Here is a 111,348-nt window from a genome sequence, read left to right as displayed (position 1 = left end):
TTTTCATTTCACAAATTTCCAAATGTAAGGGTGAAATCTGATGAATATGGTGGACGATGTAAAGTTTCATACTGAAGTTCGTTTAGTTTTTGGGCAATAACACATGAGACATGAGATCGGGGATTGTCATGAAGCTGTGTAGGTCCATTGCGACTGATTATTGCTGGATGTTTCAATGACAACTTTTAATGCATAATTTTAAGCTAACAACAATATTTCTCTATTTTTTCTATTATGACTGTTTCTTTTGGGTTTAAGAATGAACAATGGATCACACCTGCTGACGACCATCAAATACTGACCATAAGATTCTTAGGGTGACTAGCTGGTTTGACATATGTTTTGGTACTTCTTCATGGTTAAGCCAGTGTCCGATTCGTCTTTAATTGTCGTAAGTAATCCTTTTTTCATCACAAGTGACCATTCTATGGATAAACATTGTTTTAGTTGCGAGTAAGGAGTAGGGAACAAATTTTAACTTATCTTATTTGATGGTTTTCAATTCGTGAGGTACCCATTAACTGAGCTTTTTTCCCTTATCAAAACAATTGTTGAATAATGAACATTAAGTTTTTCTGAAAGCGTTTTCATGTTTTGGCGGGTATCTGATTCAACTAAGGCCTTCAGTTCTTCCACATTGAGAGCTGGCTGAGGACAGCCGCGAGGCTCATTTTCAAGGTTTGTGTCACCAAAACGAAATCTCCTAAACCAATGCTGTACTGTGCGCTCATTAGCTGTGCCATCACTAAATACATGATTGATATTACTAGCCGCTGTTGCCGCATTGTGACCAATCTTGAACTCGAACAAGAAAATTACACGAATATCAATTTTATCTATGGTGACAAAAATCAATTAAAATATGAATAATCAGTGATGTCGAGAAACCCACTTGTTGAGAAATTTATATGCAAAAACGGCTCGTTTGGGTTGAGAAAATATTTTACATAGAAGGTCGAAACGTTGTTCGCTCTTCTATGTAAAATATTTTCTCAACCCAAACGAGCCGTTTTTGCATATAAATTTCAATTAAAATATGGTTTAGTTTTTGAAATAAGAAAAATAAAGTGAGCTTGAGATGAACCAGATAATATACTATACTATACAATATACAATACACTATATTATTCTGACAAATTTGCGATTATACTTTTCTTTCAGCAGCCACAATTCGAGTTTCAAATTTGCACATTAAAATCCAACATTTCATATGCAACAGCCTAGCAATAATGTTGCACCATAAATGCTAATAAAGAAAAAAGGGACCCCAAAGAAGTAATTTGTAGAGAAACACAGTTGAAATTGTTGTAAGTTATATATATATATATGTATATAATTTTAAACCTTTTGATTACATTGATTATTCAAAGGCAATTAAATCAGCACTATAAATGAATTAAATATCGTATTACTGTTATCGGCTAGATTGTAAACTTGTTGTCATAGTGTATAGTTGTAATGTCTGTGGTAAAATAACCCAAAAAGTTTTAAAGTGAGAAATAACTATATTTTTTTCAGAAATATCGTTTTGTTATTAAAAAATAAACTGAAAGATATCGGATATAAAGACGGAAGATTACAGAAATACCTTACACTATTTTTCAAATAAATATAAAAATATTTTAGAAACTAAGCTATCAAATAAGGAAAATAGTTTATAAACATAAAATAAAGAAGATGTTAATTACTTTAATTTATAATTAGCTAATAATTGTTTAAATGATTTTATTCAATATACCGGGACAGAAAGTCAAAATTTTAAGTATCTGTGTTTGTCTTGGCGTTCCTGCATTATATTTGATTAACTCATCAAGAGAAAGGGAAGAAAGAGGTTGGGAGTTTTATTTATAGAAATGTTAGAGTGGTTTCATTTCTACTCTAAGACATTTAAGGGTACCTGCTTTCCCACCGCTCGTTATAGTCAGTGAAAGGCAGAATAATTAGACGTTGCGGGTGTAAGCACTTGGTTTCGTACCCTCATTTGGTTTCGTATACTTGTTTTAATTGCCAATTTCGTCTGATAAATGGGATATCCCAAATGCATTTGAGTGCTATGACCACAGATACTATTCGCTATGGCAAGAAGTTGACAACCTAGTCTATATATAACGGTAAAGCGATATTTGTTTCATTATTATTTTATATTGCTGATTCAATAGCCTATTAACAATTGGTTTAGTTTGGTGTTTTGTGAAGCAAAGCAACGAGGCTTTCTGCGCTATTAACAATTAATGTAATCAATAGTTTGAAAGCCATTTACTTAACGGAAAATTATGTTGAAAGTGTTGATTATCTCGCCCTTTTCTCTTCTTTTCTGCTCTAGAATGTTTCCATTGACGAATATTCTAATATCTTCATATGCTGATTGAAAGCCTATCTAGCTATTAACCAGTTAATTGGAATATGCTACATCATCATATAATTAATTGCTTGCAAAAATTCCAGAGGCGTAGCCTGTCCAGCAGCTATGAATTTTTAACATGCATGACAAGAAGTACCATTGTGTAAAGTAGACAATGTAATTTATGTAATACTTGTGATACATGTGCCTTAAATATGTAGGATAAACAAGTAATCCTTTTACCCTACAGATTAATATACATAGATCGCAAAGTAATAAGGGTTTTCCTAATTCGATTGAAATACATAATTTCAATAGACATTCATTCAATAAAGTAAAAATGACTATATTTTAAAAAATCTAAAGATTAACATACAGAGATCGCAAAGTAATAAGGGTTTTTTAATTCGATTGAAATAAATAATTTTAATAAATATTCATTTAATAAAGTAAAAATGACTATATTAAAAAATCCGCAATGCAAATTCATTAATAAAAAGAGAAGAGTTTCACATTTTGAGAGAAAAACCTTATTTTGGATTAAATCACGACTTTCAAAATGAAACTGTTGAAGCTGAAGCTCAAACTAAAGATTCCTGTATGAAAATTTATTTCAAATAAATATATGTAACAATAAACAATAGAAAGACATAAAAACATGGGTTGATTTTGAAAGTTTTCTAAAAATTTATATTCTGCTCTTGACAGATATGGACAAGTATTTGAAATAACAAATGCAAACTTGAAATATCTGTTAAACTTTGAATTTAAAAATATTCCTGTTAAAATTTTGATTATAGATCTAATTAAATTTAGATTAAAATGGAATCGTGTATCTATACTCCTTTTAGTAAAGAAAAAAGAGAAATCTTACATAGTTTTAAACAAAGTTTATGATGATATACCTCATCCAAGATATTATTCCCGTAAAATCATTTCAACTTACAATTCGTTTTAAGTATAATAAACTTTTAGGACATCTTTAACTATAAAAAATTCATTGAATAATTTATTCAAATAGAAATTGATAACTTATCTTATAACTGTAATCATAGTGTTTTTAAATGTATCTTTCAAAATCATGTAATTACATGAAGCTTAAAAGTTATCAAAGATAAAGAATTACAGTCAATATCAAAGAAAGGACTAAATACAGAATTTTAAAATAGAAAAATGTAATCTAAAGCGACTTAGAGAAAAATACTGCTAATTATATTCTTAATATAAGTAAATACTCCTGTTATCCGTCATGTTTCTTTTTTGAATGGAAATTAATCTTATTAAGTCATAAAAAATTCCCCTCGATGTGGAGTACGTGGTGAGGGGACCTCCAAAAGGAGGTTAACTTAAAAAACAATACCACCAACGTATTTGCCATGCATGGCAATTCGTGAAGGAGAGGAGAGGATCCTGGTAGTTGAGGGGTCCAACCCTAACACATCACTTTGGCCTTGAATTCCTTGGGGTAACCGCCCCAGTGTTAATCAGCTGGCCCACTTAGGATAGAGTCAACCAAGTACCAGTGTTGAATGTTTTCAACGTGTGTTGTGGACATTGTATCTGATGCTGGTGTTTGGGTATAGTGCTCACGAAATCCTGGCGTTACTGCAGTGTCCTTGTTTGGCACTGTAGTTCGTCCCCTCATAGGGCTCCATGGTGGGTGGGGTCAGTGGGCACGAAAATATTCTTTCTTTATTAAGGATCCCCAAATAAAAATTTAAATAAAATAGTGAAAAACAGTCTATAGGTAACGACTAGGTCTTGAAGATTCTGAACAGCAATCTTTAACTTCTGTAACAACTGGACCTCATTTTCTTATACTATATTCTCTTTGAGATAAACCTTTAGGGCAGATGTCTCCCTTTTTATTCAGAAAGGACTAGAGGGACTTCCATGCTCTCCTAAGTGTGTCAAAAACCTTCGCTCTGGTGACATATTGATGGAATCATCCACTCCTAAACACAGTGAACTCCTCTTGCTTTCGAAGGCGATTGGGGATATACCCATTGAGGTTACTCTCCATGCTACTTTGAATTCGTCACGAGGAGTTATTGTTGAGACGGATTTGAAGAACATCCCAGAGTCAGAGCTCCTTGCTGGTTCCTCCACCCAAGGAGTTTATGCAGGAGTTTATGCATCTTCTCGCAAAGATGGAATTATGATGCCGACCAGTGTCCTAGTTTTGACATTTACATCACCACGTTCACCTGCTACCGTCAAGATAGGTTATTTTAATTTCAAGGTATAGTTATGTATTCCAAACCCTCTCAAATGTTTTCAACGTCAGCGGTTCAATCACTTGAAGACGTCATGACGTGGTTCCCCGACGTGTATTCGTTGAGGTGGCAAGGACCACGATGCTTATGAGTGTGAAACAGACATCCATTGTGTTAATTGTAGTGGCTCTCACCCACCCTACTTTCGTTTATGCTCAAGTGTTTAGAAAAAAAGAGATACAGCATTTGAAAACGATTCAAAACATTACTTACCCTGAGGCTCGAAAGTTATTGTCCACCACTTTACCTCGGACGTTTACTACTGCATTTCGTTCCATTACAACAGTGGGAGTGCAGACAGATCTCGTCTTGCCTTCGAGAGAATCGTTCTCAAACCATATGAAAAGTCTTCTGATCTCCATGGTTAAGAATGTTGATGAATCAGCGTCAACACCCATCTCCGTAACATTCATTCCAGCAAACCCCCAGATCCACTTCTTTGATTCTGGATACAAGCATTTCCTCGGGTACATCTTCTTCTCTGGATCCGAGACGCAAAACAATCATTCGTTTACGTCCTTAGTCACTGGGATCTTCTTTCAACGACAGAGGCCTGCCCAATCAACCATGGATCCATAGAGGTCTATTGACCTACATTGAATAAAGAAAATAAAGAAAAAGGCGTGGTCGAAAACAGAAGGGTTCTCCACCCAATTCCCCTACACATGAATAAAAATGGCCACTTTGATACGGTGAAACTGTCGAGGTTTACGTTTTAATCTGGCTTATATCAAAGCATTGATTGATTCTTACCATCCTGTATGTCTTTCCTTACAGGAAACATTTCTGAAACCTACTGATGCAGACACCTTTTAGCAGTTTTCTTTGTACAGAAATGACAAGTTGTGCGATGGACAAGTGCGTGGAAGGGTGGCACTGTTAGTCGATCAGCATGTGTCCATTCTTCTTTGCCACTCGACACATCCTTGGAGGCTGTAGACATCCATGTTTCCTTGCGTCATACCAACACTGTTTGTTCTCTCTACCTGTATCCTGAAGATACCTATGATCAATCAGACTTTGATGTTCTCCTTGAACAGTTGTCGTCTCCCTTTTTCATCCTGGGGACTTTAATGGACATAATACACTCTGGGGTGGTGTTGATATTGATAAGAGGGATCACTCCATGGAGTGTATGCTCTCAGATCACAACCTTTCTCTCTTCAATACTGGTTCTTATACTTATTTTCATGATAAAGATATATCATGCTCTTATTCGATTGAAACTAGATTATGGATCTCCAGTCTGTGGCTCTGCCAGGACCTCTGCATTGAAGATGCTGGACTCCATTCACCATCAGGGACTTCGGCTCTGCACGGGAACTTTCCTTGTTTCTCCAGTGTGCTTTTAGAATAGATGGTCTGCCATTGTTCCTTTCTGGCTTTCGTATCCAGACACAGGTGGCTGAATTGGGTCTGTCCTTGGATGACGTTGCCGTCTCCACTGGCCAGCCCATCCCACCATGGCTAATTACCATCTTCAAGTGTGACCTTTCTTTGAGTCATCTGAAGAAGGCAGATACTCCCGGTTGGTAGAACCTTCTTATTTGTCGAAACTTTTTTGAACGTACTTCAATCCCCATTTATACGGATGATTCGAAATCGGATGACTCTGTGGGTTCTGCCATGGTTTGTTATAGTTCAGTGGTTGCACACAGGATCTCTACAGTTTTTTGTTCACTACCGAAATGTATGTCATTTTTTTTTTCCCTGGATCACTTATAACCCATACAGTACATGAATTGTATTATTTATACTGCATCGCTTAGCTCTCTATTAGCCCTGGAATCGCTTCACATTAGTTCTCATGCTGTTTATGTTGAAATTCCAAACTGACTGGCCCAGTTCTCTTTATCATTCATTTCTATCCAGTTTTTTCTGGATACTGGGCCACGTCGGTATTCGTGGGAACGAGCTTGCTGACATTGCAATTAACTTTGTCAGCTGTGGTGCTATCACTGCCGTACTTGTAGTGCATATTGTCCAAGTTCTTGTATTAAAGGCTTGCCTCCGAGGCAGTTGGCAGTTGACTTTGAATGAGCAATGTGATAACAAGTTTTTCCAGATTCAACTTTCTGTTGTTTCCGTAAGGATTGGAAGGAGGAACTTGCCCTTGGCTAGGCTCCACATTGGTCACATTTTTAACTCATCGTTTTCTTTTATCTCTTACTGACGCACTAATGTTTGGCCTTTGTGACACTCAAGTCACAATAGCCTACGTTTTACTGTCGTGCCGTTGTTACGACCATGAGCGATGGCACCATTTTAGACATATTTTACCATAAGTTTAGCCTTAATGCTGGGCATTGTCATTGGCGATAGTGACACATACTTTTGTTTCAAAATTTTTAAGGACCATTGACCTTTTTAATTCTATTTAAGTTGTTATACGAAGTTTGGCTATTTTTATTTTAACTTGATTTCTTTTTACATGTTTTACTAATTTTTACTTTTATTTTTTATTTGTTGTTTGGCGCAGATAGCTTGGTTGCTTTGAACCAATAAATGCCAAACAATCAACCTTTTAATTTTCAAACTCCAACAATTGGACATAACATGACCAGGTTTTTTTTTAAAAAAAAGGAAGATGGACCGTGATAGCTTTGACGAAGATTTATCCTGTCTGTAAGACTTCTGTACTTTATTAGAGTCATCAGGTATAGGTTTTTGTAGAAATGGTAGGCATTTCTTTTTATGAAAAGTGCTTTCAATCCTTAAAATGTAATAATCGGAAAGTTAACCACTTTCTGTAGTGTTTCAACTTACTTTTCATCCAAGTACGTTTTGATGTCGCTACTTGTATAGCGTTTACATTCCTCAATTAGACATACATGTCTTAATTTGTCGAAACTGTTGCTAACGTGCACAGAATTACACCATTATTAAAAAAAAAAACTCTCTTTCACATAAGTTTGATTATCTTGTTTGCGATAACCTCGAAACTTTTGGCAATAAAACTTTGGTATTAACTAGAATGCTTTGAGAACAGCTTCTTTGACCTTATCATAATTTGTACATTATTTTCTAAACAGAGTGGCTGTTTTTTTTGTTTTTGAATTTTGCACAAAGCTACTCGAGGGCTATATGTGCTAGCCGTCCCTAATTTAGCAGTGTAAGACTAGAGGGAAGGCAGCTAGTCATCACCACCCACCGCCAACTCTTTGGCTACTCTTTTACCAACGAATAGTGGGATTGACTGTCACATTATAACGCCCCCACGGCCGAAAGGGCGAGCATGTTTGGCGCGATGGGGATGCGAACCCGCGACCCTCAGATTACGAGTCGCACGCCTCAACACGCTTGGCCATGCCGGGCCTTAACAGAGTGGCATAAGCTTCTTGTGCTTTACCAGTTTGTTTTTGTGTTTTGAATTTATATTTTTAAAATATTAAACTCAGGTTCATTTTGTGTTTTGAATGTTTTTCTTAATTGTTCTTTAAACCCTTCTGCCTTTCGTATATTTATATAAATTATTTTGTTCTGATAATTACATGTTGGATAATTCTTATAAGTGTTATGATTGTTTGTAAATCTTTTTTTTAACTGTATTCACAACTACTTTGGGTCTATTTAATGAGGAACAGAACTATTCCATTATTATCTTGTTTTAGATGCTTTATTTAATTTTATTGTTTGTTTGTTTTTTTTATTTTGCGCAAAGCTACTCGAGGGCTATCTGCGCTCGCCGATCCTAATCTAGCAGTGTACGTCTAGAGGGAAGACAGCTAGTCATCACCACCCACCGCCAACTCTTGGGCTACTCTTTTACCAACGAATAGTGGGATTGACCGACACATTATAACGCCCCCACGGCTGGGAGAGCTAGCATGTTTGGTGTGATCGGGATTCGAGCCCGCGACCCTCGCATTACGCCTTAACACGCTTGACCATGCCGGGCCCGTGCTTTACCCGTTAAACACACTGTAAAAATAACTATTTTTCTGTGGGCCATTCCATGGTTTCTGAAACTTTCTCAAAGTGTTGGAAGCATTTATCAATTTCATTTTTATTAAATGGTAATACTATAATATATATCGATTGAGTTTAAAATAGTCATTTTGTCTTGATCGACTGGAATTTAGTCTAATTTTCATTTCTTTCAGCCTAATCTCTCTTTCGGCTTCGAGACGTTTACTCTCTCCTTCAACTTCGATACAGACTTGTTTTGATGCAGGCTTGTACAAGATCGATTTTTTTTTTTTTACTTTTAATTGTATTTCTAACTTATTTTTATCACTCAACTTTGCTTTCTCAGACAACAAATAATCATCGAGTAATATTTTTCTCATTGATTTTTAATCTCTAATTTAAAATTTTGGCAATTTCGAGTAATTCACTTTTGTTACAATTTTCTAGTTGTTCGAGCGAGAGTGATTCAAGAAAACCTTTATAATCAAACATGATCAAGTCTTGTTGGCACTGATAAATTTCGAACATTCGCAATTTCCGCCTGTTTTCTAAATTTGTAGAAGGTTCTTAAGAGTAAAAATAAAAAGTATTTGTTTTACGAAAACGTTAACTTGTTACAAGTTGAAGAAACTCGCGTCATTCGTATAAAAGCAGTTAGCCGAGAGACAGTACTAAAATAATAGTATTAGTCAGTTACAGCTATAAGCCTCGGAAGCTATAATCGTGAATTAATTGATCTGAAAACTACAGAATTTGAGGAGGAACGTTTATAGATTTCGAATACTACAAACCGTTTAATTTCATTGAATTAACTTCGGACGTTAGTATTTCTACGAGGGTATTTTATATTGTTGCTGGTGAAAACTTGCGAGTGCTTAAAGCTTGGGCCTGGCATGGCCTAGCGCGTTAAGGTGTGCGCTTCGTAATCTGAGGGTCGCGGGTTCGCGCCAAACATGCTCGCCCTCCCAGCCATGGGAGCGTTATAATGTGACGGTCAATCCCACTATTCGTTAGTAAAAAGAGTAGCCCAAGAGTTGGCGGTGGGTGGTGATGACTAGCTGCCTTCCTTCTAGTCTTACACTGCTAAATTAGAGACGGCTGGCACAGATAGCCGTGTAACTTTATACACCCCCACGGCTGGGAGGGCGAGCATGTTTAGCGCGACGCGGGCGCGAACCCGCGACCCTCGGATTACGAGTAGCACGCCTTACGCGCTTGGCCATGCCAGGCCTCCCGATCTTACTTCACCAGACTTTTATCCATGGGGAGCAGCAAAATTTGCAATGTATCGAGATCGTCCGCGCACGCTGGATGACTTGAAAGCAGCGATAACAGCATTCATTCTGTCTATTTCAAGCCAGCAACTGATAGCGGTGTTTAAAAACAAAATAAGAAGGATCCAAGTCTGTATTGATGCCAACGGGGGTCACTTTCAACATTGTTTATAATTGTCATACATATTTACCTCCTGTCTTCTATATTGAAACATGTCTGTTAATAAATATATAAGTGTACAGTGACATTCCGAACACCCTGTATAAATATGTATGTATCTATGTAATATAAATGTTTTTTTTTTCTCAACTCAAATCGATTTAATGTTACTACTATTCGTTTATTTGAAATTGGTAAACACCAATAAGTTAATATTGTTTAGATATAAAAGCAGCATTATAAGACATTACTGTAATAAATATTGTCTGCCGTTAAACGGCAGATTTGTGTAGAGTGACTTTAATTTTAGATATTTTGGAAGTTACCGAGTAAAATTTGAGCATGTTACCAAACGTTTATATTCACTCAGAGCTTTTTTTCGGAGTTATTTTAGTGTGTGTTTTTTTCGTCGTTAAAAGAGAAATTCAGGCCACTGCGTCATTGAAAACCGCTTTATTAAAAGCAACTACAAGTTCTTCTTATCCAACTATTGCAAAGACGCTGTATGTATCATTCCAGATGGCTCGTCCTTATATGGAAGTTGACGAATACAGGTAAAAAAACAATTCTCTCTATATTAAATCTATTAGGAACCATCAGCTATCCTGTCAATAAAAATTAATAATGATAATCTGTTGCCACTCTCACGTGATCTCGGTTCGGTCCTTTTGTATGTTAACACACTATAATTAGGCTTTCAATACCCGTGAAGAGTAGAGGACACATAAGCCACTATGTAGCTTTGTGCTTAGCTAAAAACAAACAAAAGCACGTAATATGATGTAAAATAATGTCGGAAAATTGTGACAGAAAAGCCCTTAAACTCAAATAAAAATCATTACTGTGTAGTACAAAATATTAAAACAATAGCAGATGCTAACAGGGAAGACGAAGTAGAGAATGGTTATATTTTCAACAATATTAGAAAAAAACTATATTTAAAAAACCTGGATGTTCATCCCACGCTCCATTTGTTACCTATTCGTTTGTTAATTATGGTTTTCTTTCGTTAATTGTAATATATTTTAAATTATCATCACGTAGTATTTTAAATCTTGTTGTATTCTTTTTACTATAATAAACGTTTATGAAAGTCATTACAGAGTGCACGAAAATTGTATATAACGTAGAAGGACGTCACAAGTCAATAATAAGGTTGTCTTCTTTCACACACACACACACACACACACGTATGAAGATCTATTGATTTAAATTAAATAATGGACTACCTAATCATGTCCCTTAAAGATAAATACATTATACAATAACAGCCTTAGTCTAAAACAAACCACGAATAAGATCCGACATAAAATGATGCAGTGAATTTTAAACATAAAATTATGCGGTGTATTATGTTCAGTTTCTTATTTTTAATTTCTGAAAAATTTAAACATTTTAAAAGTGTCTTGTATATAAAATATGTACATTACTTGTTACACTCTGAAAAAAACAAAATATTTTTGGCATGGCTAGAAAGGTTATTTCTGTTGAAATTCTTGACTATTTTTCGCTAGGCCATTAATTTAAAGTTATTTGTACCTGTACTGCTAGAAACCGGGTTTCGATATCTATGGTGGGAAGAGCACAGATAACCATTTGTTTACCTTTGTGCATAATAATAAAACAAACAAACAAACAAGTTAATCTTACTTTGATCACATTGTTTCTTATGCTTTTACTTATATGCTTTGTAGTTGTTTTTGCTGGGTTTTTGAATTTCGCGCAAAGCTGCATGAGGGTTATCTGCCCTAGCCATCTCTAATTTGGCAGTGTACGACTAGAGAGAAGGCAGCTAGTCATCACCACTCACCGCCAACTCTTGGGCTACTATTTTACCAACGAATAGTGGGATTGACCGTCACATTATAACGCCCCCACGGCTGAAAGGGCATGTTTGGTGCGACGGGGATTCGAACCTGCGACCCTCAGATTACGAGTCGAGCACCCTAACCACCTAACCTTACATGTCTTGTAATTCAGACAAAGTGAATATTTGGCTATTTGCCTCTGTCATAACGTACCCTTTCCTTGGAAAGACTTAATTTGAAGTATGCAAGCATACTACGTTCTCTTATCATTTATAGTGATACATTTTTTGATTATTGATTGTCTAGTTTCCCCGCTGTCATCGCAATAATATGCGATCTATTTTCTTGTTCTAGCAACATAAACTGTTATTTTGTTAGATAGTGTCTTCTATCTACACAGTATATCTCGGAGTATTTTAAGCATAGGTTAAAACTGCTTGGAAATAGATTATCCTTTGCTGGCCGGACTTTAGCGTCAAGTGTTTCTGACAGACAACCAATTCTGTCAGAAGACAGAAGTCATGAGGTGATGCTGTCCGCTTGGTAGTTCTAGAAAGCAAGCTGATGTTTGAAATCCTTGCGCTTTCTTTGTATATAATATCCAATCCCGAAACTATGAGTTATGAACAGAAAACATTCAATGTGACAGGTTATCACGTAATTTGAAATGACAGACCTAATAAAGAATCGCCTGAACGAAAGATCATATTAACTACATACAAAAGACCTCTGCAAATGCAATACATTTTAACTTTACAAATGAAAATATGTGAACTCCCAAAGTGCAGTAATCAAACAATAACAGTAACAGGAATTTACAGCTCTCCAAGCTCATCACGTTATATACAGTTATTAAATAATATTAAAGCACATACAGTAAACTCTCATTGTTTCGAAGTCGCTAGAACCGAATATATCACTTGTATCGAAGTTGTTGACTGGTCCGGCCAACCATATAAATACATAGTAACAAAAGCCCCTTGAACCGAACTGCAAGTATCGAAGTGTCGGCTTGTAACGATGTATAATTATAGTCCCTAGGGTGTGAAAAGCATCAATATTACATCCTTTGTATCGAACCAGGTACGAAGATATTTATTTTTCTCTTCTTCCCTAAATTAATTGTCACCGCTGCCGGCTCCCGACCACCCGCTACGCCGCTAGCAAGTGCAATTAGTCAGTCTCCGCGCAACAATGTCATCAAATCATCAAAATCTTACACTTGAGAAATAGCGGACTGCAGATGGGGTAGTAGATTAGCCTACCAATGTTTTTACAATTATGGTCAATAACACTTTAAACCCCTGCCCGCCCCAACTCACCCGCCCTCCCAGCAAAAATTAGCTTAGATATAAAATTTTCAGATTATGGCTTGAGTAGATTAAGCCTGCATGCTGTGGCCTATAAAAGGCTAATCACAGTCAAATTAAACAGATCATTAATCATTGATCATGGCGAAGCGCAAGCTTGTATCGATAGAAACTAAAATTACAGCAATAGAAGAAGTTGAAAAAAAAGTTAAAACAAAAACAGAAATAGCAAAAGCATTTTATGTGCCTCCGAACACTTTGTCAACATGGTTGAAAAATAAAGAGACCATATTGTCTTCTCGAGACAACTTTTGTCCCAATAGAAAACGCATGCGAACTGCAAAACATTCTGACCTAGAAGCGGCATTGCTTCTGTGGTACAAAAATGCTAGATCAGAGAATGTTCCTACTCTGGGCCTGTTATGCAAGCAAAGGCAAAAAAACTTGCTGATCAAATGGGAATCACTGACTTTTGCATGTGTGATGGGTGGTTAACCCGATTCAAAAAAAGACACGACATTCAATTTCGTACGATCTGTGGTGAGTCTGGTAGTGTAGAACCAGAGCAAACAAACCAGTGGACATCAATAACACTGCCACGCCTGCTAGAAAACTACAGCCCACTGTGACTGTGCTTGAAGCCATGCGACTGCTACGCTCTGCCTGGTCATTGGTAAAGCAATCAACCATAGCCAATTGCTTCAGAACTTGTGGCTTCTCCTCTCCAGAGCCAGCAGAAAACAGTGAGGACCCCGAGGATGACATACCATTGGCCCAGCTCTTGACACGGCTGAATGACTCTGGGTTTACGGTGGATGGCACAGCAGAGGACTACGAGACTGCTGATAATGATCTGATCACTAGCGCGCCCCTGACAGACAGTGATATTGTGGCCATGGTGCAAAAAAACAGACACCAGAAAATGACAGTGAAATTGAAGATGACGACAATGAGGAACCCCCATCCCAACACATTCTGCAACTCGTGAGATGTGCCTGCAACTTCAGAGATATCTTGAACACCAGGCTAACGCAGGACAGTTTATCTCTCAATTAAACATGATGGAGCGTTTTGTGACCAAGTGCCAGAGGGACAGCAGTTCGCAAAAAGCATTGTGCAATATTTCAAGTGACTCCAGTTAGACGTTCTTGCTGGTGTTTGTATCCTGTACATTATAATTACATATATCTATATTATGAATGTTATTTTTTTTACAAGTGCTGTTAATTGTACTTTTGAATTTCATTAAATGTGTTTTAAGTGTTTACACACGTGTGACTTCTGAGTCTTTAATCCAATTACCGGTACTGCAACAGCCGTCAGTTATAGGGCCTACCATTACCAGACTTGGCTAGTGAATGAAAAACAATCCTTTTTAACGAACTTCTTTTGTAACGAACAATTCTCTTTGGTCCCTACGACTTCGTTACAACGAGAGTTTACTGTAACAGCAAATATATAATTACTGGAGATTTCAAAAGCAAAACAGTTTTGGCTGTACAGTAACAAAAACAAATGGGGAAAAATGTGTATCAGACACGTTTTTTTTAATAAATGATACAAAATCAACATGTAACAGCAATTGCCATAATACCAGTGACGTACTGGATCTTTGTACGTTCCCTACATTTGTTCTTCCATCTTTTATATCATTCAGTGTGGGTGAAGACTCGGACGGCGACCATTTGATTTCAGGTGTCTTTTATCTCACACCAGATCCAAACAAATGAAAATTCTCAGAAAAATGCAACTATAAAAACAACAACAGAAAAACTGACTGAAATACGAAGTTGAATCAAATTAATTCTTCAAACCGAACCTCCTAATGAGCAAAACCTAAATAAGAAATAAACTGCTTCTTCTCAATAATACTGGAGACTTTTATATGCAAAAACGGCTCGTTTGGGCTGAGAAAACACTTTACATAGAAGAGCGAAACGAGCCGTTTTTGCATATAAATTTCTCAACAAGTGGGTTTCTCGTCATCACTGAATACTGGAGACTAATAAACACGGCAGAAAAATGAATTCCAAAAATAAACATGAGGAAATCCTCAATAGCAGCGGCATCTGAAATTATTTTAGGCGGGACTAGAGTAAACTAATCTATAAAATCTTGGACGTGTTCAAATACATAAAACGTAAAACCTTTTTGATTGAAGTCCAAAACAGTAATTAGACTTCAAATCAATCAAGCGATGACGGAGCTATGACCTAAATTTTTGTAATTAAGAAACTCAGAGTCATTCTATGAGTCACTGCTGCTGCTAATTAAACTGCAATACTAACGTCACATGAAAACCACACAAGTTGCTAACACACAAAGTACAAGAACGCAGAATACTAAGACAAGAATACACGATAGTAATATATTACGAAACAAAATCTAAGATCAATATAATAATAAACTAAATCAGAAATAAATAACATAACCACAACAGTGGTACAACTACTGTTCACAATTAAACACAAAAACAGATTTTAAAGAATTCTGGACATGTAAAAAGATAGCTTAAAATAAAAGAACAAACACAATAATATCCAGCATTCAGACACGATAACAAAATTACATACATAACTAAAGAGAAAATAAGTGCTTCTAAAGAACAGCTACAAACAACTTTTAAAACACCAGGCGAACCAAACATGAATAATCATTTTCTAAATACAGTAAGTAATTACCTAAATGTTAATAGCCATCTACATACGTTCAACTTCAACTAAACACAGCTCACAGTAAAGTCTACCACCAAGTGAATACGATCAAATAGTACAATTAATCAAACCAATCACAACTGCAGAAGTCATAAGCAGCATAAAAACACTCAAAAATTAAAGCATCACGACAGGTCAGAATATAAAACATACTAATCAAAAGTGGTCTCTGAGTTTGTAAAAGCACTGTTTAATCTATCTACCAAATCAGGCTATATACCTCCTGAAGAAGAATAAACCAGTAAATAACTCGGAAAACTAGTCTTATTAGTCGAACCAGCTGTATAGAAATATTAGTAGAAAAAACAACAACAACTGAACAATAGATTACTCATTTACCTAGAATTAACTTCAAAACTACCATAAATTCAAAATGATTTTAGAAAACCCGATAAGTTACTTATCACTTAAATAGATTAATAGAAGAAATAATAAAAACCACATCATGGTCGGATGTTTTCTCGGCTTAAAGAAAGCATTCGACAAAATCTGGCATAACGGCATCAGATACAAATCGTTCAAAACTGCATTTCCAACTGACATCTTTCACTGGCTATCAAACTTGCTGGAAGATAGGAGCAGCAGAGTATATGTGGAAGGCACTTTTCGAATGGTAAAATGTCTCGAAAAAAGCAAACGTTTGTAAATACTTTGATTTCACTGATGTCAAGTAGAGGTCAGTATGCATGCCTTGCAACGTTTCACTCTCCTACTATGGTGGAACAACAAATATGAACAATCATCTTAAATATTTCCCCAAAAAGACCAATCTAAATGAATTTGGGTCAAATGAATGCCACAAACCACTGTTAGAGTGCAAGAAATCTATAATGGCACCAGACCAGGGCAAATGTGAGGTCGTCGTCAGATTGATAACTATCATGTATGTTTCAGATCTGTGTCCAGTGAGCTTAATAAGTGGAAGAGGATATAAGATCTTTTGTCTTTAACACGAACCTCAAGTTCTCCAGTAGTACGATGATCCAGAAATATGTAAAACTTGAATTTGAAAAGACCAAAATAATTGTGATCGATTTAGAAGATCAAACTGTGGCTTTGACACCAGACAACCTGTTAACCAATACTGCAACTGAGAGCTACATCTCCATGTCAAGTTATTATGCGATCAGTTACTGGATCCTAAAAAACAAAGTTCCTGCTGCGTACGAGGTCAATGAACAACATGTTAAGCTGGACACTTTCAAGTATATGAAGGAACATCAAGACAGCTCATGAGTCATGAATTTCAACAAACACCAACAATATTAACATTGCAGTATCGGTGTATATTCTGACATGGATTAGCTGCATTTCTTACTCGCTGCAATTAGTCATCATTGTCGGCTTAAAATAGCCTACCGTTGCAAAAATAATTTCAGTGGCTAAACGCCTTGTAGGCTAATTCAGGCACTCTAAGGTGGTCACCAAGGCCCTTAAAGGCAATCAAAAGAAAATGGTTAGAAAAAAAAAAGATCCTCCCCATCCAATCACATTTAAGATGTCGTAACACGATGTAAATCTAGTCACATGATAATGATGTGGTTGCTTAAATAGACAGTGGAGCTTGTTTACGTAATTCATGTTGACTCTGTAACAAAGTTCTCACAAAGGACAACGCTAGATCTACGAGAAAACGTATGGGAAACTTATTTCGTAGTATAATATTACATATTAAATGTTAGACAGAGGCTTCTTCTGGTTTAAGTACCAGTTCTGAAGTTTCTTTTCACCTAAAATATCTAATTTACATTTATTGCTTAGTATATATATATATATACACATAAACCTTTTTAAAAGTTGTATTTTACGTCATATATGATGACATCCAAATAGTGACATTACATGTATAAGTTTAATTTTACATATTCTCTTTCAGGTTAGCAGCCTATACTATTACCTAATTACTAACTTGTGAAAGGAGCTTGTAACTTTATTATTATTCTCGTCTTGTTATCTGTTCAGGTACTTTATAAAATTTCGAGCTTCAATTGCAGTGTGGCCATATTACGGGTGTGTAGTCAACATTTCTGAGCAATATCATGAGTTTTTATCAGGCTGTATAGAGTGCGCTATCTTCAAAATTTACCACGTAAGGGTTATTGTGCACTGATTATTAAAAAACAGACTACCAGGTCAGTAAAGATCCATCCTGACCAGTTATGATCATTCAACTTATGCTACTGAGTGTCTATTAAAACGAGTATTACCGTAATTTCACTCTTACTGCTGTACACTAGATATAGAAATTGCATTTCATGCTGTTTAAGTTTTAATTCAAAAATTGATTTTTAAGAATTTTAATACTCTCATTTTACTTTTAACTTTTTACCAAATGTTTGGCGCAGATAGCCTAGTTGCTTTGTGCCATAAATCTCCCAACCCACCCACCGACCCAGAAAAAATTACATAATAAAGTGAAATAATATTAATATAATGGAATATGAACCATACATAATGATAAAATAGCCTTCTAAATTCAATTAAGTGATAACACATTCCATCAACGAGATGCAGAAACTAGAAAAACCTAGTTCTTTTGTTTGTTTGTTTTTTTAATTTCGCGCAAAGCTACAGAACGGCTATCTGCACTAGTCGTCTCTAATTTAGCAATGTACTTGGTGCGAAGGGGATTCAAACCTGTAGTTCTTTTGAAAACTCAAAAAATAGTAACTGATGATGCTAGATAAGTCTAACGAAATGTAGTTAAAAAAGAAAAACAAACGGTTAACATATTTACTTATTAATACATAAATAAATAAATCCATATAGTTCATTGAACTTGTTGCAAGTTTAGAAGCCTATCAGAGTTTCTTTATGACATAAAAAGTCTGAAATGTTGCTGATGCATCCAATTTTCTCCCATTGGAGGATAGACATCACCTTCCTTGGTCACAACAAAACGTCTAAGTTTCTCCCATGACCTTCCTGAGTCCCTTGACCAAATAAAAACAAACTAAAAAATATAAACATTACTTTAAACTTGGAAGAAAGCTATTAAAGAAAAACATTTACGTATGATAATTGCTTAATTTCATTTTAGCCTAAATGTTGATTCAAGGTCCAATTCACACTTTATCTTAGCACGAAAATAAATTGTTCAAATTTTGTACCAGAGTCAGCCATTCAGTACACAGTCACAGATTTCAAATCAGAATCTCTTTTCACTAAGTTAAACCACTTAAAACTTGTTTTTTATACGTTATTTAATGATCAACTACTATATTTTTATGTTCATACAATATCCTGTGGTGTCATATTAATAGTTTTTCTGAAAAAAACAGAGTTCAGGCAAGAATTGAGTTTGTAACCCTACTAACTGGGTAAGAAACTTTAGCCAATTAACCCAAGGCACATAATGCTACAAATATCAATTTTCATTTATTGATTGTTACATGCAGGAAACAGCAAATTTCATAAATTACATCAATTAAATTTTGAAACTCAGAACTTGTACTACTAAAAAGGAAGGCCATCTTGGCAAAAAGATTAAGAGGTTCCACTCTACACCTTGTGGGCATACATACTGTAGTAATTAAGAACTAAACCAGCTTTAAGAGTCATTTTTCATTGGATATGGGGGATAATGCACATCTTGGGGTAACTTAAGTCCCCCAACCTTCTTCTTGCACTACTACATTTATGATACTTTTCACCCAATTCTGTGATTTTTTCTGGAAAAGTACAAACTATATTGCTGCAGTCCTAATATTAACATACCATTGAAAAGATAACTTGTTTTTATAAATAAATAAATGTGTTTGTCATTTCATAATAACTTCTTGAGAAAGAAATAATTATTTCACTTAATATATTAAGCTGAATTAGTAATTAATATTACTTTTGATTAGGTCTGAATTGATAGTCTGACTTTCTAATATAAATTAATAAAACTAGGCAATAAAATGTGTAAAACTAACAGTAGTAAAATACTGATTATCTAAGAAATCAAGCAGCTACAGTAAATTATGAAAATGTTTTGAAAATGATTAAATAAACACACACATCATATCTGTCTTCTAATCACATTACAGAATGGTTACTTTTATTATAATACATTTATTACATTATTAAAAAAAAACGTTCCAGAAAAATACAATATTACAAAAAAATCATGATACTCAAATCCTTGTATTTATTTTTTCAACAGGAATAAGAAGTATTTGTACAAACCAATCATAAAGTAAGAGATGTCAACTGGACACTGAAGTATCACAAAAGTGTTTTAGTCAAGATTTCATAGACCATCCTTCTCCTGAAATAAGGCATGTGGGCCTGCAAACATAAAGTTGTAAGGTATATGTTAAATAAACCATAGAACAGTGAATTTTAATATCAATTTAGCACATAAAAATATGTCAACCAAATTAAATCAGAACAAGACATAACTATTACACTTATAACTTGAAATATAAGCTGTATAGGTTTAGACATTTAAAAAAATTTAGTAGTAAATTGAATTTCCTCTACATTACTTTTTTTTTTTATGTAATCACTTGATACCAAATAAAATTAGATAAAATATCAATTTAGCACATGAAAATATGTCAACCAAATTAAATCAGAACAAGACATAACAATTACACTTATAACTTGAAATATAAGCTGTATAGGTTTAGACATTTAAAAAAATTTAGTAGTAAATTGAATTTCCTCTACATTACTTTTTTTTTTATATAATCACTTGATACCAAATAAAATTAGATAAAATATCAATTTAGCACATGAAAATATGTCAACCAAATTAAATTAGAACAAGACATAACAATTACACTTATAACTTGAAATATAAGCTGTATAGGTTTAGACATTTAAAAAAATTTAGTAGTAAATTCAATTTCCTCTACATTACTTTTTTATAATCACTTGATACCAAATAAAATTAGACGTTTGTCACTACAGACACATCGTTATCTGCCATTTTCTTCTACTTTTTATTTCTTGTGTAACACACAAGATACAACTATCTTCACTGCTCTTAATATCTCCCCTGTTTAATGGTTTCTTCATTTTTTTAAAAAAATCACAGCTAGAACTCTTACAATTTTATTTTTAAACAAATAAAATGAGCATTTTTTTCATGTTTTGTTCTTTAGCATTAGTAAGATTCTAAAACTTGGTGTGTAAATGCAAGGTTGAAACAAAGGGCAATACGAACACAATTTTTGCTGTTTTATATTTAGAGTCCTGTCTTAATAAATACATAAATATATTTAAACAAAAACGTAATGTAGCTCTTGAGAGTTTATTTACTTTTGATTTAAACCTAATTTATTTATGAGACAGTAATATTAACTAAACAAACAATTGGAGTAACCTGTTCAATCAAAAGAAAAATTTACAAACCTGAGTAAAGTTTATCTTTGCTCTACGTGTCACATATTCCGCATACTTGCACGTAAACATTCCACAGTCACTTCCGTTCATCTGGTGAGGAATATCCTTGAAGAAAAGAACTTTAAAAGTTAAAAGAAAGAAAGAAAAAATAGGAAATTCTATATATACAATAAATATGTACAGTTAAATGTCTTAAAAGAATGTAACATACAATGAAATAAAATACTTAATCAGACATGCATCTCATGCATGTGGGTTAAACAGCAAACTCAGAGAATCCAAGAGTTCAGATGTAACTAACTAGGTGGAGGGTAGCCAATAAGAAGTATCCATTTCCATAAGGGCTTTGACTGGCTCCTATAACAACAACAGGATTGACTATCACTTGTATAATGCACCCACAACTAAAAGTATGTAGTGTGTTCAGCAGCATCACACTGTGTAAATTTGACTTGCAGCTTAAAATGCTAACCATGAGACCATGCTCTACCCATTCTTGAAAACATACGACAAACCTTGAGTGAAATTATCAGATTGCACAAAATATTTTCTTTATTGCAATACTGCACATCAAGTTTTCATTTCACAAAGGTAACTTTAGAATACTAGTTATAATCTTTGGTTTGGAGTTAATGAATAAAACTCTTTGCAAAACCAGTTATTTTTATTCTATAGGACTTTAGTATATGTGTGTTTTCTTATAGCAAAGCCACATCGGGCTATCCGCTGAGCCCACCGAGGGGAATCGAACTCCTGATTTTAGCATTGTAAATACGTAGACTGCTATACGAGCAGGGAGCACTTTAATATATAATAATCATAAATGGTTAAACAAATCACAATTAACTCCTACTCCACATGATAGGTCTCTTACAGAATTTAAATTGCTGATTTGTTAAACTTATTAATAACTTTAAAATGTTTGTAATTTGATGCTTACAAATAGGGTACTATCAACAGCTTGGAAGTTTGTTTAAGTATGAGGCAGGAAAAGCCAATTTGGCTCAATATGAAGTTGTAAATAAGATTTCAAGTCTACCAAAAATAAAAAGTTACTCTAGTGATAAAATTGGTCTATATGTATACATATTGTTGAATTTTGAGGATTTATTTAAGTATTATTTGTAACATCATAAACTGTGACACTTCTTAATATTTCCACATGAGATGATGTACCACCAGACTATTTTACCTATATCTTTTGTAAGTATATTCTTGAAGTTAAATGGTTGTTATACAAAAAGACTTATATTTAAAGACTTATATTCTGATGCTTTGCTATAAAACTCAGCACTAGCTTCATTGACCTGTGGCTCTTTTGTAATGATATCAGACAGAACTAGTCTCAACTGTAACGAGATGTTGGTCCAGTGACTAAATACTTCGAATATCTAGAAACTAAAAAGACTACAAGGCCATAATTACTAGTTACAAAGAAGTTTTTTCCAAAATGGTAATTTGTTTCTGTTACTTAATTTTTTTAATGAATTCATGGTTATCTTTTCAAACTACTACTAGCTTTTACATGACTCTGGAAGAATCATTAGAGAAAATCACATTGATTAAACAAAATATAACATGAAAAAGTGTCACATTTCCATTCTGATTGTGTATATTAAAAATAAAACTTATATTATGTGCCATTACCTCAGTTACTGTAAATTTCACCAAAATACCATGTGTTACCAATGGCAGCATTGTTTCAGACTTATCTGTGCTCATTGATAAACAATATAGAGCAAGCAAGAGTAACATTTCCAGCCATTCATATACAACAAAAGCTATACTGAGAATGCACAATTTCACAGTTAACCTACACACATTTCATAAAATCTCAATTTGTTTTATAATTACCAATTACATTTCTTGTTTTCAAATATGAATCTGATTTTGCTTTATGTGTAGATGCCTTGTCATTATACTGTAATGCAAAGAGGTGTGAACAAATATTCTTTTATATTTGTTAAACATATATTATTTACAAGAGGTACTATTTAGATACTTGTCTGCATCATGTCCTAATAAAAATGAAAAAGACAATAAAAAAAAATAGTAAAGTACCTTCTCAGATTAAATAAGGTACAAAATATATAGCAGTTAGTCCTATAATGGTAACATTACCTGTATGAAAGCATCATGAATATAATAGCAATTTGGTAATGTACTATAACATACCTTAACAATCTCCAATGACCAGTCACTCATGTCAAACTCTTTCTTTTTTTTATCCAAACTTTCCTCTTGTAAATAAGTTCTGTAATGTAAAATAATTTTAGGACTAATCTGAGAGATGGCAACATACCACTTAAACAAGTCAACAAAGGTCTTGTTCTGAATTTTGCACAAAGCTACTCAAAAATGTTATGTTAAAACATAAAGAAAATATTTTCTGACTGAAACCTTTAAATAAAAAAGAATAGTCCAAGCTAGTACAATCTGGGCAATTAGTAAATTTTGCTCATTGTTGGGCTCATTAATCGAGTGTATTAAACTATTTGATTATTCTTACACAAGTTTGATATTAAAAAAGTTATTCTCACAAAATGTTAAAATTGGTTTTCAATACCCAAAGTGGTCAAAGCACAGTTAGACTATTGTGTAACTTACTACTTAACAACAAAAACATATAACACCAATATTCTGATTATTTGGAATAATAAAAAAACATTAACAACTGGAAACCATAATTCTGATTAGTTGATTAATTTCACAAATCATGACATTAATTGAGATAAACAAACTTGAATTAATCTAAAATAAAAATGAACACATTTAAATTGTGTTAATGATACGCCTATGTCCCCACTAATGCTATACTCTATGGTTAAACGTAGATGATGATGATGATATAATATCTAGTCAGAAGACTAGTGGTGGATTTTCTACATACAAGTGATCTATTGTCCTTGACATTAAAAACTTTATCAGGTCTAGAACTTTTTATATAGTACCTGTTGTATAAGTTTCTTTCATATACATTCATTTTGTACTGAAGTTTCATGTTCACAAGGTAGAAGATTTTCTATGATGTAGCAACACTTTGACCTTAGCCTCTTATTCATGACTTTTAAAAGTTAATGAGGTCTAGAACTTTGTACATAGTACATTTTAAACATGTTTGGACAAAATCCATCCATCCAGTCTTCAGATATCCTTTCCAACAAATTGGAATGGACATATAAGAAGATAAACATGGGCATTCATTATGCCCCACTTTGCAATGCTTTTCAGTGGAGGCATAAAATTATAATAGCAATGTCTTGAGTACTGGATACTAGCTATTATACAAAAATAAATCATGGGAAAACATAGTTTATCAACAAATTTTATTTAAAAAACATAAAAACAAGTTAGAACTGCACCATAAAAGAAAACTATTATGTTTCATAAGTGAATATTTACATACTAGAAATTTTTAGTTAATCAAACAGGGAAACAAGAAAAATTTGGATACATTACTGCTGTGGGATGCCATAGATGCAAGACATAGTACCACAGACAAACATATTTTGCATCTATGTCTTTTAATTCACAGCAAACTCCTAACTATCTAACACACAATGCCATCATAATTTAAAATGTGGTGGATATTCATGTATTGAGACTGTTAAATACAGTCAAATGACACAGTACTTTAAAGAAAGATGCCTTCAGTGTTATATAGAGAGTGGACTATCTTGCCACTCTAGAACATCCTCATCTGCAAAGTGAAGATTATGGTTGCCACTGAATTCCCTTCAACATACAAATTCACTACAATGAAGCTAAGCATATCTCTTTATGCCATTAACAACATACGAAGCAAGTATTTAAGTCTGATAAAAGTTCACAAACTGAAAGATTTTAGGCTTCCAACCACATCCTAAAATCAATGGGAATTTTTATTTAAAAAAAAAATGTCCATAGAAACTGAAATCATAGTAATTATATCCAACCACACACACTCTTCAAATACATCCACTGCAGCTTTAATGAATTTTATACCTTAGGTCTGTTTAAAATGTATGTGCACATAATCAGCCCATTGGATCGAACTCCTATTGTAGAAGGAATATTAACTACAATTCCAAATGTGCTACATGCATTTAAATAAAATGTGGTAAGCTTTTAGTAAGTGTACAAGTTTATTGTAAACAAAAAATGAGGCATGTTGCAAATGTATTTGCACTCAAGATATGTATGTGAATTTACAACATTTTAACTTACAAGTCAGAATGCACATTTTCTTATAGCAAAACCACCTTAGGCTCTCTGCTATGTCCACCAAGAGAAATCAAACCCCCAATTCTAGAGTAGTAAATCTGAAGACTTACTGCTGTTCCACTGGGGGACAATTTGAATGCAAGTTGATATTTGTGTAAAAAAATGAAAATATTTTTTTACCATACAGCTTATATATTGTATCTGCATAAACTTTAAAGCCTTCAAAATACTTATCTACACTTTTTTCAGCATCTTTATACACTGTATTTGGTACTTGCTCTCCTCTACCACAAACCATCTCTATATTACAACGTAGAGTAAAAAAAATAAATAATACCTAACATTAAATATGTAATACCATATTAAATGGCACTCTATATACACACTTTGATCCCACCCATAAATACAGGGTTAAACAGGGTCTTGGAAACTACTGTTCACTTACATGAAGGGTCTGTGGAAACTTACAACATATAATTTAAATTGAGTATGATATTAAATGGAGAAAGCAGTTTTCAAAAATTGTGATTATTCTATAGCAGTACTACTGAGCTAGCTTAAAAAGGTATTTTCACCTCTTCCTTTTCCAGATGTATATACTGTACAGAATGCTGCTTAGTACTTAACACTGTTCAAAAGCACCATGGGGAGTTTAAAATAAGAAACCTATTATTGAATTAAATAAAAAACTATAAAGCAACAATATGAACTAAAAACATTATGTGAGCATTTTTCTAATTTTCCTCTTATTTCTAGCACTAACCTAAGAGCTTTCAGACATTCACTGTTTTGACCTCCCATGGAATCATAATATTTAATTTTTTTATCAGTGAAGTCTACCACCTATAAAGAGAAAGAAAAAAAGAAACATTTTATTAACAACCTTCTTCTCAATTAAATTATTTATTAAAAATATGAATATTCTTACTGTTTTTTAACAATTGTAAAGATATATGATTAAAATAATTATGTTTTTTGAAAAATACAAAAAACGAACAAAGAATTATATTCTAAATAATTATCAGTTTATTAAACATTTTAGTTTACTGACACCATACCACAAAGTAATATAAAAAAAGGCAATGTTCTTATATTTATCATATTGCACACGTAGAAATCAACTGTAGGAAGGATAGAAGTATCATAAATACCAAAGTTTGGTACAATGTTCAACAAATATATAGCATCACAATCAAAGGTCAGATGAAAGGAATCTTAAATAATGCTTTCAGTGCAACAGAACTTAAAAACACCTTTTTTTTATTATTTCAGATTAAACCTAATGCCCAGCCAATGATCTGATTAATATTTCAAATACTACACACAACAAATTAACTTTTCATGTTACATACAGCTAAACACCAGTGCATTCCCAAATGAACTGGTACTAGTAAGAGGTCATAAGAGAATATGTCAATTTTCCTTGTCCACCGTCGTAAGGCACTGTGACCACCAACAGCAAGTTTGGGGTAGAAAAAGGTGTTAAAGGCATACACTGAAGGATAACTGTCCAGTTTACCTCTTTCCATTAATTGATTCATATAAAAATTTATCACCTAAAACCAAAAAAAAAAAAAAAATGTTATTTAAACAGGTGTTGTAAGTAAATAAAATACAAATACATCTACATAATTTACACCTTGAAACTTTTTTTTTGACTGAAATGAACAGTTTCTTCTTTTGTTATTCCAAACTACTAAAACTTTGAAGACAAATTATATTTGAAATAATTACTTCACATATTGTGCTTTTAATGTATTTACTACATGTACGAACTAAACAAACTATTGATAAAATTAGCTTAATATTTATGTTTATGTAGAAAAAATATGTATGTATATACAACTAAACATTTGAAGTGACAAAAATAACAATGCTATGTAAAAATATATGTATGTATGTATATGTAACTAAAAATTTGAAGTATGTGACTATAAAGTGCTTGCTTGAAAGTTAGGTAATGTAAATAATAGTTATAGCTTTGAACTTTAACAATTTTTGGAGTACCATAACTTGAGACGTTTAAATTAGGATAATAAAAAAAATACCTCATCATTTAACCAACTTAGACCTGATAAGGTCTCCATGTCTCTTCTTCTAATTGACAATCTAAAACCCTCAACAAGAACTTCATCTGGGGGAGTTGGTTCTAAAGCATCATCTGTTAGTCTTTCCATCTCTTCAGTAAGTACTACAGAAAGTAACATTGCAACTTAGCCTTTTTCAACTTGTCTACTAAGTAAATGAAACTTAAACCTTCTAAGATCTAAGATTATGACCCAGTGATTCAATACAATAGATTAACAACATAAAATGTAGTTCCCCACACTTTGTTATGAATGCCACAATTGATGAAAAGCATTTACCTTTCTTTTTTGAAAGATTATATTAAAACTTTGCCACTCATTTTATCTTAATACAAGTTAACCTTTTTCCTGAAATATCTTTCAAAGATCTTACTAGAAAAATGTATGACTAAATCACTTACTTGTCTGAAACTAACACTTTACAAAATGTTATTTTATAAATACACTTATAAAACTGTATACTCTTTTCAATGGGATAACATAGCATCATTTCTCAAATATATGAAAATTTTGTACACAAGATTAGTTTTAAAAAAAACCCAAAAAAAAACACATTTATCAAAGCCCAGCATATAGGATTTTTACAAGGTTTAATACTTAAATTCATTTACTTGAAATATATATATAAAATATAATATATATGAAAATTTTGTGCATAAGATTAATTTATAAACGAAAAAAGAAAAACATTTATCAGAGTGCAGCCTATAAGATTTTTACAAGGTTTAATATTTAAATTCATTTACTTGAAATTTAAAACACACCTGGAAAATCAGTGCTTGTGTCTTCCTCCTCCTTCTCCTCTTCATATTTTTCAGGTAAAATGGCAATATGGGTTTGTTCTAATCTCCTTCTTAGCTATAAAATAAGTAAACATACTTTAGAAATGACATAAAACCCATTAGACATAATATTTTTCAAAATAAATTTATTTTTTTAAATAACTGATGCTTTTTAAACAACTATAAGCAACATTTTTTTCTAAATACAAGTTAGATTCAATATCTTTTTTAAATAACATGGATAGTTTAATTAGCAATTAAAATGTCTCTCCTCAGTTAAATGATGTACATTTGATTAATAAAAATCAAAGTCCTTAAGAAGAAACTAACCATGACTAAAATTCTTTATATATCAAGAAAGATTAGTTCAATAATGAAGTATCAAATTCGATAACTAAGAAATGAAAAATACCTTTTCTTCCCAAACTGCATTGTCTGCTTCTCTCTGTAAAATTTAATATCAGTAACCAAATTCAGTAAAATCAGTAGAACCTTCAACTTTACTCTAAATGTTAGCGATGTACAGCACTTTATATTACTATACACTTTTACTTCTTCAACAAACAGATACATACAACAGAATGATTAGTGTTAAGTTGAAATACAATAAAAGCTTTAATTAGTAATATCAGGTCATTTCTTGTCATTATTGAAAGGTATTATGAATAAATTTACAGAAAAAAAACAATAAATCTCATTCCTTAGCTTTACCCTAGCTCATAACTGCAATTTCTTATCACACTGCAAATAAACCATAAATATTACTTGTTTTCTTATGAATTTATTTAAATTTTCATTAAACATTATATTCAATTGAAATGTTTTTCTCAATTACTTAATTAATATACGATTAAAAAGCACCTAAAGCAAAAGAAATATCTTTTTTAAGTTTTAAATTCACGATAAAATTATTAATGAACAATGTCATAAATGGGTAAAAAAAATAAGAGTCGTAAACATGATTGTGAATTATCAATGCATGATTGAGTACTGAACAATGATAGTGTTTTTTATCACAAAGTATATTACAGAATGTATTTTTAAAAGATAACTTTTTTTCAGAAAAATGTTTTCAGTTAATTTGCCATGAAAGAAAAGATCATTAAAATAATCAACAGAAACAAATTAAAAATTACCAAATATGAATGGCTTAGTATTCTACTTAACAGTTTATCTCAACTTCAAGTTATCTTTATATATAAAAGACAAAGCCAGTGAATGTTACATTTACAAAGAAAAGGTCTAAATAAAAAATTTACAAGAAAATGCATTTCTTATTAGTATTGACCATAAAATGATTAGAATTGATAAGTTTCACATTCATTAAAGCAGGGGTTCCCAACTGGTGGGTTGCGAAGCCTTGGCAGAGGTCGCGTAGCTTTGTTAGAAGTAGCTTGGGATAACATTAATTTTATTTCATCAATTACATTTTCAAGTCGCGAGTGCCAAAAGGTTGGGAACCCCTGCATTAAAGGCATATTCCAAAATACTTAACACTGGTCTTACTAGAATATTTGATTCACATTCACATACAAGACTGGAGCAACAATGCAGTAAAACTGACACAGTCTATCACAGAGTGGCTACAAATGAGTACATACAAACAAGATGACCACAGTACTTTAATACTTCTTTGTTCACATCATGTTTTTTTAGACTCACTTTCCTGAGTAATTTAACAGTTTTAAATACTGATTCATGTTAAATAATACAATTCCACATAATCAAGTATAAAGCAATATTTATTTGTTTATTACTATATTTCATTACATTTTTTTCACTGATTTATAATTAAATGTCATATATTCTAGATATGGACATTTTCTATTATGTTTTTATTTTATGGTATTTTGTAGATTTCAATGTTTTGTCATATTTAATATTTTTTAAACTTGAAACAGATAAAATCTCTAAAAAAAAACCCATTAACCAATACTAACTATACCATCCTACATATACCTAAGCTTACACAAAATACACATTACCTCCTTATTTTCTTCAGTATAAAATATAATGCAAAAACATATTTGTCTACTGAAATACCTAAATTTTAATTTTATCACAGTACTGAATTAAATGATTTATAAGATAAAAAAAATAAAATAAAGTACCTGTTTTTGAAGAATCTGAATCTCTTTTTCTTTGGTTAAAAAAATCAGGTCTCGTTGTTTTGATTTGTCCATGAAAGAATATTTTCTAATTTAAAAATACATAATTCTTGTTCATTAGCAAACAAGAATTTTAGTTAAAAACATTTTTATATGTTGTAAGCCTTAAGAATCTGTTTAAAAATTATCAGCATTATCACAATCACACAAGTTTTCTCTGAATACAAGCCAGTTTTTCAATCTGTACTATAATTTATATACTTAGATAATAAAGTTCTCTTGAGCTTTATTGCTTTTCTAACCAATTTATCAATTTTCATGTGGCATTATTTATTGAATTCATTTCTATAAAAGGGTTTCACACTGTTATAACATTATTTAGTAACAATGAATTAATTATATAAGTAGCTACACATATTCTGCACTTACAATATTTTTTGTTGTCAGGTTTCTATACAGATATACTGTGACTAATTATTTCTCTATAAAAATGTTTTAATAAATAAAATCATTAAAACCATCCCTATCTCTAGTATTTACAGATGACATGCATTATTAAGGAGAGTGCTGTATCTAAAAAAACACATGTACGTAGTAAAGATTAAAAATAAAAAGTTTATTTGGCGTTCTACCCCTAAAGCTAAAAGTTGAAGGAAACATGATTTTTCTCTTTTCTGTTTTTTAACAGTATAAAGAGTTGACTTTCTTCTGAGTTCTGCTTCAAACTTATGGTTTGTACATTTGTTACAATATTTATATTGGAAATGATCCTTAAATTGGCATTTCCATTTTCTGAAACAGAAAATTCTGAAATATCATTCACATTTCTCATTATGTTTTGATACAAATATTTACTTCATAAAATAATTTTTTTTTGAGGGGGAGCAGCATACAAGATCAGCCCAGATGTGAATAAATAGAGAAAATGTTTCAGTACTTACAAATTTCCATTCAAATTGCATGAAAGTTCTTACCACAGAAAAAGATAATTAAAAAATAAACTTACAGTTCTTTGTACCATTCAGGAGAAAAGAAATGGCAGCTCTTGAATTGAGACCTGGTAGGTTGATTTCTAATTAAAGAATATTCAAGCTATTTCATTTTAAAGAATTATAAAGGTCCGTATTTTATATGTTAAGACAAAGGACAAACATCTTAAGGAAGAACTTATTCCATTCTTTGATATTATTTTCCTCATAGTACATTTAGTTAAAGGCAACAAATTATAAGTATTCATAATTCTGCCAAGATATTCAGTGGTTAATAAACAATGTTCAAATGTTTTCAGAAATCAATAAACAACAAATTTTCTCAATACAAAAGAAAGTACACCTCAGCCATTAAAATCAGTCATAGAAAAATTAATGAAAAAATAAATTGTATTAATGATAAGTAAACTTGAATGGTTTGCAACTGCCTTTTGGAGGAAGGTTTTCAAAGTGCCATCCTCTACATTTAAGTTTTTACAACAGGCAGTTGTTGTCCATTTCAGTTTACTCATCATGAATACTCTGCCAGCTAAACAATCTGTCACAGAAAACTGCTTTAATTTTCACATAGAAACAGACAGTGAATGCAAAATAATAATAAAAATATCCTTTGATCTTTAACATTTGTAAATATGAAACATAACTGATAATAGTTGTATATTTTATGTAATTTCATTCAGCTTCAAATATACATCGGTATGACTTCTGATAAACATAAATTACTTATTTTTAATGTGATTAAAACAAAAGAACCCATCTCACCTCTGAGAAGAATGAACAAAACTGGTAATGATGACTGAGTTATCACTGACATCTTCAAAAAAGAAAGAGAAAGAGGAAAAAAAAAACAATTTAGCCTAAGTACCAAATACTTTTTTAACCAGTATATGAATATTAGCCATCACACTTCATTTAAGTTGTTTCAGAACCAATATTTATCAACAAGACAAAAAAACTCACTTCAAATAAACAAGCTAACAAAAAGAGAGATTTTCAAATTTTACTTATTTACAGTATTATTTCAAAATGAATTGTACTTAGCAGGTACTTAAATACATTTAAATAAGCACCAAAATTAAGATATTACAGTTTCCCTCATACTTCTCATTTTGTTAGTATCAAATATAATCTTAAATACTATAAAGTAACTAAAAAATAAGCTTGTATGTTACAAAATAAACTGCAGTCATATTACTATTTACTTTATCATCCTAGAAGGGTTTTAAATCTTCCCCCTTCTCTTTTACTTCTACGTTAATCCTGTAACAAATCCAAAAGGTGGTTACACTATTTCCAATACTTTCCACTTAACTTTCTGAGCTTAACCATAGAGATTTCTAACTTCCACATACACAGGTGTAATAGACTGACATTATAACATCTCTTCTACCTAGTTAAATATCACTTTAGATTGTAATCTGTTTATAAAAGGGTAATCAACCTCAAACTACACTTACTTTGAGACCACAGTACTAAAGAAACAGATCTTCAACTAGAACATTGCAAATTAAAAGTACAACAAAATGTTTACTCTTTATTTATAAAATAATATTTGATTGAGCCTTCTATAAAATATAATTTATTAGATAAGTCTTACAAAAAAACTGGCATAGCTAAACATCATGGTTTACATTTATATGAAAGTTCTAAGATAAAAGGGGCACAATATTTACTGACTTTATAAATCCTTTCCCCAACTTTGCCAGGTTTCTAGTTCATAGATTCCTAAAAGTTCAAATTTATTTAATCTGTTAAAACACAAAAAAAACCATATTGGTAACAATTAACATGATTACTGGGACAGTTCAAAATTTTCACAATTATGAAATTTTAATTTTGCTATAATCATTGACATGAAATTGCATACTGCTAATTTTACAAGTTCAATTTTTTTAATTTAATATTTGACTTAAATTGTTAAACTGGAAACAATCTCATTTGTATCAAGGTTGATCTCAGATAAGGTTTAATTAATCTGAGTTTGGAAAACTTCTTTCTCTAATGGCAACAAAGATGGGCAAATAAAATTTCAGTCTAACAAATTTAGAAAACAATGTATGTATTCCAATGCACTTTTAGGAATCATTTCAGTAATTCTCTGTGAAAGGATCTACTATATGTCACATACTTCTGCTACTCTAACACAATTTCTTTGTCACTTGGTGAGTCAACATAGACACTGTTCAGTGTTTCAGAAATATATATGCAAAAACAGCTCGTTTGGGTTGAGAAAATATTTTGCATAGAAGAGCTATTATTCGCTCTTCTATGTAAAATATTTTCTCAACCCAAACGAGCCGTTTTTGCATATATATTTCTCTACAAGTGGGTTTTCTCGACATCACTGATTAGTGTTTCAGATACTCCCTTATGTTCTTCCAACAAGTTAGCAATGCAGTACAGGGAAAAGAACAAAAAACTGTATTCTCATGATCACTAAATCCTTTCTTCCACAGATTCAGTGGCTGCATTACCGATTCTGTTAGAGAGACCGAACTTGAAATTTTGTTGTGAATAAAGGATAAGTTCATCAGAACTTTGGTATAAAACTGTCTTTTTAATTTTTTTTCCCCCCTATATGCTGCTTTTATTCTCTGAACTCTCTTGTAACTAACAATGGTTTTACAAAGCTTTCATCAGTTCTCCACTGATAATTTTGTTTTTGTAATTTCAGAGTGGTTCAAGACATGTCACAATTATTATATTGCAGCTTCTTCATGGTGAGACAAATTACATATAACAAGTCAAATATTATCGTACTACTTTTTGCAGATTTGAAAACTTAACAGATGTGCAGTATTTACTTTTGTGTCTCAGTTTTTGTGAGAGCTTAGTTTCCTGGGATGGTGATGATAATGTCATAGACTTCTAGCATTTGTACTTTAACTTGAACAGAATCAATTCCACTTTCTCATTGCTTATCACTCATTGGTTTCAAATTAACTATGAGACACGCTGTAGCACTACTTACCAAGAGTGAAGTGAAGCAGGAACGACTACATGCTTCGAGATGAGTTAAAGAACATTACTACCTCAATGGAACAGTTAGTTAAAATGGAGACCAGAATGTCATAGACCTCTCACTGCTATAACTGAAGTCTTAACAGGGCCATTTCTAATTTCTCATTGCATATAACTCAATGGTTTCTCAATTAACAGAGAAACATATGAATGTAGCATTACATTCCAACAATGAACTGAAGTAGAAAAGTTGACATATTTATTCTGAATTAAGGCTAAAGAACACAAGTGCCTCAATGAAATAGTTGACTACATTGTTTAACATGAGACTGAATGAATGTAACATGTAGTACAGAAGAAAAGTTATTGTATTTAAGTTGTTGTGTGTCCCATATTACATTATGCATGTTCCACTGCTTCATGACTGTAACATCAAGCAGAGATGCCTTAAAATACGTGTAATCAGCCAGCTATAGAGAGTGTTATATTGTACAGCAATTATAACATTTTTCAGTTAGATCTGTTTCTGATAATGAGAGTTAAGACTTGCTGTACAAGTCTCATTCAAGTATATCTTAGTGACTGTTTTGCTGTTGACTATGTATATTTGACCTTCCCTTTTCATTTATACCAGTAATTTCAAATTCAGTTTGTTTTCTTTACTTTCACTTAAATACAGCTTTTATTCCTATTCAGTTTTAACCATCTATTAAAGATCAATCTATTTACAATAGATGATCCACCATTGTCTACACAATCCCTTAGTTAGAAAATAAAGTGACCATTTATTTTTATACTTCACACTTTGTCTTGCCTTTTTTCAATATTTCAACAAGTCTTTACATTCATTCTACTAAATACTGGGTTCAGGAATTTCTTTTTGTTGAAAAGATTAGGTAACTGTTGTCCATCTCATAACTAAACATTTTGCCTTATTCTCCCATATGATACTTACATTACATAATCAACTAGAAGGAAAATAATATGAAAAGTGTTATTACAGAAATGAAGTGGCCTTAGATAATACAATGTAATTAGTTTTATTTTGTAGCTTCTCAGTTTTGTCACCTTAAATGACTGGATACTTTGCCTATCCAACTCTGAACCCATACTATCACACACTGAAAACTGCTGTTTCAAACAATATCAGCTCTAATCAGTACATTCAGGATGATCATACATGATCATTCAAGGAACCTATTGATTAACTATCTCTACAGACTTATTTTAGTTTCTCATTACTTGATACAACAAAACAAGAATTCTTCTGATCATGATTCATACTGAATTGCTCATATAATTTTCAAGGACTTTCTAAGCACTCTCAATGCTTACCACTTCTACTATTTGGAAGCTAAAATCTACATCAAAATCAATCATATTTCACTGAAATTTTATAAAACTCCTACTTATTTGTTTAAATAATGAATGCAGACTAAAAAAATAAAGGAAATACTTTTATTTATGGCACTGCGACATACTTTAAAATTAGATATATTGTGCTATTATAATATTTTCAAGTAATTTTGCTAAAAAAGGCCCATTCTCAATTTCACAGACTTTCAAGGATGAATATACATCTTTTCTGATACAATAAAGTTTAGAGTATTAACATACCTTCCTTTGTGGATGTACTTTGGTCAATGGTATTTTCTCTTTGCAAGTTTCTTTCATCGTGTTTGGACTTATTTATAGTTTTCTGAGGTTTAGAAAAAAGATACTGAGGCTGACACATATCAGTACAACTTTGGTCATGTCCTATCTGTTTCGTTTTACTGGTATTCTGTAAAGTGTGTATAAGATGCCCTGCTGTCACAGCATCTAACTTTTCTTTCTGAAAGGCTGGAGGATGATATGACTTACAAACATCTCCACTGCAAAATAAAATATAAGGATTTTAAATAGGTTTATAAATAAAACTTAATTATTTTAATTTCTTTACATTTCCACAATGTTTTCTAAAATACATATTTTTTTAATTATTCTACTGTTAAAATATTTTTTAAATATAGATAGATAAGGAATATATTCATGTTTTACATCATTTTTTGAACTGAACATTTCACACAATGCCCCTTTCTTTTTTTTTTTGTATAAATATCATAGAAAGGACAAATAAATGCATCAAAATATACCACTGAAAATGAAATGAAGCTTAATTATGGAAATAAAAACTGTTATTATTATTTAAAAAAATATTCCTTATATTCCACTTATATAACATTATAACAAATATATTTATTAAACACATTCATTAAATAATCACATCTTTCAAGATTTATTATAGCTGTTGATAGAACAACAATATCATTTTGAGCAAAGCATAGAAACAATAACAATCCATGAAGATATAAACTCCAGGTAATTGCAAGACAACTGAGTATTAAAATTAATATAAAATTCTACATCAAATTAATAGTAAGAAATGATGAACTGAAGTACAAAAATAAAATTTAAAATGTACTTTTAACAATGTCACTTTCTTATGCTAGTTAAAGCTATGAAACTTACAAGCTGCAGATAGAGAAATAACCACTTCAACAAATCAATTTTACCTTTAGTGACAAGTAATTGCTTTATGAACCAGATAAGAAGAGTAGAAGTTAAGTATTCTTAAAACTATTTCCAAATGTTTTAAATAGCAAATAGTCTAAAAACATGTACTTTTGATATACAAAATTAGTTTTCTTGTTTTATCATTGTTTAACAAATTCTAACAGAGTAGTTCAATTTTGTTGCAAATCCCCCTTTTAATAAGAATGTATCTTTCTTCTAATAACAGTGTATAAATTAGTAGCTCCAAGCAATTTTTTTAAAGGTTTAAAATGAACTGCTTAAAGGAAAAATACTTCTGACAAAAATATCTGATCATTTACCTTCATTTTGGTGCTGGTAAACTTCACAAGAACAAGTCTGATTGCTTATTAAAGTCAGTTTCAACTTAAAATGTTAACAAACATAAATGTTAAATATAAAAAAAAAAATGCAACATGATTTTATGTGGTGACACTGTCTACTGTAGGTATAAATGAGAAACTTCATGGCAAAAAGAAATAATCACACTCATTTATGTTTCATGTTATTCAGGCCCAACATGGCCAGGTGGTTAGGGTGCTTCACTCAATCTAAGGGTCACGGATTTGAATCCCTGTTTCACAAAACATGCTCACCCTTTCAGCTGTGGAGGCGTTATAATGTGACGGTCAATCCCAGTATTCATTGGTGAAAGAGTAGCCCAAGAGTTGGCAGTGGGTGGTGATGACTAGCTGCCTTCCCTCTCATCTTACACTGATAAATTATGGACGGCTAGTGCAGATAGCCCTTGTGTAGTTTTGCATGAAATTCATAAACAAACAAATAATCATGTTACTCACAAGATCCTTTTTCTAATATGATGCAGTATTTAGCAACATCAATCACAGCAATACTTCAGTACATTCCAAAAATGTATTAATTAAAATGATCACATGTCATTATGCAAGATGGATGCATAGCTAATTTGAATCAACAATTCATGGGAAAATTTTATCATGAGATCATCAAGATAAATTAATTTTCCACAACATGTACAATGAAAGCTTTCATGTGTTAACATTTGTTGGAGCTAGTTTTAGCCACAATTAAAGGCGCTAATCCTGTGTTAGTATTTTACTGTTTATCCGAGAGAGACAAATTTTGTTACTTACGTTAACCAACCAGGAGTTCCAAAATTTTTTTTTAATCTTGTGCAAAGCTATATGAAGGCTATCTGTGCTAATTGTCCCTAATTTAACAGTGTGAGACTAGAAGGAAGGCAGCTGGCCATCACCACCAACTGTCACCATTTGGGCTACTTTTACCAATGAATAGTGGGATTGACCATCACATTATAACACCCCAATGGCTGGCTGAAAAGGGCTAGAATGTTTGGTGTGATGGGGACCTACAATAAATTAAAATAAATAAAATTATAAAACTTCTTCTGTTACTCTATTTCCATACTGATTACTTATAAAATTTCACTTTTGGTCAAATTTTTTAAGTGGTGATAAAATAACAGCAATGACGTTTTCCAGGCAGGATAGTGCATAAAATATAATGCAAATTGTTTTAAAAATACACCATTTCAATTTTAAGTGTGGTTAAATAATTTGGTGGCCAACAGTCAGATAGCACTCATTTGAACTTATTAAAAAAAATTATCCATCAGTCTATCTTCCTATCAAATAAAAATATAGTATAGTCAAAACAAGCTAATCCTTAATTAACTACAATATATATTGATTAATTTTGTTAATTTTCCAGCTCTACTAATGATGTCATATACTATTCCACATGGCATATACCATACAAAGAAAAACTGAAACCCAAAATACATATTATTCCAAGGTGTACAATTATCTAAGGCCTCTGACATAATAAAATTTTAGAAATTTACGGTCCATATAAGGAAGAGAGGGATATGTTTATTATTTGCAAGCTTTATAAATCTAGAAGTTGTAATACAAGTATGCAGTTAGTTGAATTTCACAGCTTCACATTGCAAAATTATTCACCTACAAGCAATCTTATGGAACATACTTTCTCAACAGCTACATTGTGAAGCCATGGAAAATAAAGAACGAGTCAACATGGCTGTAGAGTGAGAATTTCAAGTTTAAGTGTAGCTGGTCAGACACCATTCGTCATAGGTGGAAGATAAAAACCTAATAGAGAAGAAACTGAGAAATGATGTAAATAATGAGAGATTAATGTATTAGGTATATTCTACATGCCTGATTGCAGAATTTCCTCCAACGGCCAACAAATAAAAGATAGGAGAGAAAAGTCGAGGTTTCGAATCTGATGACAAAACATCTGGAACAAATTCCAGGAGGAAGAAGACAAGGAATAAGCCATTCAAATCAAAAGTCGAATCCAAATGGTGATGGTAGAATGAGAAAGATCCTGAGCAGAGGAAGAGTGCCAAGGCATAAAGTATCATAAACAGGTATTATGAAAGGAAGCTTTGTGGGCAATATAACAACAAAGAGCATGGACTGGATATAGAAGTCTCTTTAGATTGGAACAGGAATAGAGATGAAAACAGAATGAAGAGAAATAGGTAAAAAAGAAGGAGATACCATCCCTAGCTACCACGGTCTTTGGAAGGAAGGAACGATCCAGCTAAAGAAGAAGGTAGATACGGTGGTAAAGAATATGTGAAATATCAATGGCAAACAAATCAAACCTTCAGCATTCACAGGCTAATAGGAGAAGGAAATATGTTTTAAGGAAAAGGTGAAACATGGAACATAAAAAAAGTGTTCAAATGAAGACAAAGTGAGGGAACAGAAGACCACATTAATATCCTAGTCTGGAAGAGTAGGCTGTCTGGGGAAGTGACAAATCTGGAACTCATTAACATGATAAACAAAAAACTTGATGTCATTAAAAAAAACCAAAAGGTATGGGATAAGGCAGCCTGATTACCCAAATACGAGAAGACAAAAGAACCTCCACTGAAAAGCCATGTAAGAAACTCTGCCACTCGAGCCACAGTAGAATGGTCAGTAGGGAATCTCTCAGTCACAGATCATCTGTGGAACACTTTCCATTTGCACTGATAAACCTTCATTGAAGAATGTATGGAATGAGCCAAAATGAAAGATGGTCAATGGGAGAAACCTGAACTCCTCACCAAAAACTGAATGTCAGGTGTGATGATGAAAGACATGAATAACTTTGATAAAGAATGGAAGCAATTGTTGTAATTGTGGAAACCATGATTGAGCTGACCAACAAGGAGTAATCTGAAGGATTTGACACAGTGTAGTACAGATGAGAGAGATCACCTGATGAAAAAAACAGATGAGAGGATAAACATGAAAGAATTTATGGGACCAACCCTAGCTGAAGATATCAACAGTCAGAGCTTGAAGATGAGGTACTAGGGACCAGAAGAGGAGTAACTTATGATTAAGGTATATATTTTGTTAAGGAAGTAAAGACAATCTACTACAAGACTGAAAGCACCCACAATGTGATACACAATGAGATGAATGTGGTGAGTAAGAGCCCAATATAGTAAATCCAACATTAAAAAAAAAGGTATTCAGTGTCTGGTGAGAAGAAGGAAGTGATTTTCAAAGCGTAACACACCACAAGAAGTTCAAGAATGTTGACATGCAAAAATGTTTCATCTGCAGACTAATGAATTGGAACTTCCTGGTGATTGACCCTTAAAGGGTTGTGTCCATGAAAAGATGTAAATATAGACAAGGAGGAAAAAGCAGGATGCCTGATGACATATGGGCCTTGTCCAGCCAACAATCATCATCCATCAGGGTAGGAGAAAAGGTAATGGGAGCTGGTAAGGAATTCACATACATGCATGATCAAAGAGGAACGGTAACATGAATGAAGACTACAACACAGAAAGAGACAGAACCTTTCAAGCAGATAGGGAGGAGGTTAAAAGGGCATGGGAAACAACAGCTCCATGGAATGAAGTTAGAGGGGAAAATTGGGCCAGACTGACTTGAGTGTCAAAAAAGACATCCAAGTGGACAATATATTGGATAGGTTGAAGGACGAATTTCTCTAAATTGATTAACCAGCCCACTCAAGCAGCAACTAAAAAAAAACTTATGAGTACAGCTGGCCAACTCCAGTTTGAAATGATCCAGATGAAGCCAACTGTTCACTGGAATTGCAACCCCAAAGCTCTGACCACCCAACAGAAAACACAAAGGGTGGAAGCAAGCTCAAAAGGTAGGGCACAAAACAGATAAAGCACTCTGTTATGAATGAAGTAAATATATGAATAAGTCTGTGATGATATAGGGATGTGGAAATAAGCAAGGAAGACATTAAGCTTGGTCATCCATAAGCCCAGGTAAAATGTCCACCTCAGAGCGAGAAACGACTTCAAGGTAAATGGGACAGTTGAATGAAAAGATTGAGGTGGGATAAATTAATAAATGGCTTCCAATCTTTGTTTTCTTGGGAACAACTAAAATTCCAGAATAAAAACCTGGAACAGGTTTGATAGCCTTCTGACAGTTGACAGTTCCTGAGCTGCCTCCAAAAGCATTAGATCCTAAAAGGAAGGAAAGGAAACAAGTGTAGGAGACACAAGATGTGGAGAAAAGATAAAATTATGAACTCTTCTAATAAAACTTGATGAACCCAATGATCCTTGATGAATGAATGTCAGTGACAAAGAACACTGGCAAGCTGAGATGAGGCACCCTGAGAAGAAGGGACAGTTAAGGGATGGGAAGGGAAATGGTAATAAGTGCCACTTGGAGATCCAACTGAGACAAATTGGCAACAGGTATGGAAAAGAGTACACTGTTTTCATACTGATGCAATTAGTGATTTCAATGACTCAGGGATCATGTCAAAGACATTTTGCTACACTTGATATATTCAGTATAGAAATTATTTTTATTTATTTACTAGTACTACTAGAGTAATGGTAAGGATACAAGTTAAATGTTACAATCCAATGGTATTATTATTATTATAATTCCTTTACACTTGAGAATATAGTATCTATATAAACTACTGTCTACCACTTGAACCTTCATTTTTTTAAACTTCCAATATAAAGTTTGTCATTGTTGCACAAGTCTCCTCAAGGTAATGATTCACAGTTGCATAAATTGAATTATTTAGCCATGTATACATCTACTACTTATGACAACCACTGTATAGATTAAATTTCATTAAAATTGACTTTCAAGCAATATCAGAAATTAAAAACAATGCCAAACTTGTGCTTTGCAAAATCACTCCAAATATACAACTATCATAATTAACAACATACATCCAAATTTCCAACATTTCTAAATGTCTTGTGTATTGCATTAACCTGCATTCAGTGTATGATGAAACTTTTGTCATTTGTCACACAATATAACTTTCATACAAAATGAATTATATATATTCCAATGAGGTTTAAAAAAAAAAGTCTCCTTCTACATAAAATATCTAAGTTTTACAAACAAGGATCTAAAAGTACAAAAATATGGTTTGGCTAAAATGATGACTTATTTTACTTATATTGTATGCTGTTTACATTTTCAAAGTATTTACCTATGAACTAAGGTATGTCTAGGCTTCTAACAAATAAAGTTACAACTTTCCCCCAGAGGAAACAAAAGGTAGTAATTAAGATAAATTCACAATAATATTTCTTCTCAGTGCTTTACTAGTAAACAAATTTGGTTCAAATGTGAATTGCATACAACCAATCAAAATAAACTGACTTTGTAAGGTTGCTTTGTACTGCAACATCTTGAAGTGTTGGGCTTGTATGCCACATAGAAGCTTGATGAAACACGGGCTCAGATGTATACTGTTGAAGAAGCATCCTATATTGTTCACGTTCCTGAAGACGAACACTCTATACAGAAGGCAGAAAATATATTATCTTAGAAGATATCAAAATACCGAATATTAATTTCTTTATCAAAAGATAGAACGTTTATGTAGCACAAAATAACACAGAGTTTTGTCTATTGGATGAAGCCCATTCCCGTGAAGCTATCCAAACTATAACTTTTAAATGTAGAATATATCTACATAACATTTGACAAGATTATAGTAAATATATATATTTGTATATATATTTTTTCTTTTAAGTAAGGTAACCTTACTAAAGGATTATCTGTGACTTTCCAAAGCCTCTATGGAGTTAGTCTGAATAAAAGGTGATTTTTATGCTAGGAATAAAAAATACTGGTTTCATCTTATAGTTTCATATTTCATTTGCACAGCTTCTAGAACCTCTTAAATGAATATTACAAGCTTTTTCATTAAAACTTTATACCTTAAGACTAAATGTAGTGCTATTATCAATAAAAAGTTGACAAACACGAAGTACAATGCCAATGCCATTATTTTCTTTGCACTGACTGTAGTATTGATTGTAAATAAAGTTCCAAGTTAAAGTTTCAACCACTAACATTTTCATTTTAAATGTTATGGTTTTATTGCTGTCCTTTGTAAATGTATTTGCTGAAGTATTAACTGCTGTATGAAAAAAATAAACCACAACAGCACCCCATTAGTTGTTTCTGTAGAGTTGGAATAAACACCATGTAATTGTTATGTTGATTTTGAGGTACTCTTTTAAACAGAACTGAAATAGCATAAGTTTGGGTTTTATTTTATTAGTTTCGTTAGGCTAAAATCAAAAGTTTACAAGTTTTACATTTTCATTACTTTGCTTTAAATTATATATAAAATAAAAAACTAACTGCATTATATACTGATGCTTGAGGCAATTTACACTTATTAGACATTCTTCCATATGCTTAACTCATCTCACAAAGTTGGATGTCCAAAAATAAATTAATCTAACTTTTAAATATGAATTTTACAGTATAAAAATACATGTCACCAGAATAGAATGCCCAAAAACTGCAATAGTTTAGCTGGCTTTCTAGCTAAGCTATAAATATATTAAAATTTTTAGTAACATACTGATCATGCAATTAGACTTTGGTCAAATGGATAAAATAGATGACAAAACTAAACAATTAGTAACTTATTTCTTGTAAAGGAGATTTCCTCTTTTTGTTATTTTAAACATGTCCATCAAACCATATAGTTAATTTAAAAGAAATGTGGAAAATCCAAGTATGTTGGGAGGAGGTTTTCTTGTTGGTTTGAAAAATATATTGATATCAACAACAAATCAGGAAGGCATGTTGTATGGAGTGCAACCAGCTAACACATTGCTTATGTGGCTACTCTCAACTGAATAATGCAACTGACTGTCATACTTTTAAGACCCCCAAAGCTGAAAGTGCAGATTGTGTTTAATGTTATATTGCCTCAAACCTTCTGATCCACAGTCTATCCATTAAACGCTAGGTCAGACATGGATACAAAGATTCATAGTTATTAAAATTTAGATTTAAAATCAAAATTGGATAATGCAAAGTTCTAGGGGAATACAACTATGTAATATGTAACTCTGAGTAATCTTAAAACAAAACAATGTTTTAGTTCCAGCAGTACGTGTTCACTAAACAATTCATTTGTAGCATTCTAGTTAGTGGTTTCCATGGTAACTTGATTATTGGCAGTCACTATCTAGGAAAAAAGAAAACACAATCTAACTTGATTCATGTGACTGGGTTTGCAATATCTTAGGCTCTTTATACATTTATTTTAGTCTACATTGTAGCCTTAAATTAAAAAAAATATATATAAAGAAATTATAAATGATAAAAAATAACATTTTTAAACATTAAGCAATATACATTTTACATAATTTTGAAACTAATTCTCCAATTCAGCAATTTATCAATAAGATATATCACACTTACTTAACCAATACCTTTATAAGTATGAAAAATAAAATAGAATTTACATGTCCTGTGGAGATTTTACAAATATAATACCATCTGTGCAGTAAGAGACAACCACTTCTCTTCTGTTTTGAAACTACTGCCAGATCTATGTGTGGCAGCCCTTCTTGGTAATGTTTGGAGAAACTGGGGTTTTTGATAGCTATTTTGTCCTCCATTTTTATTTCCAGGCTCCGACACTTTCCTTGAACTCAAAGTTGACTTACAAAGAGGAATTGTGTTTGTAACCCTTTTGGATTCTATCTTTGAAGAATTAGATTGAAGGGTCAGTCCTGAAGATGATGATAGTTGAACAAGTTTCTTTAGCTGCTTTGGTGTATCATTCACTGAAAGAAATATACCATAGTAAATCATTATATATATGGTATTAAGAGTAGCTTTTCATTATTATACATATTTAACTCTCTTGCAACTTATTATAGTTTTTATACTATAACTTTCAATACACTTTGCATACCTTCATAAAATTTGGAAGACTTTCAGTAAGAAAGTCATTGTATAAAAAAAAAAAATTTTAATGAAGCATTTTTACAAAAGGTTTGTTTGTGAGTATATAGAATATTTATATATACTAGCCTAAGTGCAAAGTGATTTTCATGTTAAGAGTAAAAATATCTTTCTTTGTCTCAAAAAAATCCAAAATTTTATTTGTGTAATCTCTAAAACCTCCTAAATAAATTTCAAAAATTTTTTTCAGTAAAATATTGTATTTTATCTATTATTGTTATTACCCTAATTTTGTACAAGGTTGGTCAATTTGACTTACCTCAATCATAATGACCAAAAACAATATCCTTTTCTTTTTTTACTTTCTAGAATGACTTCAAATTACAATATGAACTACATTTGTTCATTTTCATTCTAAATAACTTTAAACTTGAAACAGTATACACTTATTTATACTTAACATTTACAGTCCTTCAAACCCTGTCTAACTACTATTTATATCATTGTAAGTTGTAAATCTCTCTGTGAACATGCAGTTCACATTATGCTATTGATTTACATTACACATAAGCTATTTATGAAAACAAGTTATTTTATTATTTGTTTCTCCTAATCTAACCTTAACTAACAAAGTTTCCTATTTTACATTTTAGTAAGTTGTTATTAATATATAAATACACAAAAAAACAAGAAAAAAGTACTTACCTAGAATGTTTTTTTTCTGTTGCCTATAGATGACACTCAATCCTACTTTTTTTATATACCAATGGTAGCACTGCACTAATTTTTTTATTTAATTAAATAATGCACCAAAATTACAGAATAATAATGTGCAAAAAGCAGACAAGATACAATAACTAACAAATTTCCTCGCTTTCGAACTATGCAATATGAGCCATTACAATTTCATCTATGCTCATTAATGTTTCTCTCATGAGAATTAAGCTTCAACTGAAAGCAAAATTTACAATTCTCTTTAACCTGTTCAATGCTGTAGACGAGATAACTCATCCAAGCCGATCGGTAACACAGTGCCACAGATGAGTTAATTCATTCTCAATATTACCTAACTTCAACGCTAGATGTCAGCACCATGCATGCATTTGACCTACTCACAAATTGTTTCACTTTTGATCCAAAATAGTGTCACGAAAAATGTTACAAAATGATGAAGCATTAGAGTTGTATTTTGAACTTGGTTCGGAGTTTGAAGATAGCAGTGGCGATTCAGAAGATTCTTTGAAAAATACAGAAATACAAGGCACAGATGTTAGTGAAGATGATAACTGGACATCAACCAGCACTGGTAAATGTGCAATAACACCAGGGAGTAAACATAAAATTGCAAGTTGTGGTAAGAACAGTTTCAAGAAAAAGTGCCCTAATGACAACGATTGGAATGCTGGATCCTTTGCTGCTCCAGTTATAAACCCCTTTTCAGGAAATCATGGTGTCTAGTACAACGATTTGAGCCAAGACTCAAAGCCCTTTCATTATTTTCAAAAGTTCTTCCCTCCCACAATTGTCAACCATATTGTAACAGAGACCAATAAATATGCAGAAACTATGATGGCCTGCACTAATTTGAAGGAACATTCTAGAGAAAAATCATGGAAGCCAACTAATGAGAAGGAAATTTATGAATTTATGGGTCTGATAATGCTAATGAACATAGAAAGAAAACCAACTATTTCCATGTACTTCAGTACTGACCCTTTGCTTGCCACACCCATTTTTGGTCAGTGCATGTCAAAAAACTGGTTTCTTTTGCTGCTATCGATGCTACACTTTGCTGACAATACCCAGGAAAATATTGTTGACCAACGACAGCACAAGATACAGCCCATTACTGACCATTTACGAGAAAAATTTAGAACCTCATACGTACCAAACGAACATGTTTGTATTGACGAATCTTTGATACTATGGAAGGGCTGACTGAGATTTCAACAGTACATTCCATCTAAAAGGGTTAGGTTTGGAGTCAAAAGTTATAAGCTATGTGAAAATGTAACAGGTTATGTTTGGGACTTTTTCATCTACATTGGTGCTACTACACAGTACAGCACTAAAGAGGGCAGACAAGGGTGAACATGTTGTACGCACATTGATGGAACCATTGTTTGGACAAAATTATAAGCTCTATTTGGATCGTTTTTTTACAAGTCCCACTTTAGCAAAGTCATTGCTTGATCGTGACACCTATTTGTGTGGGACAGTAATGAAAAATCAAATTGGGATGCCAAAATGTTTCACAAATATCCAAAGGAGAGAAATGGAAGTGGCACAAAAAGACAGCATTGGTGTTTTTCACTGGAAGGATAAGAGAAACATTTTCACGTTGAGTACAATACATGACAATACCATGCAAAACACTGGAAAGATCAACCGTGCTACTGGTGCAGCTATTGTAAAACCAAAATGTGTCATTGATTACAATTGTTATATGGGAGAGGTTGACTTATGTGACAGTGTGTTGCATACTTATCCGAGTATGTGCAAGGCTGTCAAGTGGTACAAAAAAGTATTTTTTCACATGATGGATATAGCAATGTACAATGCTTTGGTAGTTTACAAATCACTGGGAAACAACCTGTCTCTCCTGAAGTTTACACTCTGTGTGATCCGTACCCTAATTGAAGATTACCACACCCAGCGCCCAAAATCCATCATAGGCCGGCCTTCCTCAGAAAACCCCCTTTGCCTCACAGAACATCACTTCCAAACACTTATTCCCCAAACAGAAAAGAAAAAGTACCCCACTAGAAAGTGTAAATTGTGCTCTGACAAATCCACAAGGAGGAAAAGCAGATATGAATGTACTGATTGCAAAGTGGCTCTTTGTGTTGAACCTTGCTTCAAAACATTTCAAACAAAAGTGAATTATTAAATGTGTCATGTATTTCAATACCCAAAAATGACATTTTGTGCATTATTGTTTCATGTTTTGTACATATTTCTTCATTTTGTGTACTACTATAAGTTTGGCTTAGAGAAAAAATAGTATTTGTTGCTTATTTCCTTTGTTTTAAAAATTACTCAATTTTGCTGACAAAAACCCGGCCAATTATGCATAGTATGTAAAATAAAAAGATGTAATATTTTTCAACAATTAGATTTAACAAGAAAACTAAGCTCTCATACATGTATATGCATCATGAATATTTCTTTAGAGGGCTACAATCTGCTGTGAATACAGTCTTGTATCAGATATGAGCAGTAATACTACAATTCATATAACATACATTCAGATACATGGCCACAAAAACAGTCTATACTTTTATTTTGTAACTGTGCATATTCTAAAAATGGTTTGAGATGGGTTTTGTTTTTGTTGTTGTTAAGCACAGAGGTACACAATGGGCTATCTATGCTTTGCATATCACAACTACTGAAACTTGGTTTTTAGCACTGTAAGCATACTGGGAGGCACTTTGTGGAAATAATAAAATATTTTTATGCATATTATTTCACCAATTTATGTAATATTTTTCACACAGTGTGTGACCAGAATTTGAACCTGCATTGCACCTTACAAGCCAATATCACATTACATAGCTCTCCTTGGCCATTGCTTGTCATAAAGTCATGTGAAGGCCTATTTCAGTTGAAACAGCCCTTATATCTTGCTTTTTACTACAAGTAATCATAAGCTTGTGAAACTAGTTAAATTTAAACATATATGTACATGATTATTCATATTATTACAACTTGCCATATACTATATCCAAGCCAAGAATTAGACTAAAATGAGTACCGATAAAGCAATGCAAAAGTTTTAATGCCAATTCAATGGCCTAAATACAAATGTTAAAAATATTGATTGAATTAAAAACTGGAGATCTAAGCTTTATAATACTTAACTTTTAGTATCATTCCTACAACAAAAATATAATGATTGCATTTGAACAGTAGCAACGGTTTTGCAATAAATGGACATCTGAAATTTTTTGGGATGTGCAATTTGGTATGTTGGTATTTTCACAACTGTGTGATTGTCATTTAGGGAAAACAAAAAAGAGAAAAAATGAATTTTTCTTCCTATATAATCAAAAATGGAAGTCCTTAGATTCATAAAATGTACAAGAAAAAAGGAGAGAAAAAATCAGGGGCAAAGTATTGAGCAAAAATTGAAACATCAAAGTGCAACAAAGGGTTGACAAATGAAATAAAAAAATGCACCACCAATAAAACTTAGGTTATTTAACTGCATTAAGGGTTCTGAGCAATATCATAAGTAATGATTTAATTTTCAAAACATGAACTTGTCTAATTTTATTAATACATAAAAAGAACTAACATTTTTCTTGACATATTACTGTTAATTTCATTACATGGAAGCAAACAACATTACTTGACTAAAACTAGTGGACTGGTTACTACTGCTATAATCTATATATTTTATGGTACTTCAACACTACTTAAATTAATCTCATGTCTACTCTTTGGTGTGTGTTTAAGTGACTGTTAAAAAAAACAACTAATTCTTGATTTGGCATTTTGCTTAATTTTTATACATTCCCATTAGAGGAGCAACAAATTTACCAACATTTAAATTTTCTACACATAAGCTATAGATGTTCACAGCCTGGAAAATTAACATTTATTTAACATAATGAACACTGTACATAACCTGTGATATCTTAACATATACTGACTGAATTAGAATGCTGTAATTTCATTTGTACATGAAAATGTCATAATAATAGTAGAACTTGTTAAATTTTGCCTGCTCTTTACAAGCTTAGATTAGCTTTTTCTAATATTTAAGCACAGATAAGCAATGATTTTAAGAAATACTAAAATCTGAGCTCTATACAACAAATTAAAACAAAATTATTCTATAATTAGATTCCATTATTCTTTGCAACATTTCATTTAATATTCACTAATAGTTCATTCTTATTCCAATACAGCAAAGAAATATTAGATTTTTTACACATTCTTAGTGGTGCTCTCTTCAATTCTTCATTTTTCCATGAACTGCTTGATGTTTTCTCTATAGCAAAACGTTTCTCCTGCAATCCAAATAAGTACAATTATGTTAGAATAATAACTAGACAAATAAGTAAGTTTGTTTTGTAGAACTATCATTAGCATTAAAGTTTCAAACTGCAATAAGAAAATAAAATAACAATGGTGTGTATATATTTCTGAAAGTATCTTACAAAAATTGTTTATTAGTTGATGAAACTTACCACAATAACCAACAAATAAAAAGGAACTGTTTTACTACAAGTACAAACAAAGCTGAACTCAAAACATTTTATGAAAAAATGTTTTTTGTTTTGTACTTTTTATTTACTGTACTTTAATGAATTTGCTACAGTTTGTGTTATGGTAGATAAAATAAGAGATAAAGTTTAAAATTTAACTGAAAAAGAGTTTTGAAGTTCATTCAGGAGGTTCAAAGTGTTATTCAAATAAAATATGAAACCTGTAAGATAAGCAGTAGTTTTATTCTTAGTGCAAAAATCACCTTTCACTAACTCTGTAAAGGTTTTGTAAAATATCAACCAAGCCTTTACAAAAGATACCCAATTAAACTAACCTGATTTTTTTGTGTACCACAGACTGGTAATGTTTACTAAAAGCTTGCCAAATTTTGTGAAGATTTTACCCAAGTTAGAGTTACAGTATTCATATTTTCATAATGGTTATAAGGTCGACATTAACAGCTCTAACTTGAAAGTAGATGAATAGCTTATATGTTCTTGATATTTACAAAAGCTTCATATTAAACTGCTCCTATTTAGTCATATCTTAATGCTTTCTTCAAATAACTTAAGTTTAATGTTAACTAAACAACTACTTCATTATGAAAACAAATCAAGCTTGTAAGTATCTTCCTGTTTTGAAGAGACTACATATTCAATGACTTCATTAAGGATAGATGAGAAACAACTATAAAGCAAGAAATAAATACATGTAACCTTAATTTAATTCAGCAAAATATTTTTATGAGAACATGTCAGAATATAATAAAAATTAAATCCATTTTAATATTCTCAACTGCTCATTTGATATTACCAAAAGAGCATAAAAGCCAAATCTTGACTGGTTGAAATGAATGTGTGCATGGCACACATGCAGGCAAAATCCATAAAATATACAAATATTTAAAACTAGTTATATTAATTTATGTATTAGTTAAAAGAAAATTCTGACATGAAAACACATCAAATACACACCTGTGAGGGCTGATTTCTTTTTACAGCATCACTGCAATCACTTAATGGCATGTTTTCCTCAATGGTTTCAGTGTGATCAGAACTGCTAAACATACTTATAATGCTGTTTATGAAGTAATTTCTAGAAGCTGTCTCTACCATCCATGTAACACAATCAGCAAAATATTGTCCAACAGATGACTGATTTGCTTTTTGAATACAAGAAAATTGCACTGTTGCATAATCGTTAATAAGCAAAAAGGAACTTAAAACAGAAAAATGAAAATGTTATGATTTTTAAAATATAAAGAAAATTAATGTTTCTATTCATTTGTTTCAAATATTTGGCCAATTCATCACATATACTATATGCAAACAAGTTAAAAATTTGGCTAAAAGGCAAACCTCAGAATTTGAGAAGTAGACAAATGATGAATTTGTTTACAAATTAAGATACAAGGATTCGAAAATTATATTATTTATATTTCCTATATTTAAAATAAAAAAAATAATTTAGATTTTACAAAATTGTAACATTTTTTTTGTTTCCTAAATCTAAGTAGATCAGTAACTTTAAACTCAATAAAACCACTTACTAAGACTTAAAGCTAAGTTTTCCTCTTCTTTTACCAAGATAATTTAATTCAACTGTGAAATTGAAGTTGGTACACTCTTATTCATCTCTAAAGCTTAAATAAAATTATGCCCCATTCTCTTTAATTCAAACTTATCTCTCTGACTCTCCCAGTAATCTGTCAGTAATCTACATTTTTCACATATTTGACCTTTCTTATTCAATAATTCTTTTCCAAAGACAAATAATTTTTTTTAATTTTTCCTTTACTTCCAGACATGGTGTATTTGTATATGAATGCACTGAAATCCAGTTTTTGGAGTATTTGTCCTTGTATTTCAATATTTTGGTTGGGAAAATTAAAATATTCATAACTGTATTTAAATACAATGGCACATAATTCCTATTTGCTGAATGATTTAGTAAATAATATTGTAGGAGTAAATGTCAACTTTTGTATTCATCATACATCAAAACTTACACCTACAGCACATTAAATCAGATCAATACTATCCAACCACCTTTAGTTTTATCGGTTTGTTTTTACACGGTTATTCATCCAGTCAAGTCACTTGAGAGACTTTAATATGGTTACCAAACTGCCTTAAGTGGTACATGAACACTTATACTTCCTACTGCTAGATTTGGTCACTTCAAGAAAAATGTAACTACTGTGAGAAGACTATTTCTACTTTAGAAAAACATCACTTCTAACCTGCTGGAACATCTAAAGGTAAGCCTTTTTATTATTTTTAATATAAAATACATTCTATGCAAGTTCTATAATATAGATAAACTAACTTTCTCCTGCGTCTTAAACTATGTTTTATTATTTCCATTTATTTCATATTATATATTTTATATAATAAGTATCACAGGTTGCAATATTTTCATTATTATAAACTATATAGTACAATTGAACTAAATTTCTCATGTTATGAGATATATTGATCATTTTACTATAAACTATATTCTATGTTATATATCTGAAACATGCTTTTGTATTTCTAGTGCAATCGTGAGAAACAGCTACAAAAATCTACATATGGCTCTGGTTCTTCTGCCCAGGTGAAGAAACATACTGTACAGAATCAACTAATAATAAATCTACACACCTTCATCAAAAGCACTTCACTAAACCATAAACACTTTCTAGTGCGAGAGATGCTAATAGTTCATCTATATATAGTGACTCAGAAAATGAACTTTTGGAAGAATCTAAATCAACATAGTATTTATTCAAGCTTCTTCCTGAACATGACCCCTACTTTTCCCACATGCTACAACTTGTAAACGGATGGCATGAAAGAAGCTGGACCACTGCTGAAAGTAATTTCCAAACTATCAGCCATCTTTGTCCTACATTCAAAAATCAATCAATTGATCTATTTGAGGGTTAGGACAGAGTTCAGCCAATAACACTAACACAGTGGAATTCAGAAATTCAGATTATTAAGTTTTATTGAAGGTTAATAATCTAGATACTGGTACCTTGAAACTTACTTTTTATTACTGAACTGTGTTTTCAGATTTGATGATAATACAGATACCTTTTGAAGAAGCAACAGATTTAACCCAGGCTCCAAACATTGTTACCTTTAGCACCATGTCTTTATAGGCTGATGACTGAGAATGACAGCATGCAGTTCAGATATATTTTCAATCTTGTTTCTGAACTAAAGAAATCTATTCACACCTGGCAACTCAGCATTACCAACAAAGTGTTTTCTGCTTGGATGTGTCATTGAACATTAGTTTTCAACGTGACTAGTGTTTCAGTAAACCTATAATCTATTAATCCAATCAAATTCTTCCAGAGCAAGAATTCAACAAATAATCCTACAACAATACAACCGAAGGCGAGCTGTAAATCTTCTCTCAAAAAAAAGATTAAGTTCTTTAGTTTCTTTGCTGCCTCCAAGAAACCAGTCACTTTATCATCAGAGGATACAAAAATCAACAACCTCAATAGTCCTTGATTCCTAAAGAAAGGAACTCTCTAGATTATTGAAGATCCATGAAGAAAAAACATTCCTATCTTTACTACCCAAATTCTGCCTGTGTATTCCAGGATCCTCAGCTTAACATATGCTAAAACCCTCAGACCTGATCGCTGCCACCTCACTGATAAGATATTTGAGAGACGGGTGTTCATAAATAACAATGGATAAGTTACACCTGTAAATTTCCTTTAAAAATATTTTTGTTGTACTAAAACTTTGTTATTGCATTTTGAAAACTAAAAGTATTGAAATGTTATTATATATTCATATTTTGTTTGTTTCAGTTCATAAAAAGTTTCTTTCATGAAGTAAAAGTATTGCAGTCTTATTGTCTGCTGTTTTATCATTACTTCATAACAAAATATTCATGGATGCATTCCTTATTTTTATACATTTGTATTCATATATTTAGCATTTTTCCTATATTCATTTTCATATTCATAAATACATGAAGTATTTTTATTCAATTGCTGTTATACTGTATTTACCTTATCCCTGTTTACTTCAGGTTTTTTTGTGAGAAAGACCATGTGTGTGCACTGATTCATGTGAGCAAATTCATTTGTGTGTGCAAATTGCATAAGTACTTAATGTGATGCATTAAAAAGGAAATGGAAAGAAAACATTTATTCTTTAACACCATGGAGACTTACAAACTATAAAAAAGGAAATAGACTTTATACCAAATGAAGTTCATATATTTTCTTCTTCATTCTTCTATGGTTTCGTATACAGTAATCTTTGACGTCCTGTAACCTTGAAACATTTTTCAATTTTATTTTACTTCCGTCAGCTTAATCTCTGTTGTGTGATTTACAAATACAGTGTATTAAAAGTTATATTACTATGCTGATCAATACATTTTCATACATAACACACTACCACTTTCCTCAGAAGTATTTAAATTTTTAATGTGACATGTGAATGAATATGGCCTTTTACATGTGTGACAACTGACATGTGTAATTAATTATGCACATGTGCCTATACATACAATCTTATACATCAAACATAAAATACTATTACTTATAAAAAAAAAAAAAGGAAAAACTAAATGTAATAAAAGAATTTGAAGAGAATGGAAAGAAAAGAGATGTCAAAGAAAGTAAGAGACTAATTTCAGTTTACAGATAAAATGTAAACTTAAACTTGAGTGTTACCTCTATATTACAAACAGTTATACTGAGTATATTGTGATAGAATAATTTTAAATATATGATAACTACAGTCAACAGAAAAGCTACAGTGGAACAGCATGAATCAGAATTGGATCATTGCATTTTCTAGATAGTGTTAATGCCACCAAAATTCCTTTACTTATAAAAGATGAAATAAAAACTGAATTTTAACAAGGTGAAGAGAAGAAAGACATCAAAAAGATAGTGAGTACTAACCCAAATATTAGTTTACAAATAGATATCATAATGCACAGAGTTGAGTATATTTAATTTAAACTATCTAGATTAAGAAAATCAGGATGCCATATAACAATATTAGACAATATAAATGAGATGGTGCCAGCAGTAAGCAGTCATCCATAGAATGGATGTGAATACAATGCTAGGGAATGAAGGTAATGAGAAGAAGCTTATATGATTTGGCAGAACCCATGTGGTGCTGATGTTAGTCCAAAGGCAAAATCCCTGAACCTTAATACCTGCCCCTTGTGCACAAAATTCGTCAATATTTGTGGGACATCAACACTATAGCACTGTTCAGTGCAGAGCAAACTGCAATGAATTTGGACATCCACAATCTGAGTAAAATATGCCAATTCAGACTGAGGAATGAATAACCTGTGATTCTTGAGGAATCTAGGCATTGATTAAGATGAGAAAGATCAATAAAAAGACACCAATCTCCTGTCTTACTTAAGCCCAACAACAGATAGGAATAAAACCCCAGAAGAATATGTCCAATCCTCTCACTACTCCCAGAGCAACCAAACTCTTGTAGCAATAGAACTAATTTCTAAAACCCGAGGATCTGCAAAAGATGGAAATCCTACAGGTTGGGTGGGTAATGGTGGTAAAGATGTGAACAGAATGGCTGATCCTGACTATAGGACCTGTAGAGACCATGAATCAACAGGTATGGTTACCATGTATCCAAATATTCTTGGAGTCCTTGAATACAATAATCACTGGTGTTACTGGTGGGGTTCCAACTGATCAGCAGCAGAACCCTTGAATATACACAATCTATTCTGGGTACCAACGTACCAAGGGCTGATCTCAGTGATCAGGACCCTCAAACAGGGGTGGAGCCATGACCCCCTGTAGAAGCTGCCAAAAGCTGAGACACCAAAGACAAAGGGGATGATGTAGAAGCTGACAATTGAACCAATGTGCATACTAACAATGGCTCCAGCTTGTCATCAATAAAGTTGATGATCCTAAAAGTCTTCCAACAAAGTTTAGCAATACTAAAAACAATAAAAATTTTAGAATTGTACCACAGGCTTACTGCTATCCTACCAGGGGACACTGATCCCTTTTGAATTGCAAACTCCACCTTAGAACCCTTAATGTCAAGGAACAGATGTATTATTTGATTCATTGATTTGTTTGGAATTTTATGGCACAAAGCAACTAGGGTATCTATGTCAAACATGGAGTAAAAAGTTAAAATTAAAGTAAAATTATTAATATTCATAAAAAGGAATCAAGGTAAAACAAAACAAAGTTTAATTTTTGAATTAAAAACATATATAGTGTTAAATCCAATTTTTATATCTAGTATACAGCAGTAAGAGAGAAACTACAGTAATACAAGTCATTAAGAACTCTCTGTAGCATATATATATGTAAAAACGGCTTGTTTATATATAAATATCTCTACAAGTGGGTTTTCTCAATATCACTGATTATTATTTCTCTGTAGCATAATTTTAATTACTATAACTCACCAGAATAACTAACGGGTAAGTTGAAACATCAGCATTAGACACCTAAAGTTGGCCTTTCCAGTCCTGGTTTCAAGTTATTTGATGTTACAGCCATTTTATAATTTCATATTGAACTAGTTGTACTTTAATTCTCAAAAATGAATCATTAAAAATGTCTAATTTATAAATTAAAAACTTAAATAGCATTAAAAAGGTTAATGGCCTATAAAAAACTAAAAACATTTGTAAGGTGGATAGTGTCACCATTGCCAAAGACACTGTCCAACATTATGGATAAACCTTGGGACAAAACATGTTTAAAATGGTGCCATTGTTAAGAGACATAATGATGGCAAGACAGTAAAATGTGGCTTACTGTGACATGAATGTCACACAGCCAACACATTGGTGCTTCAGTCCCACATAAAAGAAAATGATGAGTTAAACTGTGAACAATGCATAGGCTAATTTGGACAACTTCCTCTTTCTGATACTTACAGAAACAAGACAGCCAAAGTCCTTAACAGGATTTTATTTGGAAAAGCTTGTTTTCACATTGCTCACTCCAAGTCAACTGCCAACTAGCATAGAACTGAGTCCTGAATACAGGACCACAGTCCATGTTTGGAACAGGCACAGCAGCAACAACACCAGAGCAGACAGATTTAGCTGCATTATTGGCAAGATCATTCCTGTGAATACCAATGTGCCCTGATATTTGGAAAAATTGGATAGAAGTAAATGTTAAAGAGAAATGGGCAAGTCGGTTTTGAATATCAGCAAGAACAGTGTGAGAATGAACATAAAGTAATTCCTGGGCCAGTAGAGAACTAAGTGAATCAGTATGAATGGTGCAATATGAGCACTGTTCAGCTTCTATGTGATCCAGAGCAAGAGAAATGGCATACAGTTCTGCATTGAGCACAAAAACTGTAGAGGGGATTCTGTACACAACCACCAAACCACAACAATGAGAGAGCCCACAAAGTCACTGATTTCAAACCATCCATATAAATGGGAAAGGAAGGATGGTTCGAAAGATGTTCACCAAATAAAAGACAGTACTTTCAATCGGGAGTATCTGCTTTTTCCCAGATGACTTAAAGAAAGGTCACATTTGGGGACTGTAATAAGCCATGGTGGGACGAGCTGACCAGCAGATACAGTAATGTTATCCAAGGACAGACCCAATTCATCCAACTGCACCTGGATATGAAGGCCAAAAGGAGCAATGGCAGATTATCTGTTCTGAAAAAGCGTGGCTCACCAAGGAAGGAAAACACAATTCCAGGTGGGATGCTGTGGTAAGAATCAAAGTTTCGAAGCATATAGTGAAGACAGTTGCAAATGGCAGAGGTGTAGAGGAGGTTCACAAGATTGTATACAAGTTCTGGACTGGGGAAATGCAGAAAGCCCTGGTGCAGAGTCAAAGTCCCTGATGATGAATGGGGTCCAGCATCATCAAGGCCCAGGTCCTGGCAGAGACTTAAACCAGTGACCTATAGTCTAGTTTTGATTGAATAAGAGCATGATATATCTTTAACATAGAACATCAATCTACTCTGCAAGTGGTGGAAGAGAGAACAGAGAGGATGGTATTATTTGAGTAAGAATATGCTTCCATCTGGTGGTGGTAGACTAAATTACATAGTTCCAATAACTGTGGCAGATAAGGTTTAACTTCTTTTCATATAACTGAGCAGTAAATATTCCTTCATGAACCACAATATCCATGGATGGAGAGAAAGCTAAATATCTGCTCCCAGTTGCTTTCGAGCCTGAATCTTACTTAATGGCTGAAAGGTCTGGGAGTAGATATTTAGCTTTCTCTCCATCCATGGACATTGTGGTTCATGAAAGAATATTTACTGCTCATAAAATCATACTCTCAACTGAGGAACCAACTGAGGAAAACAAATCAGATGCAGCTTATCCTAAAGTAGCTTCTGTTTTTTATTTCTTTCAAATACTGTTTGGAACAACATTTAGTCAAGAGAGTGTTTTGTTAGAGGAAAATAATGTTGAGCTATCTGCTGTGTTCATTATAAGGAATTGAACCACAAATTCCAGCACTGTAAGTCTGGAAACTTACTATTGTTCCACAGAGAGACTGAGGAGCCAACAGAATAAAATAAACAAATCTAAATTCTCTCCAGAATGTCGAGGATCACCCTCAATTGCAGACTCAGAGCCTCCTGAGGAACACTGTAGGTTTCCATCTCGCAACTAATAAAATCACTGACAGTCTCAAGTGAATACCCCCCTCCTGATTATTATGTGATAATTTGTATCACAGGTGGAACAGGAGAAACACAATTTGCCTCACTGTCCTAAATTGGATAACCAATTGGAAAAATATTTTTACAAAAAATAAACTAAACACAGGGAACACTCTAAGTAGCACCGGGAAACCCATTAGTGACACTTTGTGATAATATTATTTGAATGAGGAGCTTATATACAATACCAGGATAGAAGGCACACTGACATAAGTGAAGTATCATGAGAAAAATATTGTCAAGGGCATTTAAGTGGGCATAAAAGACTAAAGCAAGCAAGAAAAATCAGACCAATGCTTAAATGAGCAAAGAAAGAATCACTGTAGTGTGAGAGGAGGTAAGTACAGTCTGGAAATTACATTAAGCTGCTGGTTTAACTCTATCATGATGGGTCATGAGTCAAAGGCCATGTCATCACGTTTGTTACTTGCATTAAAAATTTTATGGAACTATATTTCATTAATTTGTCAGTAAGTTTGGTATCAAACTATGGATTATAATTCAAATGTTAACATTATATATTAGCTAATTTCTCAATTTAAGAGTAACTTTTAACACTTTAGCAATGTGCTTGCTATAATATACACTAGTTTTATCTACACTTTTGATACGTGTATTTTCACAACATCTGATTTAGTAAAGACTACAAGTACTTTGTATACAAAAATGAGATTTTTTAATGAAATATTTTTACTGAAGATTTGTTTGTGAATATAGAGTATTTCATTACTAGTCTGAGTGCATTTCATGTTATGATTAAAAAACTAGTCTTCATCCCAAAAATCTCAAATATTTGCATAAACACTAAAACTTCCTCAATAACATTTGTTTTTAGCAAAATCTTTATATTTTATTTTATACACTCTTAACTATGTGGGGTCTGTCACTTGACCAACTTCATAAACATGACAAAAAATTATGAAATAAATGTAAATTATGCTGTTTTTGTGCTATAATGATTACACATTATAACATGAAAATACAAATGTTTAATCTAAATAGGTTAAGTCTCATAACACTATATATAAACATATATAGTTATTTTTTATTATACTGACCTTTCATTCATGCCTACTTAATGTTACATAGCTTGCATTAATGTGGTGCACATGCAATCAGGTCACATATCCAGTAATATAAAACTGACCTTTAGTCTTCCCTGTCTTGGCTGTGTTTTAATGGACTAGTATTTTCTAGGCAAAATTAGATTCAATATAGTAAGGTAAGAAAATAACAGAAAAAAATAAAAATATACTAAAAACAAACTTTTTAAATGTATTTAGGATATTTTAGAAATTATATAAATAATACTTGAGATTTTTAGGATGAAAAATATTTTTCATCATAATATGAAAGTCGCTTTACACTCAGACTAGTAACAAAACAGACTTAATATTTTTACAAATAAATCTTTAGTAAGAATACTTCATTAAAAAACTTATTTTTTTGCACAAAAAACTTCCAATCTTTACTAAAAGTCTACCAAATGTTGTGAAAGTGCACATACTGTATCAAAAGTTATAGTACAGAAACTACATTTGTGTACAATATTCCTAGCTCATAGTGAAAGGGTTAATGTATTTAAGACTAACCTAAATCTCCAAAGCTGATTGAACCTTGTGAGATATTACTGGGATTGATTATGGCCTAAAATATTCTTAATGGTAAGAGTATCCAGCTGATGAAATAATATGTTCTCCATAAATAGAAATATAAGACACATATTTCATTAGCTATACTGATTGTCAGGTTGATTTTAATTTTTCTCCAAGTACACAACTTCCTGTGATCTGAAGTTAAAATTAATTATTTTGAAACTGGTGATAGCTAGCTCAGATAACGACTGTGTAACAATGTGTGAATACTTAAAACAATTAATGATAGATGGAGCACAATAATCAGCAGAAAAGGACAAATTTTATACAGAATTATTCTATCATATAGATTATTACCATTGGTGAATGAAACACAATCCTTGCTCCCTACTTTCCTTTGCTTGGCTGGGCTGCTACCAAATGTTGGTTCAATATTACTATTTACTTCACAATCACTGAAAGAGAAGGTGAAAATTAGTAATAGAAGGATTACTTATATATTTTAAAAATGACACAATTTTGCAAAAACTGCACATTCTAGTCTAAATTTAATCACTTAAAATTAATTCTTAAGGGCTTTCTAATACATTTACAATGTTATTACTGAGAAGCTGCAATGCTCAATAATTACTTTTCACAGTGAGTGGTATAAGTGACTCGCAGCTTTGGCTCCGAGTGAAACCAAGAGTACAACCAACACAATTAACCACCTTAAAGTCCATGAAATAATTTATTCTAATAGATTAACTTTAACTTTTCCCATCACTGGTGATAGCTACTTTTACTTATACAGTATAAAAACAAAGCATGTCTTTCAACATTAATTCAACACTCTGTCATCAAACTATTGCCAGTATAATTTTAATTTTAAATAACCATTGGATAATTATTCTATTAAAACCATTTTTGGACTTTTTTTTCTAGTATAAAATATACAAGTTTTATATGGTCTTTATATAAAGACCAATGTTAAATCTGATATTTTGTTAAGTGTTTTGATAAATGAGAAATAACATCCAATGACTAGATAAGCTTCAGTGCAAATTGTGTTCTATGACATTTTGAAAAGAGTGCAAGGGCTATGTGACCAAATAATAGAAATATTTTTTAAATAATATGCAAGCTCACTAGACCTAAAGGGCACTTTTAGTGAAAAATGTTTGCTTGTCATGGGTTTCACTTCAGTACAGTGTGCTTGTAAAATAAGTATTTGTAAGAATGTTAAGTAACTTTTAGGCAATAATTAAACTAAAAGTAAAATGTGAGAGGGAAGCTATTTAGTCTTCATAAAATATCTTAAATTTCAATAGGAAAATTGGCTAAAAAAAGATTAGTTATTGTTATAGATGATATAACATAAAAGGACATTATGAAACATTAATATTTTCCAATACTGAAATGTAATCCTGATAGGAACTTACCTCTTCTTACATAATAAGGTTTTCTTGACTTGTGCTGTTATCTATATGCACCAGGAATGGAAAGGATGGAAGAACAGTGTGAGAAGTATCTACTGAAAATACTTTTTTACTGTAGAAAAACATTAACCTCAGGATATACCTTACCTCTCTCCTCACATAATAGCTAGAATCTCACATTGAAACAATGGTGGGATTAGTACAACAGTTACCTAGATAAGAACTTTTCAGAAGGTGCTTCAAGAGAACCCATGGAGTATAATACCTTAATGTATTGGAGTCACACTCATCTAAAATTGCACCCTATATGTACCAGGTATACTTTTCACCTATTGTAAAGATACATGTCTAATCCACAAGTAGATGCACCAGATGGTATAGTGTAGCTAGGGTACATCAACTGCAATATAGTCAAGCAGCATTAGGTATTTTTCTTCTGGTATGTGGTAAGAAGAATGTCCCAACCATTTTCACCTCAAACCTAGGACTCAGAGGGGGAATAAAACTTCCATTTTGAAAAGTGAGTCAAAGTATATGTGTAGAACCAGTACACAACCAAAATCAGGCCTCCCAAAAACCTGACAACTAGGTGACAAGAGTAACGGAGAAAGCAAACATGGCAGGTCAACTTTAATCTATAATATGGAAGAATTGGAAATTTTTGTTTCAGTCCATATTAAAAGGAAGGGGGCACCCAACCACATTTGTGAGGACTTGTGTTACTAGGGTCTATGCCAATCCAACACCAGATATCACAGGAACTGACATCCAAGGCAGTGGTAGAATAGGGGAATTCCAGCCAGAGTAATGAACTGTATGTGGTAGATTTCTCCAATCCAAAACCAGGCAGCATCAGGAATTTTTATCCTGTCTATGGTAGAGGAAAAGTACTCAAGATCTACACTAACAGAAAATTACTGTCCTACTCTCAACTAGGTGGATACAATCCTACACAGAAGGAAGTCTCCATGGTCCACCAGCCCAGAGGATAAGAACTGGAAAGTGGTAAGGATTCCCATACTTCACTAGGAGAGAAAGGGGAAAGAATATAGTAGGGAGTTCCAGAGAATGCTACAACATAAGACAGTGCAATGGGTGTTACAAAATCCTATTTTAAAAAAGCAGACTGGTCCAGGTTTATTCAACTAGGATCAGAAGAATGGACAATGATCCTGAAAATGTTTTACTCATGATAACTTGGAATTTCTGTGGTCTTTTATTTAGGCCTTATTTATGAAGCAAGATACTGCAAGGCAAACTCAAGTGTTCTTGTGGAACACTCCAACTTTTCTGTGAGTATTGTAAGCCTATACGACTATATGGTGCTAATTTATGCTGAAATATATTTGGACAGACACCATTTGCCACAGAGTGCCCACCACAGATATTTAAACCCAGTTTCTGGCATTGTAAATCCACAGACATAACAGTATGTCTGTGAAGGTATCAAGGTTGATCAAGAAAATAAAATATTTTTATCTTTTAGTATTTTAACTTGAGGAATAGTTTACCACAAGATGTGGTGTGCATGGCAATTTGAGCCCCTTTAGGTTTTTATTTTAGGCTGACTTAGATTCTTTATTAGATAACTTTGGTGAGCCATAAGGTCTCATATCACTTAGTCTTCTTTTATACTCTCATAGTCTTTCCCCATGTATACAACATGGAACATTTATTCACATTCTAAAAGTTTTCATGATACAGGCTTCATACTCTTTATCAACACAGGTACTGTAATCAATTTGATGTAACATACACTAGGCATCAATTCAAATGTTGAGCACAGAAGAAAACATGAAATGCTAATTAATAACTTAAACTAAATATCTTAAGTAATTAATTCTAATATATATTTAAAACTATAAATCAATAATTTGCACAAGGCTACAACTTCAAAGAAAAAGGTATGCTCATAACACTAACAGTCACAGAATTTTCATATTTATATGACATAACTTCAGTCTTACCAAGTTTCGTCTTATGTTAAGTCTATTCACATGAAAATGTTCACAGTTGTACAATTTTACAACTAACACTCGATAAAATGTATACGTCATTTACTTTTTACCTTATATTTTGTCAACGTATCACTTTTTCGTAACATAGTACCTTTACTTTTTTGAAAGCTGTGACATACTGTCTAGCTAGAGTTGTAGCTTTAAGTTTAAAAATACAGTTCTATAGCTGTGATATAGTAATTATAATATTCTTATACATATATAATATTAACACTACGTCACTGTTTGTGATGACGAATCTGTAATATAACGAGAAACTAACTTAAACGTTAAAACTAAAACAGGTGAAAATGAAAGTACGTTAAATACTACAACCTGGATTCAAAATGAACAAAAATACCTCAGACTGAGAAATCTCTTCCTCACGTTTGCCTGACCTGAAGTTTTTTCTTCATTTCTAGATCTGGATTTAAAACTGGATGATAACATCAGTGACATCGAAAGTTTTGATTAGGCTTAACTCTCAGGTAGTTCCGCATACAAGCCCAACTAGTTATGATTGACATTACTAAACCTTTGTAACTGAAAACCTACTTTCTCAGGCTTCGTTCACAACCACGCTGAACTTGTTCACTAGCAAAGATGGTGATATTATTCGCAAATGACCACCACCGACAATTTTTATAATTTGTCTAATGATAATGTGTAAACGTTGAAAATTTCAATATGACTTTTACCATTTTCTTTTATAATTATATGTATGAATTTTAAGTTTCGTAAACCCATATTAAAAAATTGTTAGCCATAAAACTGAAATAAAGTGGGCTAAGGCGTTTGGCTCGTAATATGAGGGTCGTAGGTTCGAATCCCCGTCACACCAAATATGCTCGCCCTTTCAGCCGTGTGGGCATTATAATGTAACGGCGGTTAGTAAAAGAGTTGGTGGCAGGTAGTGATGACTAGCTGCCTTCCCTCTAGTCTTACACTGCTAAATTAAATACGGCTAGCGCAGATAGCCTTTGAGTAGCTTTGCGCGAAATTAACAAAAACAAACAGACTGTTTGTTGTTAAATGCAAAGCTACACAATGGGTTACCTATGTTTTGCCCAAAACGGGTAACGAAACCGAATATTTAGGCCTAAAAGCCTTCGGACTTACGGTTGTGCTAAAAGATGCAATCTACAGATTGTAGTAAGAATAAACAAAACTGTTTAAGAATTTTATATTGTGAAACATTATTGGATTTTGTTTATTTAAGCTCGATGTTGCGCAACAAGCTAACTGCACTATGCCAACGGCAGAGGTCCCTAAATTTTAGTGTTAAAAGTCCTAAAGCTTTATTTTGGTAGAGTGCGAAACGTGTTTGGTACTAATTGCGTATCATCATAAAAAGATATTCAAGATACTATGGTTTTCAATAGATCAATTCGACTTCCGGTAGCGAACAGGGCACAGGTAGTCCATTGTGTAGCTTTGTGCTAAAACACAACAAATTAAACCGAACAAACCAGATCATCGTGGAGCAGTTTGGTATCTGAATCCAAATAGGATATTTTTAACTTATATCTGAACATATTTAAGATTTGACTAATATATCAGTAGCACCAGCAAAAACAAATTTCCAAACAATTAAAATATCAAAGTATACAACATGTTTTAAAACTAACTTTATAAGGTTAAGTTACTGAAAATTTACAAAAGCTAAAAAATAAATATTAAAATCGCTTGACGTTTCCAGTATGCATTTTTCCTGTGTGATGATTTCAACATATATTACCCCTCTATAACTGGTGGAGTGCATATCTTTATTGAGATGTATTTCAGGAAGTGTTAGGGAGACTAAAATGAAGAAACCTTAGAGCTACACCAAATAAATCCACTAGTTAACGAGAGGTAAGCTCAAGATATCAAATAGGAAATATCAATTATTGTGGATAACATAACTTTTTTTTTTAATAACTGTGACATAAAGTGTATAATACCATATTAAATAACAGCCTGTACAAGGTCGAGGTATGCACACTTTGACCACCACCAGAACACATAAAGTTAATTACTTGTTTTGTTATTACTATACGAGAGTAAGACAATTAAGCTTTTACTTAAAACTCCACTTCTTGACACTCAGAGAAAGTTAAAAGTTAAATAATAATTCAGATAAGTGCCTCACTATGTCTGAAAGAGGAATTAAGAAAGACAACATAAGTTTAAAATTTTTACTTTTTAACTAAAAGTGTAGTGTAAAATATATATCTCCGTAATGCATTTTTGTTGGAAGTTAATATTTAATAAAGTGCTTCTATCTGTGAGCCATCAAACTCTTATGTTTTTCTATCAAAGCATCGGGAAATGAACTATCTCTGATTGAGTTCAGTTAAACTAAATATTTTAAACTAAATTTCTCATGAATCAAGATTAATTTTCTGTGCTATTAGTATAGTATATATATATATATGTATACCAATGTTGGCACAATGCGTATAGTCCATTGTGTAGCATTGTGCTTGATAACGAACAAACATTTTGTGCCTCTTTTTGTCTACTTTATATGTAACATCCTTTCATTTAGGATTAGGAAAGTTATATAAACATATCACGATTTCTACTTTCTTATATCAATATAATCTATCCTAAATGCAGTTTCAATTAACTTCATGGTCAAGAAAGTATTAGATTGATGTTCCTTGGAATTCTTCTGAGATCACGCCTGTCTGTCCAAGGTGCCATGACTGTAATGCTACACATTACTCAAAAAAGTTGACAATCTAGTAATTCAGGTGATAATCTAGAGATTACAGCATCCTCTATACCTAAATCACAATGACCAGTAATTTGAATAGCGTTATTTGATCTGGATAAATCTGGCATTACTTGTGAAACAAGGAACTTTGAGTTTTGATAGCCTAGTAGGTAATTTTGGCCTGATAACTTGAAGATAACTAATATATTAGAAACACTGTCCCATGTCTATTAAGCAAGAAATCACCATGTTTATGTCTTAGAATAAATAACTATTGTTTACTTGTATTTTATATTGTGTATAGTTTTTTCTTTCAATAATTTAGTTACTCAAATGATCATCACTATTTCACATTGAATATCTTGTACAAATTCGTGTTATTACGCAGACCTGCTTTAAATTAACTCAGTCTTGCATTAGTAAACAACAAGGGTAAAAAGGTGAATTTAGTTTACTGACATTCTGAGAAAGCTTTTCACAAGGTGCTGCAAAAACTATTAGTATAAAAATTACCTTAGTCATAGTAGAAGACATGTTTTGTGTGGGTTAGAGTAAACAAAATATTGTTATTAATTACTTACATTGAAAAGGATTAGCTGAATAATCAGTTACGTTTTCTGGTAATATAAAAACAGTTTGATCTGGTTGACTGTAATGAGGATTTTTAAATTTATTTTACAGGAAGACTAAAATTGGTTAATTAGTTGAACAAATATATGGCAATTAGAATTTAAATATAATAAAAGTATTGTTTGTTTGTTTTTTTTAAATTTTGCGCAAAGCTACACGAGGGCTATCTGCGATAGCCGTCCCTAATTTAGCAGTGTAATACTAGAGGGAAGGCAGCTAGTCATCACCATCCACTGTCAACTCTTGGGCTACTCTTTTACCAACGAATAGTGGGATTAACCTCACATTATAACGCCTCCACGGCCGAAAGAGCAAGCATGTTTGATGCGACGGGAATTCGAACTCGCGACCCTCGGATTACGAGTCGAACGCCTTAACCACTTGGCCATGCCTGGCCAGCCTCATTTGCATTCTGAAAAACTGCATGGTATGTCTCTTGAACACCGAATTAAAATAATCAGGTATGTCGGTATATGGCGTCCACAGTTGTCTAGAAATCTCAGTAAACTGTAAATATTTTTGAAAACGGCAATCTGAAACAATTGTAAAGGGATTCTATTTCCTTTTCTTCAAAGCCTAGATTTTTGTTTAATTCGCGCAAAACTATACAAGGTCTATCTGCACTACCCGTCCCTAATTTAACAGTATAATAACAGAGGGAAAGCAGTTAGTCATCACCACTAGCCACCAACTCTTGGGCTATTCCAACAAATAATAGGATTGACTTTAACATAATAATAATTCCCGCGGCTGAAAGGGCGAACATGTTTGGTGTGATGGGGATTTGAACCCGCGACCTTCAATTGAGCGCCTTAACCATTTGACCATGTCGGGCCTAAACCTGGATTTATTTCTGTTGGCTACTCATTTACTTTCAAGGTACGGAGCTCAGAAATCATGTTTGGAATGGATTTAGACATGCTTGTCCGTAACAGAGTTAGTTTATGAAAATAAACTGGCATGAATAAACGTTGTTTTATATTGTTTATGATGCTGGTTAAAAATTGACCATGATTAATGGAAACAATCTTGTTATTATCTGTCAGTGTTATTGATGCAGACTTAATTTCTTTAATGACATTTTCTGCTTCTAAGTCCTTTTTAACCCTGTGTTTCTTCATTACTTTTAAAAATCGTATGTTGTGATAAATTAATTTGTCTGCATAAACTCCAGCAAAATCACTTTTCTGTAAGGCTTCGGAAAGAATAGATAGTTCGAATAACACATCATACATACGTATCAGATCAAGAAGAAAGTGTTTCGACAAAATGCATTTATAAAGCCCCATAAGAGTAAATTGGTCAAACGTTAATCGATTTTAATCAACGCCACTGCTAGTCACTGGTAAAAGCAATAAGATTGTTCTGAAGATAATTATTATCAAACCCATGCACACCGAGAGTAAGTGTTCGCTTAGTGTTTCCACAATTTGATCGGGCATTTATACTAAATCAAATAAATAAGTCACATGCTGGTACAAAGGTACGTCTACGGATTTACAACGCTAAAAGCTAAGGTTCGATTTCCCTCGGTGGACTCAGCAGATAATCTGATGCGGCTTTGCTCTTTGAAAACACACACACAAATAAATAAAATGTGGATCACTTGCAGGGGCGTAGATCCTGGAGGGGATGGAGGGTATACATCCTCCCTTCGTTTTATATGGGGGGTATGGTGCATACAATCATCCCCCCTACAGTTTGGTCTGTTGAATTGTTTATTCTTGAGATTCTCGTGTTCTTACCAATCGAATTACATAATTAGGCTTAGATGTAGGCTTTTTCAGTAGCCGAAATGTACATCTTTAATATAGGCGTGCTTCTAAGCTTTTAAGTATAGATGCAAGTATCGTGGCAACGAGGTTACTCTGTGACTGCATGTTTACAGCTTTCAGGTTCACGTAATCAGAGATTACCAATTTGCAAATTGAACAGTCCACATAAGTGGTTGCAAAAATTATTCCCCCCATCGGGTGTAAAAAATCTACTTGTCTAATTCGCATTTTAATTAAATAAGTTATCAAAGTAGTTTGTTACTAAGCGTGGTTGATTCGTCTATCAGAATAGTTTATTTTATTTTTATTTTGAGAATGTGTTTGGAGGCTTTCGATCGCATTTCTTGTGAAACATGGTCAGCAATAATAGTATCACTGAACTGTAAACACAAGATTTTGCAGAATTTATGTGCCATTTAATTCTTTTAACAGCAACAGACCAAAATAGCCAGAATATGTTTTATCATTTTTAGTAATATAATATGCAGTTCTAAACATTTTACAGGTAGTTTCTACTTGGGTTCATCATTTTTGTATTCAGTTGTATGTTGCCCTATCAATACCACTTCACTGAGACTTTGATGTCTCCCTAGAAATAGCTTGCAGAATGCTACTTACGAAATCACTTGCACAGGTTGCACTTTCTTCAATTTTTTGTGCTAGTTTTGTTTTCTCAATGATAAAAGATTGCAAAGATATTTGTTTACGTTTTTCACTCATTTAGTAAGACCAATATATCCTCCTTTTTTTCTTTTTTAGATGAAAGAAAGCTTGTAATTAGCAAGAAGACTAAGTTAGCAGTACTAGGTAAACCAAAACTCGCTGTCAGTGATGTCGAGAAACCCACTTGTTGAGAAATTTATATGCAAAAACGGCTCGTTTGGGTTGAGAAAATATTTTCTCAATGTAAAATTTTCTTCTATGTAAAATATTTTTTCAACCCAAACGAGCCGTTTTTGCATATAAATTTCAAAACTCGCTGTATTTATGTTAGCGAAAACTAAGCATTTATTGGTTACCGTGTAAGTATGGTAAAATACAAAACGGGACGTTCATAAGCTATTACACACTTTTACACCTATATCGCCAAATCCTGTCCACCCCGGGAGGATAATTACAAGTTTATTGGATCGAATCAGTCTTTGTACATAGCCATATCGTAATTTTTTTTTTTTCACTTTTACATAGTACTTTAGGCAGTTACAATTACAGACAAGCTGATAAATCATGCCTTAGTGTTGGTTTCGAAGCCGGTAAAATTCTGGGCTTATTTGCTGTAGATGATGTCAAGATACCATTAATGGCGATTCATTTCTTTATTTTCAAAAGGTTTCTATTCCAATCGTTAGTAGCAAAATATATATAGGAAATGATTCTGAAAAGATTGGAAATAGAAACTGTCAGGATATTTACTTTAGAATTTCCTGGCCCATATTGAAAAGTCTCAGTACTTCAGAAGTACTATTCATTTTGTTTCGTCCTATTTCTAAATCACCTGCTAACAATATAATAACTGCAGAAAGTAAATATGAAAAGGTCAGAAGTGTGAACTCTGACCACAAGTTGTTTGTAACTTTGTGATTAATACTAAAATTTTGTAATTATTTGTTTTAAGTTAAGCAGAAAGCTACACAATGGGCTAGCTATGCTCTGCCCACCACAGGTATCGAAACCCGGTTTCTAACGTTGTAAGTCCAAAGACATACTACTGTACCACTGGGGATGGGTAACATTAAGAGAACTACACTTTTTACTTTGTATTTTGCAATCTTTTCTTTTGTTATACCTTTATTACTCACCTATAACTTAGATAAAAGAGTCAATGATACTTTTTTCTACGGATGGGCAAAATTTCACGAAGTTAGAAATTTGTAAGATTGGATTCATTCGAAGTAGTGAGAGAATGGTGTTCCAGATTAAAAACAAACAAAAGGTAAGGGAACACCTATCACAAGTGTTCCCATACCACTACACCATTGTTGAGAGGTAACGGCATTGGTTTTGTAACATAGAAAACAAAGATTTGAGAAAATTAGCAGACATGAGTGCATCCGAAAATTTTTGTAAGGTCATGGAGATTTTTGGTAGTCCATCGGAAGGGTAGGTGAAACTCCAGCCCCCATGGTTTCACCTTTATCAAAAATTATTAATTTTCTAACATAATGTGAAAATATTTTTCTTCCGCTTTCCTTTTGTGTGTGTTTGTATGTAAGAGAAAATGCAAAAGAAATTTCTCAAATTTCTGTCGCATTCTTTTATGTTCGAGTGAAAATAGATTTTTTGTAGATATTTAACTATGTCAATGTATTATAGTAACGGCTAATTAACTCTGGGTTTAAGATTAACATTTAATTTACACTATTGTAGTGTAAATCACACATTATTCATTAAGTTACCTAAATTGTAATTAATCCATGAAACCTTTGTGTCGTAACAACAAATAACCTTGGTACTGGTGATAATAAAAAGAAAAAATGTCGAAATGCGTGAGTATGTGGCTTATCTGTGTGCATTATTTGCATGTAAATGGAAAATAATAATAATTGGTTTAGGTTCTAACGATGTAATTTTGCAATTATACCTCGCCTTGAACAAAATTATGAATTTAATGTATTATTTATGTGAGTAATATTGTAACAGTAACTTAATGAGAACTACAAATTGTTACACATTAGGGTCAAAACTTAAGTTACTTATTCAAAAACTATTTACTTGCACAGTCTCTGTGCTTTTGGCATATTTGCTTTTGTGTATATTAATTGTTATATGATAATCAATATTGACAATGATATGCTAAATAGGTTTGGAACCTGACCCAATCTTCTGTCATAGTTAAACTGTTTTATCTTGCACATAATGTAATTTAAGACAACTATTGACCTACTTATCAATTAACATGTATAAATTTGTGTTACTCCAGCATTGTTCATACTGCTAGAAATATCTATGCTATAAGCAAACTTTACAACTTCATTTTCCTTATTATTCCATTATCAGTATCATTATTGTAAATGATAAAAAGCCAAGACTCAAGTAATGACCCTGAGGCACCATACTAGTACCAAGGGCTTGAGTTGACAAGACTTTATTAATAACAACCCTCTCTTATCTTGTATTCATCCACACTACATTCCAGTTTATTAGTCTTTGCCCAATCCCTTCTAATATGATTTGTTTAGCTTATTTTATGTTTAGCATTTTACCTAAAACTTTTTGTCACTCTTCAAACAAAATATATATATTTATAAGAATTTTGATATGTTCAATACTGACATTCTGGAAGTTGCTTAGAAACTTAAGTGCATTTATTGAGATGAGATAGAAGATATTATTTGATGTGAGATTCTGAAGCTTTGTCAGTTTGTCAAATGGGGAGAGAACAAGTGTGTTACAAACTTGTTTAAGATTCTTAGAAACCAAGGAACTAGGAAAACAAAAAGTGAAATTACATGTTAGTTATTTTTAGAGTTACCTACTGCCAACTATGAAGTTTAGAGATCATAACAATATATAAAAAATGAAGAAACATTAACTACATAACAGCAGAAACTCTGATTTGTCAATCATAGCCATTTATCTTGTCATAATTCACACTTTGAAGACATTATCAATTAATTTGTGGAACAAAAATATTAAAACAGTTTACCAGTAATTCTAACAATTTCAGATACTGTTGTCATATACTACTGGTATTTTGTAATGTTGTATGTAATCATTGCAATCCAGGCAAAAATACACAGTTGGCTGTCTGTATTTCTCCTCAGCAGTAACAAATAAAGATTTTCAATGTGAAAGCTATATAGGATAACTGTTGACTTAGTATAGGACTAACTGTACATTTAAAAAGCATCAGTATTGAAAAAGCCTTGCACTAATATAGTGTCTTACATTCTCATAATCCACCCTAGGTTATGACAGCAATTTTTGGTCCAGTTACTACACACAAAAATAAAATGTTGAAAGAATGGATGTTTGTACTGTAGAAATGATGTGTTTATCTGTTCTAAGAAGTATGATATATGAGGAGAAGTATTAACTTGTGTTTTCCTCAGATCTTATCTGTCATTGTATTTAGGTATTAAAAATTGTCAAGATTTAGACTATTTAATATACTATACTATAGATCATGTGATTAAGAAGAGGTATAAAGAAATTGGGAATACAGGCTTGAAGTTTTAGGTTTGAGACATTGATGATTCTGTTTGGTACTTTGCCAATATTATTCATCTGTTAAAGTTACAAACTTGAGAATTTTATATGATATGGTTTGTATAGTTAGTTTAAACTTTTCTTTAATAGGTATAAGAATACAGATGTTAGCACCTGTAGAGTATTTTGGCATATCTATTTTACAAATCCTAGCTAATTAACACTTTTTCAATTAGTCACAGGTCAAAGGCAATACCATCATGTTTGTTGGTTTGTATTCAAAATTTTATTGAACTAATATTTTATGAATTTATGTCAATATGCCTGGAATCAAGTTGTAGATTATTATTCAAACTTTAATCTTATATATGAGTTAATATGTTAAATTAAAAATAAATATTAAAATAACACATCTAAATATAGATTTTAGTGAGTCACCTGGTATGTTGAATGCAGTACTGCTTAGAATTAGATGTTTGTGATGTCAAAATACCAAGTCTCTAGTTTCATACAAATTAGGAACTCAAACCACCAATATTAACAAGCTAGAGTGTAAAATAAGAACCTTTTTATTTTGTTCAGATATGGTTTATTTACTGAGTCAAACTTAGTGGCCCCATTTAACTATTTCCATATTTGAAATGTTCCCTTATATACACTTGCTTCAATATATGACATCTGAATAACCAATCAATAGCTTAGACTGCCCCTTAGTGATTTTCTCAACCGTTTTAATCTGTGAAAAGGCTACTTTGTTCTTTTGAACAAAGATTTCAAGAATGTAGGTTATATATTTAATCTGCTTGAAATTTCATATTTTCTTAAAGCTAAATACATCTTAATTACTAAGCTTAATAAATTCTAGTAGACTTCTATGGTATCAGTGTAGTTATTTATGATTTTTTGGTTATTCAGCTGTATATAAAAACCTAACAAAAATTGTTTTATATCCTCCACATGCAAACTTTTAAAAGGCTTAGCAACCAATATCCAGTAATAACCAGGTACAAAAGTCGTAGCAAGAGAGATATCTATCTGCTTTACTTCTTGATTTATTTTTCTATATTTTAAGAAAAATACGTTTTTAATAATTTAATATTTAGTAATAATCATCTATATATTTATATAATATATAATAAGTGAAATGTTACTGTATATTACAAAATACTAGTCCACTGCAACACAGCCAAGACAGGGAAGAGTAAAGATCAATTTTATATTACTGGATATGTGATCTGAGTGTGTGTGCATTGCTTTGGTGTAAGCTATGTAGTGTTAGATAGGCATAATTGGAAGGTCAGTATAACAACAAATATATATAAATATACAGAGTTGTGAGACTTAGGCTACTTACTCTAAATATTTATATTTTCATGGTATAATGTGTAGTCTTTCTACCACAAAAGAGATAACATATTTATTTCTTAATTTATTTATGATGGTTATAAGGTTGATCAGGTGACAGACCTCACATGGTTAGAGTATATAAAATTACACAAAATATAAAGTCTTACTGAAAATAAATGTTTGAAATGTATTTAAGAGGTTTTAAAGGTTATGGAAATAATATTTGAGGTTTTTTGGATTAAAAATAGCTTTTAATCATAATATGAAATCACTTTGCACTCATACTAGTAATGAAACATTCCACATTCACAAACAAATCCTTAGTAAAAATATCTCATTAAAACAAGTTTGATATTTGTATACAAAATACTATGTAATTTTGTGAAGATACAGATGCTGTATCAAAAGTTTTATTGCAAATACTTAATGTGTGCAAATGTGTACTGTGGATGAACTTGTGTAAATTATACTGATTTTTCGAGATTTTTTCTTTTCCTCGCATTTTTTTCAAAATAATTGTGCCATTACAATTCTAAATAATAGTTTACATACTTTAGAAAAATTGTCACTCAGAAATTAATTTTGTTTGCAAAAGTCTATATGTTACAAAATATTCAGGGTTTTCACATGCAGCATATAGCATGTGTTCAAATTGTCAGTCAGTCAGTTCAAGACTAGCCTTGCCTCTTTTATTTTTAGCTGTTAAGATAGAAATACAGCATAGTGCAGCTTGGTTAACTTTATCTGATTAGTTATGAAAACATAGTATACAATAACACATGAAGTAGATATTAAGATTTCTTAATAATTTTATTGAATTTCAGTTGTCATCTGTTCTATGCTTCATGGTTGGTGTCCTTTAACTAAAGATGCATCTTCAGATTGTTTTAAGGTGTTTCCCAGTAATACATTGTACTCTTTCATATAGGTAACTGGTGTCTTTAGTCTGTTTTAATAGACTTTTTAATAATAATTTACAAGCATAGATTTGCATGAATTTTTGACATTATAGGGTGGAAATGCAGTCTGTATCTATAACAGAAAAAGTGCAGAAATTTAGAAGCTCTTTACTCTTCTTAGCAGTTAAATTCAACTGAAATAGGAATGGGCAATCAAAAGAGAAATAATTATTGCAGAAAAGTGAAATTGGGCTTGTGAAACTTGCAAAATTCAAAGAAAAGGAGGTTGACTGACCATCACTTGGGTTTTATGATTATGATTGTGACAATTTTTATAGTATTTCATGATACTGTGATTAAACAACATTAAGAAGTTTATAATTTAAAATAAGGAACTTAAACATGTTGAAAACTTTTATTTAGATTAAATAATGATTTAAGTGGTGAAATACAAAAATGCTTCAGTTATCTATTGTTTTTATTATTCATAATTTTTTCCTTTCCATGGACCAATGTGGATATTTGAGGCATCAATATATATTTATTTACTTTCATAGAAATAAGTGCTTGCAAACAGTCACAGGATATCAACAATTACATGATCATTTTGCCTGAACTAGTTGCGTTTGGTCCTGTCTAAGTCTAAACATTGCACTCATTGGTTAAATTGAGAGAAAGAAGAAAAAGAAAATGGTTTGAAATTGGTAATGTATTGTGCAACTGCATTGCTTCATTCCCGAAGAAGCATGAAATGCTAAAACCACCATTAAAATTCTAGAAACAAAGTTTGATTTTAGGACATAAAGAATGCAAAAATAGATCTAGACTTCCAACCATCCAGAACTATTCTAGACTTGAATTCTATTTAGCACAGTATTAAGTGCAAATAAAATGAGAGAAAATTCTTGGCACAATGGAGAAATTTTTAGTCAACACTGTGACTTGGTACTCAAGATTATTTGAGGCTTGGATTGACATGAACTGTGCAAAAGCATAATTACATCATCATGCCACGATTATCTTCACCAATAAGAGGGGTACATACTCTCCTTGCTAAATAACTTACATGAGCACTTGTACTCAAAAGAACTTCATTTTTTTTAATAACCATGGCCTGGAATGGACATTTTTTTAAAAATTATTAATCAATTATGTGAAATTTGTTGGTAGTTTATGAAACTTAAATTTCATTTATTTAAGTGTGATTGGTTTATTTTGTTTCTAAAGAAAAAGAAAATTTGTTTTTCTTCCTATATCAAACCCATACTTTAGACAACTTTGTTTTTGTTTCTTCTGACTCATTTTTTAAACAGCTGCACATCCATACTACCATGTCTATTGATTCATGTCTATTTGTCCAGGCTTACATCTGTTTATAATTTCTATTCCTTAATTCCCAGTCTTTAAATTTGTTTACCTGCCTAGGGAGGTGGACCCTTTAATTTTTGTTTCTCTTTCTGGTGTCTGCTTTTTAGACCTTCATCTCTTTCTTACCATTTTCCCATGTTATCATTTGTCAAATCACCTTATATTTGAAGCACTTTATCATGCTCTGAGGGAGTACTTTTAGAGAGGCTTGTCCTTTTCTTCTCACTACATTGGCCCATACTACTACTTGTAATACTCTGGTGTTGGGGCTTTTTGGGATGGGATGTCTTCCTAGCAATTGTACTTTTTTCTTTATTTTCTCAATCAGTCTCTATTTATTCATGCAGAGGTCTTCAGGGGTGTTCCTGACTCAATGCCAATTATAGTTTCTCATCTTTTTCAACCTTGCCATTCTGCTCATAGACCTACTGAATCCACACACTTCTTTCTCATTCTAGCTTTCTGGCCTTCTTCCATTTTCTGCCCTCCCACTTCCCACAGTCAAGGTTATCGCTCATTTTCTTGGTGACTACTTTGTCAGTTCTAGCTCAGTGGGAGCCCATCTGTTTATTTTTGCCAGCCTTTAGTCACCATTTGTTTGATAGACAGGTTATTCAGGATTTCACCCAAGCTTATCTCTCTACCTATGTTTACCTCCTCCTATCTCTGTTCCTCTTTATATTCAGTATCATGAGAATGTGGTGTTGAATCTTTTGGCTAAGAGCACTGTTGAGAGGGTGTCTACCTCTAAACCTGGTTATTCCTCTTTTTTTGTGGTCCCCAAGAAGACTGGGAACTAGCTTCTAGTTGTCAATTCATCTTTTAACAAGTTTCATATTACCATATGAAGGATTTTTTCTTTTTTCTGATGAATTTTTACCAGTACTGTCGATGACTAAAGTTGACATTCTAAAAACCTTTTTACATAATCTATTCTCCCCAATTTCCAGACATTTTCTATGTTTCTTTCACAGGGATTGGGTCTCCAGTTCTGTGCTTTATCTTTTGGCATTATGTCTGCTCTTTATCTCTTTAATCAAGTTATATGGATTCCACCCATTTTGACCATAGATTAGAGCTGAGGTTCCATTATTATGTGGATAATTGGCTTTTCCTCTCTTCTTCTCAAGGTGACCTGTCTATTTTGCACCAGCATTCTGCAGGAGGTTGCTTAGCTGGGCTAACTTGCTTAGCTTTCATGCCTTTTCTTTCACCCACCCTATAATTGGTAAATTTGGACATGTTTGTCAACTTTCATGTCACTTGGATTCAGCCTTCACCATTTCATTTATGAATAATGGAATGTCTTGTTGCTAAGGTTTATGCTTCTTATTTTCTTGTTTATGCCCTTTATGAGAGGTTATTTTGTTTTGAAGAACTTTGGTTTCCCTTGAATTGATCATTCTAGTGATAATTGCAGAAGAAGTGGAACTTTTTTTTTGGTTCTGTTGTCTTTAGCTATGTGTTCCACTTTTCTTCTTGAGTATTTGTCTTGGTGGCTCAACTGTGCAAACACTACATTAGGCATACTCAAGCTGCTCCCTGACTGGATCTCCAGCTTTTTATGAATGATTCTCTGTCAGATATTTATCTGAATGACTACATGATTTTGGGCATGTAAACTTAGGAGTAGCATTCACTGCACATTAATATTCTTGAACTTATCATCTTTCAGGCTTCTTCCCATGTCCTCTCTCTTCTCATGGAATGTAGTCATGAACCATTCTACAGTTGTTTCTTATATCAACTGTCAGGGGTATATGTCTTCCAGGACCTTTTGCTTCTGTCCATTGGACCTGCTATTCTGGACTTACTGAGTTGTAAGTAACATCTTGTAACTGTTAGAGAGACTGAAATTAGTGATAGATCTCTCTCTCTCGGTTAGAGTGGTTTCTACACCCTCAGCTTTTTCATTGGATTTGCTGTCAGTTGGAGACACCTATCATCGCCTAACCATACTTACTCCTTTATCCAGACCAGGCCTTTTGTTTTTATACTTTAACTGCGAAGGAAGGTGATGAACCCTGAGTGGAGATCCTTCAATATGATATCTAAATAAATCTGCACGTTTGTCTCTGACTATCTTTATCATCTGGCTGTATTGTCTCCTGTGGGATTTAAACTCCCTTCAGTTGCTGTTATTTGTCAAAAACTACAAATCATTGTTGAAAAAGCTAAGTATTTTCTTTTCCATCACCCATTTCTTTTTATAGGATCCCACCAGGTAACTGGGCCCCCTGCTAGTAGAGCGGTAAGTCTACAGATTTACAATGCTAAAATTAGGGGTTCGATTCCCTTCGGTGGGCTCAGCAGATAGCCGGATGTGGTTTTGCTATAAGAAAACACACACAAACCAGGTAACTGGTGTTGCCTTTCAGGATATACATATTTCCCAAAATCTGCATTGGGCTGGGAGTAATGGAAAGCCCATTTGTCCTTGCTCTACCATTACATAATATTGAGATTGGGTATTTTTCAAGCCAACTACAGGTATCCTCATGATTTTAAAATTATTCAGCTGCCTGACCTATATTGTACCATTCTGTGGACTGTCATGGAAAAAGCTGTCACTAGAGAAGTAACTACTTGCATTTTTGGTTCTTGCTTGCAGGCTTTTAAAATTAGGGTTTTTAGGTCAATCTTTTCATTGTGTGTAGTTTAAAACCTTTCTGGTTGGTATTCAGTGGTGGATATGGGCACTTCTACTGGTCTTCTCAACATGAATTTCCTCTTTAATGGAGCATAGGAGACCCTTGCTACTTACTAGTTTTTAGCCACTGATATAGTAGATCTTGGAGAGTCCCTTAGTGATTGTGTACAGCACAAAACAGTGGGAAGTAGCATGGTAATGGCAGTATCTGTATAGTGTGGGCCATCCTTCAAACAGCTAATTTGGTCTTCTTCTCCTTTGGGAAAGAGTTGTCACTTCATCTGTCTGTTCCGTTGAGTCCAGGTGAGATGCATGTAGTACAGTCTGATTGCATCCTAACCATACTATACTTCTTGCCTCACTGAGCTCTTGTGTGTGTGGGTGCTCAGTTGGTCATAAAATTCTGCCTATATCTGCAACACTTGAAATTCTTTTGCCTTTCCCTATATTTCCTTCTAGGCAAAGAGTACACCTTGGTCTAGAAAAAATGAGATCTTTCACAGCACTCCTGCTATCAGGTGTCATACTTCATGGGCTTTACCTTCAGGTACTTTCCAGAAGGACTTCATCTAGGTTTAATGTCTGTACTGGTCTCTCCATCATTTCAAGGTGGGATGAGGTATTATGTCTTAAAGTTAACATGTTCCTTATGTGAAATGTATTTCTTACACATATTCATGTCTTTCCAGTGCATATTCTTTTTGTCTCATCTGAGAATGAAGTTATCTCAATCTTAAGTGCTTAGGGGGAGTTACTGTGCAAGGTTATAATACTCTCTTATTGAAGGGGAGCTGTTGTTGAATGATGATGTCAATGCATTAGCACAATTCACATGATTTTTACTGGGAGTTAGCTCAACACTAGTGGAATGCATATTTCATAGATAGATCCATGAAAGATCTAGGCATTTAATATGAGAGGTGAGTATTTATGAGAAATACATTTTTAGGTAAGAAAAATACTAATTTCTAATATATGTAACTAATGAATGGTTATACTTTTACTAACTGAGCTTATACATTTCTGTGTTTCTGTTCCTGTTTGTAGATGATCTTAAATGCGTCGAACCTGCATGGCCAAGTGGTTAGGGCACTCAACTCATAATCTAAGGGTTGTGGGTTTGAATCCCCGTCACACCAAACATGCTTGTCCTTTCAGCCATGGAGGTGTTATAATGTGATGGTCAATCTCACTATTCATTGGTAAAAGAGTAGCCCAAGAGTTGGCAGTGGGTGGTGATGACTAGCTGCCTTCCCTCTAGTCTTACACTGCTAAATTAGGGATGGCTAGCACAGATAGCCCTTTGTGTAGCTTTGCTCGAAATTGAAAACAAACCAAACTTAAATGCATCAGATTATGTAGTTATGTGGTTGTGTATATCACGTGTGACAACATTATTTTCTCTGGAGAAATTTTTATTTTCAAATTAATGTCTAAGATATCTTTAATTGACATTTTTTTCATTTGTGGTTCTTAAATTTTAATGTTGCTGCTGGTATTTGCTAGGTTCATTTACTGTTTTACATCAGATAATTTTTTTTTAAATTCACAGGCTCAATAGAACCTACTCTAAAGGCTTATGTAAAGTGATCATATTAAGTGTCCATTGATATTCAACTTGGTAACTAACCATTATTTTTGCAATAATAATAGATATTAATATCAAAATGAGATGATAAATATAAAGTTGTCCTTTTTTCTTTTTTACAAATGTAGAAAAGCAATTCCCAAGTTTGATTTTTTTTCTAGTACAAACAAGATACCAGACAGACAGACAGTATTATATAAAAAGATAGATTAATTGTTCTTTTACTTATGTGATAAGCTTCAAGCAGTCTTAGTAAAGAAAACTGTTTATAACAGAATTTTTGTTTTATGTGCTATTTTTTGAAGTTTCTAATTGTTTGAAGTGTTGTAGACATCAGAAGTAATGCCTGTATTTTACAATTAATATTTTTCTCATGTATGCTTTGTCAGTGTCTGTTGTGAGATTGTAACCTTATTTTGATGGTGATAACACATTGCATAACTTTTATTTAACTATACAAATACAGTGGTAATTATTGGAATACATATATGTTTAATTGGGAAAAATTGTCTTGCTGTTAAATATAAATTAGTAGTTGGATGGTGGTGGACATGTATACATCAAATTGTCATGTATCATAGATTAATTAGTTGTCCAGTTACTGTTATTTTTCTTTCTCTCCAGATATATGAAGAAATATGAGTATACCTAGAAGATACAAAGCAACTAACTGAGTGGAAGCATAATTTGTATCAACTTGAAATGTACAGTTATCACATGTATCAGTTATTTTTATTTGATGTTTACAGGATTGTTAAACCCATATAAAGCTCTTAGCTCTAAAGCATAAAATTTTGAATAATTTTTCCTGTTAAAATTAAAAACTTCATTGAGTTTAGTTTCATCTTAATGCATATGTAGCATGTTGTACAAGTATTTATGTAACTTTTAGTACAGTGAAAAAATATCTGTGATAGTAGCAGTATTTTAAACCAAGATGGAATGTTGTAAGAAATGGTTATCAACCAGCAGGTTGTTTTTGTTTATTTGTGCATGTTTATCTGGAATGCTGTTTGCTTTTGTTTGGAGGAAGTATGAACAGATGGTTCAATATTCAGAAGCTTATAGTCATTATACACCAGCCTTGAGAAATACAAGATATAATACTTGGTTATATGCACAGGGTTTGATATCTGATTTGATCCCAGAGGAAAATACCAGTTTTTCTCTAAACAGTCAAAAAATTACAACTGAAGCTGATTTTCTGTTTCAAAAAGTGTCTGTATTTTGTTTGGTTAGAACAAGCAATATTAAAAGGGCGAAGGCTGTTAAAGAAACTTGGGCAAAACATTGCAATAGTGTTAAATTCTTTGGTTCTTTTACCACTGATAAGATTCCAGTCTTTAAAATTCCTTCATCTAGTTCCTTTAGTCCTTTGTGTCAAGCTTTGATTCATGTGTGGAAGAAACATGATGGAGAATTCAAGTGGATTTTAATTACAGATGATGAAACTTTCGCCATTATTGAAAATGTTCGTTATTATGTTGCTTCTTTAAATGCAAGCCATCCCTACTATTTAGGCCATTCAGCCAAAAACTATTTTGATTACTTCAACATGGCTGATTCAGGGATACTTCTTAGTGTAGGTGCTATAAAAACTCTACAGTCTTTGTTTCCTAATGGAAAGACATGCAGTCAAGCTCCTTTTGGGCATTTTGGAATTACCATAGGAAAAATTTTACAGAAAGCAGAAATTATGCCAATGGACACTCGAGATCAATCTGGCAAGAGCAGGTTTAATGCATTTTCAGCAGAAAAATTAATCATTCCAGGCTCTATATCCATATTCAGCTCATACTGGAGGCAAAGTGTATTCTTGAGTCCTGAGGTAAGATATAATTTTTTACTATAGTATAATACCTTAGAATTCATTAAAATGTAACTTCTAATACTATTGAAACATGTCTAATAGTTTGTTCTTACACCATAATTTTTGCTCCCCGCTAGTACAGCGGTAAGTCTACGGATTTACAACACCAAAATTGGGTTTGATTCCCCTCGGTGGGCTTGGCAGATAGCCCATTGTGGCTTTGCTATAAGAAAAAACACACACACACCATAATTTTTTTAAAACATAAAGCAATCACCTGTGTATATGTGATGTCATACCATTTAGACTGGTGAAGTGACAGTATATTTTGATAAAAGAGCTCTTTCTGTAAGAACTTGCTGTTCTTTTTAAGTGCTTATCTATCAGAATTTTACAGAATCAAGCATGCATCAAAGTATAAAAACATTTCATTTTCTAAAAATATAATTTATAAGTAAATGCTAACATTTGATGAATAGACATACTATTGCAGATTTTCATGCCCATGTGTTTGGTCTGCTTATTGCAGCATACTTTTGAGTAAATATGTTAGGAAAACAAATTTATAAAAGATACCAGTAACTAATATATGTGCTTTCAATAATTTCCCAGCTATTCTAGATGGTAAAAGCTTAAAAATCCCAAATTTATTAAACATTACCCTCTTGATAATAAAATTAGTATACATCTTTGGAAAAACCAAGTAATTTACATTATTCTTATGCTTTTATTTTGTTTTATCACTACATGCTTTACTTTTTAAAAGCAATATTTTACATAAAATTAAATTCTGGGAGTCATTAGTGGGACAATTCCATAATTAACCAAATAAATAAAAATGATTTTAGTTTGTGAAATAGGGGTGAGAAGTATGGAAACAGTGCTCAGAAACTCTGAGGAATGAAATAGAAGAAAACTTCAAATGATTGTGTAACATACTTTCATCTGCAACTGGCATTGTGAGCACAGTGCCATTATGATGAAGTAGGACCCAATGGTAATTATTATTACAGTAATAGGTAATTGAAGAAGAATCAGGATGACTGTGGTAACACACAGATTTAAACCAGTTGAAACTTATTCTGAAGTACAACTCAAACAGTAAACACATGAACAAAGTAAATTTTGATAAAAACAGAGATTTCTTATACTTCTATGATAAAAAAATAGTTTGCCACTTAGAACATTTGCATTGTATTTATAAAAGACATAAACTGAAGTAAACTAAGCATGAAATAGAAATTTTTACTTGCCAGGAACTAATCATTTGAAGTCAATTTAATGAGTGAAAAAGCAGTTGAAAATTTGCCTTGCATCATTTACAAAGTACTTGATAACAAGTACATTGTATTATGTGTGAAATTCTTTATTGTTATTGGATTCATGGACCATGGCTTCCACAAAAATGGTGCTGATCTTGGGAAATCTCTTATCCAGACATCAGCCCCCAGTGTTGATTACGAAAAAGAAATGATGTAATAAAGTGTTGGGTATTAGATATAAATTTTGGATGATAAGTATTTGCAACTGACTTTTCTCTGTCAAAGTATGTGTTATCAAGTCTATCCCAGTTCAAGCCTTAAGCAGCTTGCACATGTTTTTAACATTAACCTGTTCTTAACCCCTCAATCAACATAAAAATACCTATCATCATTATGTGGTTTTCTAGTGTACGCTGACGACTGAAGAACAAAACTGATATCTAGTATGTTGACAGATATACAAAATATATATTAATTCAGTGTTTTCTAAAAGGATTAGTGTACAATGTCAGAAAACACTATAATTCATTTTTAATTTATTCTAAATGTTATCCTTTGATGTTAAAAAGTAATTGTTGTTAAATATAAACTAAACCAAGTAATGAATATAATTAACTTAGTGTACTATACTTGTACTTTTGCGTATAATGATCAGAATGCATTATTTATCACTTGGGTACTCTTGCTCTTAGCAGTAATTTTAATAGTAATTCCCACTTTTCTTTGGAAAAATGCAAAAGTTGGGATTATTACAAATTATGTTGAATTTATCAGTAAAACTGGAGGAAGCTGAATTAATGTTTTATTGAGTTGTTAACTAATACAACTGGTTGTGGTTGAAGAATGAGAATATGCATGTAATGTTTGCTTGTATGTGTGGTTTGGTTTCTGTAAAGTTTTGTCTAATGCATTTTTTTTGTAGATAACCTTTTTGGTGATAAAAATATTAAAATAAGGAAAATTTCCTTTTACAGTAGTTTTATTTCTGTAGTGAATATAATTTTGAGTATTAAGGTTTTAAGTGTGGTAGGAAGCAACCATATGGTAAAACCATGTTCTAGAAAGACCAAGTTTATTCTTTGCTACTAACATTGGTGTTTTTTTTTCTTGGTCTTTTATGGAGAGGTCTTATATTTCACTGCAGTATCTTTGTTTTGCTTATAAAAATGATTTTCCATGGAAGTTTAAAAAAATTATAAAAATTGTGATAGGTTCAAGAGTGGAGTCTGGTAAAAGGTTGTATCTCAAGTTTTAAGTGTGTTTATGGTTTGTGAGATTGAATATAAGTAACAGGTTTGTAATATCTAAAGTTATAAAATATGTTTTTGGTATATATCAATGGTATCAATATAAAGGAACAAATGAAACTTTGGATCATTTTCTCTGGCAGTACCACTATCTAATAAGTGAGTCAAACATCTGAGCCCTACAAACCCACCAATCCTACTTTCTTTAGCCAATATGCCATTTAGAGCAGGGGTTTCCAAACTAGGTCCACAGGAAAGTGATGTAAAGGTACCCAGTATTCAGTTTCTGTCATTATCCTTTATCTCTTAATAGAAATATTAAACTAGTTAGCCATTAAGGAAGATCATATTTTGGGTTAGGTGTTGAGTGCTTTCACCCACACTGATTCAACTCTTATTTCATTTTCCTGTCTGCAACTAGTTGTGAAGACACAATCACCATGAATATTTTGAAATGAAAGGTAGATGGTAAAATAACTTTATAGTAGAAATTAACTTCCATATATTTCTATATTTTTATGTCTTCCCAATTTCCACCCTTTGAAATTATTACAAAATTATGTTAAATATGTATGTTTATAGACAGGCAATCAAATTTGGATTTCATAGAAACTAAGAACATAAGTGAGCAGACTTTACTGCATCAGGCTACTACTAGCAATGTGGCATTACTCTCTTTATAAAATGGTACAGCTTCTGATAAGCACTGAAGTGTTTTTAATATGATAACATCAAAAAACATTAACCTCTTATATCACCTTCAAACTACTGAAAAACAGAAATTATTGTATTGCAGTATGGCAGTTTACAACTTAAAATAGAGATTTTGTTGATTAACAAATGTAAATGGATATTAAATCGAAATAGATGTATTAAAAATAAGTATATTTAAGTCAAAACTTAAATTAGCAAGAGGAGATGCGCTTCCCTAAACATTATATATGTACATTGAAAAATATTTTACCTTACAAAAAAAAATATAAAATTGTATTTATATGACAAAAAGTGATCAAATACATTTTTCAAATTTTTAATCTAGATATATATAAACGAGAAAAATCTGTGTCTGTCTGTCCCTTATTTAACTGCTACATCACTAGATCAAACCTCTTGAAATGATAGTGTAGAACAAGAGGCATATTAATGTTGGGTTCACAGATTTTTCCACTACCCTTCCCACACACACACACACATTATTGATATTATTGAGCATTTATTATCTTTGATGTTAGTTAACATTAACTACATTAATAGATGGCACTACATCTTTACTCAAGAAAAAATTAATTTTTTTATAATACAACATACATTACAGGTGGAGGACAAACACATATTTTGTATATCTCAAAGAGTGTGCTAGCACTCTCTATGGAAGGATGCAATTAAAAAATGGCCACTGGTATTGAAATGATACATAAACAGCACTGAAGATTTTATTCCAACAACCCTAATAAGGCTGAAATGAAGAGTTGTTTTTTGAGTCATACTCACTTCCTACTTTGACCCATGATCTTTAAACTCTGGCCTGTAAGATACTTCTGCAGTCAATGACTTTCAATTAATTAATCATGTGAGACACTGTGAAAGGACATTAAGAATTGGATGTTAAAAGCAGGAAATAGAAAGTATAGCTACTGCCTCTACTTTTTCTGCTACTTCTTCCTTAAAAACCACCCTGATCATTGCACAGTATATATCATGTTGAAAGTATATATGTGTTGTGTTCTTAAAGTTTATACAAAACTTTGCCTAAGGTAATAATGCATACTGTAATAATATCTTGTAAATAAATTGTGTGCAAGTTAGGTTTTTGTGTTGTTTATCATGGTATCCATCCTACCAACTAAAATTTCTAAAGCTATCATGAATACAACATGTTAAAATAATTTTGAATTATGGTTTGAAAATAACTCAGGTGAATGATTCTGTAATGTGCTTTTTGTTTTTTAACAGGGTGGTGACTGTTGTAGTGATCATGCTGTTACTTTTCATGGCATCTCTCCATCTCAGATGTACATAATGGAGTACTGTCTTTACCATCTGACACCATTCAGGTTCAGCAAGCTTGGTCTTGGCAACAAACCACCACCAAGTTTTACTGCAAAAAGCCCTACAGATCAAGAACTTGGAAAACCAGAAGTTACTTTGATTCAAAAAGAGAAACCCATCAAAAACAAAGGGAAGAAATTGAATGGTACAGTGCATGATAATGGGTGGAAAAACTTCTGGAACAATTTTTTCAGTCCATAATTGTTTTTTCTGCAGTATTGTGGATAAAAATAAAGTTGTGTTAGGAAAGGATTAATACACAAAATTGGGAACCTCTGTTCAAAGTGTTTATTTAATTATGTAAAAGTTGTGTGCTAATGATTACATTTTCAGATGTAATTTACACTTTATTGAAAGGTAACTATCATTTCACATGTGTCAAATAATGTAAACTAAATCTATTGTGCTTCTTTTAAAGAACATATAATCTACAAATTTAATTTTTAAAAAACTATGTACATTTCAAGAACTTTCCATCAGTCATATATTCCTTATTTCATTAACTGTTATTTCTCTATATTTTCAAACATGTTAATAACCAATGTTCCCTCTGATTTTTTCAATCTGTGTGTGGAATGAATTTTTCATGTTCACCAACATCAAAGCTGTGTATGGATGTGTGCTCCCAGTTTTTCAGGGGTGGAATACTTTTAGGCCATTTACCCTATTTTGTCATTAGGCTGCTTTTCAATGCTACCAGTTGGTTATTTGGGCTTTAGACCTATTGACTGCCAGAGCCATAAGACCATCAACATGTTGAGACTTCTCACCATTATTGAGGATGTGTGTGGCTGGAATAATTAAGTGCACAGTACTTGATTGGTTGTTGTGTAACTGTAAAGCTTAGAGAGAACATTGCCTATAACTCATATTTTGATTATGAGTATGGGCTCAAGGCATATTCTTTTCAAACTTATTTTACACTAACGTTAGATGTGATATTTCAGTAGCTCTAAACTGATTATTTTTCATCTATCAGCTGGGATGTGATAGCTTATGCTAAATACTTAAGCTAGTTCAGAAAGAAGTGATTAATTCTTGTTTTTTTAGCCTGTTGAAAAAGCCTGGTTTTATTTATATGCTATTTCGTGACAATAATGTTTATCTGCTATATGTTGTCTTACATTTAAATTTTTTATACCTCAGATGCTATTGTTTGTTCTTTTTTTTATTGGTAATTTCCTCTACCTTTTAAGACATCGAGATATTTTTTTTTTTTACCTTACCTCGTTGTCTTGTCCTTCCTTTTCTATAGATCTTTTAAGCATGTTATCACTCTAAGTATTATTCTGTTGCATTACCAGTGCCTCTTTTCATTGGATTTGGATACCTAGTATGACTGGGAATTGACTGATTTGATATATTAAAGAGTGCAGCAAATATCATTGTATCTTCTGCCCACCTTGACAGTCTTGTTATCTTTATAGTTATGTATTTTCCTTACTTTGTCTTACACTTAAATAACTGTTATTTTATAAAGATTAATAGTTTTCTATATGCTATACTGTTCTGAAAATAGGAATATGTATTTCTTAGCAAAAATATTTATTAACCATTTGTTTCTTAGAAAACATCATATGGTGATGTTTGTTCTTCATAGCATGTGTACGAAATGTGTACAATCTCTTTCAACTTAGGAATTTAGATTTTTTTGCTTTTCATTTTATGATGTATAATTATAATTCAAGGCCAAAATATCACTTAATACTTGTGCTTTATTCCTCCATATAACTTTTTGATGTTCATTACATTCATAACTATTATACCTGAAAAAATAAAGGTTTAAAGTTCTGTACTCTTTTACTTTTAGACAGCAAACATACCTGTATATATTGTTTGCTATTTAGAATGCTGCATGGTTGAGTTAAATTCTGACATTCACAGTACATAGAACCATTTTAAATACTATATCACAATCTTTTTGTTTTTGTCATAATGCATTGTGCTGCTGTTTTTTTTTGTTAGAAAATTCGACTGAGGAATGTTTCCTTTAATCTCAAATGTGTAGTTAAAACTAATGAAAGTTCTAAAATGTTTACCTTCAAATTATTGCTTTATTTAAGGTATATAATGTATCATTAGATTTGTAAATTTTACTTCATATCACTATTTAGAAAAGTGAAAAATTGAATGTTAGAAACTGAAATTACTTTTCTCGTGTGAGACAATACCTATGCTCAGACTATAGCTTTTCTTTATCTTCCACTGCCCTCTAATGCATTGATACAAAATTTCCTCTTTAATGTACTATTCTTTATACCCCCATATGTTTTAGCATGCATAAAGCATAAGACAACTCTCCCACAACAGGAGTAATGCACACTCTCCTAAAGCAGCTGGCTCCCTGTATACCATTTTATGTGAAATTCTCTTTCTTAATTGACATAATACAGGTTAAATATGTTTCTTGCTTGCTTTCAGTTTGCAATAATTTTTTTGCTCTGATAGTTTGGACTTTGTTTATACTTTTTTCATTTTCAGTTTACTTGCTGATAAATTATATTTTATTAAAATTTACAGCTTTTGCTGTAAGTAAAATTAGTTTTTATAATAGGTACAATGTTTCGATCATTGGTGGGATCATTATCTAGTATGCATGTTTTTTTTAGAATTTTAAATGGGGCTTAAACTTCTTCCTTTTGCCATACAGCATTGCCCTGTGCATTTGGAGGAAGTTTGATCTCTTACTCATTTCCCGTCATTAATTACACAGGTTTGTTACATTTTAATTGTCTCTTCTGTTTTCTATGAGGTCTCTCCTTCACTTTCGTTTGAAACATTTGACTCACTCTGTTTGAGTTTTCTACTTTACTTGACATTGAGGTTCATACATAGTAGTTTTTATTGCAATTAATTTTGGGGGTTCTTATGACTTGACCCTCACAAGCTTCTAATTCTTTTGTTATTGTCCTAATGGTTTTTCAAACAACCTTGGATCCATTCTGTGGCTGACATTAGCAAGGCTCCCTTCCTTGGCCTTTTTCCTAGTTGGCAGTTTTGTTGTTGAGACTAGTTAGGGAGAGACATGCTTCTTGCAAGAGTTCATCTTTCTGTCTTCCCTCAGAGACTTAATGGTGGCTGCATTTTTGGAGGTTTGTCATTATTTGGAGTTCTATGTTAACATGGTCAGTTTACAGACTTCTCTATTGTCTCTTTCTGATAGTTTCTCACAAAGTCCTCCTCCACAGCTCTTGATACTCTTCTTGGTTCCTGCTTCCATGTCTTGTATTTCAACATTTTCATTCCCTATTTTTGTTTTTTCCCTGTACCCATCATGACCATTGAGAGTGATATAGGTGATTACACAGTGGTGAGTGGTCTTATAGGGGCAGTTCCAGTCTACCATTTTCTGATCAGATCCAATTGCTCCTGGAGAAGGCTGCTCATGTTGGTTAGTTAATCAAATTGGAGAAGTCCATCTTTTCACCTATACTCTATCTTAGTTCCTTTAGGGGTTTTCTAAAAATTCCCTTCTCAGTTATGCTCAGCCTTCTGTACTGTCTTTGAGATATTTAACAGTTAGTCATCAAGCTTCTATTCTCTCATTCTCTTTTCAGGATCTCTCTATTTTGGCTTCCTTGGAGGTTCTCATACTCCTGTGATGTGTTCACATGCATTCCCTCCAGTGGGAATTCCACAGTCAATGGATCTTTAGCTCATATCTCTCAAATCTCCTTGTTGTCCTTCCTTCTTCCTTCCTCATTCATACCTGCATCATTTTACTGATGCTTCTCTTGGAGGTTGGAGTGCATATCTGAATACCCTGAAGATTTTCAGGAGTTGTCCAAATGCAGGTTTCATGTTAATATTTTGGAACTCTTAGCAGTTCATCAAGCTCTCTTATTTCATTCACGTTTTGTGGGGAGTGGCAGTTATGGTGCATTCTGACAACTCTGCAGTTACCTTGCACATCACCTAGCAAGGAGGTACCAAATCTATATTCCTGTTTTTTTTTTAACTCTGGAGCTCCTATTCTGAGCTCGTGCACTAGATACAGCTCTTGACTTACCATATCCCCAGTACTTTGACTCTTATTAAGTCTTTTCATGATCATTCAAATAGAGTGGTCCCTCAATCCTCAAGTTTTCTGGTGATCATATTCTTGTTTAAGTATTCTGCACGTAGTTGCATTTTCCACCCATTTAAACAACAAACTATAATCTTTCTGACCTCTGGTTCCTTTTCCTTAGGAACGGTAGAGCCTTAACATTTAGGCCTTCCCACCTCCACAACCTAATCTACATCATTTACATCACTTTGTATCGAGTTTTCTTGGTGGCTCAGTTTCTGTTTTCTCTCCTGAGACCTCTACTATTGTCATTACCTGTGTACCTCCCTCTATTTTCTTCTCTTTTTTGCCAACCTCAATGGGATATCATCCATCACACTGTTCACACCCTCTAGTTTCATGGGTGGCTTTTGTCGGATCCCTTGCTTTGACAGGGTCTGACATCACAATGTACTTCTTTTATTACCCTCTTAATTTTACCTTTTACATGTGTGTGTATGTTGATTTACAGATTATCTTGGACTACATTTAGTGGTTGGTTTCTCTGACAAGGTTTACACCCCTCATGTCCTTCCATTCCTCACATTATCTGGTTCTTCACCTGGTTAGTCAATCAGAATCTTTTGGTTTTGACAGTTTCTGGTTATAGAGCAGCTTGTTGAACATGTCTTTTCATCTTCATTTTCACCACACCTTTCCAGTGCCTGTTTGGTTTTTATTCTTCTCTTTAAACTTTTTACTTCATGTTCCCTGTGTACTCTTTCCATTCAAGACCTATTTCCTTCTCTTCCTGACTTGCAATTGTTGTTGGTCTGACCTTTTTGCAATAATTTTTATTGTGTCCTGTATCATAATACATATATTGTGTTTTACTCAGATTATTTTCTTCACAAGACCTTAGCCACAGCTCTGTAGTGCTATTTTTCTTTCATGGTACCTGTTTGTTTCTTCCTTGAAACCCTACTTTGTCATATGACCTCTACCCTCATCAACTTTATGCAATGGGTTTATCAGCTTATTAGGTTAGCTTCCTGTACCCTGTCCTAAAAAAAACATCATTTTTATTATGTATTGTTTCATCAGATTTGATGTATAACCATGTCTCTAGTACGTTGTTTTTGTTGTTCTCTAGAGGAGATCATTTATGTTGGAATGTGGATTAATCCTCATACCTTTGTCTTTTATTGTTTATGCCATCTGACTGTGTCCTTCTCTGGTAGATATGATCTATCTCTTGTGATGATTCTACATGCACTTGTTTGATTCTCAATTGGATATCTTTTTCTGTTATGTTTTCTTTCAGGGTCATTTTTTTAATTTATATCTATTCAGATTCTGCTCAGAAGCAGGTGTTGCCTGGTCAGTATGTTTTCCTCAAATACTTTTGAAGCCATAGAACATACTGTCAAGATGGGATGTTCAACGAGGTTATTAGTGACATACCTAGTGGTGTGTGTGTGTGTGTGTATATTTCTCCATTTGTGCAATTCTGATACATACTGGGTGGACCATCACTTATGAGCTATTATGCTTAAACAGAAGGGGATTGCTGCCCATCCCTGTCACTCCTTTGATTGTATAAATCAGGAGCAGTCTGCTTTCCCTAATAGGATTTTGCTGTCACCCATTGCACTTTCTCTGGTGTGACATTCCTCTATACTTTCCAGCACCTTTTAATTCTCCCTTCTTCAAGTGGAACTTGGGAGTCCTTGCTACTTCCCAGTTTGTAGCTCTAGGATAGTGGGCCATAGAGGCTTTATCATGAGTGGAAAATGCACATTTTAACATTATGTTACATTGAGAAGAGGCCAAAAGGAACTCTCCTGTTTTCAAACCCCTGAAAGCTTACTCCCAAGTGTACTGATGTTTGGAGCTGGACCAACCAATGCTGGATTCTTATCATAATATTATGCTCAGGTAGATAGCATCCTGTTCCAATGGTTGAGAATGGTAAATTTTCCTTTCTTGGTAATTCCATGTTCAGGATGTATCATTTTGCTGCTCCTACAGTTTAACTCAGGGGACATTGTCTGCCTCACAATATTGGTTGCAGGACATGCAATGCTCTGTTCCTATAGTTGATGAGGCATTCAACATCCTCTTCATAAAGCTGAGTGCACAATATTTTTTCCCTGCTCTTATGGTTAAATTAGAATTGTTATTTTTTTGTTCATAATATCAGTTACAAAATTACTTCTTATTCTCACACTAGAGTTGATGCTTAGAAACAGCCCCATGAGTCTGTGTTCAGTTTCTTGTACTTCATTTCTTTTATGGTCAATTTTGAAGTTTGTTCAGTAGATGCTGTTTGCATATTTTCTTATCATAATTCTGGTTGCTTGTAATAAGGTATTCTATTCACTTGTGGGAAAGGTTGGTGTACATATTACTAACAGCCTGCTTGCCCTGGCCTCATACATTGTATATACTGGTTTTGATCTTATGTTATGTGCTTGTAATACCAAGGATGGGACATGGAACCTTGTCTGTATGGTTTGTCCTGAGTAAATACTAAGCAATGCCTCAATAATTCTGGGAAATGTCCATTGGCCCTATACTTTTTCCACGTGGGTTTGGAGTTACCTGTTTGTATTAATTCTTTCTTTATACTACTTGTGACTCTTCTCTTACTAGAGTTGGTTTGTTTCTTGTAATGTTGGTATGGTTGAGGGTGGAGTAGGATTCACATTAATTATTTACACCCAATACATTGTTTTTCAAGGTTTTTCTTTTACTAGATCCAGGTCCCTATGCCATGCATTTCAGTTTTCTTTTTCAAGGGCAAAGAAAAGGTCTAGAAGTAGTGTGGTCTCCCCACATGTGCTTTCATTTAAGTACAGAGCATACCCATTAGATTCTCTACTGATACTTTATGAAGGAGGTCTCTTGTTTTACCCTACACTCTTCCCTTCACCTAATCAGTGTGGAATTTTAGTTATTGTATCAGAAGTTACCATTTTCTTACACTGAAGATAGATTTTCAGTAGACACCTAACTTCTCACACACTTTCCACCCTTCTTCCCCACTTGCAGCATTCTACTGTTTCTTGTGGGCTTATTCTCTAAATTGAGGTTCATGTCAAGTAGGGTAGTGGAAGCCAGCTGATGTAGAAGAGTGTCATGCTCCTATTGGTGGAGGTTGTTACTTGCTAAATGAGCATCTCAAATCTATGGAGTATGTAGCTAGAGTGTCAAGCAAGAAAAGGTCTTCTTAATGCATTAGAGGGCAGTGAAAGATTGAAACAAAAATTGTATGAATGGAGATAAGTAATTTTAAATGTAAGAATATGATAACTCCTATCAATATTGGTGTATTGTTAAAATTAGAAACAAACTTTTTAGAGGAGAACCCATCATAAACAACAATTTCAAGAATTAAAGATATGAAATTGAGTCATTCTTTGTGTAATAACACAATACTTAAAGGATTTGTAATGTTTGAGCTAGGGATTTAATGAATTACCTGTGAGCAGAAATTACATTGATTTAGTGTTCCATTAGCTAACCGATTAATCAAAATTATCATTAAATTGATTGATTGAAATTAGTTTTTTCCAGTTATTACTGTTTATGGTTATTTTAGTAGTGGATTAATCAAAACTATACTCTAAAAAAAAGAAATGCAAAAGGGATATTTTTTTATTTTAAAGCGAAATACATGTAATAACGTTACAAGCTCAGAGTATGTGATGTTACACGTGTTAAGGCACTGATTATCAGACCAAAATGACAATAAAAATTGTGCACTTTGAAAACGGAGGAAAACATCGGATTTTTCGCCAAAACGCATGCGTGTCTAATAAATTTGTTTGAGAGATCTGCATGTTCTGCAAGTGCAACATGTACAAAATCCCTATAAATGTGACGGGTCCTCGGTTTCCATAGCTCAGTGTTAAGCCACCGACACGCAATACAGTTACGCCAAGACTGACTGAAGCACAACGAAACAACAACATTGGTCGCTTGGAAGCAGGCGAATCTCGATCAGATGTTGCCAGAGCTGTGAATGTCCACCCAAGCACCATCACAAGGCTATGGAATCGTCACCAACAACATGGATCAACTTGTGACCGTCCACGATCTGGCAGACCTCATGTGACCACTCCCGCACAAGATCGCTACATCCGGTTATGTCACCTTCGGGATAGGACCACCACTGCGACGTCTACTGCCTCAACCATACCAGGGCTGGGTAGGATTTCCGATCAGACCGTACGCAACCGTTGAAGAGATTCTTAGGCCCCGTGTGCAACCCATCATGGTGAACGTCAACGACGTTTTTCAACATGACAACGCCCGTCCTCACACAGCCCGACTCACCACTGTCTTCTTGAGACATCACAACATCAACGTTCTTCCCTGGCCCTCCAGATCACCAGATTTAAACCCCATCGAACACCTTTGGGATGAGTTGGATCGACATTGCGATGGCGACAACCTCAACCACAGACTCACACTACCTCAGCTTGCAGCAGCTTTGCAGGCTGAGTGGACAGCCATTCTACAGGATGTGATTCGTCATCTCATCGCTTCCATGGGCAGGAGATGCCAAGCAGTTATTGATGCTCACGAGGGGCATACTGGTTATTGACGTTAAACTTCAACTAGTGAGCGTGGACTTTGCCTTTGCAGACTTTGGATGTTCAGCAGTGAATGTGCAAAGTTTCACACATGTCATACAGAACTACCCGGAATAAACTTGTTAACAATATGTCTCAAATTTTGCCTTTTGTATTTCTTTTTTTAAAGAGTATATTATTAAATCAAATGTCTCAAAAATAAACAAATTCAAATTAATGTTTTTAATTATTACTGTTTTCCATTATCTCAACAAATAATTGATTGAAATTCTTATTAAATCAAATGTCCTGAAAGTAATCGTCTAATTGAAATTAAGATTTCTGATTAATATGATTTTTGATCATTCCAACTATCCAAGTAATCAAAATATTGCTGTTATGAATCTTTGCTGTTAATCACACAGTTGCATAAGGGGCTGAGTATACCCTATCCAGTTTGTCTCATTTGTTGTTTTACTTCAAGTTTGTTCAACTTTAATGATGGCAGGGACTTGTATTCAAGTGTCTGAGTTACAATTCCCACTATTGTTTAAACTGATTGTCCAGTATTTGTTATGACAAAGCTACTAAGGCTACCTGCTACTGTCAGTAATTTTTAATTGTTAACTAGACAGACATCAACTGTCTATCAGCACCCACTACCAACTTTGGTTTCAATTATTTATTTTTTGTTACCTTTTTGAACTGCTGACCAGAGGGAAGGCAACTCCTGTTACCAAGTTCTAGCTCTAGAGTCGCAAATAATTCATGACAGTAAACCTTTTGCAAATTAGCTAGCAAAGAAAAGTGACCTCTGTTTATTCTTTTGGAATGGATGTGTTTCAGCTAGTTATGTAAATTAATCACTAACTCTAGAAATGGTGATATTACCAGAAATAAATTAATTATGGTAATTTATTCTTATGATTGTAAGAATACTGTATTTGTTTGGGTATTTTTAAGTGCATTTCATACAGAGTTATTTTGCAAAATAATTACTTTTAGCTATTCTACTCCACTTTTCAATATAAACATGCAAATTAAGAGTAGCTTTAATTTTCTTTTATCGGTGGTGTATGGTGAATGTTTACACAACTGGATGTGTACAATTTATGTTAACTGTAACACAATAGAAACCCTATAATCCAAGCACTATCAAAAGGTGGACCTTTCATTTTCTGGATCAAACATTTTGCCCCTGAAGATGAAAGGTCCAGCTTTTCAAAGGGCTTGGATTATAGAATTTCCATCATTTTATATTAAGACTTCTTGAAACTATGTGTTTCTCTGACATCATGAGTCCTTTTAACTTGATACTGTTTATTGCATAATTTACAAATAATTTTGGTTTAAATGCAAAAGTAATGAAAAGTGATAATATTTGGTGCACCAAGTAAGCTTTTTATTTAAGGAACCAGCAGACTTTAATTCTTTCTTTATGGTCACTAGAAAATGAAAAAATTTTTCCATTGAAATTGAATTCTTATAAATGCAAACTATTCTTCAAAATAATATAGTATTAATGTACAAATATTGAAAATAAACAACAACTTTTATTTCAAAGTATGTTTTATTTCCATATATATCCAATGCCTAGCATTTACAGATTTTTTTTCAGTACAGAAATTGTATTGATCAGTTCAACATGTCTCAAATCATTTGTATAGATGACATTAACATTGATTCCATGCTTTCTTGTAACACTAGTTTCAGACAGTATTCTGAGAAAAGGAGCTTTTCCTTTGAAACAGTACAAGCTGTTTATGTTTGTACATATACCTTCATTTTGTGTGTTGTTATATTTGGCTTCAGTTTCATGATAGCACATAGGGATTTTCTTTTTTAGACAATATTTGATTTCCTAAAATATCCTGTCATACATTTGCATTACTGTTATGTTTCACTAGTGATTCTTTCTTAAAAGAACTACAGCCTACAATAAAATCAGCTATTATATTAACTTGCAATCCTACTTACCTTCAATAACTGTGGTACATTACCTCTGTTTTGTGAACTAACCAACTTAACTGTTGGTACTCTGGTGAGATAAATCTTTTGCTGCAAACTTTTCATTTTACACATCTAAAACTTGATACTTCAGAGCTGTGGGTCCTTCTTAATCAAAATCTGAATTGTGTTCTTCTCTAGCATTTGAGTTGTTTGTGAGTTTTTTGAAAACCTTTTTTGGTTTGAGGTTAATAAAAGATAATTTTTTATAATCTGTTGTTATGTTTGTAAGTAACCATCAGGGCTGGATTAAGACCTTTCTATGATGTAAGCACTGAAAAATTATGGTGCCACATATATGTGTAATTTAAAATAAAAACAATACTAAATCATTAAATAAATTTTTATCTTTTGAAATGAAACAGGATTTAGATGTATGGTGAAATTAAAATAGCTTCTTTCTAGATTTTCTGATTGCAAAATCCTGTATAATTTCATTGAAGCTGAGTCAACAAAGCATGTCTGCTTCTATACACAGTAGGGTTTTTTATTCTTTTCAACTGAGAAAATTCTGCTGAACAGTTAGTAATCATCAATGTTATAAGAATACATGGTGTAATGTCTGCATTTGGAAATACACACATTGTATCCCATCTTTCACTAGGTTGTCATGAAGAGTGTGACTGAATTTTGTGTTTCCATGCTTTCTTTGAAATATCATGTTAATTCTTTCAAAAAAGAAAAATTCGTTTTTGGTACCCCAAGCACATGCGTAGTCTGCCTATTGGGTAATCCAAGATTGGTAACTATACTCTTTACCTCACCAAATGGACTATAAGTCTGGATTTCTCATAGTAACAATCTGTATGGACACAGATGCATGTGATGAAGGACCTTAAAGAGCTACATTATTTTAAACTTGGATTTAAAAGCATCTGAAAATTATACTAATAAAAGGTTTGTGAAATACTGAGAAAAGTACTTGTGTAAAAATAGAAAAACAGCATAATGTAGCTGCTTGTTTGACAACTATAACAACATTTACTTGCCCAAAGACATAATTATCACCATGGTAAAGAAAACAGTCACTGCTTGGAGCATTATAATATTCTACTTAAGTTACCTTTATTGGTAATTTTAGCAATTTACAGCATTAGTTTAACCTCATTTATAACATATTTTTTTCATAAAAGGATTCCAAGAACTGAGAATATTTAATTTCTTGCAAATTTATTTTAACAGTTATGTCTAATTTGTATCACCAGCATGGGCACATTAATGTTGATAGTGGGTTTTTTGTTGTTGTTTTTTTCATTGTGCCATATTGTGTTTTTTTACTTATATAGGTACTTTTAGGTGGAGAACCTTATGGTAATTAACTACCATATTTCCCTGTATCAAAGACACATCCACATTTTGATTAACTAAATTTTGAAAAAAAAAGATAAACATAAGAATAAGGTTGCATCACTTCCACCAATCTTACTAAGATGTTTTGTGGATTGTTTAGTGACTTACAGTACATAAATCCTCTTACCCACTTCTCGTTTTTTGTGAGCTATATGCTTATCACATCTACCTTTGAAAGTGTATACCTTATGTAACTACTGGAATATCTCTATCATTACCAGTAATAACAATATTCTAAGCCTGAAGAGTTAAAAATAGTTATGATGTTACACCACCATATGTATGGTGACCTGTTCTTGTTTATTTTATTCTAAGTAACTTGTACATTTCATTCTGGGTCATATAGAGGGGCTTGGATTATTGTCTAGTATCAAAACACTTCCTCTAGGTTTAGGCTTATGAGCAACATAACCTTTGGCCTAGAAGATGCAGGTTAAAATTTTGAAACTTATATTGGGGAAAAAATAATGTCTTTGATGCCAGGAAATACGGTAAATATTACTCATGAGATTAATTTTCCCACAGATTAAGAATCATAAAGATTTGTTTGATATTTTGATAATAGTAGTGGTATCATTAACATTAGTACTGTAATTGACAAATGTTTTGCATATAAATAGTTAAAATTAGCTTTGAATGCATTGTTTGTGATTAACATATTTTAAATAGATTTACTGGTAATTTTTTTTCTCTTAGTATTTTTATTAACGTCATTATTAAATGTTCATTTAGCAAGTATTTGGTTGAGTTTAACCTAGTGGTTAGCTTATAAAAAAAAAAACCCCAAAAAAACTGCATGCTTTGTGGGCCATGAATGCATCATAAGAGTAACAGTCAGAGTCCACTATTTGATTAGATTAACCCAAGAGTTGGGAGTAGGTGCCCTCAACTAGCTGTCTTCCTCTAGTTTATTAGTTCAAAATTAAAGGTACAGATAACTTGTGTAGCTTTGTGCAACAGTAAAATATAATTCAAATTATCTTAAACAACTGATTAGATTAACAGAAATTATAATTCACTCTCAACAGTTGCAATTCTAGTTCAGACACAGCCAATTAATAAAAATAAAAAGTTAAGTTCAGTGTAGAAAGATATAAGAAGTCATGTATATTGCATCTTGCTACTTTCATCTGTTTAATTTTTCAGATCACAAAAACTTAGACTTGAATTAACATAAATCAAAGTGTAGAAACCCATTCATATAACTAATTTTTTATATTCATAGTTAGTTAAAATAACAGTTATTCAGAAAAAATTTAACCCACATTTCTTCTAAAAATTTTATCAATTATCACTAAGGTATTCAATATAAGGTATTCAAGTGAATGGAAACCAACAATATTATAGTTTTTATATGTTTTAATGAAAAGATCAACTTCATTTACTTATCACTAAATAGAGATGTTACTGTGATAGTAATGAACAAATGATTTGGCATATATATATACATATAATTTACAGGATAGAGAATAATTGAAACTTAGTCTTTTTGTGTAGAAAGGATACTTGTAAAACATTAATTCATTTACATTCTACATATATGTATATATTAAATCATCCTTTAAAACAAAAGCATAAGAATCACACAGTAAAATTTTTGTAATGTTTGGTAGTAACATGCATAAATATTGAATTTCTATTACAGTCATACTGACTGAAGTTTATTCACAATTTGCTTGTAATTTGGATTCTGTTTCAAAGGTTTTCTCTATACACCCATTACTTGAGATGGTTATAATAAAAAGGTGTATAGGTTATGATTTGATAACACTGCCTTTGTTTTTTCTTTGGTTTGGTTGGTTGGTTTTTGTTTTTAACAGGACTTGTCAGGTTAATTTTTGTGGATAACTTGTAACTATGAAAAGATTGTATAAAATATATTCTGGTTTAATGAACACTGAGTATTGCTATTTGTATTTGTTTTTGTAATGAAATAGTGTACACTAACTATGTTTTTGAGTGTTAGGATTTCTTGAAATAATTGTTGATACAAAAAAACTGAAAAAATTTCAAACCATTATTTATATTTAAAAAATGGAATGTAGGATTTCCAGTTCTATTTTGCTTATTTTATTGTTAATATAATTCATTTGTGAAATTAAAATATTTATATCTTAGCTATTCAGGTCAAAATCAATTATAATTCCCATTGGAAAAAAAATGTTTTTCATACACTGTAAAAAGAAAAAGAAAGTAACATATTGTAATTCACTGTTGTTTTTATGAGTATTGTAATGAAACACATTAAAAATAAATTATTTTTTGATTTCAAATTTCATAGTGTTGTGAACTTGTATATAGCTTTAAAATTAGATCAAGTTATAAAAGTAACTACAAGAATTGATGCTATAGAAGTATTCAATTTAGTTACATTTAAAAATGTACATAAACATTAATTCTTGTCATTAAATATGAAAAACTGTCATTGTCTCCACTTTATGATCTGACAAACTGGATCTACTTTTTGATATGGGATGTACGCTTCATGTTAAAAAAGAAAAAAGAGTAAAGCAACTTTTAGCAAAATATGATTCATGAACTCATTGTTTGAAATAAGCATAGGATTTAAAAATATTAATAAATTAACAATATACATTGTTACTGATTACAAAGAATTTAATTAATTTTATTATTTCAAGGCCTTAAAGGGAGGAAATTTTCCAAATGGCAATATATGACTATCCACATTTCTGTGAATATTTTGTTTCTTTACTTACTGTGTTTATTATTGGATTTTCTACTGAATTTATAATATTGAAAAATTTAATCTTTGTAGTTGTTAGAATATTTCTAAAATCTGTACTTATAAATATGTGAATTATAAAATTTATGTTCAAATAAGAATAGAGAAACTGTGCATCCTTTAAATAGCTAAAACTTTCAAATGTTGGTACAAAGCACTGAAAAAAAAAGTTGAAAGTGCATCATGAAATATGATTTGTTTATGTAGTGAAATAAAAAGAAAAGGAAATTCTCAGTATACACATAAAAATATACAATAATAAAGATGATAAAATTAGAACTTCATTACCTTTTAACAAAATGTATCATCAGGAAATGGAATATCATAAAGACAGCAAATATAGTAATTGGTATTAGGCATGACCAGTCATAAAAATATATATATATAAAAAACAAACATTCGAAATACAAGTATAACTTTAGAGAAAAGAAAAAAAAATCCCCGTCGTACCAAACATGCTCACCTTTTCAAACCATGGGGGCATTATAATGTGATGGTCAATCCCACTATTTGTTGGTAAAAGAGTAGCCCAAGAGTTGGTAATGGGTGGTGATGACAAGCTGCCTTCCCTCTAGTCTTACACTGCTAAATTAGGAAAGGCTAGCGTAGATAGCCCTTGAGTAGCTTTGCAGGAAATTCAAAACAAATAAACTTTTGTTAATGAGTATTAGAGGGAGGGCATTTTTAATTACACATTTTTCTAAATATTGATATGTTCTTTATTAAAATAACCATAAAAGCTGGTACATTTATATGCTTCATGAACAAAAATATTTATTATATTAGTTTTGTAACAGTGAAATGACAGTACAGGTCAGAAAATGTTGGTTTGTGCTCGTACTTAGATTTGAACCTGTTGTTGCAGTTGATAACTTCTAGATCTAAAAAAGTAGCTCAGATTATTTTTGCTCTTTAACTATGAGCTCGATATTTTTGTGATTTGAATTGTAACCATATTGAAACCTTTTGCAATAGTTTTATTTTCTGAATACAATAAAAGTGTCATCAATGTATCTTTAAAATTAAAGGTATAAATTCCGATGGACATGACTAACCAATTAAGACGAGAATGTTTGTTTGTTATTCGAATTTCGCTCCCCTCGGTGTGGATTCCTGTACGTGGTGAGGGGGACCTCCCAGGGAAGGTTCTGTTCTATCTGGTTACCTTCTCTGGGATCTAAACATCCACCCACGTGTTTGCCGTGCGTGGCGACCCGTGAAGGGGAGGAGAGGATCCTGGTGGCTGAGGGGTCCAACCCTAACACACCACTTTGGCCTCGAATTCCTGTAGACGGGCGGCCTTTGGGTGGCCCCCCTTGGGTCAATCGGCTGGTCCACTTGGGCTAGAGTCAACCAAGTACCAGTGTTGGAAGTTCTCAACGGGTGTTGTGGACATTGTGCCTGATGCTGGTGTTTGGTATAGTGCTCACGAAACCCTGGCGTTGCTGCATTGTCCTTGCGTGACTTTGTAGTGCGTCCCCTTGTAGGGCTCCATGGTGGGTGGGGTCAGTGGGTACCGAAATTTTGTCTTTTTCTTATGGATCCTCTAAAAAATTTAAATAAAATTGTAACAAAACAGTCAATGGGTAAGCGACCACGTCTTGAATACTCAGAACAGCAATCTTCAACATCAGTAACACACGTACCTCATTTTCTTATATTACATTCTCTTTCGGAAAAACCTTTAGGGCAAATGTCCCCTTTTTTATTCAAAAGGGACTAGAGGGACTTGCTGGCTCTCCAAAATCAGTAAAGAAACTTCGATCTGGTGACATATTGGTTGAAACATCCACATCCCAACACAGTGAACTCCTCTTGAATTCAAAGGCAATTGGGGATATACCTATTCAGGTTACACCCCATGCTACCTTGAATTCTTCACGAGGAGTTATTGTTGAAAGGGATTTGAAGAACGTTCCTGAGTCAGAGATTCTTGCTGGTCTCTCCACTCAAGGAGTTTCTGCAGTGAGGCGCATCTCCACTCGCAAAGATGGAATTACACTGCCAACAAATACCCTCGTTTTAACATTTACTTCACCACGTGCACCTGCCATCATCAAGGCAGGTTATCTCATTTGCAGGGTTTGGCCATACATACCAAACCCTCTTCGATGTTTCCAATGTCAGAGATTCGGCCACTCAAAGACATCCTGTCGTGGTTCCCTGACATGTGCTCGTTGTGGAGGCAAGGACCACGATGCTTATGACTGTGACATGAACCCACATTGCGTAAACTGCAATGGTTCTCACCCCTCTTACTTTCATTCTTGCCCAAAATGGTTGGAGGAAAAAGAGGTGCAGCGTTTGAAAACGACACATAACATTAGTTATCCTGAGGCTCGGAAATTGCTGTCCACAACTCCATCTCGGACATATGCTGCTGCACTTCATTCCACAACTACAGTGGGAGTGCAGACAGATCTCTCTGTGCCTCCAAGAGAATCGTTTTCAAAACAAATGAAAAGCCTTTTGACCTCCGTGGTTAAAAAGGTTGATGAATCGACTTCCACACCTATCTCTGTTCCTCCCATACCTTCCAACAAACCTCAAGATCCACGTCCTTCAGTTTCAAATACAGGCATTTCTTCTGATACATCTTTTTCTCCCACCACAAGAGACAAAACAATTATTCGTTCGCGTCCTCAGTCACTGGATTCCCCTTCCAATAACAAAAACCTGCCCACCCGACACAGAGCAGGATCCATGGAGGTTGATAGACCTCCTCCGACTAAAGACAGTAAAAGAAAAAAGACGTGGTCGTAAACCGAAGGGTTCTTCAGCCACTTCACCTACCCGTTCTTAAAAATGGCCACCTTGATACAATGGAACTGTCGAGGTTTACGTTCTAATCTGGATGATATCAAAACGCTGATTGCTTCCTACCATCCTGTTTGTCTTTCTTTACAAGAAACATTTCTTGAAACTGCTGATACTGTCTCCATTCGGCAGTTTTCTCTGTACAGAAATGACAGGTTGTGTGATGGTCGAGTACATGGAGGGGTGGCACTGTTGGTTGATCAACACGTGCCCACCCTGTCTTTGTCACTCAACACACCCTTGGAGGCTGTAGCCATCCGTGTTTCCTTGGGTCATACCATCACTGTTTGTTCTCTGTACTTGTCCCCTGGAAAGACATATGATCAATCAGATCTTGATGCTCTCGTTGAACAATTGCCATCTCCATTACTAATCCTAGGGGATTTTAATGGACATCATCCCCTCTGGGGAAGTGCTATTATTGATGGGAGGGGCCGATCTGTAGAGCGAATGCTCTCTGATCACAATCTTTCTCTTTTCAATACTGGTTCTTCCACTTACTTTCATGCACCTAGTCAGTCCTTTACCGCTATTGATCTCTCAGTTTGCTCCCCTTCATTATTCTCCCATTTTTCATGGAGGGTTGACAGTAATCCACTAGGCAGTGATCATTTTCCGATCCTTTTGAGAGAGACTGGCCGTAGTCGATGCCACCCTACCCGCGTGCCCCGGTTGAAGCTGGATCAGGCAGACTGGTCCACTTTCACTGCTCTCACAGAACTTGATCCTGCCATCGTAAATCAGCCATCAATAGACGACTGTGTAGCAGCGGTAACTGACTGTATTACACATGCAGCTGCTCAGTGTATTCCTAAAACCTTGACACGTTTTCCACGATATCCTCGTCCGTGGTGGAATACTGCTTGCCACTTAGCACGGAAGGCTCAAAAGCGGGCCTGGGATACTTTTCGTAGATATCCCACACTTTCAAACCGGGTTGCTTTCCAACGGGCCCGTGCACATGCTAGGTGGGTAAGACGTCACAGCCAGAAGGAATCTTGGATTAAGTTCACAACCAGTATATCTTCTACCACCAGTTCCAAGATCATATGGGACAGGATTTGAAAGGTTAATGGACACTACAATTCTATCCCCCCTCTCGATCTTACTCTCTGATGGTCAGGAGGTGACTGATGTTCAGAACATCGCTAACACTCTAGGTGAAAGCTTTTGCCGGGTATCTAGCACTTCTGCTTGTTCCTCCACCTTCCTGGCCATCAAGACTCGGGCAGAGCGATCACCTCTTTCCTTTCGAACTGACTGTTTCTTTGACTATAATTGTCTCTTTACCCTGGTAGAACTAAAAATGGCCCTTCATCGGTCTGCCAGTACGTCTGTTGGACCTGATGATATTCATTATGACATGCTGCACCATCTATCTCCTGCTTCTCTTGATGTCCTTCTGATTGTTTTCAACCGGATCTGGCAGGAGAATGTTTTTCCTGATGCCTGGCTCCAGGCTATTATTTTACCTTTCTCTAAGCCAGGGAAAGATCCCAAGATTCCTTCAAACTACCGTCCAATTGCTTTGACGAGCTGTCTCTGTAAGACATTAAAAAAGGATGGTTAATGCTCGTCTTGTTTGGTTCCTTGAATCAAACAACCTCCTCTCGCCCAACCAGTGTGGGTTCCGTCGACAGCACTCCACCACAGACCACCTAATTTGTCTTGAAACATCTATCAGAGAAGCCTTTCTCAACCGCCAACATCTTGTATCAATATTCTTTGACATAGAGAAGGCTTACGACACAACATGGAGGTATGGCATTTTGCGAGACCTCCATACCTATGGGTTACGTGGCCATCTACCCATGTTTATTAAAAAATTTGTAATGGACAGGAGATTCCAAGTTCGTGTGGGTTCGACACTTTCCCGTTCTTTTGTACAGGAACTTGGAGTCCCTCAAGGCTGTGTATTGAGTGTTACACTCTTCAGTATAAAGATAAATGCCATCACTGAACAACTCCCTCTCACTGTTGCGAATGGGCTGTATGTCGACGACTTTCACATCTCATGTCAGTCGTCAAACATGAGATATATTGAGCGGCAACTACAAATCTCCCTCAATTGTGTACGGAAGTGGACTATGGCGAACGGCTTTAATTTCTCTCTCTCCAAAATTGTATGCATGCACTTTTGCCGTCGACGGGGTATTCACCCTGATCCTGAACTTCATATCGGTGAAGTTTTGCTGCCAGTGGTCCCGGAGACCAAGTTCTTGGGGCTTATCTTTGATCGTAAACTGACCTTTATACCACACTTAAAGCAGCTTCGGGCCAAATGCACAAGAGCACTGAACATCCTCCGTGTACTCTCTTCTACCAGTTGGGTGGCAGATCGCTGTTCAATGTTAAAGGTATATCGTGCTCTTATTAGATCGAAACTCGATTATGGATCAATGGTCTATGGCTCTGCTAGACCCTCGGCCTTAAAGATGCTGGACCCCGTTCATCACCAAGGACTTCGACTCTGCACTGGGGCTTTCCGTACCTCTCCAGTTCAAAGTATATACATTGAATCTCATGAACCTTCTCTACACCTTCGCCGTTTGCAACTATCTTTACAATATACTTCGAAACTTCATTCCTTACCAAAGTATCCCACCTGGAAATGTGTTTTCCTTCCTCGGTGGGCAGTACTTTTTCAGAACAGACGATCTGTCATTGCTCCGTTTGGCCTTCGCATCCGGGAGCAATTGGATGAATTGGGTCTGTCCTTGGATAACATTTCAGATTCCACAGGTCGGCCCATCCCACCATGGCTTATTACAGCCCCCAAATGTGACCTTTCTTTCAGTCACCTAAAAAAGGCAGATACTCCAGATTGGAAGTACCGTCTTTTATTCAATGAATATCTTTCAAACAATCATTCAGTTCCTATTTATACAGATGGTTCCAAATCAGGTAATTCAGTGGGCTATGCTATGGTTTGCTATGGGTCAGTAGTTGCACGCAGAATCCCTTCTACAGCTTCTGTGTTCACTGCTGAACTGTATGCCATATCTCTTGCCCTGGATCATATTGCAGCTGAGCAGTACTCCAACTGCACTATTTATACTGATTCGCTTAGTTCTGTACTTGCCTTGGAATTGCTACACGTTAGCTCACATCCTATTCTCGCTGATATTCGAAACCGACTGGCCCATTTCTCATTAGCAGCTACTTCAATCCAATTTTTCTGGATACCAGGCCATGTTGGTATTCGCGGGAACGAGCTTGCAGACATGGCAGCTAAATATGTCTGCTTCAGCACCATCACTCCTATGCCTATTCCGTACATGGACTATGGTGTTGTCTTCAAGGCTCTGCTTCGTGCCAGCTGGCAGTCCACTTGGAATGAGCAACGTGACAACAAACTTTTTCAAATCAAACCCAAAATTGGACTTTGGCCATCTAGCTTCCGTAAAGTTCGGAAGGAGGAAGTTGTTCTCACTAGGCTACGCATTGGTCACAGTTTTTTAACTCATCATTTTCTTTTATCTGGAACTGATGCACCAATGTGTAGTTTGTGTAACACTCAAATCACTATCAGCCACGTTTTACTTTCTTGCCATCGTTACAATTCTCAACGACGGCAATATTTTAAACATATTTTTTCCCAGGGTCAATCTGTAACATTGGACAGAGTTATTGGTGATGGTGACTCTGTCCACCTTGATAATGTTTTTAATTTTTTAATGGCCATTAACCTTTTTAATCTCATTTAAGTATTGCATATTTATTCATTACACCTTTTAATTGTGGTTCCTTTTTTACAGTTTTAATCTCTCTCCTTCAATTTGACATTGGACAATGGCCAGAACATTAAATAACTCGACACCAGGACTGGAAAGGCCAACTTCAGGTGACTAGCGCTCCTGTTTGAACTATCTGTTTGAACTACTCGTTAGTCATTCTGGCGAGTTGTTATTATACTTTTGCTGCATATCATTTCACACTTTTACTACTTAACTTTTTAGTACTGGCCATATTGACTCATAACCCGGAACCAGGACTGGAAAGACCAACTTCAGGTGACTGACGGTGGTTTTTATACTTACCTGTTAGTCTTCCTGGCGGGTTACGATCATTACCATTCTGCTACAGGTAGTTCTTTACAACTTTGTTGACTGGATGTCAACATTGTTTTTACGCCATTTTCTGTTTTAATTGCCGTTTTGTTTTTATCTTCAATTACTTTTACAAATTTTACTCCATTTACTTGACTTTTATCTTTTTACTGGACATTTGGCAACTCATTATTACGATTTTGCGGAGTGTCTTAAAACTTTTATTCTTTTACATTTTGATAATAGCTGCTATGACACATAACCCAGAACCAGGACTGGAAAGGCCAACTTCAGGTGATTGACGGTGGTTCTTGAACTTACCTGTTAATCTTCCTGGCGGGTTATGATCATTACCTTTTTGCTAGAGTAAATACCTTACAACTTCTTATACTCTGCCTTCTATCTTAACATTATAGACTAGGTGTCAACATTGGTTTTATACTTTTTTGTTTTACCTTCATTTCCATTTATGTCTATTACTACATTTATTTTTTTTTTTTTTTTTTACATTTTTACCGAATGTCTGGCGCAGATAGCCTCGCTGCTTTGTGCCATAAAACACTAAATCAATCAATCAATCAATCGAATTTCGCTAGCTGTCCCTAATTTTGTGGTGTAAGACTAGAGGGAAGGCAGCTAGTCATCACCACTCACTGCCAGCTCTTGGGCTACTCTTTTACCAATGAATAGTGGGATTGACCGTCACATTATAATGCCCTATGGCTGAAAAGACGAGCATGTTTGGTGTGATAGGGATTCAAACCCGCGACCCTTGGATTATGAGTCAAACGCCTTAACCCACCTGGCCATGCCAGGCTCAGACAAGAACGAATTAGCTAGTATGTGAGCAAGTGGTGAGTCCATAGCTATGCCTTCAGTTTGCTCCCATACTAGCCAATTCGTTTTTAACTCATCATAAAACCAGTTGAAACTCCGCAATTTACAAACACTTCACTTGAGATGGGCAGAAAATGAAAAGTTCAGCCAACAAACAAGTATCAGTATCTACCGAAATTGGGGAAACCTTATTTGATAAGTAGAAAACAAACTGCTGCCAGTAAATAATTGTAATGTATGTGATATGGTCTGATAACATGCACATTGATTATTGACTCTGTATAGCCAGGTGGTTAGGGAGCTTGACTTGCAATCTGCAAGTGGCGAGTTTTAATCCCCATCCTCTCAAGCGTGCTCACCCTTTCATTCATATGGATGTGATAATGTGACAATCAGTCTCACTGTTAATAAAATAATAACTCAAGAGCTGGTTGCCTTCTCTCTAGTCTTTCATTGTTAAATTATGAATGGCTAGGGCAGGTAATCTTTGTGTAGCTTTATGCGGAATTCAAAAACAAACAAAATTTGCATTATTAATGCTAACAATACAGTGAACTAGGAAGAGAGGGGAACATGCAAAGAGTACTTGAACCTATTGTAGTGCTAATTGTTTAGGTAATTTGATGGACATAAAAATGCATTTATACTTTGATCAATAATGGATCTTTTAGGATGATAATGTGACAATTTGCCATTGTTGAAATGTCTGAAGTGGGTTTGAAGACCATGAGGGTGACCTTTGTAATCTTCCTTGGGTAATTAATCTGATTACCTTTGAAATAAATGTAAGCATTGCACTCACCACTACCACAGATGAATTTTTGCTGGTACTCAGTACTGGAACTTATGTTTTAAAGCGGTACTACTATAGGAATTTATATAAGCTGCTTTATCGTTTTTTATATTTACACGTAATTTTTTTTTAAAAACAGCCGAGTACTCTTCACGGAATCCTTTTTTTTTTAAATGTATGGTTATCATCGTTACAAAAGGTGAACCAACCAAACTTTATCTGTATCCCATATAAAATTGTCTATTAAGGAATATAACTTCCATAAACAGTACTTTTAAATGCATTAGTAAATTCTGAAGGTTTAAGTGTAAAATATGTTTCTGTTACTGCATAAAAAATCCCCATTGCCATATCTCCAGACTTACAACACTAGAAACCGGATTTCTATACCCGTGGTGGGCAGAGCACCGATAGCCCATTATGCACCTTTGTGCTTATTTACACATAAATAAAATAAACTATAAAAAACAATATATAATTTCTATTATGAAAAATGTGACTTACCTCTATGTACTTAAGATAAAAATTGTCGTTTCTCTTTAAAGTAGTGTAATTTGCCTTAATGACATTATGTTTAAGTGAATTGTATTTCTTGATATAATCTGCCGTTTCTTTCACTTTTGTATTTGTATAACACAAGAGAAACAAGCGATCTGTAACAATTTGTATTTTTTTCTTTTCTTTTTACTTTACAGTCGGTTCATTAGAATGTTATTTGTTTGCTGTCATTTGTAAAT

At 33.2% G+C, this 111,348-nt stretch overlaps 3 protein-coding genes across 12 annotated transcripts; 2 read left to right on the top strand and 1 right to left on the bottom strand.

Moving 5' to 3' along the window:
* Nucleotides 1–1,875: 1,875 nt before the first annotated feature.
* On the top strand, nucleotides 1,876–20,122 carry LOC143246233 (uncharacterized). 2 transcript variants are annotated; one of them, XR_013025864.1, is made up of 3 exons: nucleotides 1,876–2,111; nucleotides 10,380–10,514; nucleotides 19,940–20,122. XR_013025864.1 is itself a non-coding variant. In XM_076492597.1 (2 exons), the coding sequence occupies exon 1, from the start codon at nucleotides 13,722–13,724 to the stop codon at nucleotides 14,064–14,066; it is 345 nt and encodes a 114-aa protein (XP_076348712.1). In that variant the 3' UTR covers nucleotides 14,067–17,427; nucleotides 19,940–20,122. The 2 variants fall into 2 exon arrangements, 1 of the variants encoding a protein (XP_076348712.1); XM_076492597.1 differs by lacking the exons at nucleotides 1,876–2,111; nucleotides 10,380–10,514 and adding an exon at nucleotides 13,722–17,427.
* LOC143246229 (sentrin-specific protease 1-like) lies at nucleotides 10,399–65,221 on the bottom strand. 6 transcript variants are annotated; one of them, XM_076492589.1, is made up of 20 exons: nucleotides 64,334–65,200; nucleotides 60,915–61,012; nucleotides 54,480–54,552; nucleotides 51,241–51,428; nucleotides 49,989–50,067; nucleotides 44,636–44,928; nucleotides 42,491–42,627; nucleotides 35,874–36,130; nucleotides 32,058–32,109; nucleotides 31,313–31,378; nucleotides 30,310–30,394; nucleotides 28,611–28,643; nucleotides 28,181–28,274; nucleotides 27,378–27,520; nucleotides 26,682–26,885; nucleotides 26,093–26,172; nucleotides 23,302–23,380; nucleotides 21,136–21,231; nucleotides 19,963–20,064; nucleotides 10,399–18,725 (listed from the first exon to the last, which is right to left on the bottom strand). In XM_076492589.1, exons 4-19 carry the CDS (start codon nucleotides 51,379–51,381, stop codon nucleotides 20,002–20,004), a joined length of 1,902 nt encoding a protein of 633 aa, XP_076348704.1. In that variant the 5' UTR covers nucleotides 51,382–51,428; nucleotides 54,480–54,552; nucleotides 60,915–61,012; nucleotides 64,334–65,200; the 3' UTR covers nucleotides 10,399–18,725; nucleotides 19,963–20,001. The 6 variants fall into 6 exon arrangements, with proteins under 6 accessions (XP_076348704.1, XP_076348700.1, XP_076348699.1 ...); XM_076492585.1 differs by lacking the exon at nucleotides 54,480–54,552 and having other exon boundaries at nucleotides 10,399–18,745; nucleotides 51,241–51,452; XM_076492584.1 differs by lacking the exon at nucleotides 54,480–54,552 and having other exon boundaries at nucleotides 51,241–51,452.
* Nucleotides 65,222–71,049: 5,828 nt separating this feature from the next.
* On the top strand, nucleotides 71,050–89,142 carry LOC143246227 (glycoprotein-N-acetylgalactosamine 3-beta-galactosyltransferase 1-like). 4 transcript variants are annotated; one of them, XM_076492565.1, is made up of 3 exons: nucleotides 71,050–71,178; nucleotides 81,704–82,907; nucleotides 87,352–89,142. In XM_076492565.1, the coding sequence occupies exons 2-3, from the start codon at nucleotides 82,017–82,019 to the stop codon at nucleotides 87,646–87,648; spliced, it is 1,188 nt and encodes a 395-aa protein (XP_076348680.1). In that variant the 5' UTR covers nucleotides 71,050–71,178; nucleotides 81,704–82,016; the 3' UTR covers nucleotides 87,649–89,142. The 4 variants fall into 4 exon arrangements, with proteins under 4 accessions (XP_076348680.1, XP_076348678.1, XP_076348682.1 ...); XM_076492563.1 differs by lacking the exon at nucleotides 71,050–71,178 and adding an exon at nucleotides 71,286–71,564; XM_076492567.1 differs by lacking the exon at nucleotides 71,050–71,178 and adding an exon at nucleotides 71,286–71,568.
* The last annotated feature ends 22,206 nt before the right edge of the window (nucleotides 89,143–111,348 follow it).

Source organism: Tachypleus tridentatus, chromosome 3, assembly GCF_004210375.1.
Source record: "Tachypleus tridentatus isolate NWPU-2018 chromosome 3, ASM421037v1, whole genome shotgun sequence".
NCBI lineage: Eukaryota > Metazoa > Arthropoda > Merostomata > Xiphosura > Limulidae > Tachypleus > Tachypleus tridentatus.
Note: the sequence above shows the minus strand (reverse complement) of the source record. Positions and strands in the feature narration are given on the sequence as shown.

Bases quoted from the DNA above. Each gene is read 5' to 3' on its own strand.
- LOC143246229 (XM_076492585.1), bottom strand. From the start codon at position 64,431: ATGTCACTGATGTTATCATCCAGTTTTAAATCCAGATCTAGAAATGAA. The intron at 31,379-32,057 runs GTGAGATGGGTT...TTCTTTAATTAG, and splicing joins TTTGTTCATTCTTCTCAGAG to AAATCAACCTACCAGGTCTC. The intron at 27,521-28,180 runs GTGTGTTTTAAA...TACTTTCTGTAG, and splicing joins CACAAGCACTGATTTTCCAG to TACTTACTGAAGAGATGGAA.
- LOC143246233 (XM_076492597.1), top strand. From the start codon at position 13,722: ATGCGACTGCTACGCTCTGCCTGGTCATTGGTAAAGCAATCAACCATA.
- LOC143246227 (XM_076492565.1), top strand. From the start codon at position 82,017: ATGGAATGTTGTAAGAAATGGTTATCAACCAGCAGGTTGTTTTTGTTT. The intron at 82,908-87,351 runs GTAAGATATAAT...GTTTTTTAACAG, and splicing joins GTGTATTCTTGAGTCCTGAG to GGTGGTGACTGTTGTAGTGA.